This window comes from Anas platyrhynchos, chromosome 4, assembly GCF_047663525.1.
Source record: "Anas platyrhynchos isolate ZD024472 breed Pekin duck chromosome 4, IASCAAS_PekinDuck_T2T, whole genome shotgun sequence".
In the NCBI taxonomy this organism is placed as follows: domain Eukaryota; kingdom Metazoa; phylum Chordata; class Aves; order Anseriformes; family Anatidae; genus Anas; species Anas platyrhynchos.
This window is the reverse complement of record NC_092590.1, coordinates 72,059,666-72,198,198: the sequence shown is the minus strand read 5'-3', so window position 1 is coordinate 72,198,198 and position 138,533 is coordinate 72,059,666. Positions and strand designations below refer to the sequence as shown.

Below are 138,533 nucleotides of genomic sequence, written 5' to 3'. Positions count from 1 at the left end.
CTTTGGCAGGGATTTGGCTCCATTCTGTAATCAGTTTTGTACACAGAATTCCCCATTGAAAACAAATTATCCCTGAAGTATTTCATTGCTAAATCCTTATCTAAACTTAGAATTAACAGTTTAGTTTTTAAAAATTGTCATAATTTTATCTTTCACAACCATTATAACCAAGTTTTTCACTGGGGTTTAACAGCTGAGGTGAGAGATTTTGATGTAAAGTTGATTTTCCCTTACCTACATGTTTAAACATTTTCATAGTTGCTATAGTTAAGCCACAATTTCTTTCCTCCAGCCTCCTGCACTATTTCTGCTGTAAGTAATGTAAAACTAGAGGGAACTTCATACTTCTGAAGCTCAACTGCTTCTTGATTGCAACAGTTTACTTACAACCATCCCTGTGGCCATGGGGGAGGCATGTGAAAGGGTTTACAGCTGCATTCCCCCAGCAGTGAGCTCTCAACTTCCACAGGCTAGAGACTTCCAACCAACATAAGAACCTCACAGTAATTAAATTACCTTATGGAGTAGATAACTCTTTGGTCTCCTCCTGTAATGCTCCCCTGTAATTTCTCCCCTGATTCCTTTTATCACCCTCCATTCTTTTCTCTAACTTTATCAGATTTTTTTTCCATTCCGACAATGGCTTATACTCTGTTCTTTTGGGGTGGAGCTGCTTTCAACCCTGTTCAACCCTGTAGTCCTAAAACAGGTGGGAAGCTGTGCCCTAAGCTGGTCATGATACAGAGGTTGTATTTCCTCTGATCCGTTTGCTCTGAATCTCAAAATTTACCTCATGGGCAAAACACATACAACTACAAGGGTCAACAAAGACTAGGGGACTATCAGGGACATAGGAGTGAAGGATCTTATCTGAGACAGGGCAGGTGGCAGCTTTAATCAATGTCTTTTGGTATTAAACCACAGTCTTCTTTTATACCCAGGAGTAAAGCTCTGGCAGAGATCCAGGTTATAATTCAGATTTTGGTAAACACAGACCTAAATTTCCCTCATGACAAGGTTTGATAGTAATTGTCTAGCACTTCAAAATATCTAATTACAAACATGCTACCACATGTTAAAGTGGTTGATGTCTGTTCACTCAACTGTGGTCTCTAGGAAGGGCCATCTGTTTCCAACAAAGCAGTGAGACATGAATGTAGACAGGTTTCTAAATTTAAAAACCACAACCACACAACAACAACAACAAAACCACCTAAAGAGGTAGTGACACAAAAATGTCATTACAATACAGCACTGGCCAATATAGGTGTAATGAGCCCATCAGAATGACTCTTGAGAGGAAGTTTTCATCTAGGGGAGCAGATGCATGGCATGATTGTTCTAAGATAGCGTTATGGGGAACCCAAAATACTGGAGTAAGTGTGTATACAAGTCTTCAGCACACACACAGATAAGAGGTTGAATTTGGTCCATCGTGACCTATATATACAAATAGGAATAACATTTACATAAAGGAATTAGCAGTTCTTAAATGCCATCTCAAGACACCTAGCTCCTAGGCATGGCTATTTGGGAAAGAAAAGTTGTTCCTTCCTTGGTCAGAATATGGTAGATACGCATGTGTGGCACGTTGGCTTTACCTCTCCTGTGAAAATAAGTAGACCTTAACGCGCTGTGTGTGGTAGTAAACTGTTACCTACCTAGGCAAATTACCACCTAGTATGAAGAAGGGAAACGGAGGAGACTATGCGGCTCAGTTCTTTTATTTTTCTTTTTCTCTTTTTAATTTTTGTTCCTAGCTGTAGATAAGGAGCCTAGCAACTCTTTGATCTAGTTATTGTTTTAAAGATAGCACAAAAATGTTCTGACACTAATGTTCAGAGCTGCTCGTAAGGTTAAGATGAACGTTTCCAACGCCCTATTTCAAATTGGTTGAAAGGTACTTTGTACACTAATCAATTTTTACTTAGCACAGCATTACTAAGACAAAAGTTGTATATTTACTACATACAGCAGTCCTTTTACAATGAAGCAACACAACTGAGTTGGGATATTGATTGCAAGTCTTAGGCAAATTTACTCAAGTCGTGGTATTTCTCTTCCTGTAGTAGTCATGGTTAGTCATTCATCTGTTTCTACATAAACTATGTATAATGGAAGAGGGGCCTCTGTTTTCAAGACAAATTTATGAAGACCTGTCAGTAACATTCCAAATCCTTCACTGATCCCCTTTGCTTTAGGGTCACTTTGCAGTTGCCCTATGGAGCAAGTGGGCAATGTGGATTCCATCTCTCAGCCCATGACCTTCTCACTCAAGGGAATGAAGACAAGAAGTGGACTGACTTCAGAGTCTGACGTACAGCAGGTACAGGAGACACAGCAAAAGGTATTGAGGTGTGCTATGATATCCTGTGCGTTTAGAGGGGATGTTTCAGCATGGCTGATGCTCATCAAAGATGCTTTTTACACTTCTCCATTCTCTTTGTTTAGCAGTTTCACAGCTGAGCGTACAGGTTCTGGGCACAAGAGGAAGTTCTGCCACTAATTATATATATCAGTTAGTGGTTTTAATGCTAACCTTGCTCAGACTGTTCAAACAGGTCAGTTTTCTCTATAAGGAACTTTTCCTTATTTATGTTCAAGGGCTTGTTACGAATGAGATAAAGCAGTAAGAATGCTAAATAAATAAGCTGGAATTGAGAAGCAAGGGAGTGTTCAGCATCAAAATCTGAAACAAGCAGAGAGCTGACATCCTGGGATATTAGAATCAGGGGTCTCATATACCACTACAAGTTGGCTAGACATTGTGTTCTTTGTGAACTCTTAAAAGGATTTTGAAAATGTTGAGTTAATCATGACCAGATCAAGTTTTATTGGATTTCATGGAAGGGTGACTCCATCCCGTGCCCCCTGTACACAGCTGACTTTTCCTACACCCAGCCTTTCACCTCCCTTACCTGCTATTCCAGCTACACAGTTGCCTGCTTCTTCTTAAATTGAGCCATCTGGCCAGGATATACTCCATTTTTCAGGGTCTGAATTAGCCACAAAATTTCAAAAAGGGCAAATCGAGCTCCAAGTACTGAGCCAATACAGCATTGTTCTGCTTTTCACTGCAGTCCCCTAGGAACAGTCCCACTCATGAGAACTCTAAATTGCTAAGAGTTCAGCCAAAGCATCTTCTGCCTACTCAAGTTTCTAGTCCCTCCTACATAAATTTCCAAGTGCCTTGTTCTTTTTGCAGAGCACCAATACATGACACTTCCTTCCTAGACCTTCCCTGCACTTGCCTGCTTTACAAAATGTCTTATTCACTTCCTGACTGAGCCTTTTCTCAGCCCAGAACTTTTTCCCACCTTGTCTCTCTTTGAACAAAGCAAGAGATGGTGAAGGTGCATTAGTTACTCACATCCTGCTGCAGCTCTAAGGGTTGCTTGTTCTCAAATTCCCATTTTTTTCTGACAAGACAGGGCTTACAAAGGTCTTGCATACTTCTCTAGTGATTTCCAACGCAAGGCACAGGGAACACAGATCACTAGCACATAAATGTGATTAATAAGCATTGTTACTGAAAGCGCAACTTATCACATGATATGTTTTGCCATCCTTAATACAGAATACCTGTATGAGCCATTTTATCTATTTTATCATTTTAATGAGTTGATTTTTTGTCGTTATTTTTGTCTGTTTGTGTGCTGTTTTGAAGGAGATAGTAGTGAGCACTGTTCTGGTACTTACCTTGCTTCTGTTCTTACTTATCCAGAAAATAAGGCAACAAGTAACAAAGTCTTGGTCCTGTGTTAACACCCTGGATAACTACTTATTTAGTGTAAGAACTGGGTATACTTTTAATAGGTAGGATTTTCTTTTATTCTACTTCAAAATCTGCCGAGGAGTGGTAGAGGATGTACAGCGGGCAGTGGCATTGTGTCAGGCCTTAATACCTTTTACCTGTTTCCAGGAAACAAAGGTCTTCCAAACATGAAACCTCACTGGAAAACAAAGTGGTTGCAAAACAGTAACTGTACTTCATCTCATTTCTAAATTTACTGTGGTTATATAAAGAAGGAACTATTTTAATCACTAAATCAAACTAGGGATTTGGGGATAAATTTTCACCTGCGTTTAGCTGAGCAGAGTGATATATACGCAAGATTTTAAACATGAATTCTTCACATAGATTCGTGAATGCTAATCATCAGGTATATTCTTGTATTGAAGGGCTTTCTTTTAAACTTATATTTCCAGATAATTTCCCTTGCAGATGACAATTCAAATGCTATGTTTCTACTCATAGACCCAGACCTGCCTCCTCTGCTCAAACTAAAATTGTAGCCTGTCTCTCAGAAATCCCATCCCAAATACGTAACTGTCAGATTGAGCTCATTGTGACTCAAATAGAACTTTTACTTTTCTCTGACTTTTTTACTTGACTGATACAACCTTACCTCATTCATATCCATTCAAAATGCTTCAGCAGTGGTTGTCTAGCCACATCCTTTAGCCACACCAACCTTCTTCTAACTCCCCGCTGTCTTCGGTTTTGTTATATCAAACACATGTTCTCTATCTTTCCATTCAAAGCCTCACGTAGCCTGTTCCACCTCTATATATCTTACTAAAGCAAAGGCAGCTTTTGCCCCAGACACAATGAACTGCACCATATGATCACCTTGTGTGACCTCTACTCACCTCAGACCTTTACATTTAGCAAATAAACCCATATATTAAACCCAAAGGTTTCAATTAAACTGAAGCATTTTAATTCTCAGGAGACCAACCTGTGTTTCACAAGCAGAAAACAAGAGTGATCACTTTTGCCTGAGGCTTTTACGATGGCCTGAATGATTCAGGAGGTCAACCAGGCCGTTGGCTGTAGAGGAAGGGGATAAAAAAAGACAAATGAATCTTCATGTTACTGCTCCCCTGGCTGGGAGGGAAATCTCATCCTGACCCCCAATGAACCCTGTATGAGGGACCAAGATACATCCATCAGTCCTGTAGACAGAGGGGTTTCCCTGTTACTTCAAAGCACCTACTTAATCTGTTCTGTGTTTCGAGTTGTGAGCCATCTAGGATGCCTCTGAAGAAGGGAGGAGATAATACTTGACCTAATAAATGTGTCTGTTTTAATGAAACCTGGTGTCTTTTGGATGTATTTCAAGGCTGACTAAGATACAAGTCCTGACAATCTTTTTCTGTAGCTGGGGTAGGTGCAAAGCCTCATAAGCTTTTTATTTTTTTCTGTGTTCTCTGTGTCTATTACTGTGGGAATTGATGAAGTAGCTTTGTCTTCCGTGGGAACACTTGTAGGGTATCTTCTATTCAGTTGGCCACTTCCATAAATTGTGTACAACCTTAATCATGAGGCCTCTAAGTCTTTACCAAATTCAGATGAAGTTTTCCAACTGGTTTTAAATGTGTTACCGTGAGTACAAATATGCATGGATGGGCACAGATGACACGTACTGGTGGCTGTGGATTGGGAGAAGGAAAATGGAGGAGTAATAATTTCTCCCTCATCTCCAATACTATTTGCTAAAGACAGGAGATTTGCTTATAGCCATTATTTTAACACTGAACTGGGATTGTTACAAGAGTGGTGAAGGCCATGCACAAAGCCTTACACACAGAAAGGACAGAGCAGGAAGACTCCAGTACAGATACCAGATTCAGGAGAAACCAGTTGAGAACCTCCAGCCCCAATCCTAGAAACCACAGAGGTTCCCTGGTTTTCTTCTTGAAGCTAATGAAGCATCTCACGATTTAGCTTAAATCGATAGCCAGCACAACGCATTGCTAACTAAGCAGCAATACATATGTACAATCACAACTAAAAAAATGTATGTGATTTCAAATTGCAATATATCAATATACAAATTGCAATATATCAATGAGGGCCACCAGAATCCATAATAAGGACCAGCCATTGATCCTCTGTCTCTTTATTAAACTACTGGTGCACGCTTCTTGGTTTTCTCCTGTGCCAGTCTTCAGGCTGTGAAGAAACTCCCTCTAACCACGAGGTTATATTTATCTCCTCTCACATCCCCTCACAGTCTCCAGCTTTGCTCTGAGATCTACAGAAGCTTGACAAAGCCCACAAAGGGTGTGAAGGATGAAGGTCCTGCTTACCAGGCTGAAGACACTTACTTACCATGTAGTCTTTTCCCTAAACTCTGGGGACTGCCTGCTTCTCTCCTCTTGCCTCATCTATATTTTGGCAATTCTTCAGGCCAGGGCTGTACAGTGCCCAGCATAACAGGGGTCTGGACCATCACTAGACTTCTGAGGTACTTTGGGTAGATAAATTACTGATGGTACTCTGGGTTCAAGAAATTGCTTTAGGGACTTGGAGGGGAGAGGGGGTATTTTCTGTAAGCCAATGATTTTTGCTTGCCAAAGAAAAAAAAAAATCCACATATGTATCTGCAGATCCAAACTGCAGAGAGGTCACTCCAAACAGCTGAAAGAATTTCCCTTCCCCCAAGAGAGCAATCATCAAATATGTTCTTTGAGGAAGAAGAAGTGCAATTTTAGAGTGTACATTTCCTGTTTCAGTTCATTTTTAATGTTCTGAAGCCAGCAGGTACTTTATTTATAACAAGTGTTTCAAACTTTGTAATTAAGATAGATGTTTTAATATTTTATTTTATTTTATTTTACAAGTGGTGCATTTTAAAACCAACTTTATTTATATGTACGTGCATTTATATGTATATCTGTCTGTATGCTAAGGTCTTATGTGAAAAAAAAAAAAAAGCAAACCTCACAACAGCAATGTAAGGCTCTGCCCATTTCTTTTCCTGGTTACCAACCTTGTACAAATTAAAAGCACATTAGCCACTTTGAAAATAAATCTGACTACAGTTCAACCTCTTCTCTTTGGAGTTTTAGTTTGAAGATAGCATTGGCATTCCACTGCCTAAGCCACTTGAGTGAATTTCCTGATTTTGCTTGGTTGCTTAATTTCCTGTTGGGCTCACATTTTGCCTAATTCAAGACAAAAAGACCCCTATAAATTGGATGAATGATTGAAATTGCAGAGCTGGACATAGTAATTTGATTGCAGTTCAGTATGTGCCTCTCTGAACAGAGGTAGAATTTCTGAGACATGCGTGTAAGTAACTCTAAAAATGTCTCTAATTCAGCATTTTCTCCCCTTATTGAATTACCCATGTATTTATCTAAATATCTGTTATCAAAGGTCTTCTCTTGGTGTTTGGCTTTTAATGTGTGTCCATGACAAGTTTTGCCCTGTTATGACATCACTCTTAAGTCTCTAAAACAGGACAAAAATAAAACAATAGGAAGTGCTACAGTCTGTTATTCATAAAAGCACTCTAGCAGTACTTAGGAGTACATTTGAAACAGATCTTCTCTGCATCATTTTTCCAGTGTTGGGCTTTGCATTCAATTTTTAAATGCTCGGGATTGTGAATGGGGCTAAATAATGTGTTAGCAAGAGCCTATAAATTATGGATACGTACAATTTAAGTATCTGACCTGATTGTTGTACATGTCTTTATACATTGCCTATCATGCTGTACAAAATTGCTAAACTATAAAAGCTAAAGTGGGCTTTTTTCTGATGTTCCTTCCTCAGAGAAGAACACTGCCTATGGGGCAGTTTATTTAGAGGTCAGATCAGTAGAAGACTTTATGAACCAAAAGATGCACTTCGCAGTTGTATATGATCACCATCAGCCTGAGCTCAGCCTGATCTTTTTGGGGAAGGACTTCCAGGGCACCTCCGTCTGAGAATGCAGCCTTTCACAGCATGAGCAATGCTCCAGGAGTTCCCCAGCATATCACCTGTACGGAGCTGGAAGCTTAAAGATTCAAACTCTGTATAGATTGAGGCTAAACGAGAGTCAGGATGACACCCTGTTATAGGGTCCACTTCTGGAATATCAGTTATTCAAGTTTCTTTTCAGTCTAGAACTTGCTGGTGGAACTTGTACCCAGTTATTAATACAGGTGAGATGAACACTTATTGAAATAAAATGTCAGCATGGCTGTAGATGCTTGGGCCATGACTCCGAAAGGGCTGTTGTGAACCACATTTCCAGCAGCCTGATTCGCTTCAGACATGACAGATGGATCCTGCAGGAAATGAAAATGCTGTGCCTTCTTTCCTGGAAAATACTGTTATTATTCTTAAGCATCGCTCTTGTATGTGTCTTTTTTTTTTTTTTTTTCAGATGGTCCACTAGTGGCAGGGATCTCGCTTACTTGTACATCTGGTTAATGGCCTAGAACATCATCGCTGTTTACAGTTATTTCTAACAGGAACTGAGATCAAAGATCAAGTTAATGGAAGAAAGAACAATGAAAGATGAGAGCCAGTCCTCTCTGAGGAGGGACTATATGCTGCCCTTGCAGAGCCTTATCTGATAAGTATTTTTCCATCTCTGACGACTTTAAGCCAGATCCTGTGATCTTTATATTGACAAGCTTTGTATTTAAAAGTACACCAGTAAGGCCGCATTTAATTTGGACACATTTTTAACCCACCGCCCTTTTCATTCTTCCAAAACCCATTTTGCCTAGTAAGAGCTGTAATGCTGCCTCTAAAAATACTGTGCCGAGGCATCCTTACAGCTGTGAGCTTGGACTTGATCTGAAGGTTGCATCATCCTCTGGGCTCTTGCAAGCAGAAAAATATAGGTTGAGGCAAGGAAAATAATCTTTCAGAAGAGCCGGGTACATATGGATCTAATAGCATCTTGAGACCTTGCAGACTGGGATTCTTTAGCAGTGGGCTTCACGTTTCTGTCTGTACAGCAGCAAATCCAAAAATGCATACGTAACATAAACAGGGCCAAGCTACTATGACCAGTTTGGGTGCCTCTATTTTTATTTTATTTTCTTTTTAAGCTAGCTAGGAGCAGCCATGGTTTAAATTAAACCCCTCACTTCCACATAATTGAAGAGGGATTTACAGATGATGCAGACACTTTTCACGCCAAATGTTGTGCATGTACAGAATGAGAACCAACAATTACAATTAATTTCTGCTCCTGCACTCCGTACTGAGGAAGCAGCGAAGAGCCCCCTTATCACCGTGCATGCGCAGGGGAAGGGCGCTGTGGCATTTGGGATGCATTTTTATCAGTGATATCAGCAGCTGGAAGTTGTGAAATGATTTCCTTCGCCTGCATTTGTCCAGGCCAGCGAGAAAGCTGCTGGGATGGCGAAGGCTCAGGCAGCATCGCAGGGCTTTGAGCAGAAGTTGGGACAGACAAAGGCGGCGACTGTTGCATTCCACCTGTTATCTCTGGGAGTCAGCAGCGCTGCCTTCCCCCTCCAGCCTCCCGGCAAGTCCTGGCAGCGCCGAGATAACATTTCGCCTCAGATCTGCTCGTGCCAGGTTATCGATGAAGTTAGGAAAACGAATACCTTGAGGGAGCGAGGCTAGATTTTCAGCTGGCTTAATTTATGGGCCAAGTCTGGCCTGGCGCACCGAAAGTCCAGCTGTCGGTGTTCTTTGTCATCCAGCTTTTAGGGGGATGTCATTTTGCGATGGCACGACATAAAAGAGGGCTTTAAGAATACTTTGCAGCCCAGTAATGGTGGCTGACTGCTGCCTTCTCTGGTTACAGCTAACAGCACATTCTCACCACCTCTCTCCTCCGATTCTGTTTGTTCACAGGCCCGGGGCAACTGGAATATCTTTCTTTTGTCCCACACTCCTTTGTTACCGTGGCAACAAATGGGCAAATATTATAACTATTTTTTTTTTCTTCTTCTTCTCAAGTAGAGAGGTAAGTTTTTGAGACCACACACACAGAGCACAGGTAGCTCGAACCGGGGGGTTATTAGCATGTGGAAAGCGTGGGTTTAAGCTGGGCCACGGGCCAGCTCTGTTCCAGTGCCCATCTCCCCGTCACGTAGCGCCTCTGTGCATGGGTAATGCCCAGTGCCAGCCTGTGGCTGGTGTCACCAGCAGTAAAAGGGACACTGAGTGCTCTCCAGGACCACCCTAAGCTCATCCTAATTGTGTGACTGGTGGAAATGGAGCTTAGCCCTTGCGCAGGGGTTTAAAGGCCGAGCTTGCACTCCCAAGGGGACGCTCCAACCCACAGCCCTTTTGGACACTGCGGCCACTAACTGGGAACCAAAGTCACCTTCCCCTTCCATAAGTGCTGGCCCCAAGTGGCAGGGCACGAGGAGCAACATCACTAACTCCTCCTGGGAGCTGCATGAAGGGGATTCACCTCCGGTGGCTGCCTTTGTGCAAGTCGAAACCCTTGCCTCAGCGCAGGGCCCCACCGGGCAACACTGCCGTGCAGCAGCAATTACAGCACCAGAGCTGTAGACAAGCGTGGACTTCTTATTTCTGGTTCAGAGTCTGGGAAGAGATCCTTGCCAGCTGCAGCTGCTGGAAGGTACAGCGCCTTGGCATGGTCATTAGGCTGATGGATCGTCTGGCGTCAGACCCGAGGAAGCCTGAACGCTCTCATCTGCAGCCTCTGGATCCAGGAGCTAGCCAGAAGGTCTCGAGTTTTTTCCCTAACCTGTGATTTGTTAAGCACCCGGCAACATCTGTATCACTAGGGTATTTCATGGGAAAGTTTTCTTTTTGCTGGTTACGTGTTGCTGCTTGCATGTGTTTTTTTTTTTTTAATTCTTCTTTTTTTTTTTTTCCCCTGTATCTAGACCATCTATTCTTTTCAAGTGACAGATACTAAAAGTAGTAAGCTGTAAAAACATGTACCACCAGAGTTATAAAGGAAATCTCTTGGGAGACGGTAAAACAAACTGAGTCCCAAACACCCTCCCCTTCCCCAAGCTGCCAAACCACCTCCTTTTCTACCTCCCTGCCAACAGCTCAGTTCTTCCACAGTACCTACAGGGAGGGAGGTGGGAACAGATTTAAACCCCAAACGCCAGGTTGCTCCCTCCTCGAGGCTTCCCAGCACGTACGGAAGGCCTGGGGAATACGGGGGAAGGGGAAAAGCTGGCGGTGCCCTGTGCAGGACCAAGCAAGTCTTCAGCCGCATAAAATAAATTCGATTCCAATCTCGCCGGAGCCAGCGTTGAAAGATTTCAGCGAGGCCAACACTTGACCTTTAGCAGACAATAGCCACGGCCCTAATTGGCAACTGCTCATTGTGCCTTTGCGTGCGTTTTGAACAGGCGGGTTTCATGCTCATTCCCCTGTAGGCTCAGGTCTGGGGCTGCAAAGTGGGAAGCAGCGAAGGTTTGGTGATTTCCGATTGTTCTATAATGCCACCTGCTGACTCGCGGGCGACAGTAGCCAGTGTATCAAAAATCCTTTCACACAGCCCTGCTTTAAACTGCGGCGCTATTTATATTAATGGGATCATTCAATGCATTTCACTCACGTTCTGATTTAGAGGCCAAGGACCGACCTAAGTTACAAATCCCAAGTGAACACCATAAGATATATTGGACGCTAGCTATTGGGCTCCAGCTGGGTTGCGGCTACAAAATATAACTATAAAATAACTAAATATAACCAGATCTGAGTCGCTCTTCAAGCAAGGCACAGATTTCATCATCCGCAGCAATTCATGCAAAGATGCATGGAATAGCAGCGAGGCCCCCATCCAGAAAAAGGCTCCCAATCATCTACTTTGCAAAGCCTGGGAAAGTTCAAACTGGAGTGAATGTCTCACCTCGAGCTTAATGTTGTAGCAAAGGGAAAAATCACGACCCTTTTATCTAACGAGAAGTCCCTTTTCCTGGACTCACTCCATCACACCAGTTTGTCCTTTTTCTTCCCCAATTCTCTGCCTTGACCGAGATCCTGTTTTCACCCCCCATCTGTGGCCAGACCCTTTTATTGGGGTTAGCGTTAGCCTTGCAGAGCATCATGCTCCCAACACACCCCAGCTGCCCTGACATCCTCGTGGGGCTCCTTCCCTTAACTCTGCAGCACGCTGCTGGGTTGTGCTCCTGGCACCAGCCCTATTGTCAGCACCATAAATAAACTCTTCGTGCAGGTCTCCACCAGCACCCGGAGCAAATCCTTACATCTGCCTTATGAGTTCCAGGTTGACACGCAGGGTGTACATTTTTCAGCGGGCTTCTGGCACAGGGAGTTTGATACTCTCCAGTGGAGACGGGCACTGCAAAGCCTTTGCACCACTTTTCTCCTTCTGGCACCTTAATGGGGTCTAATTTTTGCGCTGGCCTCCCACACATTTAATAAAAGACGCACATTCAAGCAGGCTTTGTGCCCAGAACGCAATTAAGCATCCAACTGTCCGATCTGTGTGGCCAAATCTGCGGCGTTCCCGGGGGTTCTCAGGTGCAGGTTCACACTGGTTCATCAGGTTTCCATAGGGGGGAGGAAATGTAATTTAGCTCTTTCGGTCTTAGTCATTGAAAATAAAAGGGGAGTAAGTGAAGCTTGTCTTTGGCAGTAGGAATGGCAAACAAACCAGGCATGATTCTTTATCTTAAAGTGAAATTTGCAAGTGAACAAGGCATTATAATTGATGCAGATTTAAAGATATAAGGTGAGGCTATTCTGTGTTTAGGTTTAAATGACAAACCTTATCTCACTTTTCCCATCCCCTCCCTTTTTCTTCCCTTGCACAGCAGAATGCTTTACCATAATTTCTTGAGACCCAATCCTCAGATCTGCTGTTCCCCAGCAATTTTTAGGGCAGCTGGAGATATTTAGCAGCCCTGGAAAAAAATCCCCCCTACCAGACCTTTCTTTGAACACAAGCTGACCACAGAAATGTCATAATACCTGAGACAAGCAGTTTTGTTACACGCTCCGGGTCATTCCGTGGCTCTAGCAAAAACGTTACATGCAATGAAAAAAAAACTAAAGCCACAACACAGAAAATATCCGATGCGTCAGCCCACGCGAACATGTAGAGGGATGTAGAGATATATATACAGAAGATATATTAGGTCTGTTTAGTTTGGGACCTAGATTCGATGTGCTGCGATGCCAGGCAGGAGGGACATTCAGAGGCCCTTTCGAAAGGAGTTTTAGGTCCCAGGGGTTGGCTCTCTGCTGTTGGTGTGCCCCTCAGCACTCTGCAGGGAACCTCGAAATTCAACCACCACTGATCCCAGTGGCAATGTCGGCACTGCTAATAGATCCAGAGCTGAATTGGACACAAGCTCTGGAGTGTTCATTGTGCACCCCACTAAATTATCAGTATCATTCCTCATATAGCTGTGGCCTGTGTCCGTAAGTACCCTCCCAGAGATGGCAAGCATGACGTGGGGGACAGCAGGCACTCCTAAAAGGCAGCGTGGACAATCCAGAGCCAGCTCTGGCTCCCTCTGTGGCTCTCCAGCGTTATCTCAGCAGGCTTTGCATCCTCAGGGATGTCTGGCCTTTCTTGTGCTGCACTCCAGGTCTCACCAAACGTGCACTCCATCAGATTTCAAGTTGTGAAAGCACCACCTTGATGGGATGCAGCTCAGCTCTTGTGTTGGTTTGAACACTTTGAACCTCAAAGTGCAATGTCTTAGGCCTACAAGGCCACCATGTGGGCCCAGAAGGGACCCTAGTGCCATATAGTATATGTGTAGCCACTTTTCTTTGTGCCAGAAAACATCACCTATTCCTTTTTTATTTAACATAAATGTCACTAAGGAAGCAAACATTTCCACTTTCTAGGACTTACAGGGGCAAAATCGTGAATTCTGCCCTGAGTTTAATGAACCCCAACTCTGCAACACTGAAAAACACCACGCAAGGTTTGGTCTCTGTTTAGGCACTGAGAACAGGGAGGTTAAAAGACCGCAGGGAATAACTGATGCCAGAAAAATAGTCTAGGATGAATGAGAAATAATGAAAAATATTTTATAGTTGTATTCCAGAATGACAGAGCTTCATTAATACACTAATGCATCACGTATTTTACTGTGTGAGAAGGGATATTCAGCCACCCAGAGATACATCCACCCAGAGATGGAGCGTAACCTTTCTCTTGTCACAGCAGCTTCCTTTGCATGGGGTTGGGCACAGCATTGATTTTGCCCCTCAGCTGTAACTAAATACAGAAATATAAAAGTGTGCAAAGGAAAAAGAGCTACATAAACACAAACTTCAATGCAAAGCAAGATGCCACAGGAGCAATAGGTTCTGACATTTTGATTTGCATTTTCCAGCTACTGCAGAGGACCTTGAAAGTGAGCTGTCATTTGACTGAAGGCAATGCTGTCCCCCAAAATATTTGACTGCAAAGAGAGGCAGATGACCCTTTGATGAATTAGCTAAGGTTTGAAAGTGGTGCACAAAGATGGAGGCAGCACACTGTAGAACAAATGGAAGCAGAGCACACCTCTGGCTTCATTCTTAATGTTGCTAGATGCAGACAGGGGAAAAAAAAAAAAAAAAAAAAAAGAAAATTTAATTCCTTCCTCATCCATCCTCCCCAGATATGACAGTTCACTAGTAGCTAGCCATCATCACACCAGGAAAGACCTGGTTTTATGTCAGGCTGCCTGGAAGCAATGCCATGGTCTTGGAGAACTCACCCAAGCTCCAACCCTACTAAATCCTCCCTGACCTACCCTGGTCCTCTCCCAGGTTATGCCTGCAGCAGAGATCAGGAACCAGCTTTATCCCTGCTGCAGGACTGCTCTAGGACAGGAACACTTGGCTTTTGCTAGTTCAGCTCTAAGCACATTGCATCACTGGTTGTCACAAAGCTGAGAAGCTTCAGTGCTAAGCTGGATGTGGGTGGTCAGGCTTCCCACCTCCCTTAGGACTGCATCCCAAAGAATGAATGGAGCTGGGCCCTCGATGGCAAGAATATGATTTCTGAAGGCAGAGCCCATGAAGCTCCTGCCAGTTGCTGGGCGAAAGCAGTGATGTGCCAGGGTTGCCAGAGGCATGAAGCAGCATGGCAGCAGACAAACAGCCCTGCTGATATTTCAGCACAGGATTCTCCTGTGACTTCATTTACTGGGACAGAGCCCATGGCCTCACTGATGGAAGTAACAAACCTCCAAGCCTGGCTGTCGGAAGGGTTACAGGACAGCACAATCATACACTGTTGCAGCAGTAAGATTTACTCAGTCTCCATTTCTCCTTTCAGGGCCTTCTCAGGGCCTTGCGAGGAAGCTGGCCCTAAGACTAGAACTGCCCTCAGCAGCAGGGCTTTTTGCCCCGTGCATTTTTCCTCCTCATAAACTGGCCCGAAACCACTAAACTTGTTTGGAAGCAGGCAAAAATGACAGAATTAGAGCCCTGTTCTGTGAGGTGATGTGTAACCCCTGCTGCAAACCATAAGAGATGTCTGATACTTTGAGCCGCGTCAGTCATCACGGCCAGGCTGAACCCAATCACTTGTAGGTGAAGTGTTCAGTTCTGGCTCCAGGTTCCTCTTAATCTCTTGGTCTGTCAGATATTTACTCTGTGTATAACCCCCACAAGAAGAAAAGAAAAAAAAAAAAAAAAAAGTGATTTTAAAGATTTTAAGTAATCTGTAAGTAAAAACTTACTTTTCAAAACTCACATACACTTCTATATAGTTGTCCAATATTAATTGCCATCTCTGTGATACATACTGTGAAGGTACATTTGCTTTAGTTGGCAGATCTCTCCTGAGCAATCCAGAAAGCTGTAGATTTAATAAGGAGTCAGTGTTTAAATGTACTTTTTATTTCATTAGTTGTATATTAATTATGTTTTCAATACCTTTTAATGAGAGTGAGAGAGAACATGAGAAAAACTTGCTCTGGGTGGCTACTCTGAAGAACCTGAAGTCTGAAAATACACTTTGAAAAAACAACAGATGTTGCTCAGTGTTTCTGTTGCTTTCTAAGATTATTGGTGCAAATGAAAGTAATGCTGATGTTTTCGTTCCAATTTGGAAATAAAAGCTGGTTAAGGAATAACCTTAGAGACTGAAAGTAATTGCCTATTTCCAACAAGCTTTGGATGGGATATTTTTCAGAGAAAACGGGAAGCCAGTAAGGGACAGCCTGCTTAATTTTCTGGTTTAGAGCAACCTTAAGCCTTTGCATTTTGGTAATCTTCCCAACCCACCTCCAGATGTGAAGTCTGGCTGGCTGGAGGAGGGAAGATATGCAGAAGCAAGCACACCAGATACCCAAGATTAGCATAGACCTAAAAGTTATGCAGTCTCAGGCTTTCATAAGAGATTGGAGCTCACCGGCTCTTCCACATATGGGACGGAGATTTGGAAGTGGAATACAGCTGTTGTCCTGTGCTACCTCCCACCACAGCTAAAGATGCACAAAGACCATTAACACGTTACCAGGCTACAGCTGACCCATGGTAATGACAGCCCGGCTCTATTCCTTCCCTTGGGGCAAAGACCAAGTCAGAAACTTTGGGCAACAGCCTTGAAGACGTGGTCAGCAGGGATGGACAAAATGGACATCACTTTAATTTATACTGGGGAGAAGTCACAGAACCAGTGCTGGAAATACTCCCACCCAAAAGTTGGTCTGGCCCCAGTTCTGTGCCCAAAGCCTGCAGAGAAGCAAGGTGTGGATACCAATAAATAATTTTACAGGGCTTCTCTTCTCTTAACAGCTCTACTCCATAAGGGAAACTGCCTAGGAAGCTCACTTATTCCATACTGGACTGTTGAATTCAATGCCCCAAAAACAAAAACAAAAACAAAATAACCATTAACACTGAATTTGGGGGTCTTTGTGCACAGCTCCCTCTACATTTCCCTTAAAATTTGTATAAATGTTAGTATATGAAAGGGGGAAAATATGAGCTAGAAAATAATGGTGTAATTTAAACCTATGGGTATGAAATACTAGGACAGTAGAAAGAGGACCTTGCATTTAAGACTCCCACTGACTTTTCAGGGACCTGGGGCTACCAAAACCACCCAGCTTTACCTCCTGAGTGGCACAGGCCACAGGATTTCATGGGGCCATTATCACACCACAGGCCACAGGATTTCATTATCACACCAAGGAATACATTTCCTTTTCGTTTAGAGCCACCAAGGGATTTAGCATGTATCTTGGTAAGCTACTGTCAGGAATAGCCACCACCACTACCAGTCTGTGCCTTAATTCAGATTATTTAATTCAGGCTTCATTTTCCCCAGCTAAAGGGACCAGTATATGACTGTGGAAGTTCTGATCATAGCACAAGAGGCAGAGTATTTTCAAACAAATAATCTGATCAAGCCTAGGGAAAGCAAAGCCCTTTTCCCGGCTTGTTGGATCAGGGAAACTTCAAGTCTGTAAGGAACTTTACTCTCTGCTCTCAAAATCTGCTTTTAACTCAGAAAGAATCAGCCCTGAAACAAACACCTGCACAGGGCCTTGTGCATCATGAGAAGGAGGTGTTGTGAAAAGGCAAAGCACGGTTAAATTCAAGCCACAAAGATCTCTGGGCTGAGCAGAGGGAGGGACGTTTCTGCAACCACTGGTCTTTGGCATAATTTTTTTCAAATGCCTTAATTGTGTTATATTTCAGTTTTAATTCATGTTACACAAGACAAAGGAGAAAAAAAAAAGTGTTCGTAGTTTGGATAGGTCAGCCAGAAGACTGATGGTTTCAACAGTTTCTTGGATAGCTGACTAAGAGCTCAGGAGACATAACAGGAAAGGAAGCACAGTTTTATATTAAACAACAGAGGCATCAGAAGGTTTTGCATATTTTGACTCTGATGGCAAAAAATTACTGTCATTTGCCAATAAAATTGGGAAAATATTCCCTAAAGAGCAAAGGGAAGCCATGGCTTAAACATCAAGCCATGTCTTAATGCTGCATGATGCATTATCTGTTGACGGGAATAAATAATACAGGGCTTGCCCAAGAACCTGGAAGGAGGAGGTATGTGTGTGAGAGAGCATCTCCTGCCTGCGGACCCACCAGACAGCCAGCTCAGTTGTCAGGACATCGCCATGGCTTGACATGAATGTTGAACTGGAGACCAGAGTCCACCCTAAGTTTGGTCTGGTTGCTCATCCCCACACAGCCGCAAGCTGCAGGTACTTCAGGACAACGAGACACCGAGGGTGATCAGTGTAACGCAACCACAGGAGATGTCTGTTCATTTACAAACATGAGATTTATATCTCCTTTAAATTAAGGATGTGAGCCACTGAGAGCAGCAAAACGAGACAGCATTAACCTCCCCAGAGTATTCATAACCAGCCTTGCTTGATTTCCTTTTTTAAGAAGAGTTTCAATTGCAGAACTGGCTAGAGCTCAAAAGAATTCTAAAAAAAAAAAAACAACCACCCTTATATCCTGATATTATTTAACAGGGCTATGGACAACTGATGTTTCATTTTCAGTTTCTTCAACTATCTTTAAATGTTATCTGAAATGCTTCCCAGATGATTGGATTCCTGAAAACAGATGGATTGGAAAGAGCCATTGTAAATGGCCCATTGCAACATTAATGGTGAGGAAAAAAAACCAACAGCGCTCCAGCTGCCCCAGAACCATGCTGCTTACACCTGGCAGGAAAAAAAAAAAAAAAAAAAAAAAAGCTCAGTGGTGCAAGTTAAAATAGTTTTTGATTTATATTGTGGTATTAAATAAAGTATCTGTATTAGTTAAATATTTACTTATTGCTTGAAGCAGAAGGTCACTTTTGTCTTACGAAATAGAAGGCAGAACTGCAGCAAGGGAAACCGTTCCTGCTATGCCTCTGACCTCCCGTGTGACATGGGGCAAGTCATTTCTGTCGTGCTGCAGTTTTCCTGTCTGTAATTGGGACTGATGGGGAAGCACTGGCATGTAAAATCCACATATGACTGTCACGTCCATTTTCTCTGTACAGTGAAAGTTTCCTAAATCCCTCTGTATGCCTGATTGGATTTTGCATTTCCCCAAACATCTCCAAAAGGAAGGTGAGCCTTTGTCCAGCTGCAGGCCCGCATTTCTGCTCGGTTCACAGGCAGCTCCGTCTGTTACTGCCTGCTGCCCTGGGACGCTGGAATCCTGCACCACACATTGCACTTTGATGTGGCATTGGCACAAGGAGGATGCTTCCCTCCAGCAATGCACACAGCGAAACCAAGAAGTGAAATGCCGAGTCCAGGCAGGGTCAGGACGGATTCCACAGCTTTTGTGTTGCTGCCGCTGCCTCCTCTTCGCTTCTCCCTTCCTGTAGCAATTATTGCTCATCAGCACAGATTAACAATTGCACAAGCAAAGCCTTGGAACTAATGAATTCAGGGCCAAGGGCCAATCTTAGTCGGTGGAGCTTTGCCACCGACTTTAAATTCTTTAAATGGGATTGGGATCGAGCCCTGCAGCCTTCCCCTGTGCTTCCTCTTTTCACCCCTTCATGTGCTGCACATGTGCAGCTTGCTGGCGGCTGCTCTGGCTTCGGGACGAGGCACTGCCAGGTACGAGCTCCAGAAGTTGCTCTTGTAACCTCCCAGCATTCTTCTCCACCCACTCCCTGGCCCTATCTTTCTGCTACGAGTTGTTCTAGCTATTTTATGGCTCCTTTTAAAAGGTAAAGACAAAAATAGATCTCAATTCATTCCTACAGGCTTCCGTTGGGCTGTGAAGAGCTTAAAGGTCCTCTCACCTCATCTCTTGTTTATCTAGTAGCCTCAGGCCTCATCTACATGAACGAGCTGCACCAATTCAACTAGATGTTAATTCAAACCAATTCATTAAACTAATACCAACCCCGGAGCAAGCGGAGGAATGGACGTTCCTGCAGTGTATTAAAACCAGGCTCCTATCGGCTTGCTTTAATCTGGTGAGAAACTAAAGCAAGGCAAGGAGCGCCCATGGACAGGTTTGCTCTGGTTTTACTGAACATATGGAAAAGAGCAATGCAAATCACACCAGGGAGTTCTCACTCGGCAGAGCCCTGCTTCTCATGCGCCTGCAGGGACCAAGTTATGACTTGAACACGTTCCACTCCAGCCCAGCTGTCTCTGGTGCAAGACTTTGCTTTCCTTCCTTGCAGAGGAGAAGCAATCTGTCTCTATTTAAACGCTTTAGAGAGGATTCTTTGAGGCACTTGGATAAATCCACTCCGGGCACAACAGCACCAGAGGCAGATCTAATGGCCTAGCAGTAAAACTGCACGGCTGAAAACGCTGCTGCCTGCTCCATGCTGCCGTGACGGCTTGCACAGCTGCAGGAGGGCTGGCAGGGAGCATGTATCCTCCTCGGGTTCACAGCCCAGGCCTCTGCCTTCACACAGGGTGCCAAGGCAGGGTGGAAGCCGTGGCACCAGGTTTGGCAGGAGGCTGGTTGGAAAATGGGCATGCGGCCTTTCTGCTGGTGCTGCTAGATGAGCAAGAACCTTCTGCACTATGAGGAGGAAGCCTCTTATGCCACCCCATCAAGGTTCACCAGGGATTTTTGTCAGCACCCTGGATCCTGGCCTCAGGTTCTGCCATTCAACTGAGCTCTGGACCCCCCAAAAATGGCCAGGAACCTTCAACACACACATGGCTGCCGTGAGTGTGCCTCTTGCACTGCTGTGTGTTGGTCAGGCCTCGTATGTCTTACCCAACCCAGGGACTCTGTTCCAGGCGTTCGATTCATGGCCAGTGTCCCTGCAGGTGGTAATAAAATCAAAGCAGCGTTTCCACACCACGGCATGGGGGCTGAACAAGGTAGAGCATAGCTCACCTGAAAAAAACTAGTATCAGTAGGAACCAAAAAAAAATAATAATAATAAATCCAAACCCTAAAATAACAACAAAAACAGGAAGGAAGGACAATGAATTCCACTCCAAAGTGCTGAACAAAGTCACTTTTCAATTAAAACAATCCCAAAAGGAATGAAGAGAGGGATGGCACTGGAGCATTTCTATTTGACAGTGCTGCCCTCCTTTCAGTGGCTGAAAAGGGACACATCACCTCTTGTTGAGATCTCATGAGGATTATAGGGAACGTGAAGCCAGGCTCTTCTCACAGGAGCCTACTAAAAGGATGAGAGATAAGAAATCTAGGCTGCCTCTATGAAATTCAAAAGGATATTAAGAAGAAATACTTCATAATGACAGTGGTTAAACACAGGGCCAAAGAGATGGTAGAATATTCAACACTAAACCAGGCAAGGCCCTGAGCAACTTAATCTAATGTTGGGGCTATCTGTCCTTTGGGATTACCCAGGTGTTCAGTCATCCAGAAGGCAAATAGAAAATTAGGAAACTTGAATGTCTGCAAAATGGTGCCAATCACAAAGTAACACAGAAAGTTTTCCACCAGGAAAGCGCAAGTGGGAAAGTAGAGGCCTACAGTGAAAGCTCCTTGGCAGCCATCTACCTGCTGAGCGGGCCCTGCTGAGATGTCTTGACTCCAGGGGCCCCATCTAAGCTGGGGAAGTCTGTGAAAATGTTTCCTGATGTTGATAATATCAGTTGGCTTTCCCCACAGTTGTAGGCACTGGGAGTCTGAGTGTAGGTGGCTGCTGGCTGGTTCTGGCACTTGAAAGCTACCTCGGAGAAATATGTTCAGAACAGCACTGCACCACCACGTAGGGACCTTTAGCAGTGGTCGTGAGCCTTGAATTTCCATCACAGTGAGTATTCAAGGCAGGAAGAGAAACAGAATTGGTGTTAATGTGGGCAAAAACCTTAGCATGTGTAGGGGCGGTGTAAATATAACGAGGTTCTCATTATTTAAGGAGAAAAAGAGAAAAAAAGAAGGATGGTTTTGCAAAAGGTAAACTGTTTTTACCAGTAATTGAATATTTTTACCTTTTGTTGGTCTTGCTTCAAAAAATAAATATATATGTTTATATGTATGTATATTTAGGAAGAAGATTTAGAGCTTCTGTTTACAAGAAATTTTCATTACACTAGAGAAAACCTGGTGTTTTCTGCTGGATGCTTTTATATTATGATGGTTCTTTTCATCCAAGGATCTCAAATTATCATGCCAAAGTTTTCACGGATTCAAAGACACGGTTAAATAAGTTTGCAGGAGGAAAATATGCCAAGGGCCATGAAACACAAAAGCGTAATCTCCAACTTAAGAAGCCTTTAAGCCACAGATAGCTGGAAGCTAGGAGAGCATACCAGAGAAATCTCAGAGAGCACTTCTGTTCTTACCTTCTTTTCTAGCATCCAGCAGAAGCATGGCACTTATTACATGCTATTTTCATGTTCTTAACCAGCTCCTTACATCTTTGGTCAGAGGAAAGTGATGATGTGTCCTCCCTTGATTTCACCTGTCCTCTCATATCAGCAGATATCCCTACCGTGCTTTCATTGCATGGTTTGTACCTGTGGCATATGCCACTTTCCCCTGGCAGGTTGGAGCCCAGGCTGAGGTATCCCCATGTAGGTGTGCCTCCCATTTTGGGATGCCTTTTGCTAAAGTGATAGTCCCGGCGGCACCCACATCCCTTGGCCTGTGCCTAGGCTCTTGAGGTTTGTCCCTATCACCGCAGCACCTTCAGCTCGGACAGACCAAGGGTTTGACCTCCACCTTTCTTAGCACCCCTCCCTCCCACTGACCCTTTGTGGAGCTGATTCAGGTCCCTCGGAGATACAGGCTCTCTTTTATTCCCTGTGTGCTTTTCTGCCTGCTTAACAAGTTGATTCAACGTGTGCCAGAGCTGGCCCAAGGGAGAGGAAGGGAACGCACAGCTGGAAGCAGAAGGAAGAAAAGCAAGCTTTTCTCTCACCGTGACAAGCTGTTAAATTTGCTCTTGCCGTAAGAGAACTTCTGCCTTCGGGCACAGTTCCACCCTATCTGAAGATCTTCGGTGCATCTCCCATGCACTCCCAGACTCTTGGTCCCTTTCCGTTCTTGCACTTGCTCTGGCTTTTTGCGACTTTGACTGAGCTAAATCAAGTGACTGATCTAGCAGTTGATTTGGTTTACAAAGGGGTCTGACAACTACAAGAGATTGTACAAAATAAGTAGGAGTGCCATGTGGCTGGCTGGAGATAAAAGGAGAGGAGGAGAAAACAGGGTCCTCGTTTTTGGCAGCAGTTAAACAGTTCGTACCCTTCTACAAAACTTCATGCATCTTTTAAGTATTTTCCCCTTTATAAGGGCCAGAGTCTTAGAAGAGCCTCAAAATCTGTTCATTAACAAAGCAGTACCAATCTTCAAGCAAAACAACTTTTTTAAGGCTTCAAAACTTCTCACACAAGCTGGAGGAGCATAGGCCAGATGCAATTTGTCCTGACACATTGTTGGTTTGAGTACCATTTAATACTGTCTTGATAGGGTAAGGATAGGGTAAGCTGTCCTATCCTAAAGCCCACCAGAAAAAAACAGACTTTGATCTGAATTAAATTTCCAAATACTTGTGGAATTTCGTTTACTCATTGAGAATAACAGAAATCAGCCTGGCCCTTGGCTTAGGATCTCAGTGCAGGAGGTTTGTCAGTCCAACAAGCTTCATTGCAGTAAAGGAATCTCATGTTTCATAAACTTTAATGAGCTACATCAATTATATGTGCTGCTTTAAAATCTGATGCATATTATTTACAAAATAAATCTATCAACATTTCAGTACAATAAGGGGATGGTAAATGTTAATACACACTGATATAATGACCAACATTAGAAACTGTCATGTGAATTCTTCCTTTTATGGGATGCAATGGCAGGGAAATTGAATTTTGAACTCCATCAAAATTATTTTTCTTTATTTTTCTTTAAAAGAAAGTGTCTTTTTTATCCAAATACTACTTCTACTTTTTCTGGTTCTTTCCTTGCCACCATTTTGTCAGGTGTAAAAGAACCATAATGCTGAGCAAATATTTTGAAGTTAGGAGGCACAGAACAGTAACTTGTCCCCTTTGATCCCCTTTACCTCAGGAGAACAAATGCCAGGAGAGAGCTGCCTTCATGAGTGCTCCTTTGTAACTCTTCTGTTACTCTTCTGAGACACTTCTGTTGTGTTTTTTTTTAAACCCAACAATAACCTCAGTTGAGATTTATCTCTTCACATGCTCCCAAAGATGCTAATCACTCTAATTTTCCACACATTCCCCACCTGTGGTGTTAGCTCCTTTACCCTGAAGATGAGTTGCACCGGGGAGGAGCTGGTGCATCACAAATGGCCATTAAATCACAGCAGCATTGCAAACCTTAATACTCTTGTAAGAACCTAAATCATTGCTGTGGCATGAAAAGAACAGAGATTCCAAGGGGCAAAGAACCAGAAATGGGTGAATAAATAGGTTGAATACTTATACACAAGGTCACCTGTTTGGTGAATCTGTCAGATCTTAGTGGTCTTAGTATGACTCCTAAATGATAAGGTTCTTACAATGATAAGGTGTTTCCGATGGATAACCTCTGTTCCATGCCAACAGTGGACCAGATTAGAAGTAATTTCTTTGAACTACTGCAAGAAGGTAAAGCACATTTAGGAAGAGTTTTGTAATAGTGAAAATATGGACTCACTGGAAATGATTCCCTAGGGAGGTTTCAAAGTCCCAGTGATGCATCTGGAGATAGAAAGAGGTCTGGCAACGCGTGCAGGAATGTGATGGGTGAAGCTGAGCCTACTTTGGGTAAGGGCATTGTCTTGAGGTCTTTTCCAGTCTTATGTGATGCCTGGTATTAACTAGAACTTGTTTCAGCTGTTGAATTTGACTCACTTTTTCCCTGCCACTCCACAGAACAAATACCATTATAAATTAGAGACAGATACAAGTTTCAATAAAGTGCAAGAATGCATGAGCAGCTAACAGAGTTTAAATTCTGTTGGGTTGTGCCCTATGTCAACAACTGTCAAGTTGCTCTAACCTTCAGCACAACACAGCCCTAAGTGGTCCTGAAATGTGAAAAGAAGATGATATTTCTTTGCCAATACAACTGCAAAGGATGAGGGAACGAGTTCCCATAGATCTTAGAGCTTTCCAAAAATTGCTGTGAGATGCCTCACAGACACCCTAATCTTGCTCCTAGCTGTTTGTGGAAGGTGCTAAGGACAATGAAAATACAATTGTAGATGCAAGAATTCACATCTGGCCACCCAGACGGACCAGCTGGGAGCCTGGTGAAGGCTCTGTGTTCCAAAAGCATGGGTAGCAACTCCACAGAAGAAGCCCAGCCCAATTAACACCTGGCTATAGATGAGAAATGAGAAATCAGACAAGGCAGAAAACCTTATATAATACAATTTGAGATACTTACTGATCACAAATTATGCCTCGTGGCCTTCCCAAACACCAAATCTGGCAACCATCTAAAGTCAGTGAGAGAATTACATTTACTGCAAGAGACCTTCTATCAAACAAATTATCTATAAAGCATTTATACAGGAGTATCTTTCAACCACCAGAGTCCACTGAACTAGCTACCTGTTCAAGTTAATGCAAGTACTGAAATTGTTTTCTAAGTATGATGTCTAGACAGAGCTGAGGGTGCTTAGAGAAGAAATCTTTTAATTAATTTATTTTTAAAAGTATAAAAGTCATCCTTCTACTGCCAGAGAAACGTCATGGTTTTCATACTTCACTGCACTGAGGGCCAGTTTCTATTTGCTTTCAAGTGTTGCAGAAAGTTGACAGGAGGTTTAAGAAATTATACTGAAACTGGTAGCATCGTTGTTAATGGGCTTGTCTTTTGTTTTGTTAAAGAGATTAGAGCTCAGGCTATAGTTAGCCTTTGAAGGTGAAGAGACACTTTTCTTCAGATTTCTACACACAACGGACCTCTCGGTATTTTATGTTTGCTCCGTTAAATACAGCCACCCGAATACAAGAGAGCAAACTCTTGGACACAGAAGATAAAATGGATTTAAATCATATTTAACATGTGGCGCAGTTATTGCACATTCACAGATGTGAAATAAAGAAAACAAGTGAGAATATAAACAGGCTACAAATGCTGACAGAAGAAGCAAGAACCTGTATCTCATCTCGTTTGGACAGCATGGGAAAGAGGGGGGGACAGCCAGAGCAGCTGCAAATAACTACGTCTGTTTCACATTCAGAACAAATCATCTTCTTGCCGTAATTCCTGACAAATAATTTTCTTGCCCAACAATTTTTAGGTTGATCCCGTAGGGCTGCTGGGATAATCATCCTGACACTGCAGATAACAGGATTGGGATCATAAATCTCAAGATTCAAGTACATTCACCATGGTCGAGTGACCACCAGCATTTTAAGGGGAGGAGAATATTTTTTTCCCCTGAAAAGACGGCAGCGCATATGCAGAAAGCAAAGTGAATTACAGAATCTGAATGAGAGAACAAAGCATCGTTTTTACTTGCAGTTTGCCATGCGCTCCTTATCGTTTCACCCACATTCTGCCCACTAATCAAGGCAAGAGGGCTTGGCTGGTGCAACTGGTTCTCGACGGATCTATTTGGGGCCGTTGCTATTTGCAACAGCAAAACCGCCTTTTTTTGTAGAAGAATCTAGGCTCTGTCCCAGGGTATAAGAGACTTTATCTGAGAACAATTATTTTTGTCTACAGAATGAAAGAACCTTTACTCCAGACTAGCCTTGTGTGGAGCTATTCCAGTCAGGCATGTGTAAACGATGAAGGGAAGCACGTCTGTTCTCACTAGTTGGCCCTGGTTGGTAACATTCTGCCTTTTCCCCACATATTTAAGCAATATTAATAGTATTGAACTATGGAGATGTATTTTTCTTTAGGAATAATGAAGTTTGCCCTTTGAAGCCTGCTTGTCTTCCACGGGCAAAATGAGAACACTACAGACTAGCACCGAGTTGTTTATCAATATGAAACATTCAGCTGATAAAAGCACTAATCCCCAGCCAAACCCTGATAATGGCCCAGCTGACTCATATAAACCACCACCTTGCTCTAAGTAAAGGCTTTTATATGTGAAAACGCTCAAGTCCTGGACAATACCTAGAATTTCTGCCAATTCTACAGTGAACCAGAGCCCTACATACCCACAGTGATAAAAAAAAAAAGATCACCTCCCGAAATGTGAGGAACGTGACACTAATACAGGCACCCTATGCCCCGCTAGGCAATATACAAACCTAGCAAACTTGCCACATTATATCACTTGCAAACTAGCCACAACATAAGGCAAATGCATTAATTGAGAAACTGCTGTCAAAGGAGAAGGGGCTGTAAGTCTGGATTTGCTTTCTTCCCCAAGGACCTCTCCAGCAGCCAGCATCTTGTCCTTAAATAGCTGTCACGTACCCTGTACAATTATTATTTTTTACTAGCAATACCTGGTATGGCTTGTAATTTATGTCCTAGTGTTACAAAGTGCTCTGCTCCTCTGGACCCTGCCCTCTCACGTCGCTGGTTGTCATGCTCAGGTCACACAAGATCCCCTCGTTAAAAGAACACAAACAGCAGCAGAGCTAAAATACAGAAGGGGTGGAAGTAAATGACTGAAAAAATGAGGACGGGGATAAATGCCGAACTGCAGTCTTAGCCAGCGGGGTCTTACAAGGGGTCCCCTTGGCTTCCATTTTCCCTGTGCTGCTTGTAAAGCAAACAGAGCTCGGCAAACAAAGCACCGCATACAGGATGCCCGAGCCTTTCTGGAAAAAGTCGGTTAAGTCAATGAGTAAACAGTTTTGTTCGGATGGAGATGAAAGTGACCTGGAGTACAGCGAAAGCTTCTTACCTCCTCTCTTTGCAATGGCAAAGCTCACGCGACAGGACCCTCACGCTCTTGCCGAGGGGTTTATATATTCCCTGTGCGTGGGAGTGAGTGCTCGCAGATTTGGGGAGGGAGGGGGAAGGGGGAAGGGTCCAAACAAAACATTTAAATGTACCTCCTTTGATGCTGCAGCTGTGAGAGGGCAACTATCCGAGCCTTTTGCTGTGATATTGCAGAGGCTGTGTGGTTTTACTGACCTTTATTAAATATGCTTCAGAAGCAGCGTAGGACTCGTGTTTCCACAGCCAGCCTCTCCTGAAGTCCTCTCTCCCCTCTGCACGGTGGACCTCTGCTCTGCGTTCATACACGACATCAACAGATGCTGCATTTTCACCCTTTCTTGTGCCCTCATCTTCCCACCTTCTCTCCCAAACATTGCACACAGGAGGTATTTCCTAAACACTGCAAGCAAAAAAGTTAAGAATGAGCCCTACCTGCTTTGGGATAAAACTGCACAAAGGCCCCTAAATGAGGAAAATAAGTCAGGGTATTGTCCTTTCCCAATTCTTTTAGGTGCCCGTGCATTCCCTTACGTTGTGCATGACGGGCGCACCACTGAATCTCAGCCTCCACAGTGCAGAGTGCAGGGCAGACACCACAGCTAAAGGCGACATCAGAAATTGGGGATGTAGAGCTACCTATGGGACCAAATCGCTTCATATCCAGGTGATTTGGTGTGGTACTGTGCTGAACAACTTGTCCAAGAGAGGAGACCCCTGGTAGCTTCAGCATGCCGGCACCACACCTCCCTGCCTGCCCCGTCTCAGGAGGAATAATGGCAGCACACAGCTTTCAGGGATGTTTTAAGGACAAACGTGCTGTAGGGCAGTTCCCTTTCCTTCAGCGCTTTGTTCTTGTTCTGCCAACCTGCAGTCCCTAGCTTGAAGTGTTCAACCTGCTCCTGCTAATACAGGTTCAATCAGTAAGGGCACAAAACAAGAGTGCTACGGGGCCAGGCTGGTGTCAGCAGGCTGCAGGTTCGCAGATAAAGGAGCACGTGGCACAACAAGAAACCCGCTACCTGCAGCGTTACGCTGCTGTATGGCAATGGGAACAGGGAGATGGAGTGGGACAGGAGAAGTTTTGCAGTTCTCTTTTTGGTTTTAGCCTCCCTGTTCAATAACATATTCAATAAAGGGCTAAACCATTCAGAAATGTCACAAAGAAACCCAGATATAGAGCAAAAGTCTCTCCTCAACCCCTAGCATCTCCAGCAAGCGCTGGTTTACACGCCTGACATGATTACAGAGTGATGTTTAAATACCCTCCCTTCCAAACCATTCTCATCTTCATAACCTAGCACCTGGCTCCCTGGCTAAGTTCCCCGCTATCTCTGCGCCCTTGATATTTGCATCATTACCACCGGGGCTGCAAAACCCAGCCACTTCTGTCAGGCTCCAAGCTGCATCTGACAGCCTCCAGAAAGGGGGAGGCGTGGGGAGGGAAAGTGTTACCTAGGAGCTTCGGGATTTTCTCCGATAGACTTGGTTCATTTTCTCTGAAGCTTGTGTTTTCTCTTTTTTTTTTTTTTCCCCCTTTCGCCCCACTTCTCTCAATGGTCTGGTGCCCTCGGAGAGCCCAGGAGCAGACACCAGCTGGCCCTAGCAAAGGCCACATCCCCCCCGCCTGCCTTGTTCTCTGCAGCCCTGCTAGATGGGTCCCTTAATTGCATGCATGTCTTTCAGGCTATTCGCCATGCATGAGCTGTCAGCAAAACCTTGCTGGAAACGCTGGAATTTCACATTTTTCATGGAGCTTTTCCATATCAACTGGGCAGTTTTACATTTTCCATGAAATTCCTAATGACTACAGAAAAATACAGCCGTGGCGTTCGGGAGGACTTGCTCAGCTTGCCTTCAGGCACCACTTGAGCGTTAAACGCAAGTGTGTGAATTTACTTAGCATATCATTTCGGGGATGGGATCGGAATATTTTTTATTTTTTTTTTTTGTCGCAGATGACAGGGGAGAAGCATGCATTCATCCATTCATTCATAAACTCGACTTGTGGCACTGCACGCTGGGGAAGGGATCTTTCGCATCATTTTTAAAACAGAAAGAGTGCAAAGCCCTGTCAACTGACAATATCCATCCAAGCTGTCATTGCCAATCACTTGAATGGACTGCAGCAGAGAGTATTTTCCACAATGAGATACCAATGGGGGTGACCATTAGGTCAGGAATCTTATTTTCTCAGCTCACCAACCCCTGCAAATAAATTCTCACCAAAAGGAGAGAAAAGCCTCATTGATTTGACAAGCGATCAGACACTGCAGTTGTCATTTTCCCAGCAGTTGCTGGCATATTTTTGCCTGGTGTGCGAGATATGAATTTCCTGACTTAACCTATCAAGCTCTTAAAGGGATCATCCCTTTTTCATCTGCATCCCTGTGAAAAGCAGAACTCTCAGCAAGAAGAGCCTGAAAGCAAAACACTGCTCTGGGCTTTAACTTACTATTAGTTGATTTACAACAGCCCAAGTTCAGAGGGGCTGCTTTGCTGTTATGAGTCTGACACGCTCACTCTACCAGCAAGAATGTGTTTCTCCCCATCTATACCCATCTTAATTTGTAAAACACATCTTTACCAAATTCATTTGTTTTTCCTTATGAATGCATCAAAACCAAACCAAGAGAGGCAACGAAAGCAAGAAAACTGCATCCTTCAATGGAAGAAGTCACATTTTCAGGTCTCTGTGTTCTAAGGAATCCACGTGGAGTTGAATTATCTTTTTGGACAACAGATTTTAAAGTTCTGTACTAATGTGAAAAAAATCTTTATGCTGAGTTCCAACGAAGGGCTTAAATTCTACTTAGGATTTTAGTGTCACAGACTGGTGCTGGGAGACACGGCATGCCTTACTCTGTGCTACCTGTATCTACGCTTAAAAGTTCACGTTATACTTGTTTGGGAATTTTTGGAAGGAATGTCTTTGCTGATATTTGTATATGAAGGTTCTTTGGGAGTATTTTCTGACCACGAGGAGAGCTGGGGCCCTAGCTGGAGAATAATTAAGAGTCTGCAGGGATGCAACAGTCCTTCCTCTGCCTCCTCCACATCAGGCAGTTGTGGAGAAGCAAGGATCTGAATCTGAATTTTCCAGGGTGATGTCTTTGCTTTCCCCATTTTTTTTTTTTGTTTAAAAACAAAAGTTCAACATACAGAAATCTTTCACAAGAAGCCCATCCCTACCCAGTTCTAGACACTTGCTAAAGACCTAGCTGAAGTGCTCACCGCCTATTTGAATAAAGCTGTTTTCCACCCCAGATTAAGATTTGCAAAACCTGTAGTTCCATTCAGCCATTCTATCTCTAGTTCCCAATAATAAAAATTGCCACAGGCCTTGCTTAATCTATGGCATGATTATTATTCAGAAAAATAATCCATTAATATTGGAAGGACTTACGTTAACATTTCAGTAGATGTGCATATATATACATACATATATATATAATAATATATGTATGCACATGTACATATTTATTATATATATAAATATATATATGTATAAATTCATCCCAATACAATATCTATTTACTATTGGGATGAAAATCTGAGAAAGTCATATTCTGAATAATGCCACAAAAAATAGATTATAAGTCAGGTAAAGCCTCACATCCATACTTTGCACTTTGTGCCATACTTGGTCTAACATAAAGATTGTTGGCTTGTCCTATCAGTGCTCTCTAAAAAGAGAAAATGAAGAGTTTTATGGTCAAACGCCAGAGAAAGAAAATTAATAAATTTTCTGGTAAATTTGACAGTTTAATAGAGTTGGTATCAAATGCATTAACTGTTGCCAGGGCATTGCCTGTTAATCAGCAGTGTGTATTTCCTTGCTGGTCTTTTCTTTGGAGCATATTGTCCCAGAAATTCTAGTTGCATACTGAAGCCTGAATTTGCTTCCAGAGCAGCCTGGCTAGCTTGAAGTTCTTCCTCCTTCTTTTTCATTGCAGATAAGGAATACTGCCTCTGCTCAGGGACAGGGGACCACCAGAACATCATTTTATTCCTTATACATTTACCAGCACTGGCTTTGCCACCAGCTTGCATACAATGCTCAACAATTCAGGCTTTGAGCAGTCTCTAGATTGTACTGACACTTTTTTAACTTCTTTCCTCTATGCATTGTACGTGGTAACCTTACCAACGTAGTCTTTTCAGTTGCTGCTAATTTCCTACTTTGATTTTACAGCCAACTCTGCAACTACAGCGTATAATTTTTAATTCATACAGCAATGCTTTTAGAGCACTAATGATCTGGTAGATATGAGACTAACACAGTCTAAACGATTATGTCAAAGAAAATGAATTCTATGCTCGGAAAGGTTCTGAAAACAATTAACCGTGGACAAAATCCTAAAAGGAGTCTTCTTTGGGAAATTTAAAACCCTGAGGGGAAAAAAAAAAGTTTCCTTTATTCTTTGCATATGAAAAAAATGTCTTTATAAAGCAAATTAAATAAGCATTTTTAGATACTTCCACTGTATAGCACTAGGGATTTTAAATGCAAGCAGGCTAGTGCTATCTGTCAGGAGGACTTTCTCCCCTCCCCATGTCCATTTTTTTTCTCCCTGTCTGCTGTTAAGTTTCTATTATCCTCCATTCCCTGTAATAATGGGCTTAAGATCAAGTGAAACTGGAAATGGAAAGAACAGTGAAAGATGACAGACTTGAAGGGATTTTATTGGAACTATGGGTTGCTCCTAAGGTCAGAATCAGTAAGTATAATTAGATTCCTAGCATTTACAACAAATGTAAAGCAACTCGGAGATTTCTTTTGTGTGCATGTAATTAAACATGCACTTTTACTGCCCTCTGCAGTATTGCAAAGTTACTTTGATTCCAGCACATGAAAGCTGCTTGAAAGAACAGACACAAATCTTCATCTCTATATTGCACTCATATTTCTGAAAACAAAGCATTTTTCAGAAGAAATGGAATAGCCCCTTTCTAACGGGACACAAAAGGGAACATTGTTTTTACTAATAATTAGGGCCTTTTCAATACCTCCCAGGAACTCTCTCAATGGGAACTTGAATAGAAAGCAAGCTCCCAGCGCAGACAGCTGAACCCCGGTTTAACCCATGAAGGAAGTTCCAGGGTTCCACTTAAAACTTATTTCTCAAGTGTATGAATCAGCATCTTGGGGATAAATTCGTTTCCTATTGTGTTTCAACACTATCCAAGGGAGGTAAGTGGCAAACTCCGAGAAGAAACTAGCATTGGGAATCCAAAAATCCAGTGAAGTGACAGATGCTGGACCTCAATTCCTTGCACATCTTGTATTTAGGTGGTGGATGCTGCAAAATTAAATACCAAATGTATTGAATAAATTCTGCCCTGCAATACTGCCTTCTCTCCTGATTTCTTACGTATCCCACTTCCTAACTACACTGGGTTCTTTAAAACTAAAACAGATTTTGACCCTTCCCAAAGTAACTTCAGTCTCTTTGCCAGTCATGCAGTATTTCACCAAAATTATCCCTATTTGTCATGAAGCTCTCAGGAAGGAATTCCCAAATAGTTATTAACCAATCTTCTCACGTTTTGAGACACCATATAGAAGGAAACCAGAGAATGAGAACTTCCACTAAGTTCAAATTTCTTTCAAAAGAGCTCTTTTACCAATCCAGTTTTGATTAAAAAAAAAGCCCCCAGTAGACTTCCCCACGGATCCACATTCAAATGTAATTACAAAAACCTTGCCTTTGTACCAGGGATCTTCTGTGCATTAGCAACACAACAAAGCAGATAATCCTGAAAATAACTTTAGTAAATACACGCATGAACAAAATGTTGTTTGAATGGGTATTTTTGACTTAAAAATGGATTCATGGAACAAAGCTGGCTTTAGCTTGGCTTCCTTAAAGAGGCTTAAATCATTGCATTGTCAAGTCTTTTTCAGAACATCTGTCCCACCCTTTCTAATTTTTAAACTAGCTTTCCATTTTCCTCTGTATTTAACAAAAGGGTACATACCTTCCTGTAAGCTTTATGTGACACTGGCTAAGTAATGAAGGAAGGCCCAGTTAATGCACAAGTGAAGGAAGAGTTGGCACAGCTTAGCTCCGATGTGCTCAGCACGTTACCAAAGTCAAAAAAGGTGGAGTTTAGAATTAGCCAGAGCCAAGACTACTGTCAGTTAGCTAGGCATGGTTTGAGGGATGCTGAAAGAGGACACAAGGCTCTTGCTCTGATGGGAGTAAAAGAAACATAAAACAGAAGGCTCAAATCTATAAAAAGCAAGGCTGACAGGTTCTGCTGCCCACATAACAACCTGCGCATTTTGAAAGGGCTTTAACCTATTAATTCCACTGTTTGACTCACCAGTTCTCCATATGAAGCAAACTCCACCGTATGCAATCATGCACAATTGAAAAAAAAAAAGTTATTCTTCCATAATATTCTATTAACTAGACATTAACCTATACAAATGATGTTATCCCACATTTAACCACCAGAGGACTTCATTGAGAGCAGCCCTGAGAAGGCCCTGGGGGTGCTGGTTGATGAGAAGCTCAAGGTGAGCCAGCAATGAGCACCTGCAGCCCAGAAAGCCAGCTGTGTCCTGGGCTGCACCAACAGCAGCATGGGCAGCAGGGAAGAGAGGGGATTGTCCCCTTCTGCTCTGCTCTGGTGAGACCCCACCTGGAGCCCTGCACCCAGCTCTAGGGCGCCCAGGACAAAGATGTGGATCTATTTGAATGAGTCCAGAGGAGGCCATGAAGATGATCAAGGGGCTGGAGCACCTCTCCTGGGAAGACAGGCTGAGGGAGCTGGGGTTGTTCAGCCTGGAGAAGAGAAGGCTCCAGGGAGACCTTACAGCAGCCTGCCAGTGCCTAAAGGGGGCTGCAGGAAAACTGGGGAGGGACTCTGTCAGGGGGTGCAGTGACTGGACAAGGGGTAGTGGCTTTAAACTAAGATAGGGTAGGTTTAGATTAGATACTAGGAAGAAATTATTTACTCTGAGGGTGGTGAGGCACTGAACAGGCTGCCCAGAGGAGCTGTGGGTGCCCCATCCCTGGAGGTGCCCAAGGCCAGGCTGGATGGGGCTTTGGGCAGCCTGGGCTGGTGGGAGGTGTCCCTGCCCATGGCAGGGGGTGGAATTAGATGGGCTTTAAGGTCCCTTCCAACCCATATCATTCTAAGATTTATTCAATTTTGCACTCAATGAAGAAAATAAATAATAAAATAATAATAATAATAATAATAATAATAATAATAATAATAATCCTGTTTCTCATTTTTGAAAAAACATCCCATCCCAGAAAACACAGGTGCTCTCTTTAAACCCCTACCTAGATGCAATCCATAAACACTAAGTTCTCTAAATAGCTGAAGTGAAGGGGAATAACTCATAGGGTTAAAAACAATGCCATGGATGCCCAATTGCTTCAGAACAAACTCAGAATCTGAGCCTGTTTCACAAGCAGACACTGATCATAGTACAGCTAGAAAGATTTCTAAGCTGAAATGGTTTACCAACAGGTATCAGTGCTTGGGTAAGAATGCATGCTGAACACCCCAGACCTGCACATAAGGGTTGTTTTTAAGCAGGCCAGGAGAAATAAATTATCTAAGCTTACAGATAAACCCCTGAGAAGTTACTCTGTAGGAACTTTAGTGTCCCAAGATGCTTGAGAAATATTTGTTATACGTTTTGTTATAACAGAAAAGCAGTCTCCACTCTTTGCCTAATATCTTCTTACCCTACGGTTCCACTACATTTCTTCGTGAAGTTTTGCCCTCTTTCCCCCAGGCCTGAATCTTTCAGCATGCACCTTTTGCTTTACTTATTAAACAGCCTTTTTAAAAGGCTGTAAAAACTCAGCCCACGAGTTTTCTCTTTTACATTTCTGATTCTCTCCCTCATTCCACTGGGGGGAGTGAGTGAGCAGCTGTGTGATGCTTAGCTGCCTATGAATGTTAAATCAGGTGTTAAATCTAACGTCCCCCTTTAAAAAGTCGAGTTACTTCTCTTGACTCCAATACTGCCTTATCCTGATTCTCCACAAGAGGCTTAAAATTACTTACTACAGGATTAAGGTGATATTGTGTGACCCATTTTACCCAGGAGACCAGGTTGCATATATCTGCTAGCATCTCTGGGCTTAATTATTCAAAACGACCTGAACAGCATTGGTATAACTTTGTGTCCTCGTTTCAGCTGGGATAGTTATTTTTTCCTAGTAGCTGCTATGGTGCTGTGATTTGGATTTAGGATGAGAATAATGCTGATAACACACCACTGTTCTAGTTGTTGCAGAGCAGTGCTTGCTTACACTGAGTCAAAGACTTTTCAGCTTCTTGTGCTGCCTCAACAGGGCACATCAGGGGCTGGGAGGGGATACAGCCAGGGCAGCTGGCCCAGGCTGGGCCAGGTTAAACCACAACACCTTGACAAGTTTTGCCATGCTCTTTGTGGGAAGTTTAGATAGAGCATGGCATTATGAATAACATGGAGAAAAGCCAATTCACCGATCATCTAATTCCTCACATACACCTTTCAGTAAAACAACAGCAAAGTAGACAGCTTGACTATTTCTACTTGCTACAGCAAGTGTAAAAGCAGAAGAAGCACCTGGTATGTCCTGAACACATGGAAATTGAGACAACAGCTCAGTGGCAACTACCACCCTACGGTTTGCAGAATCAAGCACTTCAGGTTTATGAATACAGAATCAAGATGAAACGAAGTATTAATTTGCAGCTCTGCAATACACGTATGTAGTTCTCTAGAGAAATCCTGCTGTACTAGTTCACATTGGGTAAAGACACCACCTCATTTAACATTAATACTTTATTCTTGACCAATGCTGAAGTGTGTACTATCGGTTTCTTATTTACGATACGAGTAGCTTTGTTCCTGACTGCATGTGACTCATTACAAATCTTCAAAACATTTAAAAGTGAAGCAAACAAAAAAACTCACGAAAACATTTAGTACCACCAGTTGCCAACAGTAAGTGGCACAATGGCAGAACTACATTAAGTGGTTGATGGAAATCAGATGCACTAACCATTAAAAAAAAAAAAACAACACAGAATACCCAACAGCAGATAGTCGTGATTTGAAATGGTGTTCCCAAGGAGCTTCATGTGGACTTGCCTGTCAGCCCTACCACCCAAGTTAGAATCATACCTTGACATTCAGAACTGTTACTGAACTCTAGTTTAAAGGCCATTTAGCTAGCATGTACAGAACACCAACACCCAGAAATTCCATGTTAGAGATCAAATAAGGTGAGATCTTGTTAACAGAGCTTTAACTGTCCACCTAGTTTTTCCAGAAGAAGTTCCAGAGAACACAGCCTAGTAACCAGCTCATAGATACCTACTAAACTAAACTGCTTTGAAGGAGACTGCAAAAGGCTCACCCATTACAAACCAGTCTGAAATTCACCACAGTGGCCTGCATACAAACAGATTCTAGGTCTTTCTCAAAGTCAGAGGACATTGCTAAAACCCATATAATACTCTAGCTTATTATTAATATCAGTCTCAGATGTATGGCTTTCAGTATTTTCTCTGCATTTTGTTATCCACAGAATAAATGAAGTTGATTAGTTGTTATGAAGTTATTAACAAATGAAGTTGTTATCCACAGTAGGAAATGAAGTTGAAGAGTCATAAAGAAATGCACATCCATTTATTTTCCAGCAACGTCCCATACAAAAGCAATAGAAACATTAACTGCTTTCAGCAGAAAGTCTGTACAGTGTTATCATTTACAAGTTTTACATTTAAAATTGGCAAATTAAAAAGCATCAATTATTTTCCCTAAACATTTTGTTTTGACTGTATTAACAAACAACTCATTAATATTTACAATTCTCAAATTCATGCTACTGCTTCTTAAAACAATATTACTGCTACCTAGTCTTTACAATATCAACTAATTTCTTGAGTAATTCTTCTCCAATTGTTTCAGAAACATTTTTGCAAATAAAAATTATCTTTTTTTTTTTCATTTTTAAAAGGTAAGGCAGTTTAAACTTTAGTGACTGCAACAGACAAGTGTGCTAGTACTAATCAGCAGTATGCTTCAGCTACCGCCTGCATTACTTCCAGACGGATCTTTGTAGAGACAGATGGAAAAGCAAAATGACATACAGACGCTGAAAAACATTTCCGTATTTTGCTCTTGATCTGCAGGTGGACAACTGAAATAAGGGATGCAATGGTGCAAACAAAATAAATTGTAAGGTCTTGCTGAACTGTTTATAATCACTTGAGAATAGCACTGCCTTGGGCTATTTTTTTCTATTGAAAGGTTTTATAAAAAAAATCTGACATAAGTTAAAAAGAAGTCACACAATTTAATTCTATTTTTACATAAGTTTGGTCCAGAGAGTATGTAGACCAACCTTGACTTAGAGAACAGTCTTTAACTTTGCTTAAACTTTCTTACTATTATCAGGTAGAAAACACCCAGTTTATGAATCAAGCTAACCTCTCAAAATTAAAAGAAATTTCCCCTAAACCAATTTGCATAAGACTGTTTAACTCACAGTATTGAAATCTTTAAGTGGCTCACTCAAACATGCTTCCAAGTCAAATTCACCTTCTGCTTGATAGTCAATGTGTCTAACTTTGGTGGGAGTGCCAGAACAGGTATCCTGGAATACAAAAAATGTTAAAAATAAGAAGTTAAATACAGGTTTGCTTATGCAATAATTCATTTAACTTCTTCAGTTCATTTAAACAACTCTGTAACAGAGACTTAAAAACACTTTTTTTAAAAAGGCTATATAAAAACCTTAGACTAGTCTGAAGAGATTTAAGTGAAGGCCATTCAACTACTTTCTAAGGTTTCTTATGTACATCTTAAGGATCAGTGTATGCATATACCGAAACGTTATACAGCATCAATAATCATCACGAAAGATGTATTAACAGCAAGAAAAGCACTAGTAAATCTTTAGAAAAGGGCACTGCTCAGCTGTGCTACGTATTTTCTAGGTACAAAAAAAGCCTTCAAAATGTCCACTCATGCCCAGAAAACTACACCAATTGTTTCCTGTTTTAAAATCAGATATTGCAAGGTAAAGTAGCATTTCCTCTCTACATCACAGTTCACCAGTGATATGTTTTGAACAGGTGTATCCTCTTCTGCAAGCTACAAAAAATTAGTTAAGTGATCATCTCAGATGACATTTAAGTTACAATTCTCTAAATTCAGGCTACAGACAGACATTGATTACAACTGTGAATGTGTCTGAATTTAGTAATTGCTCAGCCCCTAAACACAGCTGACTGTGGAGCTTCTTGTGTATTCAGGATACTCTGGCCACAATTCTAATTAATGGACCAATTACTAAACAAATATTTATGCAAATGACAGGCATTCTTACATCATTATCTTGACAGCTCGTTTGAGACTCTGTAGAATGGCTTCCTACGGATTCTGTCTCCATCTCACCAAGGTCAACAGGACTACTGTAAAATAATTAAAAAGCATACACCTTAGAACCAATTACATTTTTTAACAGGAGGTTTATTGTAGTTCATGGGCGCAGACCGGAAAGCAATGTCAGAACAAGAGCAACGAGACTTGCAGAGGTTATACAGAGGTGACAGAACTGCTGAGACAAAACAGAACAGCAGGTTAACTTACACAGCCAAAATGACTGAAGACTATGTTAAAGCCTTGAGATCGAGTACTGCAACTAAAACAACCCAACGCTCAAGCAATGCCTCAATATAGAGAACAACAGTTACGGAAAGAGCAAAGAATTTTTATTTCCTTGGGCAAGGTTTTCATTTTGTTTTCCACACAAGATTTAAGAGCCACAATACACAGAACTGGACGCTAGAATCTGAAGACAGACTAACATTCATTTCAACACCAACAGATACTGCAGGTTTCAGGATGAAATACCACTTAACTCCCTTCTTGTTGATTACAAGTAAAAGAAAGCTAAAGTGAGCCCTTGCTTTTTTAGATCCACTGCTCCATATTGATTTTAAGATCATCACCATTGTTTGGGGGGGGGTGCCAAGGGAGATGATCAAGTGGTCTGTCACCACAAATCTGTTTCCTGAGGAATTAGTTACGTCTGCATCCCTTCATTCTGTAATACCACAGTTTTATTTTGGATATTCCCTGACCAGTTTTATTGCTTTCTGTAGAGAAAAATAACTATTTGCATCATTCTGTTCTGAGCTAAGTATTCATGAAATCTGTCAGAATTCTCCAGCACTGCTTCTACCACAGATTAATCAATTTACACTGCCCTGAAAGAACATTCTGCCTTGCTGGTGTGATACTTCCCTCTATAAAGCACTGCAGCATGAACTCTGATCTCATCCAGTGGAAATACATTAAAAGAAATGAGGGGTATATAGATATGCCCTTACAAGTCCAGTCTCACCAATTAGGTCCAGAAAGCTGTTACATACTCTGAGAAGGAACTGAGTAGCTCTCAAGAACACTAACTGTGGACAACTAACTAAGGAAAACATTCAGTAATCACTGACTTGTCTCCCAAATAGCTACGCTGCTTTATTTTTTTAACATAAGGTGTTGTGTTTTTTTAATATATACATTTCTCTTTAAGATTCTATACATACATTTCTTGCAGATCACATCCTTCTTCAGTAGGTGGATCCCAGGAATGCAGTGCAACTTTCCATAGTTTTATTTGTTGGTCCCATGACCTACGGCTGTACTTCTTAAATTTATTTGGAGTTCTGGGGTGAACTCCTGGTATACGATGGCATCTGTATTAGACATGAAAAAATTATTAATGCTTTTCACACAGAGATATCAGGTACCTGTAAAAGTTAAGGCAGATTGCCTGCTGCCCATGCTCATTACAACCCAGTAAATTCTAAGTGATTTCTGAGGAAAAACTAACAAACAAAAACCACCAACAAAAAAGACTACTGCACAATTCCAATACCCAAGTGAAAGGCTGGCATCTACATGTGAACATTTTAGTTCTTCCATTTTTCATCAAGTGTGGGAAAAAAAACGTCAATGTTAGACCTGAAAACTTAATTATGCAGTTTCTGCATATAACATATAATCCAAACCATAAGAGAAACCATAGTCCATTTTGTCTGTCAGTTTACTAATGAGAAAACTGGCTGCAAAAAAAAGCAGTTTCATTTCCTCTGACAAGCACAGCAAAAGAACTTACACTTTCATTTCTGCAGCATGAGGAAGTTCGAAAGGAAATGTATGTGTACATTTCCTCATGTACAGAGTAGTTGTAAAATAAACAAAAATCCAAGACACATTTAATTTGTTCATTTCGCTTATCTGGTAAAAAAAAAATATCTTAGTTTCATATGTAGATACCTCAGATATCAAGTTTAGTATGTTCACGTGCTTTCAAAGAACAGATATGACCTCTATTTATACATTTAGTTTTCCAGAAACTCAAGCAACTTACCTAGGAACTTCTTTAATGTATCTATCGTACGCAATTGTATTTTTTCCATAGTTTATCTGTTTTTGTCTTCTCATCAAAACCACTTCATCCGTCTCAAGTTCTACTGGTGCAGTGGACTCCTTTGAATCAGAACTAAGAAAAAAGTAATATAAAATGGGGGTACCAGAAAATAAGTGATACACCTAGAACAAATTTGTATGCCAAAAATTAAAAAGAAACATTAAAAAAATTCAAATGGATGCTGAGAATGTTACTGAATTTCAGTATCAGGGGAGACCTTGGATGAACTACTTAGTTTTCCGAAGCAACACAGAACATTTGAAAATTCAAACCTATTGTTTGTCAGCTAAGTTAGAAACCTACCTTCCAGAAGAGGACCTTCTTTCTCTTGAAAACTCATTTATCAGTAGTTTTCTTCTGTATCTGTAAGAGTTCAAGTCAGTAGTAAGAATATACACAAAGAGAACAGATAAGGCTGCATGTCCCAGCTCACAGTTAATTTTACTTCTCAGTTAAACAGTAGCCTTAAATAAATCAACCTAAGTACCTTCCCACTATGGAACAGTTGCTTCAGTTTTTCCCTAAAAACAAAACAAAAAAAACCAAACAACAAAGCAGAGCTCCAAGAACTTTCACTTCTCAACTCTTCTGTCTAAAAAACCTTCCCATGGTAAAAATACACAAAAACAGTAAATATCAAAAGGATGTTCAAAGGAGATCATTTAAATCTGGAGACACAGGAGAAGTTTTGTCCAAAAAGGAGAGGTTTAGTGACTCTCCAGTGTACTATGTCACTGCTACAGGACCTAAGCCACAGCTAGCCTAAAGCAGAACTTGCTACCTCTGAGTCTAAGGCCAAGGTTGGTCTGGTTTTACTACAACAGTTAAGTTAAAAATACAAGTCAATACAGATTCTACAAGAAAACTGCCATTTTCCCTCCTTTCTCCACATCTTAAAACACCCATGGGTACCTTGCAATTTCTTTGTTAACGTTGGTTCTCATTTCATCTTCTTCCACTGCAGCTGCCCAGTCTGAACACCGGGAAAGGGGGCCAGGGCCTTCAGGTGTTGTAAAGCTGAAGAAGAAAAAAAAAGTAAGAATTTACTTCATTGTATTTCATTGCTCTCCTACCATCTCCCCCCTTCACAGCTCGGTAGCTATTTGATATATTCATGTACAGTAATGACAATTCTGAAGATCTTCTATGTTTCTGTGCAAATGGCAGCATTTTAAAACTAAACAATTGATAGATCCACTTCGAGGTTGTCTGTTTTTGTTTTGTTTTTGTTAAGAAGTTTAGGTAGGTATCTGTAGAAACTAACCACTGTAGCAAGTTACCTAGCCTACACTTCAGTAAGTTTAAGTTGGTTTCCTTCAGAATATGGTATGTGAATTATCGTCTTCACTCGTTTACTCACTTCCGTATTTTCACTCCACTAAACAATTTATCAAATATTTACTTTCATGATTGCAGACTCGTTAGCTATAAGAGACAAAAGTTAGAACATGTAATTTTATTGTACAGATCATTAAAAAACACACTCAGTTTTCAGTTGGTAACCTGAGATTTGCTCTGACCTTGCAAACAGCATTTAACAACTTCATTGCAGCCCATTAACATCACGAGCAGATTTGGACTGTTAAAAGGGAGTAAGCTTATAACCTTTCCCAGCTGACAGCTGCCTACATTCAGATTATTAAATATGTTTTCCAGACCACCTCCTGTCCTGATGATTTATCTTCCTAAAGTACAAAATCAAAACCGCATCCCATGGACCAGAGCTTTCTCATTAGATCTGGAAATTCTCTGGAGAGTTACAAAAGTTCTGCCCAGAGAAGTCTCTTGAAGTCAGGGAATTTGACCCATCTGCACTAAAACCAGCTCCAAATCCCTTTCTGCTCCCAGCTCAGAAATGGGCTTACACTACTTTAATGTTTTTGTTAAATTCATGCTGGAAGTCCTTTTTAGATGAACTCCAGCTGCCAACTCAAAAAAGTTACAAGTCACCTTGCAAATATCTGTTCATCCAAAACTGATTTCTAGCATTTACTTAAGTTCATCTCTAACTGAAAAAGCAGATCCCATTTGATTACTGCTCCCCCGTGGAAGAAAATGGTGCGTTGCTGACTGTCCCAAAGTAAACAATTCAAGCATGCTTCCTGAAATTAATTTAGTAATTTATTTTTTATATCAGCCTTTGATCCATTGATCAGTCTCTTCTAGGCTTATCATCAGCAAACAAAGACGTGTACTTCTTAGGTACAACCCATCTCACTCTGGATTAGAAGCCTAGGTTCAATCAACAGGGCTATATGCTGCAACTCCCATCCACTGATGAGAGGAACAAAAGGTACCCTGGTATTTATAGCTCAGATGTAAACAGCGCTATAAAATAAGATACATTCACTAAATTGTCACTTCCTGTGCTGGGGAAATGGTAAGGAAGGCAAATGGCAAGGAAGGCAAATGTCAGCACTATGAACAGAGTGACTGACCTCAGAAGTGGGTCCCTCTACATTTGTTTAGAAACAACTTTTTGGGGCAATGTAGCATCCTCAGAAGTAAGACTTCAGAAAAAAAATAAGAGCAGATCACTTCACAGACTTTCATGTTTCATTAGCCAACTTTTTTTTTTCTTTTTTTTTTTTTTTTTTACCATAACAGAAAGCACAGCCTGTACCCACAAGGACAGATGGGTTGGCTCATGCTGTTAGCACATCATGATAAACAGCAGTAAACAGGCATAAAGCACAAGCATAAAAAAATAAAGAAAAACAGTGCAACTCATCAGAATTAATCACAGAATGGTCGAGGCTGGAAGGGACTTCTAAAGATCATCTACTCCAACCCCCTTGCTGAGCAGGATCACCTAGAGCACATTGTGCAGGATGGCACCCAGGCAGACTTTGAGTATCTCTGATGAAGGAGACCTCACAAGCTCTCTGGGCAGCCTGTCCCAGCGCTCTGTCACCCTCACAAGGAAGAAGCGTCCCCTTGTATTCAGTTGGAACCTCCTGTGCTTCAGTTTGTGGCTGTTGCCTCTCACTCTGTCGCTGGGCACAACTGAAAAGAGCATGGCTCTATCGTCTTGCTGCTCTCCCCTCAAATATTTATACACACTGATGAGGTTAAAAGGTTAAAGAGCCTTCTTTCTCAAGGAGCAACTCCAAGACACCACAGTAGATTATTCTCTCCTATTTACTGTGCACTGAGCTGTGTCAGGGGAGGATCATAGCATGTGTGAGGAAAAACAGCCTTGCTGTGTGGACACTCAGACCATGGGATGTGATCCCGGAGAGGTGCCCCACACCTCTCGGTGCTCAGGAGGCATTTGGATGCTGCCCTTATCGGTGTTCCAGCAGGGTTTTCCCCGAGGGGAGCAGCCCCGGACCTACCTGCCCAGCCTGCCGTCGGCTGCCCTGCCGGAGCTCTCGTCCCTCGCCGCGCCGCCGTCCTGGCTCTGCCGCCTCCGCTTCCCATCCGCGCCGCGCTTCCTCCCCTGGCACCACCGAGGAGCAGACTGCGGGCTGCCGGCGGACAAGACAAAGCCGTTATTTCCATCTCTATTAAAAATAAATAATAATAAAAAAAAACACAACTCCCCGCAACGACGCGGCGTCCCCTCACCGAGGGGCCAGCGGCTCGCAACATGGCGGCGGCGGCGCCCCCCTCATGAGGCGGCCGCGCTGAGGGGGAAGCGAGGGAGGGAAGCGAGGAGGAAGGGGGTGAAAGGAGATGGCCGAGGGGGACCTCCGGGCTCCCCCATGGCTCCTACCTGGCGGTCTCGGCGCCGTGAGGGCTCCGCTGCCGGGCAGCCATGGCGTGAGGCGGCAGGGAGCACAGCCGGCCCCGCTTCACATCTCCCGCCGCCGCAGCGCCGAGCCCGCCTCCCCGCCGGCCCCTCCACCGCGGCGCCCCGGGGGGACACACGGGCGTGTGGAGGGCTGAAGAGGGGGAAAATGCGGCCGCCGGGCCGCCGTCGAGCCTCACCGAGAACCAAGAGGGCTCCTCGGTGGTTGATGGAGGAACGGGAGGCTTCAAGGCGCTCCCGGCTCCGTCCCCGTCCCCCCCGCCGCCATGGTTGGGCCCGGCCCGGGGCGTGTTGGCGGGAGAGCCAAGCGCGGCCCCCGGCAGCGCCATGGCTGAGGCACCTCCCTCTCAGCGCCAAAACCCCCCCAAAAAAAGGAGAAAAAGGGAAAGGGGAGGCTGGCCGGGATTTAAAGGTTAGGGCCTGGAGGCAGCAGGACGGCTCTTTAATACAGGAGGAGGAGAAGGGTATTTAAATGGCCGCTTCTAGCCCACACTCAAGAGCTACAGTGTAAATTTATGTCTTATGAAGAAACATAACCTTAAACAACAATTAAAATCAGTATTGAATAACATTGCTTATGCCATAAGGTCACTAAACTTCTAAATAAGTGGGGTTTTTTGTGTTACTATAATTTCAAGCACAGGCATCACGAATTCCCATGAACCTGTGAGACCTGCTACAGGTTGACATTTACCAGAAACTGTCTGGAAAACACCCCCAGTAAAACACAAACACACTTTTAAATAAAATATCTTTCTTTTATTATTTTTGAAATGTAATAACGGCCAGATTTCTGCTGATTCTGTCAGCGTTCAAAAAGTGGCAAGGTGGAAACAGGAACGGGATGTTTATCTAAAGACAACACGTAATAGTCATTCTAGATTTCTGGTTGTAAATTTACTGCTGTCAAGGGGTTACTTCTCAGGAACTGTAAGCTTTTTAAGAACCATTGTCATCTGTGGCCATAGCAGCACTCTCTTGCTGTAGAAGCTGGCACAATTTTGCATTAATTCTAAGAATGCAGTTTCCTGCATCACAAACCCAGCAATCTTGCCCTGACCCAGGTGGCCTCTCCATTAGGGGCATTTGGTTACCACCTGCAGCATGGGATAACTTGTTTTCCACTATCCATGTCTTCATCATGTCTTTTAAATAAATAAGAAAAAAAATATTACCACTGTACAGCAGCTAACTTTGAAGGTAAACGCATCTTAGATGTCCTGCTTTCAGATCTTAGTGTTTTACTGAGCATGGAGCCAGCTTGTTGTCACAGAACAGCATCTCGGAAACTTCCTACAACAGACCTCAAAGAGAAAAAGCACAGGACCTGTCTGCAAACTTTGAGAAAAAAAAAACATGAGGCGTCTCTGGGCATAAGAGCAAAAGGAAGAGGTCAGATATAAAGGTCTCAGATCAGCACAGGGATCACTGCAGTATTACCTATGTGCTCTTGAAGGCCGATAGGAGGCACCTACCAGCTCTGAGAAGCTCAGCATTGCCCTGAAGTGGTGAACATCCTCTTCATGGTGATTTACAGAGCTCACTGTCTCTTGTCTTTCTGTAACAAGCGAAACTCACACTATTAATTTCCTCCAAAAGGTCCAAACGCTATTTAAGCACTTGGCTAAACTTTCTTTTGCAAAGCTGGGCCAAACAACGGATGGATGAATAGAGACATTGCCACAAACCTCCCAGCAAAACGAACAGCTTCAAATTGAAAGTGCTCTGCCTGCTTGCCCTTGTTGAGCTGCACCAAGCCAGACCAAGAGTCTTCAGCCACTAGTTTGCAATAGCTTTTAGACTGTAAACAGTTTGAAATCTCAGCGGGTAGGTGGCTTGTTTTGAGTTTTTGCATTATTTTGCTTAATTTTACAAATGGAAGAAAAGCAAAACCATTGAGAATGCACTGAAATTAATTTTCACTTATAGAAAATTCATCTGCATTCTCATTATATACATATATACACACACACACCAAAAAATACACACTTATATAAACAACTATACACTTGTAGGTGTTCTTTTTGCTGTTTCATTATGCTCTTTGGGTAGTATCCACATACTTCGTGCTCCTGGCTGAAACCAGTAGTATTTAGGGAAGATGCAAGGAGAACTGAGTTTACTTTCTATCACCTCATGCTCTTCCCCTTCCCTCCCCCCAGAGTTTGTACACAGGTCCTGCATTTTTCTCCTCTGCAAGAGCTGTTGCAGGATGCCTCCAAGTTGCCCCTCTGTGTGCGATAACAATCAGGCTGGCTCTGCACTCAGTAAAATTCTAAGACATGAAAGCAGTACAATTTAAGTGATGTACCCATCTTGGAAGTTCCTTCCCCTTTGCCCACATCTCTTGTTCAGCATTTGTATAATAAATACATGCTCGCACAGGAATGTTTCTGCTGCAGTAGCACTGCTCCTTTCCCACACCATACTACAGATAACAGAATTGTGTTTCTGGACCAAGGACACTCTTGCAGCTCAGCGGAGGTTCAAAGCAGATACAAACCAACCCATTTCTTCCAGTCTTGCTCTGAAATAAGTTGACTTGTTTACCTGAACTCATCCAAGCTCCCAGTAGAGAATGGTCCCAGCCTAGAAGATGCACAGTGCTGTTAGCATAGCACTGCGTTCAGTTTACTGAGCAAAACTATCTGCTGGAACACAGATTAGGGGTTACAGCTGCCTTGCATCTTTTCTGTCCTTTCCAGCAAAGAAAATCCTTCAGAAAAGCACTCTGACACTCCAGTGGGAATCTTAAGGGAACAAGGAGATATCTTCATCGTTGTGACCTCAAAAGGAACAGTTTTTTTTGTTCTTGTTTTTAAAAAAAGACACAGTGGCATTTCAGAACTGCTAGTGAAGGACTGTTTCTACAAGCACAGATAACGTATCATCTGTAAGGTAATTCTCCCAGTGGAAGATACGTGTCACTTCTTGAAAGAAATTTAAACCTGACTGGTGAAGTTTGGAATTTATTTTGGCATAATTACAAACTGAGCACAGAATTACACAAACTGCATTTAATTAAGAGGTAAAAGTAATGGAAAACTATCAACTGGAAACTGAGCATGGAATACTAAATTTCAGCTTTGCTTTCCTGAGTTATAAATCCTTACATCAAATAGTTTTGGATAGATAAACAAGCAAATGGATGGATTGCATTCAAGTTTTAACTGCTCTATTTAGACTGATAGTGTTGCTAATTAGAAGGTGTTGATATGGTTCTGTATCCAGTGGCAGCACTGCAGGAGATGACTTTAGTAGACCTCAAACCTTATCTGTTCAGTATCATTCCTTTCATTATGCTATCATAGCTCGTCCAACAGTGTGGAACCTGGATTAGGGAACAAGCCTGTCCAAAATGTTACTGCCACAGGCAGATTGGTTGTTCTAATCCTAATTTAAGTACCTTCAACCAAGAAACACACATTAAGAACTGACTCATTACAAATCCTATGGATTTGTGTCTGTAAGTCAGCTGCAGACCTCATCTATCACAAACAAAAGCTTCAGGGCTCTGACAGCTGAGCTTAAACATTTTGTGATAGCCCATTACCCCCAAGTGACAGCTCCACCTGCCCCACAAGGACACCTTTCTCCTGGCAGAATGGGTTCTGGAACCTCAGCTTCCCCCTACCACCAAGCTACAATGCATTAAATGCAAGCCCACGACAAGATGTCAAAATACAAACTGAGGAGTTGGACTCAATCCCTCCCCTTTCAGCAAGAACTAGACCCCCATCCAAAAAAAACACCCTAAAGCAAACAAAAGACTACCAAACCCACATATGCCTTTTATAATGGAGCACCGACAAATGCAACATGGAAAAATGACTAACAGGGATTTTTAAAGTCTTTAATTCTTCTGCATAAAGACAATATGCCAAAAACATAACATTCTCATATGTACAATCATAAAGCACATGGAAGCATGCACACTGGAACAACAATGGTCTATATATTACTTTAAAAGGTGCTGTACAGATTTCTACCCCATATACACACCCCATGCTCAGCAGTAAGTTACTGAGCCACGTTGTGCTGGGATACTACCAAACCCCATGCCTAAGCACGGACAGATGAGTCCCAACAGCCACAGGAACTACACAGGACAAAAAAGTCACCAACCCATAGGCAGTTTCCCTCCACCCCACAGCAGTGAGAGGTTAACTCACTTTTTAAATAGCAGAGGCCCCAGCCTCTTCCTGTGTTTGGGAACAGAGCACACAGCCAGGACATTCTTACCACTGAGCAGTAGCTGTGACCTAACACGCTTCTGTTAAAGCAGCAGCACACATTCCCCTACCTAATCGAAGTTTGTTCTTTGTTGGGAACTGTCAAACTCATGATAAATAACCACAGCAGTGAATTTCTGTGCACGTGACAGGCCTTGGTGAAGGCAATCTAATGTTCCAGCCCACTGCAATAATGCTGTTTGCAGTCAGGTTTTCCTAGTGCACTGGACACATCAGAATTGTGCCTGAAAATCCCAAACAAGCACAGAAATCCTGCAAAAACTCACCTCAAAAAGATTTTAGCAACAATTGGAAATATGGTTTTGGAAGGGACTGGAAGTAGTTCCTGAGGAAGCAGCTTACTTCTGCTTCAGCAGCATATCTGGCTTCTGGCCCTTGGGTACATTGCAAGCCCCACAACAAGGCTACTAGGCACCATCCCTAGGCCACAGTTTCTGCAGAGGCCTTACAAAGGGCTGCAACAGCAAAGCTGAACTACTGCAAAGAGAATTCCCAGCTCTAACAGACACTTGTACCTCATACATGCTACATAAGTCACAAGGTCTGTAAAAAATTCTTCCAATTGAAATAGTTCTGCTCTAAACTCCACTGGAGCCACAGCCCTCACTTTTGAGGTTTTCAGCACAGTGATACAAAGGTAGAGCAAGGGAGAGTCAAGACCATTGTGGATTTCAGCCAGGACACTCCATGCCCCAAACCTGCAAATACTGCTGGCTGTCATCCATTTCTTGTAACAATACCACTGCCCTCATCTACTTTCAGCAGTAGATTGTTTTTTCAGGACATGCTGCAACACACATGAAAGTGCAATCCAGGTATTCAGACTGTGTTGCTGTTCAGCCACTCATCCCCTCAGAGATGATTATAATCCCCACAGTTGATTATAATAAACCATCTACCTTTCCCCTTCTCTCCTCTCACTTAGGCAGATGCTAGCTTAATGCGTTTTATCTCAGAGAACGGAAAATAAGCTGAAAAGGTAATCGCCAAAAGTTAAAAGCAGTCTGTTTTTAGCAACTGAAGAAAGGCTGGAATTATCTACATTCTTTTGAAGCAGTTCTCCAGGTTGCATGTACAATCACGGTCCAGTAGAACAAACAGGGTTTTAAGTCCTTGGTTTAACAGGAAGTATTCTTCACTCTGACTCAATATTGGACCAATTCAGCAGCAAAACATCAGTTCGCTTTATGCAGCATGGTCTCCAAATAGCGACGGGAAGAGCCATCAACTGAAGTAGACTTTACAGTATGGTGCAAGTCATCTGTCAGTGCAGGTCAAGAAGAAACAGTCTCACAACTTTAAGGAACATCCATCATCATCTTAGCAAAAGCTTAATGAAATTTGAGGTTTTACACTTGAGGCAGAACTCGCAGAAGACAATCTATCCTTAAAGATCTGGAGAAACCTAAAACAAAAGGCAGATAACATTTTATAAATACAATATTATCTAGTCATTAACAGCAAAACATTACTCTCCTAAGCTGTGGTATTACAGTACAAATGGATCAGAGCATTGTACAGGGTGAATTTAAAGCACAGTGTAAAAGACACAGCCATACTTTCCATACTAAAGGAAGTGTTACAGACTGCATGAACACTTTGAGAACGTAACTTACTGTAAAAAGAATACATACCTGATATAACTAAACTATTTGCCAATAAGAAAATGAAACAGCTGAGCCTATATCCCAACCCCTTACATCATCTTCACCTAAATATTTACTACTTCAAAAAATACATTTCTCTCAAATCTAATCAACACATTCCCGACATGTGTCCTACTATATTTTTTTTTCCTCTTTAAAAAGCAACCAGATACATTCAAAATTATAGACATGTAACAGGGCTCAGAACAGCTCCATTTTTTTTTTCCTGAGACCAAAACTCCAAGTAGAAATTTTCAAAAATGGAGCGGAGTGGGGTTCTCTCGTAACTCACAAGCTGGTTTTAAAGCAATATTCGCTTTCCACAGATATGTCAGAAAGCTCCTGCCATTTGAGAGCTAGAGCTCATCACTCCTGAAAACTATTGTAAAAGGTGTTGTCTCTCTCTGAATATTGATCTCTGTATCCCAGGCAATCTAGGTGTTGTCTCAGAGAGAAGCTATTTAATTCACGTATTTTATGTGCCACAAAGATAGCTTTTCAATTAGAATGAGTGATTACAAACCCACTGAGCATAAACAATCATTATAGCCTTGTTTAAAACAAAGACAACTACAAAACAGATAAATATCAAGTGACTACCCAGAAGACCAGAAAGGTTCCCAACTCTGATTATAAATGCATGCTTTTTTCACCTGCTCATTTCACCTTGTGCTGATTGTACATATGCTGACTGTAAATCCCTTCTTCTTTCAGTGCAGAATTTATGAGACTTTACCAGTCTTTCAAGTCTTGATCCGCTGATCTCGTGCTGTATCATATTCTTCAAGTCATTCTGTCACAGGAGGAAAGTCCTTCTTTGATAGTTCTATATACAAAGACAGACTAAATATTTACAAATACTGAATTAGCAGTTTAGAAAAAGTAACACATTAGGTCATAGTCAAGCTCAAAGAATTTAACTTAAAAATCAATTGAGCCAACAGCAAAGATGTTAGTAGAACAACTTTTTTTTTAGAGAGTGCTACCTGCCTTTTCCTCATATTCTTAGGGGAATGCAAAATTTAAGTAGTGTAAAACTAGTTATGCAGCACATTTTTAATAAGGCGATATTTTAATGATTTTATTATGCAATATATTTCATGATAATGACTGTTAAAGACATCTGTATTCTATTCCATATTTCAGTCTTCCTTAAGCGTAGATCAAATTACATAAAATACTATGTTCATAAAACTCTGACTCAAGATACAAACCATCTTATTAACGCAACAAAAGAATCTACAGTTTAAAAGAGAACTTTCATTGAAACCTATTGCTGCAAATGCAGAGCTGATTTCATCACAAAATACTAAAGGCAGAAAATCTGCTATTAAAATAGTTAAAAAAAAAAATGGCAGTTAGGTGATAAGACATGTTTTCTAACCAAACAAATATTTCAACTAACTCTGAAGTATTAGAACTTTTAAGGTACTGCACTAAATACAGGAGGATGAGAGGTTAACACTTATCATAAAGGAATAAAAAGAGAAACTGATCTGTTTGAACTGAACAGTTGGATTCTGTTGAACAATGCTGCATATGGGCTACTGAAACAGAATAGGTAAAACAAGTAGTCACCATGAACTCACCTTGATATTTAAATTCTTTTTGTCATTATTCTCTCTCCAGTGCTTCCCCATCCATTTTCAGAGTATTCTGGCTGATGTCCTTCCAGTAAACTGCTGCAAAGCTTAAGCCTACAAATAGAAATCCACATATTTTCCTTCTGTACCCCTTTTTCAATTCAAAATGATTAGGTGGCTTTATTACAGTAACTTTTTTTCTACTAAGAACAGTGATAACTTCCTACTTAATCTAATTGACTATCACAAGAGAACAGTAAGGATTGAATTTTACCAGCAACACATCCTTAAAACCAATAATAAAAAAAATAATGAAAGCTTGGATTGGAATATAGTAATACTGCAAGCTTGGTTCTAACTTAATATGTTGAAAAAAACAATTGATAAGCTGCATTTTATACCTCTCCAGCCTGCAGTCTGAATCTCTGAAAGTTTTGCTGTCAGGCAGAAAGATGCTTGTGTTTTTCTGTTTCTGGGCGTTCCATCCCGAAGAACAACTCGCTGGAATCAGGTCACTGCATAAAAACAAAGAACTGTCATTGTTACCAGCTGTAGAGCAGCTTCACTTCTGAGGAGAAGAAAGTTTTCAGCTCCTAGGCTTAGCAGGCTGGTAACAACAACAGGGACCAATTCTACGAATTGCCATTGCTTTCCGTAAGACAACAGGGGAAAGATTGCCAGCATCTTACAGCATTTCCTAATGGTGGAAGCAGCAGAAAGCAGTAGGTGGGGAGTTAGACTAGGAAAAGCCAGGTAAATTCAAAGAACGCAATTAACCATGTGTTGCAGGAAGGAGAAAAAAGCAGTATTATACAGGGATGAAAAAGTGAGATTAAAAAAAAAAAAGCCATGAACACCTTCACAGCATAGACAATTAGAGATCATCATTATAGTATTTACCTTGTTATTTCTATACCATGTTGTACTGTCATTACTTCATCATTGTCACCTAAGGTCTCCCACTCTGAACAATTCGAAAAAGCCCTCTGATGTCCTGATTCAGTAAAACTGAAAATAAAATGAAAAGGCCTGAAATCATGGAGCTTTGTATCATAGTTCCTCCTAATTCTTCAGAGGATAAGGGGGCTAAGTTGAGAAAAAACACAACCGTATAAACATTTTTACTAACGTTTGTGAAAAAAACTACTCACCTCCCTCCCCCCACCCCCCAACTTAAAACATTGGATCATGGCTGCATTTTTTGTGGTTCTGACACAACTTTGTATAGAGTTAAACCTCATTCTCCTTTATTAACTTATTTTCCTGGAAGATTTTTACACCAAAACTAGGAAAGGGAAGGAAGAAATAAGATCAAAATCAATCACTAGAGCAGAAGTGCAATTCCTGAGCAACTTAAAACAAACAAAAAAAAAAAAGGTACTAGCCTGAAAAACTCTACCTTTCTGTTACATATTTTTGAACATTAACCTGACTCTGGTCACCCAGCCTGGGACTAGGACAATTCTGTTGTGCCAGTAAGTACTTTTTCCTCACACTACCTTTCATAAGCAAGGAAAAGCTTTATCAAAATACAGAAGGGATATGAAGAAAGAACTTTTCATAAATATAATTTCCCTGTAATATCTGTAGTAAATTTAACAGGGTAGTAATTTACTAGGCAGCAAGCTTCAATATTTGCTGATTTATGAATGCACATTTTTTTGTGCATTCCATTCCTCTACTATAACATTCATTAACTTCTATATAGCCAAACTTCTGCATGCCAGAAGGTAGAATGCAGTGCACATAACACGTACAGAAAATAACTACTGTAGCCACAATAATTTCAGAATTACAACCACTGAAGCAGAAACTACATTCTATGTGGAATCAAGAGCAAGACATTAATGTCATCTGAACATATACATAAAAAACCACCTGCCTCAAAATAACCTATGCTGTATCTCCTGATGTTTTCTTCAACTCTGCAATAGAACACAGTGTAAATATATCCAATCATACAGCATAATTATTCTGGAATGAATTCCTGTCTTCATTAAATTGCACTATGTTTACATAAAATTAGAGCTATTAGCAAATGGAAGGATAAATTCCAGTTATATTCCAAGAGTCTGTTTGTAATACAAATGGATCACCACATGGAGAATCATTTCATACCTTTCCAGTGCATGGTACATATGCATATAATGGCTTTTGCCCTTTGAAACCACAGAAGGGTCAGGATTGTTTCGTTTTCTGCGTTTCCATACTGGAGAACAATCAGGAGAGCAGGAACTACAAAAATAAGATGAAAAACACTGTGTAAAAATTCACATGCATTTAAATGCTTATCAGTTTTGCAAAGTAACACCATGTGATGCATGGGAAGATTTTTTTCCCTTTGTGGTATGATTCTTCAGTCATAACAAAGGAGTACTGAAGAAGAAAATGGCTCAAATCTGGTAATCACTCTATTGTATTCTGAAAACTGAACCCAGTCAGAATTGCCCAAGAAACTCCAGTGAGCTTGGAAGTGGCACCATTTTCAGCACACACAACTCCCAATTAAAGTAGTTCAGTAGAAAGGTGAGTGCATGAGGTGCTTCGGTTTTACACTCCCTGCTCATCTGCTGACAAACACAGTGCTGTTAAAACACAAAAGCAGAAAGAATGCTGCTCTCTTCTGCTGTTCATCAAGCAATTCTGCAATTCTCGTAGTTTTTCCCCATTCAATGCTCTGTACCATAGATGGCCTACATTCAGCACTGTGAACGTGAAGCTCAGTCCCAGCATCAACCGCTCCATCACTAAACATTTTCTACAAAAAAAAAAAAAAAAAAAAAAACCCTGACAGCAGCAACATGTATTTAGTTATCTCAGTAAGCTGATCAAAGTTTTATTTCATACCTCTCCAGTGCATAGTCTGGCTGGCTGTGTTGGTTTCCACACTCATTTCTCTTCAGTTTTTCATCAAACATGGGGAAAACAGAATCATCACGATCTCTGCAGAACCATTCCTGAGAACTGCCTGAAGGTTCCGTATTACTGAAAAAAAAATAAAAAAAAATTCTGGATTTAAAATACTACACAGCTAGCTTACTGCTCCAAAATGACACAAAAGCTGCTGCAGTGGTTCATGGCTCATGTCATACAACACCCAGATGGTGCAAACAACTGCAGCTTCCACTGCACGTCTATCAGAACACAGCTAAAAACTATTTACACACCGCAGTTATAGTGCTTACAGAAGTACATTCACTCTTCTACTCCCACTTTACTAGTCCAAAACTTGTAAAATGTTAAGTGGTGTGAGTGAATGAAGCTAGCCTTGTTACAGAAATTCAAAGGTATGAAAAAAAATAAAAAATTTCCATCTTGAACACAGCTGCCAGTCTCCTGCAAAAAACACAGAATTCTCTCTAATCTTCACAGTATTCTTTAATTCTCTCACGTATCATTATCGCAGGACAGTGGTTCTGCTGACAACAGAAAAAGGAACGATGGAAAGCTTGTCAAGGTCAAAGAACAGTAATGACCAGATTTCTACTTATTCTTATCCCTTTCTAAGATAATTTTATCTTGTGCTGACTGGTGTGAACGCACAGGGGAATACTGTGTTCTGCCACAGAGAGACCAAATGCGTTCTTCCTTCAAGTGGAAGGAGATTCATCAGAGATGAATTTAGACTAAAAATGGACTTGAAGATTAACAGAATTCAATAAAATAAAGTTTTCAAGTAGGTCCCCATTCCTGAGTCTGAAACTCGTTTCCTCTTCAGCTCCTACTTAGGAGCACTCTGAAGGAAACACAGAGTCTTCCTGTGAAGCAAGAGGTGTGCTTCTGACCAATTCACCAATACATACACCGGCTGCAGATCCCAGGTCTCTTCAGCAGGAGGATCCCACGCGTGCAGTGCTATCTTCCACAGCCTGATCTGCTGGTCCCAGGATCTACGGCTGTACTTCTTAAATTTGTTGGGTGTTCGAGGATGCACTCCCGGTATTCGTTGATTCCTGTAAATACACAGTAATGTTTGTACTTCAAGATATTATTTTTATTCTTAAAAATCCTGTCTAGCAGATAAAGCAAGCAGCAGTGGTCTAATAGTTTTCCTATTTCTAAACACTTACACTGAGATATGTAAATTCTAAAGCATTGTTGACAACAGACTGCACAAGCAACAACAAAATACTGAATCAGACCATAGCTTCATTCAGTCCAGCAAGACACCAAAGCAGGTGCCTACTGGCTGCAGACAAACAGGAAACCAAAGAAACACACTTCAGTAGTACCCTAGCCTCTGGATACTTCTATCTCAAACTTCATGAATCTTGTCCAGTTTCTTTGTACTCACTGTTGTACTGGGCATAGCTGGGATGGAGTTAGCTTTCTTCATAGGTACCCCTGCTTCGCTGTGTTTTGGATTTACAGCTAAACAGTGTTGATAAGAAACTAATATTTTGCCTACTAATTTGTCTCTCTTTTTCCCTGATCTGCCCAGCTCCGTCCTGCAGCCAGTAAGCTGGGAAAACAGCTGTCACAGCTGACTCAAATTGCCCAAAGCAGTATTCCATATTATATAACATCAAGCTCAGCAACAAGAACTGGGGCAGAGGAAGAAGAGGACGTGTCTTCCAATGTGGCTGCTTCTCAGAGACCAGCAGGCTGTCAGTATTCTTGTGTAAGTGATTGCCTTTGCATCCACCAAGTTTCCCCCTCCTCCTTTCCATCACCTATTAATTTTCTCTGATCTCAATCCATGAGCTTTCTTAATTTTGCTCTCCCTATTCCCCCTCCAAGCCACTGAGAAAGGGGCAGTGAGCAAAGAGCTGTGTGGGTACATGGCTGCCAGGGGTCAACCCACAAGTGTCTTCGCTGAAGACTTCTTCCACTCATTATTACAAGGTGGATTGCTCTACTTCTAGAGAAAAACAGCATTTTTCCTTCGGGAGCATGGAGAGCTGTGTACCCACATGCTCCAGCTAATTCACAAATGGTGTTCCTTTCCTAAATCATCACTGGGTAGATGCTGTAACAACGCTGTCTGGGATCGAGCAGTGACCAGAGGCAGTATTTCTCAGATGGTGCCTCCAACTCAGACTCTGACCACCACTAAGTTCACTCAAACCCTGGCTCCAGTACAAAATACTGTTCACAGGAACAAAAACATAATCATGCTTTAAATCACACAAAGCACCTTTACCTCAAGTAGTTCTCCCTACCACCTTCACAGATCAGTAGAATCATCCACTGCAGTTTTGCTATCATTTTGTAAGATAAATAGATCCCTGCTTAAGAACAGTATTATTAACTGCCTTGTTAAAATGCCACCCAGAAAACTTTTAAAATAGTTTATCCATTATTTTTTTGTTTCCCTCCTCAATGTTCTCACCTCTTCCTGTTTTCCACCTACAATTTAACTGATCACAGCACAGCTATGCAGCAGCCAGGCACCACTGTAAGACTGGCTGCAGTCAGTCCTATCACTGATGACACAGAGACAAGCAAAATCACAATTCAAAAGGCAGTCTGCAACTCTGAAGAAAGAACTTTACTGAAGATGCGTGCATTATATTGTGGAATATCTGTGGTCATTTATGACACCTGTTGTTGATATTTAATCAAGTTTTTAATATTTTGTTCAACAGAAAGCTTGCTGCACTCACTGCACTGGCTGGCAATTTTCACCATAGACTCTTAAAGGCAGAATCCAGAGAACACAATTCTAAGTATCAAGTCACATTAAAACCAGAAACTCTACATAACTACCTCCAAAACTGAAAACCAAGAACACAGATGCACATCCACATGTTACTGCAGAGCAGTTTCTGAGTCCTGATAGGTCTGCAGTAAGCAGAGGGGACTAAGAAGTCTTCAACTTCCACAATTCATATAAAAAAGCCTGAAGTGGAATAACAAAGATGAAAAGAAATCCAAGTTCTGATTTCAGTTAGTTACTGACAAATCATTAAAGATTGGTTGCTCTTAACAATACTTAAATGCAAGGCTTCATTCATTCCTCACAGATAGCATTTCCTGGTATCAATTAACTTCGTAATGGCCTACCAACAGTCACCAGAAAGGTCTCATTAAAAATCTGATTAATACAGATATTTTTTCAAGCATGATTGCCACTATACCAACAGCAATACACAAATGCAATATTTAGCTTTAAAACTTTACTAACTAAATTTGCTCCTATACAAAAAAAAATCTGACTTCTCTATAAAGAAAATAATTGATTCGAGTTTTCTTCACTTATCATTCCTATTACTTCAAGCAAACTGAAGCTGTGTGCTCACCTACCCATGTCACAAAAAAAAAAGTATTTGGAAACGTGCAACACGGTACAACTTACTTTGGAACTTCTTTAATATATCTGTCATATGCAAGTGTGTTCTTTCCAAAATTGATCTGTTTTTGTCTTCTCCTCAGAACCACTTCATCTGTTTCCCTTTCAGATGGATTAGCTGAATCATTTGAAACAGAACTTAAAAACAAAAGTTAGAATGAGACTGTTGTAGAGCTATTAAGGTGCTTTTCAAGTCACATAAACATACAGTCTGCAACTGCAATGACAGACAGTGGGCAGAACTCTCACTTCGCTAGTTTACACAGAGCTGAAAGTTGGACTAACCAAACCAGCCACTAGAACAAACTGACGGGGGTTTTCTAGGTTAATGCAATTGCTCATGTTTGTAATAAGCAGACATACTTGAGGCTACTTAGTGCCAGAGCTGCCTTACAACAAGGAAATCAAGTTGTGCATGATTACTGCGTACATGAGTAACAACCTCCTAGTATACATTAAAAATCAGCTCAGTAAAACAAAGATGGATAATATAAAGGCTTGAGTGACCTCATGGCCATTTCTCTAAGCCTAGAAAATTGGTTTTCATTTTCCCACCTCACTATCTCTATTTTCTTGGACAGACAATTGTAATATGAAATTTAACCTAAAAAGGAAGAGAACTTGCAATGATCACACAAACAGCTTTTGAGTTCTCCAGGCTACTCTCTACTTAAGGCTTCCTTCAGGCTTAATATGAAAAAGCCTGTCCGTATTTCAAGTCTTCGTTTATGCATGTAGGTGAAAATCATCAGATGGTTATTGCTAAAACCACACAACAGTAATTTAGTAATTATTCAATACTTACTTTGTCGTTTTCCTAACAGACGTTCTCATTGTTTTGCCTTCTTCAATTCCACCTTCCCATTCAGGGCAATTATAAAGAGGCTGAGAATCGTCTGCTGTCATAGTCCTGGAAAATCAGAACTGCGTATGAACATTTGTTGCTCATAAATATTTAAGTGACAGAACCTTCAGTGGTGGACAAATGCAGCTTCCTACTCCATTTTAGTTCAAAGTCAAACAAATTAAAACATTTCAACTTAAGTCACCTTTTGTGGCAATGTAGTATAATTGGGTTAACTTTGCAGGAAAAGAAAACAGTCATAAAGTTTTATATCAAAACATAGACCTTAATCTCTTAAAACATTCCCAGCTTAGCTACTGCCAGTAGTTCTCTCTACAGCTCCAAAGAGCACAATAAACGAAATTATGTAAGGTCAAAAATCTTTCACTGGCAAAGGACTTCATAAAGGACAGGAGAAATGGAGTAGATTAGAAAAATGTCTATCACCCAAGCAGAACTAATATCCTGACAGACACCTGTATTTCATACTTTCCTGGCACACCATTTCAAGAATGTAAGCTCTGCCACATAAGGGCAAGAAGGGAGCCAGGAAGCTGCTTAATAACTAGTGGATTATTGATATTTTCTGAGTGAAGTGACACACACCTGTTGCAGTTAAAAAAAACAAACACAGTAAATAAAAACTGGAAAATGAAGCAATATCCTAGGAGGGTCAGAAGTTTTCCTTCAGACTGAAGTCTGTCCACTTCTTTAAGCAATAATGCCTCAACTTTTAACATGAAGTAAAATAAAGTAGATTTAGTTTACAGTGTAACCTCCCTGAACTGTTTTGCATCAACAGCTGAAGTGACCATCGATGCTGTTAAAATAATTTTAACACTACATGGCATGAAGATCCAGCACAAAGGAATTTATCTATTCAACCAAAAAGAAACAGTATGTTGCTAACACATCTGTTTTGATTCACAATCATAATGTGCCATTGTTTTTTTTTTTTTTTAATGACAGCGTTAAGAGACACAGGAAACACTCCTGAAGATAAGATTATTTTTCCTAACCTCTTCAAAAAGAGTTGTTTATTAACTGAAACAATATCAAACACACCATTGGAAATTATAAGAGCCACTTTCGTATAATGCAGTACTCAGATGTACAAAGCACTCAGAAGTTTTCATGTATCTTCACTAAAATATTTAACTTCTCCTAACTTATGTTCTATGCAATATTCTGCAGGTATCCAAGCATTCACCACTTCTCATACTTCCTGTCAGACATTAAAATACCAATTTCAATCAGTTCTTCTGCCTGAGGTCTTTAGTCCAGAATATCCAAGAAGCAAAGCAAAATACTCATGGAACTACCTACCTGTAATATTTGATTTCATAAAGTTATTATCAACACTAGACTGCAAAGAAAATAGTTATTTACTAAAAGTTGCAGTAAAGCTGAATGCACTGTCAAGAGAAGAGACTACATCATAGTTTGCCCCACTCACGTAAAGATGCACAAACAAGCAAAGCATAAAAATTAACAGCATATATCTTCCATAGGAGTTTTATACTAACACTGAAAACATCAATAATAAAGAGCTTAAGCTACTGCTTCAGTATATACAATTACTTTCATAATCATTACTTGCTGATATTATGGCATGTATTTCAATTAGCCAAACTTAATGGTCTACTGTTGCAGATATAGTTTGCTAACTGTGTGCTATGGCATTACAAGAAAACATTGAATTCGATCGCATCCCAAGCTTCGTCAAATTGCTTAAGACAAGCGTGCCAAGTGAGTATTTAAACAAGTTTGACATGCATTGCTTACCTCTCCAACCACTGATCTACATGGCTACATTGATACTGATCAATTCCCAAAGAATCCGAATCATTCCAGCTTCCACATTTCTGTTCTTGTTGCCAGCAGTCTGGATCTTGCATGTAACTAGAAAATAAGAATTTTCATTAAGTCACAGGGAGTCACTGAACACTGACTATGTAAAACAGGGTATCATCATTTATAGTTACAAAATGCTGATTACTTTGGCAGGAGATATGCAATTTGTGCCAAGTTATTCATTCAGCAATGCTATCTTGGAGAGTGTGTTCAATAATGCAATTACTGAGAAAAGAATCTTTTACTACTGCAGTTATGACACCTGAATTTTAAAATAGACTGCTCATTTTTAGAAAAGCAGAAGTACCCTTTCTCTATTTGGGATAAAAAAAGGGGGAAAACATAACTGAAGACCTTCAATAGTGTTTATAGAACTGCTGATGTGTGCCAACATTCACAGTTTGCAATACATTAGTTTACATTTATATACTAGTCTATTTATCATTTAATGCTTGGAAGAACCAAACGTACAGAATTATGACTTTTAACACAGGAAAACGGCACGTTTAAAGAGACTTAGGTCAACCGTTGACATGGAAACACTTTTACACAGGAAATAGTTTACCAGACACTGCCTTGGGGTCCTCACAAGCACGGAAGGAGCTAACGTGAGGCACTTGTAACAGGCTGAAAGGACAGCTGAAAGATTAAGTTACCTAATTCTTCCTTGCCTTCCTCCTCAGTTCTGGCGGCTCTGACATCTTAAATGATAGGTTACTAAATAAAACAGCTCCACAGCCCTGGCTTCTGCAGTAAGAACCTGCAGCTCTGCCAGCACCTCCCTGAGAGAAGGAGCCCGTGCTGCCGGCTCCACACTCCAGGCACACAGACCCTGCTCCTGTGAGGTAACTGCACTTTTTTAAGTCAAAAAGTGAAAGTGAGCGCTTTGTTATTGTAAACCTGTCTTAACAGCCTAGCTTTTCTTCCTCCACCCAGACTCGCTTTCGACACATTTCGTGACACATTTCCATTTCGACTCACTTTCGACACATTCCTTTTCGCAAAGACAGTTAAAAGACAAAACGCCTCCCTAATCACCCGCGACAATTACCCAATTAAAAGACCCGAAACAAGCAGCATTCAAACCCCAACCAAACCCCCGAGCCCCTCACCACTGACCCTAATACACACCACCAAGGCAAAGCAGCACCTTTTCTCCTCACGACCACGAACCAAGCCCCCCCCCCCCCAACCCCATCTCCCCCCAGAAGCCGCCCTGAAGGAGCCATACCCTCACCCCCAGCCCTCCGGGGGACTCCCACCTGTGCAGCCCGCCGTGCCCCCCGCCGCCATCGCAGCGCGGCAGCCCCCGCCGCCCGCCCGACATGGCTGAGGCGAGCCCCGCCGCCGCCGCCGAACATGGCTGCCGGCCGGGCACACGGCGCAGGCGCGGCAATGGCTGCCTGAGGGGAGCCGCAGAGCGGGCTTCTCTCTCTTGAGTTATTTTATGCAGCCCTCCTCATTCATACTATACTAGGGAAATGTATAAAAGAAGGAATTGTCAAGTGTTCCTTCAGGAGAATGTTAGCTCTTCTTCCACTGTCATATTCTGAGCTGAAACCACCGCAGTAAGTTGGTCTGCTTTCAACCCACCCACAGTTTTAACCACGAAACACAACTTAAAAAATGAAAACCAGAAGTCTTTCTTGCATAAAATCAACTGTATTTTTATTAATCTCTTCACAAAGTTTTAAAATGAACTACATGTATTTGTTAAGCCTTTAACATAAAGGCTATCCAATAACTCTGTTTTAAAATAGATAAACTGTTTGGATCAAAAAGCAACATAAATAACAAACCTTGTGGTATATCTTTGGAAGAAAATGTCTCGTAGTGCATGTCAGAGCTTGAATGTTCGTATCTCACCTCCTCAAATATCTCAAAATTTCTTAAGAAATGTCACTCATTAATTACTCGTGTAAGTTGAGGCTGACTGGAATGCTACATAGCTGCAGTGTACAACGCTTCAGCACAACAAAAATACTCGATTGGAAGTGATCACATAATAACCAGGTATTCTTGTTGCAGGTTTTGGCAAGCCTCCTGGTAAACAACTTCATTTACAGCATGGATTCCAACTATATCCTGCTTAGACAACATGCCTTTTGTGGGTTACCAAATTATGTTTGTCACTAACAAACATTTTGCCAGTATTATCTGGAATGCTACAATTACAGAAAACCAAACAAAACACAACTGTGGAAATAAATAATACCTATAGACACTGCCCATGTTCTCAGAAACACCTGTTCAGCTGCAGTGCATATGGAAATTTGGGCTATATATGTCTACATACATATGTGGTACTTACACCGACACTATGCAACCACGTATAACTTGTCATAATGTAATGACATTACATAATGTACTGCAGTTTACTAACATTACCTACCTACAGGTGCGTGATGGGAAGAACATGCAGCTGAAAAAGTATCTCCAAGTCACTAATAATAGAAGAACGTTTTATTCTTAAAGTAAATATTTTATGCCATAACATTACTCAGTTCATTTTTCTCTTAGAAAATTGCTGTAAAAATAACAATTCTAAACCCTACCCCTTTGTTTAAGAAACGTATCATGGTTGGGCGGGAGGCAATGTGTTTATTTTTTACTGCAAGCAAAATGAGGACCTGAAGCTATCACGAAGACAAATTCCTATTTTTATACTATATAAATTTCATGTTCAGTGAATTATGCAAGACAAATAAGATTATCAGATGACCTGTGTTAAGAAACCTGTCATGGTTTTTCCTTTTACTGTCTCTTAGAAGAAAATGTCATACAGATTTTTAACAAGTTAGTTCTGTAACATAGCTTTTAAAAAGCTTACCAACTTTGGAGGCATGCCAGATTATTACAAGAATTTAAACTTGGAAAAATGCTCGTTTTAAGGAATTTAAGACAGGCAGTATTATTAACATAAATCATTATTTTATTTTTGTAATTGTTACAAAGTTTTCTTAGAGGCACTTCTGTGGACAGAACACTACCATAAAAAATATGCAACAGTATTATACATTTATGACTCTTACTTTGCTGTATTGTCATACTGGCAAAAGAAATAAGATGGGTAAAATCAAAGTTCTACTGAAAGGAAAGCTTTCAATCAATACAAAGAAGATAGAGTTATCTAAAGAAAAACACTACTGCACAAGCAATTGGGAGACTAAAGCTTTTACTGCATGAGATATTACTGGCAATTGACTGTTTTTTTTTTAATATATATAAACATCTGCAACTACATGTGCTTATTGTCTAAAGTTCTCAAGGCCTTTATGATTTTAACTTCATACATCATTACAATAAATATTTTTATTCCAAAGAGGAAAAGAGATGTAGGAATTGGCTGTCATTGACAGAGTCCAGAATCCTACCTTCCCTTCTGCAGCTATTTCAAGGACCATATCCCTTATATATGTGCCATATTATGCAAACTTACCGTTAAGTAAATGGTTCAAAATGCTTATTTATAAAGTCTACTGTATAATAAGAAGGTGCATGTCAGGTGATACCACCTGGCCTTGTAGGACTCTTCAAAAGGTTAAAAAAAGTCCTGCAGAGATACTACTTCAAAATTCCAAATAACTTTTCTACAAAAGTACTGGAAAATTCACTCATCAGCTTCTTGATTTTCTACTAATTTTCAGACTTGACAACAAAACCGAAACTCAATTTTATACTATTCAGATGGCACATGCCATTTAAAATAAAATCATACTGCCAGTCGCAATGTTACATTTTTACTTTTTATGATCTGAAACAACATGTAATGAAAACCAGAAAAACCACTCTTATTAATAGGCAGTACAGATAATTGTGTAGTAAAAGTTGTATATGTAACAACTGAGATATATACTCAGTGTCCTTATACTCAAGTTTGGTCTCTTATAAGTGCAAATTTAAAAACAAACAAACAAACAAGAAAAAAAAAAAAAAGCTCCTCCACCAGCCATACAATATAGTATGTCAGATGTCAGATCTCAAATGATGCTGTCAAATCTGTTTTCAATTCCTTATCGCTCTCCAAAACATGGCTTAAAGCCACATATATATAACCATTTCCTGACCACATTGCTTTAATTGGGGTTCGGTGCATTCAGCATACATCCTATGGCTAGGCTGATACTAGCAAAACCTTTGGTGGTTGCACTTCCAGTACTTGTACCATTTTTAACACCCTGCTACCTATTCCTTCTCAGAGCAGTCTTGCTTCTCAAGGACGTCAAGATTTTTTCAGTTAGCCACTGGCATGTTACCTGTGCTTATGATTTACAGAACCTTCTGATTACACACTATATAAGGGAAGCATTAAGGCTTTCATTCTCCTAGACCAAAGCTTTAAACAACTCCTTTCTCTTACCATTTGTCCCACCTGTTTGCCAGAGGTTACTGCCCCTCTAAGATGGACTACCTGGATAAGCAAATACCTGCATCTCAGCCACTGAAGAGCACAGATCAGTGTGAGAACTCAAACACTCATTCTCCAGCACCTTGAAGCTTTTCACCAAGCAGTGTGACAAGCAATCGTTCATTGAAGGGTCTGATAGACATACAAACAGTAAGCACAACATTTAGGTCCAGGAGAAGGACTCTCTTAAATTTATGGAAAATGCTTGGGTTTAAATTTGCAAATTATCCTGATGCAGACTGTATCAGGGAGTGTGCATCAGTGCGCTCTGAATGTTAAAACACTGAATACTGCTTATGAGCAGTCTTGAAAATGCACACCTGAAAAATTCTGATTAGTGAAATGAATGATGGTCATTCTTGGGGCATCTAACATGGCAATTTACACCTCTGTGATCCCGGCATCTCTTTCAGGGAAAAGGTTACCTTTCAAAACTTAAAGGCTTTGAAAAAGCTGAGCACTCTTTCAGAGTAATTTGACAGTTTGGATATTTGCTGTGCTCCTTTCAAATGTTGAAAATAATCCATCATTAGAAAACATTGAAACCCTAAGCAATGTAGCTCCTGGAAACCAGCAGGTTTAATGACGCACAGCATTAGTAGTGTAAGTAAGCAGGGTACAGTTCTGAATCCTTCTGTTGTTTGAAATAAATATGTCCATCAAAAAATAAACTAGACTCAATTGGAATAAAAAGTCCCTGTGGGAACTGCATATCTTCAGGAATTCAATTCCTGAGTTTACAGAAACCCATCCCCTTTACATGTGGAAGGGACCAGCAGAAGGAACACAACTGGAATACTTGCTTTGTGAACACTAGCCAAGATGAATAATAACTTGAAAAACAGATTAAATAAACACAAAGGTATCAATGAAGACTAACCAAAGTCATTTTTTTTTCAGTTAGCCCTTTGTGAAAGAATCAGAAATACCTATGTTTAAAAGAGAATACTACTGCACACATGGATGGGATAACGTTATTCCATCCACGACATAAACAAAATATTGTTGTTCCAGAAACTGACATCTGATGAATAAAAAAAACAAAGACACAGGTAAAAATGGAAAGGAACATGAAAAGATCAACATCCATTTTAAAGGCTGTAAAAGAAAGCTCTGAGTTTGAACTCCTGTAGAATGTGAAGTATAAGAAAATGCTAACAGGCCTTTTGGCCAAAACCACTATGAAATACATTCATATTAAAAAAGTTAAAGCATATCCAAGAATTATTCATCTTATTATGCAAACATCTAAAATGCAGAACTTGGCTCGGCAAGTTGGACAAGGCACGCGGCTCGACAGCCAGGTCTCTGGGTGCTGCTGATCCTGTCGGCTAGCAAACCATTTGCCCATGCAGGTGAGGCACCACATAGGACGACAGTAGCATTGCTGGCATTCCCCTTCATTTGGCTCCTGGCAGTTCTTGATGAGCTTGATGTTTGCAATAGTCTGCATACACCCTATGCATGGCTCCAGCTCCTGAAGGAGAATAATGTCAAAACTATGAATCGCACACAATGGCTTGCTATTGCTCTTCAAAAGGCTTTTTGAAAATTATCTCCATACAAGCACAGCAGGAACCTGAGCTGGGCAGAGCCTCAAGGCAGACCTGCCTCAGCAGAAGATAGCATGTGCTTCCAGTCTCCAGAGCTTCCATGAGAACACAAACTAATGAATGAGAACAAATTTACTCTATAGGCAGAAAATCCAGAACTGCTGCATGAAACTGATTAAGCACAAATGACTGAAAACAGACTTTTTTCAGGTCTCTGAAGATCTCCATCTGTTTCCAGAGTACAGCAGCCACATTAAGGTAAACAAGCAGACATCTTTATCATTCAGACATACTCTTTTTCAAATAACACAGAAATATACAGTTAGGAAAATAATCAAAGCAAACAGTTCTCACTACTTGTTACATCAAGTGGTTCCTATCTTCCATGTTTGTAAATAAAAGACATAAATAACAGGAAATATGGGGTCTCCTGAAATTAATGAGCACTGGTCTTGAGGGACCAGAAATTTACTTAATTTTTCTCGGGAAATATTAGAATAATTTATATTTCCCCACAGTTAATTATGCCATGTGAACTAGCAGTTGCATATAGAGAGATCATCTTGCTCTGAAGTGTTTTAGCAATTAGAATCACAGAATGGTTTGGGTTGGAAGGACCTTAAAGATCATCTAATTTCAACCCCCTGCCACTAATTAATTGATAAACAATTAGCATTTCCCATGTGTCTTCCAGCTAAAGCTCTCCAAGAACCTGATGAAGTTTAAAAGACTGCTGTACAGGCAAGGAGATGTGAATCCTGTTCATGCCTCTATCAGGGATTTATAAAATTCTGGGAAATGCATCTTAACACCTAAATGTGTATTTATATTAAAGAAAAATGGAAATAACTATCTGTCACTTACCTTTTAAAAAAATATAATGGCATAAATGAAAACAAAACAAAACATTGAAGCGCTTACTAGCATTTACAAAACTATCCTCACAGCAGGGTAAAACCATACTGTTGGTGTAAGATAGCACTGATATAACAAAAAGCAGCTCAGCTTTGTGGTCTCTGGCTACCACTTCCACAGCACATCTTCCTTTAACCACATAGGTGGTTTGATTGTCGAACAGATCAGACAAAAACTAGTCATCTTCCTTAGCCTCTTTTCACCCCAGTCATTTCTCCCAGTCAGGTTCACCGCAGACAAAGTCTTGCATCAACATTGGGAAAGGAAGAGTGTAGGAAGCAGGACTGCTTCTTTCAGGGGCTATATAGGGTTTTAGTTTGAGAAACTTAGTTTTCTTAGTTTTTAGGCAAGAAAAACTCCAGTGCAGAAAGGTTAACTAACTTTTTCAATATATTCATGGAGCTTCAGAGTAGGGAAAAATCACGTCGTATTTTTAATGTCTGCATCATATTTTTTGTTGTTTTTTATTGTGCAATGTCAAACCGAAATTGAGTAGCTCAGTTGACACTTAAATATGTCACAAATTAAAAGCCCTGAAAGCAACTCTAACAAATAAATAGTATATTTTCTTTAATGTCTTCAGACTGTTTGCTGGCACTGCAATCAGAATGCACAACCTCACTATGTGCAGATATGTCTGATCCAGCTTTATTTTGGCTATTGCATGTAACCATGCAGTGAAGATAATAGAAGCTGCGTGATACTGCCCAAGATATCAAGTACTCACTCCATTAGGTGGTACATCTGCCACAGCCTCCCTGCAAGGTCACCAGAGCTAGTTCGATTAGTTGCCTCTGTTACACTGAACAATGCTTTAGTCACGCTTATGATTACAGCACAAGTATAATAATAACCAGGTCTCCCCACAGGTTACTGAAGGAAGGACTCCATGGCATTATTTACAATTAAAGCAAGCCCCAGTTAAGCATCTTTAATTTATTACAGAAGAAGATCCAGCAAAACCTGGCTGTCTAGAAAAGCAAGCTGTAATAGAGCAAACTGCCTAAAGCACAGTAACAACAGCTGTTATTCTAGGTCTCTGTAAACCTTCTGAAAATACAACCTCACCATATCCAAATGTTTTCAAGTAAAAGTTTTATGGGAATTATTATAGGGGACTTCTTCTACTATGCTATTTTTCTCGTGTCTCAAAAATGTAATGTTCACAAGACAGTTTGTTTCTTAGTAGAAGGAACAGAAGCAGCAGCTAGATCTACATAATAAATGTTTACTGAAACAGAAGGTGAACCCTAAGTAAACAGAGTTACCAATTACAGTAATCACAGGCTCACCTACATTGAAAAATATCATTATTACAGTCTCACATGGATAGAAGGTCTCACCTGAGTGTTTGGAACAGAATAAGGCTGGTTAGTTTCCACCAGAGAAGTAAAGGTTTCTAGAAATAAATCACTGAGGCTTTGATGGATCACAACATTAGCTGCATTGCTGATGGGAGCACGGAGCTTTTCTCGGAGCTCCCCATACTCTGTGGAGTTCAGCCTGAAGAAGAAAAGATGGAACAAAATGTTACTTTGGTTATCCATTCAAATACCTTGATAGTACGGTGCAGAGATGAACATCAGAAAAGTGAATACATGGAAAAGCTGTGTGGGTTGGTACATACTGGTTAGAATAAACATGACAGCAATGATTTTATTTTCTTTTGCTGTTTGTTTGTTTCTGATACAACTTGAAACACGATGTCATCCTGCCTGGATCCCAGCCTGCATATATAAGTAAGTTCAGGCTTCATGTCCAGCCAGTTCTTCATCATACCCTTATCAGATTGCCAGCAGGATATTCCAAAGATCAGCTAAAACATCATAAAAGGAAGGCTTTTGAAGTCATTAGCATGAATAAAAGTAATACTGTTAGATAAATCATACTTTAACTAGAAAATACTGCATGCACAGTTTCTGTCCATCTTTTAATGCCTATTTACTTATACAATAGTACAACTTCATTATAATAATATATATAGTTCCCTAGAGTTCATGAACTCCTGAGAACACAAATTATAATTATCGTATGATGAGGCTTGTATCACATATCAATACAGTACGTGTAAACATCAGAAAAATGACAGTTGATATAAGTTTCTATGACTCTGTGATACAATTACAGATTAAAACTGAGATTTCACAAAGGCTACAAATGGCTGCTGAATGTGACATGCTCTGATTTAAGGCAGCAGCAGGCTGTGTTTCACACTAGGTTGCCTCTAGTAAAATAAGTCTCCCTAAGCGAGTTGCACAGGCCTTAAGTACCACAAGACTTTACAGATCCTGTAGTGGCACATTATTATTGTTACCCTTTCAAATTTAGCAGCTCTGAACTGTAGATTCAGAAGTCTCCATCTCAGTGTTTCCACTCATTAAACAGCTTTCATTGAAGGAGCCCTGGGAACATCGCCCTGAAATTCCTGGGTCATTCTGTCACTAGCTCAGTTCCTGCAGCACAAGGCTAGTTTAGTTTTAATTCCTGGTGGTCTCCATTGTTTTAACTGCTGTAGGATAATGGAGTTTGCTGACTACAGTGTCTGTGCAAATAACAGAGACCTTTGTATCCAGAGAATGAACTCACGCTGAACACGCAGAGAAACATGGCCTGCCTACACAAAAGCATTTTTCTTTCAGAAACATCCCGCTGTATCTACTTCTGATTCTGCATATATACAATGATTCTGTAGCCTTAAAAAGGGATTTTTGACCTATGGCAATTTTCTTAAAAACTGTATGGCTGCAGCCTAACTGATTTGCTCTTTTTGACATGTCTTATTACAAGAGCTTCTAAACAGTCTTCTCGGTGCTGTTCCATTTAGCCATAGAATTTGTGGTTTTTGGAATTTTTTTTCCTAACAGAAATTGCCAAGGAAGTCACACTTTTCTCAGCAGGGGATGTAGTTTTATCACTCTGACACTGAAGCACTTACAGAAGAAGATCATTTAGTTGTTTAATATTTATTTGGTCACCACTCTCACAGGCCTATAGAAGTCTCCTCTTTTGGATTCTGTCATGCTCACCCTAACTTCTCAGTTTGAGCTGTTCACCTGGATGTCTCATGCCACCCTCATGCCAGGACCCCTCCATTTAGCTAAATGTCTGGTAACGTCTACTTTTAGTTACCTCGTAAATACATGCTGCTGACTTACAAATTTACAGCAAAAAGACACTCAAATACCTTTTCAAATGTGTAGTTGCAGGAGCACAAACATGGCTTTGTGTACTCCTTTTAATGACACAAGAACAACAAAGACCTTAGCACCATACTATTCAGTGTTACAGGTTTCTGCAGAATCTTGTACTTTTGCCCAGCTACAGAGAAAGACTGCTAAAAAAATAGCGCAGGCCCTGGGAAAACGATCCATAACAGTTCACAGAATATTTACTATGATTTACTGCTATGAGAATACATAAATCATAAATGGACCAAAATTATTTCCTTGCTTTAAGGGTAGTTGGCTTGCTCAATGAGCTCTCTTTTGACAAGTGACAGAGTTACGAGCCTTGAGCAGGAGGAGCAAAAAAAGACATGGGAGTACAACAGACAGTTTTAGACACATCACTATTTCTTCACTCCCAAAATTCGTGAGACCAAAGATTCAGAGATTCTCCCTTTCTTTCCTGTTCTTCACCTTTCAACTAAGTTTTTCAAGTTACTTTTTTTTTTTTTTCTGCATCCAGAACAACCCTTTTCCTAAGAGAGGACCAAATGGGGCAGTCCCTCTGTTTAACCGTTGTGCATTATTACTGTAGGTACATGAATCTTCCTAAACAATCTTTCTTCAACACACTGCATGGTAGAACTGTGCTCACAGCATCTCTGAACACCAGGCAGGGAGCAAAAAGGAAGGGGCAAGACCCAAGGAGTCTTCAGATCTGCCACAAACACACTCCATCAGCATCATCAAATACCATATATATAACATAACAGGGCAATATATTTTGTTTTACCGAATATCAAACGCCTTCACGTAGGGATTAATACTGGCAACACGGATGGTGAGGAACTGCACAGGCATATTTGAGTCTGGCGTGAGCTCATGCTGTCTGGAGTCTGTCACTGTCAAATGAATGTCCTGCTGCTGGGCAACATGTAAACAGTAGGTGGTCACCTTAATCACCCACGTGTCCGTAACGATCACCCTCGCTCCTGGGGCTCCAGTAGCAAATTTGTCAATTCTCCTGAATTCTGTATTGATGGAAGAAGCCACTGCCCTCCATCCTGACTGTGGGAGAGCGTGAACAGCGAGCGTCCGGGCTAAGGGGTGGTTATTCCAACCCTTCCGTGACCAGTAATATGCCAGGGCACCAGCCACCGCTGGGAAGAGAACGGCGAAAAACAGGAAAGTTTTCCATCCACTTGAAGCCAGGTAGAAAAAATAAAGGTGTTTTTCAGGTGCAGCAAAGCACATACCAAGGTAATAACCTGCAAGGAAGAGGAAGCAGTTAAGTACACACGTAAAGACACACCCCTGGATCTTACAGTTAATCTAGCCAGTGAGCTCACCCCCGGGACAGCTGTAGGACGGTATCTGTCATCCTAAGCAATTTGATACTTCGTACCCTTACCTGTCACTGAGTTTTACTAGAAATATATCACTCAAGGAAGCCGATTTGAACTTCCTGGTTAAATAAAAACCTCTTTTTTTGTAATGGCATGGACGCAGCCAGGTAGTTTCAAAGCTCAGCATTCCAAAGAAGCCGGAGAGCTCCCACCACGCCGCCCGCTGTCGGGGAGCTGCCCACCTTCCCGCACCCAAGGGTGGGAGACGGGTGCCGGCCCCTTTCTCCCCACCGAAGCCGGGTGTCTCACCGAGGGGCAGCAGGGAGTGAGCCAGCAGCGTGCCGGTGCTGCGCCGCAGGTGGTACTGCACGAAGGCCGCGTCCTCGCTGCCCAGCCAGGAGGCCAGCAGGCCCTGCACTGTCAGCCCCGCTGAGCGCACCTCGTCCGGGGGGAAGACGAAGCAGACGGCGAACACCACGTAAGCCAACGTGAAGGTCACCGCCGGGCTCTCCATGCTGAGCCGCCGGGGCACAGCACGGCTCAGCACGGCTCAGCTCAGCCTTGCGAGGCTCTCTGGGAGATGTAGTCCTGCGGGCTCGCCGAAATCCTGCTGCCACCGCACAGCACGGCCTCAGGAGATAGATGGCCGTGGGGAGGCTGGGCAGGGCCAGGAGGGTTTGGGGTTGCTCCTCACCCAAAGGCTCTCATTGTGGCGTCACCTGCTGTCTCCATCCCCGGCAGCCAGGCACGTGAATGCGGAGGTGCTGAGCTCGATGAAGTTCATAAACTTTTAATTGTACGCTGCACAGGCCCGGCAGAGGAAATTAATTAGAGTTTTAAACCCAGAAGAGCGCCGTATGAAGATAACATCCGTCTGAATTAGGCTAATGTTTTACTTAAGGCTCTGGAAAAAAAAGAACAAGAAAAAAAGAAAAAAAAAAAAAAAAACAACAAAAAAAACACTTTTTATCCAGGCTTCCTGTTGTGTTTTACGTAATATTTTCTTTAGAGGATGATCAGCTAAGACCTTAATGGGAGACAGATTTAAAGGTACATTTGTACACTCCAAAACACAGTACAGTCCTACCTGTGATTTCTGGCTACTCCTGAAATAGAAACGAAACAAAACAAAACAAAACAAAAACTAATAGCCACAAGAATGGCTGTTTCTCTCAGAATGCAACACCCCCCCTGCCTGCACCCTGCAGTAACCATGAACTGCAACATTTGTCTGTTACAAAGAAAGGGGAAATTGTGTAATTGGAGAAGCACAGAAAAGAAACCATTGTGCAACATTTTAAACTGCTACCAAGTAAACCAAGTAAATAGGAAATGCAGCCCCCACAATGTGAAATCTTATGCTGGCAGATGGTTGCCGTGTTACTGATGTTCTTGGGGATCAGGAATTCATGGTTGTTTAGTGATTCTTGAATAAGATTGCTGCATTGATACAACTAAGCTTGGATTGGGAACATCTTATTTCATCCTAAAAGACAGTGTTGTTACAAAATTGTTTTAACAATCATTTCATTGTTGCTAATGACTCAGCTGCAAGATCTGTTTTAATTCCTGGGCTGGGCTATGAAGATTAATAAAAATAAGCTTGTGAAGCTTTTTTTTTTTTTTTTTTTTTTTTTTTTTTTTTTTTTTTTTTTAAGAGGAATGTTGAAACAGAATAACTGAGATGTTGTGGAAGTTATTGTGCCAGAGGGAGGAGGAAGGAGAGGCAAAATACTCTCAGAGCTATGTGGGACAGTTGTGCAAAAGTCCTGAAGGTCCATGTGGATTTATTTATCAACACAGATTTCTCAACAGAACCAGAATTTAAACGTGGATGTAAAACTTTTCCAACTTCTGAGCTGATCCTGCATTATTTTCTGCATCAGCAAATTTTTATTTATTTTAAAGGATCTTAATGGGGAAAAAAAGAAACATTTCATGAGCTCAGCACAGGCGTGACTCTCAGGGGATGCTCTGGGTTTTTACTTCCAGAGACCTCTCAAAAAGTCAGCCCAGCCTGCTGTAGGCTCAGACCTGACTCCTCCAGTCTCCTGAGAGAGAATATTAGAGCCTATTCCTGTGATTTTTACCCTTTTTTGCTTCGTATGGACATCAGGGTGTGTGTAGTTTGGACTGATGAGCACAGGCAGGCACCTGCCTGAGTCTGTAAATATCTCTATGGGTTTTCAGTGCTTTGCAGGCACCCTCTTAGCTCATTTCCTTCTGCTGCAAGAGGGTTTTGGGTATTAAAACGTTGGTTTTGTAAAATGTCACACCGAAAAGTGGAGTTATTTAGCACAGGATTTACGGACCCGAGTCCCTGCCCCCCAAATACACTTCAGTCCTGTTGGGGCCGATCTTGGGGTGCCAGTAACACCACAAATTTCTCCAGAATAACACTAAACACGGGGTTTTCTCCCCTCAGAACCAGCAGGTGCTTGGCCTAGCGGGAAGCGGGGCTGAGCCATAACAGAGCGCCGCAAACTACAATTCCCAGCATGCCTCACGCGGCAACACCCCCTTCCGCGGCGCCCTATTGGCGCGCCGCCCCTCTATCCCCGCCCCACCTGGCAGCGCGCTTTTCCGATTGGCTAAAGCGTTGTAAATGCCGCTTCCCATTCGCCGGTTGGAGCCGCCGTTGAAATTTGAAATCCTGAGGCGGCGGCGCTGGTGGCTGTGGCGAGGGCGGTTCGTGCCTGCCGGGTCCTGCTGGACGCGCTGAGGGGGCTCGGGCCCGGGTCGCTGCCGGCAGGTAAGGGCTGAGAGGGGCTGGGGGGTTCCTTGGTGTGCTTTGGGGGGCGCTGGGGGGCCCCTTTGTGGTTTTTTGGGGGGTTGGGAGTGTTTTGTGGGGGTCTTGTGAGGGGGTCTGTGGGGTTGGGGCCCAGAGGCAGGGCTCAGGGGGCGGCGAGGGGCTCGGGAAGGGCTTGGGGTCGTCCTTGGGTCTTGGGGGCGGTGTAGGGGGGTCTCTAGGGAGTGGGGGTGAGGGGAGGGGGTACAGGTTCGGCTCTGTGGGACTGGGGTCCCCAGGGGGCTGGGGGGGGGGGGCTCGGTCAACAGAGATGCGCATTTCTGGGTCGCTGAGGCCGCTTTTTGGTCCCCACACGAAGAAGGGGGGGACGAGGGGGCTGGCTGCTGCCCCTCACGGCTGTTCTGGGCTGGGGCTGCTGCGAATTCTCCCTCAAACGGTTTGGGAGTCGAGTGGCCTCTGCGGTCAGAGGCAGGCCACGACTGTGAAGGAGGCTGTTAATGGGAAAAGTCATTGCTGGTGCTGGGCTGAGGTGTTTGTGCTAGTAAGGAAAGACTTTTTGAGGAAAGTCCAAGCGAGCTGGGCCTGTTTAGCCTAGAGAACAGGGTACCGAGAAGGGATCTCATCAATCTCTACAAGTACCTGAGGGGGCCATGTGAAGAGGATGGGGCCAAGCTCTTCTCAGTGGTGGCCAGTGATAGGACAGGGGTTAACAGGTGTAAATTGAACCACAGGAGGCTTCATTGCCATATGAGGGAGAGCTTCTGTATGGTTTGGATGACAGAGCACTGGAACGGGCTGCCCAGAGAGGTTGTGGAGTCTCCTTCTTTGGAGATGCTCAGAACCCGCCTGGATGTGGTCCTGTGCAGCATGTTTTATGTGATCCTGCTTGAGCAAGGGTGGACTAATGATCTCTGGAGGTCCCTTCTAACCTCAACCATTCCGTGAAAAGACAGCTGTCAGCTCTGTGGGGAAACACAGCAGCACGTGCCTTGGGTCACTTAGTGATGTGTGAGCTGCAGTTAACACATGAAAAAACAGCCAAAAATACCAGGTGTGAATGTTGGTTGTAATGTGTTACTCCGTCTGGGGTGAGTGCTCGGCATCGTAGCTGCTGGAGGGCATCAAAAGAATAAATAAGTAGGAAAAAATTGCTTTTGCTTTGCATGTTCAGTGCAGGCATTTGAGACCACACTGGTGTATTGGGTGTTGTGCCCTGCGACTGGTAGAAAATAACAGGTAGCTGCTAGGAAGCCCTCAATTTATAAATTGGATTCACTTGGTGTCACCAGACTTATGTTCTCAAATACAGAATGGAAGGCTGCTGGTTGTACGTAGATAAATATTCTTCAGAAACATGAAGCAGTTTCATTTTGGGATCTTTGAGTGGCCATAGTGGGGGAAAACTTGTCTTTCACAACCCCTGCTTGCATGAATTGGCTACTGATCACCTCAAACAACGATGTCATTTTTTTTTTACTTAAATTCTGCATTTATTTAAAATATTTGACTTCTAGATTTAATATCTAAAAGTCTGGACAAAAATACGCACGTGTATATGGGGTCAATTTGTTAGCCATTTTAGTGATCTGAATCTGGTGCATGTGTAGCTGAATAACAAGCCTGAAGTCTCCAGGTGAGCATCCCATGCTTGTGGAGCTTGTTTTAAAAGTGCTGCCAACTTCATCACATCTTAGGCTTTGTTTCTAAACTAATTGATTGCACAAAATACCTAAAGATTTGTTGATCTGTTGTCCCAATTTTAGCTTGCCCTGAAGTGCTTTATTTCAAGTTCTACAGGTTAATGTAAAAAATATTTTATGTGTAAAATAACTTGGGCTAAAGTATGAGTGTGATGAAAGCTAAAGAAGGAACGAAGAAATAGCAAATAGAGGTGTACTTGGCATTGCTTCCATATCTGTTGTTTGCATTCTATTGCTGATTAACACCCTGCTGTTGTCAGTCTCTCAGACAAAGCAGCTGAGGTCACTGGAGAGTAGGAAGCAGACTTTCCCATAAAGATTATTGTAAGAGTGGGGAGATGAATATTCAAATTTCCATATTTAAGTCTCTGCATATAAGGGCAATGAGATTGAAAATGTGACAAAGCTTTCAGCGTGAGTGTTCTTGTTACCTCTTTAGGAAAATTAAAATGATCATTTGGAGTCTCCCTCTGCTAATTTTGTTGACTGCATGATGGAGGATGGAAAAAGAAGCTGATGGTCAGCTGTTTGTTCAAATCAAGCTTTTGAGACAACTTGGAATGGTTATCCAGTGCAGAAAGCCAACGTCTCTGCTTGATGATCCTGGTTATCTTGCATAAGTGCTGTCTGATGCCTTCTAATTTCAATTCTTATGAAAGAAATCACTTTGTCAGGGGCCTGGCAGATAGCTGTGCTTCTCAAGAGCTGAGCTATCCTTGGTGGACAATGGGTATGCTTAGATCTTGCTTAAAATGCCTCTTGTGCTCTGGTCCTTTTTGGTTGTTTCTGTTTGCTCAGTAGCACCACTGAGCATTGTTGCTTTAACGTTTAAAAACAGAGGAGACTCCAATGGGAATTAGAAGTAGACTGAGTTCAAGTACATAGAACATGTTGGCTTGCCTGGGATACTTGAAGTGTTCTTTTTGTATTTCTAACTTATTTTCATCTTTGATCTTAGATGTGGAAATTTTAGTTTCAAGTCTTTCACATTTGAAATATTAGTAAAATTAGACAAGCCTGTATGGTCTAGTGAAGCTTTGTGCATGTCTCAAAAGCAATATTTCATAAATATCTATTTATTACTTTTTTTTTTTTTAGATTTACATACTAGTAATGTCTATACAACAAAGGATTCTTAAGTATATGTGCTTCACAAAAGCAGCATGTGTTCAGACAGTGCTGGAAAAAGCTGAATAATTGTATTCAGGACTCTGATCCTAAACACACCCTAACTAAACACATTTGTGTTTTGCTGATATACAATGTAGAAATGAGACCATGTGAATAAAATAGAGGAATGATTGTCATCTGCCTCTTGCAAAAGCTGTAATTTTGCTTAGCTGGATGCCCTATTACAAGAGACGTGACTGCATGTCACTGCTGGTTTTAAGGGGCTGAGAATGAAGAAACTTGCAAATGATAGAGCTCCTTCTAAAGTATGGGCAGCTTAATTAGTAGGGTAGTATGTTAACTGGAAAGCATAATATTAGCAATTAACTGCCTAGACCACTAGCAAAAGCAGAGGGGCTGGACAAATGCCGCATTTAGATGCTTTCATAGTCTCGAGGTACCTTTTCATGTCAGGATTTTGAATGCTTTTAAGGCTGCTTTTGAAGCTTTTTTTTTTTTTTTGCTAGCCAGTGTCAGGCTTCCAACTTCAGTTATCTGAAAGTGCATCTGGCTGACCACACCCTCTCATTCATGCAGTGATGTTGTATGTGTTGATATCCTAGAATGAGTCTGCAGATTTTAAATGCAGAAAATGGAGAAAATGGAGAAAACATCAGTGATGATCTAACAGCGGAAGACTGTGGCTTTTGCTTCGCACCACCGGAACCTACAGGGAGACCTTCCATTCTGCGCCTGTCCCAGAAAGAAAACTTGCCACCAAAAAGCGTGGCAAAAGCTATGAAGGTAGAGTTTTGCTTTCATATTGATTGTTCTTCTTCCTCCTATGATCAACACTACTAAATGCGTATGCTGTTTGGAGCTTGAAGATGTTCTGGTGTTCATGTTCTTTTTTTCCTTCCCTCTGCTCACCCCTGTCCCTTTCTTAAAGGTAACCTTTCAAACTCCTCTAAGAGATCCTCAAACTCGAAAAATCTTGAGTCCTACCATGACGGACAAACTTGAGTCTACTTTCACACTTGATGATTGCAGTGAAGCCTTTCAGGATGATCTTTTATCTGCACCTGTCAGTATTGAGTAAGTAGAGTATTCACTGCTAGCAGCATTAGCAATGGGGGACATCTGCAAGCTAATTTTCCCCTTTTTAAACCTGTATATTTAAACTGTAATATAATATTTTGTAACGAGATGGAAACAGCAAAAATTAATGCTGACTTGATACACAAACTTCTTTCAAAGATAACTGTTACTACTTTTAAGAAAGCCTTCTCGTGGTTTGTAATATTGAATATTGAACTAGATTTTTAATTCCTTTAGTAACTGATTTCCTACAGATGACTATAATAAGATATATTTCTTAGTGTATATACTAGTAAGCATAAATAATTTAAGAGAAAAGCACTTTAGGCAGAGAATGTGAAACTGCTTCCTACAGTCAGGTTTTCATGCGAGGCTATGACTATTCTGAAGTTAATCAAGCCTTAAAACTTCATCTTTATGTTAGGTACTGCTTTATCTCTTTAGGCTTTCTCCTTAGGATACGTTTTCTGGAGGGTTAGCTTGAATTGCCACCTTGAGCCAGTGAGTGTTAAGATTAAAGGAAATCTAATAACACAGGGAATATCATGTCAATTCCAAGTAAGAACAGTCTAGCAGCCTGGGTTTTAAGGAGCCTGGTGGCACCTGTCTAGAGAAGAGCACAAGGTCTGCAGTGTTACAGTTTAGGGTTTTGTAACCTCTCCTTTACTACAAGTGTTGTTATAATGGTATAATGATAAAATATCTAAATAGGCAAGCCTCAATGCATATTTTTCTTACTGAATTTTTTCAGCCCCTTGTTAAACTTCTGCAAATATCTGGTGTCTACAGTGCCCAGTGACAAGAAGTCTCAGATCTTAACTTTTGTCTTCTGTGAGGAAGTATATCCTTTTGTCTTCAGCTACCCTATAGTATTCATTTGATCCCAATTCTTGTGTTTGGGACTGGGAGAAGGGAGAAAGATTGAATGCTTACATGTTCATTAAACATTTAGGTTTGCTTCAGCTGTTAATTTATACGTAAACTCCAGTTCAGAAAAGTACATCTGAACAAACCACCTCAATTTTTAAGTAACTTAATTGTGTTTATGCCTCAAACTTACTGCTTAAATGATGATTTGGTACATACATGGCTCAGTTCAGTTAAAAAGGCTAGCACCAAACTGTCTCTAGGGGGATGAGTGTGTGTCAAGATACCACTTTGGCTGTGCGTATCTTTTCTACATTTAAAATATAAGAATCTGCTTGCAGCAAAAAAGCTAAAGGAGTGGGTCTTGCTGAAAGAGGTCACTTTTGACTAGTTTCTGAATAAATTAGGCAAAGTTTCAAGCAGGTGACTTGCTCTGGGCTGGCATTTATTAGGTTAAGCACTGAAGGAGAATGGGAGGGGCCTGAGCAGTTGAACAAGTCTGGGGCTGAACTATCGAAGGGAAGAGGCACTCCAACCCGGTGAGAAGAACTTCCTGAACTCTATCTCCTGCCTTTGCTTTCAGGCTTATCAAAGTGCTATTTTTACTGACAGGCTTTTAATCATGTCCTGCTCTACAGCAGATATGAATGGCACATAGAAATAGCTGCTTTGAGCAGGGACAAAACAATGGGAGGAAATCCTGTTTCAGGAAGTAATGGCTTAACTCCCTGTAGTCTGAGGCAAAGCCTCAGAAGTTAAGTCAAGTTTGGGGAACTAACGTGGAGAGCAATGACTTGTAGACTACCCACCAGTAGTGAGTACATAAACTCATTCTTTAACCTGTTTCTTCTGCTGGAGAGTCTTATGTTTTATGTACTGGAGAAGTATTTGCTTGTATACTGCTTTGCTCTTCAGCTCTTGTGTTGTGTTGAGTTCAGAGTGCCTGAAATGTAGGTTCTGTTTTGACATATAGGCCTGTGCAGATGATATCCTGGTGGATACTTGCACTGGGGGGAGGGGGGGAAATCTGTTGGTGACCAGACAGAGCATTGACTAGAATGGGAGAACCTGAATCATAATTTAGTTTAGTCTGTCTTGTGACTCGGTCATGACTCATGGATGAAATTACACAAAAATGCACAACTTGTTGTGCCTTTCCTCAGACTCCTTGTTGTTAATAACTTCCTAAACAACGTGTATTTCACACTGCTTAGTGACAGGGAAATGTCTGTAAGGTCATCAGAGGTGACTGGCATAAGGCAGCTGTGTGTAGAACTGGTGGCTTAAGAATACTGAGTACCTTCAAAGATTGATTTTTCATGTAGCTTGTGTGTGCTAGCTCGTGATTTCAGACTACTTAGGTAGCATCTGGATTTTTGCTTTTAGGGTATTCTTTTGCTATCAGCTGCTCTCATTATACCACCAATTTTTATTATCTGAAGAAAGCTACTTAAGCAAATAGCATTTCACATCATATTTAAAGAGATCTAAAAAATGGCTATATCATGTGTGATTTGACCTTTTTTAATGCAGCACGAGTCTTCAAAAGGCTGAAGCTGAAGCAAGTAATACAGAGATAAATACGCAAATGCCAGAGAAAGTCAGTGCTGCTCCTTTCCCAGATGATGAGATGCCAGTGAAGAGCCGAGGTTCCTACAATATTGATTTTGATAACTTAAATGACATCAATCCCTTTCAGAGTTCAATGCAGCTTCAGAACTCTCCTGGAAATCTGCAAAAATCTCCTGTAAGAGTATCTAGCAGCTCTGGGAAAACTTCTGAAAAAAGTAGTAATTCTCTTCCACTGGATAGTACAGCTTCTTCACCTATAGCAAGTACTGAGCACCCAAGTGAAGAGGAGAATACTCTTTTTGCTGGAAAAGAATCTGTTTTGACAGAGTTGGAGTCTAACAAACCCAAACTGTCCCCAAAACAAGCTATCAGTGACTCTGTGCAGGAGTCAACTTCCACAGAAGTAAACCAAGCTGGTAAATCTGGCAATCTGGGTCCTAGTAGCTCTGATGCAACTGATTCTTCTAAAACTGGGGAATCAAAGCTTCAGAATGTTTCAGTAGCAGAAAAAGCTTCTGCAGAAGAGTTGAAGCCTCTGGAAGAACCTGCTGTCTCTAAAAGGGAACCCTCAGAAAAGCCTGGTGTCCCCAAAGCCGGACCAGTAAAACTGGAATTTGACTTTGATAATACCAGTGCTAGAAAACCACCGCCGAAGAAACTAGGTAAAAGGCCTGGTATTAAACCACCTTCCAAAAAAATTCCGACTACCAAAACAAAGCCAGAGAATACTGAAGTGCAAAATAAAAGTAATGTGGAAGATGAAATTCCTGTTCCAAAAGCATCTTATAAGTTTGACTGGGACAAACTTGATGATCCAAACTTCAATCCCTTTGGAGGAGGCTCTAAAATTTCCACCTCACCCAAGTGCTCTGAACCTAGCTCTCAGAAAGCTGAACTGCAGGAGGAGCTGGATCACACCTCACCAAGAAAGGAGCCTCTTCCAGTGGAGCAGGATAACAGACCAATTACTGGTGAAATTCTTGAGAAAAAAGAACCCAGAAGCCCGTAAGTAAATCTGTATAACTGAAAGTAGAAGGGCCTTGAACTCATGTGAGGAAAAAGTAGTTAGATGGTATCTATCTAATAATAATTAGGCTCCTACACCTCCTTGACTTTCTTCCTCCAAGGCTGGCTTGCTTATATTGCACATGGTAACCTTTAACACAACATGTTGCAGCAGCTAAGATTTCATTGGAGAAACCATGGCTAGCTCTTGGCAAAAGGTATCTTTAAATTTGGAGGAAGGGAAGGGGGCAGACTTACATGGGAAGAGCATTAATGCCTTGGTCAAGTAGCTCTTTACCTACTCCAAGATTAAAGTAAAGTGTGAAATATCAGGTAACTACTATCTTTCAGGAAACAGGTAAGTAGGCAGTGTTGCATATCAGGTACTACATGGAAGAACTAGGCAGTTCTGTTCTATACTTAGTGTCTTGGCTGAACTCAGAGGTGCTGTTTCTGCCTTGCATTTTCTTGGTATCTGAATGCCGTCTCCCATAAAAATGCTGGTCAGGAAAGTTCTATTTTTTTGGCACCAGAAGAAGCAAGCTTCTCCTATTTGGGAATGGGAGATGATGTGTTGCCTTTTCTTGGAAGTGTAACTATTAAAATGTCAGTATTACAATAGGCAGCCAGGAACAAACCTGAAGGAGACTGCCAGGAGATGCTGATTTAACAGAAATGTTTGCTCTCCCAGTGTACTGTAATCAGCTACTATTTACCAAAGGGGAAAGTTATGCTGTCAGCATTAACTGAAGTATTGGACCTCTCTAATGAAGTTCTATGGCTTACACCAAGACTCACAGTGTTATTTTGGTGGAAAGAGCAGCCTGCCTGTAATTCTGCTCTTAATTAAACAAAAGCCTATCTTTAGTTTAAAAATGTTGGGCTGCTCAAATGGAAATGAGAAGGGTGTTGAGTGAACAGGAACAAGTAATACTGTTGTGATTTTTCTGCTTCCCACATAGCACTGCTTCTGGTGGAGGTAGAGCTTTGTCATTTAAGTTGTGACCAGGCAAGACAGAGAATTTACATCCTCATCTTCCTTGAAGCTTCCTGTACTTTGCAGTAGAAGCGCTCAAATAAGCTTATTTATTCAGTGCTTCAGTATATCTCATAGATAAAATTCAGAACTGTCTGTGACTGGGATTTTGACTTCTCCCTCTTCTTCCCACCAAGGGAGATTGGCAAACAGAATGTGGTAGAAGACAAGCCAAGAATGCAAGAAACACCAGGAGTTCAAGGAGAAGCTGAACTTCCAGAAGCACCGGCAATGGTAAGGTATAGAAAAGATAGCCAGCTTTTACCAAGTTGTTCCTTGGAACAAAGTTCTTTGCAACTTAACCTTGTCAGACCCATGTTTGATAATTTATCCAAGAAATAGTTTTTTTTAATGAAGCTTCAGCAGTTCTAGAGTAAATGAAAACTGTGTCGACTTGTCTTTTGAAGGTAACATCAGAGACAGACAATTGGTGCCTTGGTGTGTGGTATCATTTTTGATCAGAAGTTGCATACGAGGACAAACACAAGGGTGTGGATTCTTAAAAAGTGACTCCTGTACTTAGTGTTGGTACTGTTTAGTGTCCCAGTCTGAATTACTGAAGCTTATTATCCTGGTTGCACAGCTAATTTGTGCCAAACCAATTTGATTATTATTGTGACTTTCATATTGCATTTAAATTGTTGTTTTAAACAATAAAAAGGATTGTTTTTTTCTTTTCAGGAGAAGCAAATAAACCCATCTAAAGTGTCTCCAGCTAATACCCCATCTCAAGATAATTTAGTTTCTGCTGACAGTGGGAAAAGGTCAATGTCTGCAGAAGAAACTAAACCTAGCTCACACAAAACCGAAATAACAGCAGATGAGCAGACAGCAAGCACTGAAGCTGAAGAGTTCTTCAGACCATCAGCAGAAGGTAAGGATACTCCTTCACAGTAAAATTGAAAGATATTATTATAGTAACTTCTGTGCATGTATTTCTCTTCAATTTTAGTACTGATTTTAGCTTTTATTATCTTCCATTTCCTTCTTCTGGAAGGATTGTTGGGGGGGAAAAAAAGCCCAACACAATAACTAGCAGGGTGGGAAATGTACCTGAGCTTACTTCTAACTTTTTCTGTATTAATAGGTTAAGCTAAATTGAAATAGCTGGCTATCAGCCATCAGCTGCCTGTGAAGATGAAACTTGGGCTTGTGTAGAAATAATTTATTTGGGGCTTCAGTGGCAGCTTTTCTTTTTTTAAGAAGAAAACCTCTGCCCTTAAAATCACTTCTGGTATTAAGGGGTTTTTAAAGGGAGAACACTGGAGCTATACAACTACCTGTAATTGTGAGTCTTGAGGGTAACTGCAAGCCCTCAGCACTGCTTGAATAGTTGCTGCTTATTGCTATATGGATGGTCATTCATCCATTTTAGAACCCTTTGCCTGATTTTCATTTTATTTCTTTTTGAGATAAAAGTACAATATCTTTTAGTAGATGGAAAATGAGCTCGTGAGATAGGAGCACAAACTTATTGACCGTATACACCAGCATAGCTGTAGATGCTTCACTGTGAGATAGCAATGAAGATGCAATATTATCATATCATATCACTTCTTTTCCAGTTCTAGGAATGGGCAATGAAATAGACTATCTGGAGCAGTTTGGAACTTCATCAGTAAGTATTGTATTGAAATGCTTTGTTTGCCTCCCTGGCTGGGTGAAAAGGAAGCCATCAAGCCTTAAATGTTTTTGTGAAGTAACTTGACTTTGAACTTGCTTACAGAAATACAGGTTTATTTCATAGGAATGTGTCTATAAGGCATGGTGAGGAGGAGGGAATGAGGTTATAAACAATTCTGCAAAGAATCAGGTGTCCTATGCTTCCGGTTTGCAGAGTTTGCCATTTTTCTTACAGTGGTGAAGTTCAGATGGATGACATTTCCCCTCTCTGCCAAAATGGCAAGAACAGCATGCTTTGAAAGTGCAGGATCATTGTTTTGAAAAGATTTTTTAAGCCCTTCTGTTTCATGGGCTGTTTCAGGAAATGTTTCAGGAAATCTGACTCTGAATTGGCTATGTCATGTTTCAATCAGTTCAGCTCAGTTGTTTTTTTTTCTCCCGCTTTGGGCTGGAGTGGGAGTGGCTTTGAGTATAGAGTGAATATACTGAAATTAAACTTGTTTTTTAGTCATACTGTGTTTGTCCTTATTTTTATGTGAGCAAAAACAAAAGACAAGACTGCGCATTCAGTTTACAGTACCATCTTTCAGTGTCTTTTCTGGTTTTGAATAGTTAGTAAAAGTTTGTCCTTTTGGCTCTATCTGTGAGCAGAGGACTGTTCACTTGATGTTACATAAGGACTTCAGAACTCGGTGCCCACAAGCTTATGTATTTTTCTCCTGAGAACAATACTCTGGCCACAGAAGAATAGGCTCACCCTCTTTCCAGAGGGTTATTTGTGTGGGGGTTTGCGTGTGTGTTATTCTGTGAAGCAGCAAATCTACCAGTTTATGCCTCTTCCCCTCAGTTCAAAGAGTCTGCTTTGAGGAAACAATCTCTGTATTTGAAGTTTGACCCTCTGCTGAGAGACAGTCCAAGAAAACCAATTTTTGGCACTTTTGAGACAAGTACAAGTATCATGGCTGTTCCACCACAGTATGGGTAGGTACTGATTTAATCTAGACTATAGTATGTGGTGGTGTAAGGAAAGGCAGCACTGGAATATTATGTTGTGTTTGTTTGTTTTTAGCCCTGTTTCTGATCTAAGCAAACTGCTTGAGGAAGCTGAAAAGCCTGCTGTGAGTCTTCAAAATGAAGAGAAACCAAAAGGACTAGATCTTCTAGGAACATTTACAACTTCTGTAAGGATGTCTGGAGTGATACTGGGTTTAATGTCTTTATTTTGGGGAAGCGATCAGCCAGAATCTGGAGTTAAGACTTACACAGCTTTTAAAGATTGCAGAATATTTGAGGCTTATCTTAATTGTTGTCCTAGAAAGGTTGGTTAACTACTCATATCAAAGCTGAACTTTTGGATGGACTTAATTTTCTTGTATTACAAATCTTTTTTGTGGAAACTGATGGCATTGCACATGGTCCAGGAGAATTTGAACTGTTTTTAAAAACTGCTTTAATCAAGCAATCTTTTTTCATACAGCTGAAGCCACAAAAATAAGACAAACTTCTATTTTAATTGCAGTGCTGAGATGAAAAGCACTTTTGATTAAACTTGATGCCATACAGTGTAAGCTTCAGAGCAATGAACACCCTTATATGAACAGATCTGCACATAGTAACTCATCCTGAAAAGGTGTTCTATTTACTCATAGGGAATAGTGTGGTGTCATAACCATCAGAAACACAGCAGATAATTGGAGGGTAGCACTCTGTTACACCTCAGATACCGATGTAGCTTTATAAAATACCTACAAGATAAGAAAGCCATGGTAATTAAGTTATGGAGGTATTTGGGGGGCTTCTTATTGGGATATATTCATTTACACTGATCTATCAACAGTTAATGATTGCATAAAAAATTCAGAATCACTTAACTCAGCTTTTATCTCCTCACAGGACACAGATTCCTTAATCCCAGACTCTTTCACTAGTGACATTTCTCCACTCAATTCTGCTGCTTCCACAGATGCTGCGGTGGATGCTATTATAGATGTACTAAAATATAGCCAAAAAGACATGGATGCAGCTGTTGAACTGGTTAAAAGAGAGGTATGGTGACACTTGACTCCGCATAGCCTTGAAAATCATTTTTGTTTAGATTCTGTTGTAGAGTTCCACGCTTGACAATTCTATCAGTCATACTTGACATAAACATCTCATCCCCAAAAGCTTGTTGCGTTCTTGATAGGAACAATAGGAGTAGAACTCTGAAGAGCTGATATCTAAGGAAATACGTCAAACTTAACTTTTAGTTGGGTTCTGCCTTAGAACCGATCCATATTAAAAAGCATTCTTGATCAGATTTGGGGCTTGATACCAGTTACCAAAATATTTTTTAAACTACCCAGGAAATACCTATTCTTACCAGTGGGAAGGAGGGGTTGCGTTTTATATAACTATTCCAGTAAAGCAAGATAAATCTGTAATGTCAATTCGGTGTGGTGATAACTTTTTTTTTGTGGAATAGGGAGGCATGTCAGTATGTCCAGCAACTAAAATAAATGCTGGGGAGATCCAGAGCTCCCTCTGGACTAACATTAGTTGGGAGGTGCAGAAAGAGTCAGTGGAATTTTAAACATTGACTCACAGAGTGGCTGAGGTTGGAAGGGCCCTCTGGAGGCTGTGTGGTCTGACCCCTGCTAAGGCAGGGCCACCCAGAGCAGGTGGCGCAGGACTATGTCCGGGTGGCTTTTGAAGCCCTCCAAGGAGGGGAGCTCCACAACCTCTCCAGGCAACCTGCATGGTAAAAAAAATAAAATAAATGTTTCCTGATGTTTGGGGGGAACCTTTCGTGTTCTAGTTTCTGCCTGTTGCCTCTTGTCCTGTCACTGGGCACTACTGAAAAGAGCCTGGCTCGGTCTTCTTTGCACCTTCCCTTCAGGTATTTACAGACATGGATGAAATCCCCCTGAACTCCTTTTTCCATGCTGAACAGTCTCAGCTCTCCTTGTAGGATAGGTGCTCCAGACCTTTCACTATCTTGGTGGACCTCTGGACTCTTTCCAGTGCTGGGGGACCCAGAACTAGACCCAGCACTCCAGGTGCAGCCTCACCAGTGCTGAGTTAGAGAAGGACTGCAAGAGGAAGGATTGCCTCTCTTTCCCTGCTGCTGATACTTTGCCTGATGCATCCAAGAATAGTTAGCCTTCTTAAGAGCAAGGGCATGTTGCTGGTTCATGTTCAAATTGGTGTCCACCAGGATTCCTAGATCCTTTTCTGCAAAGCCGCCTTCTAGTTGGGTGCCTCCCAGCATGTGTTGGTGCCATTTGTTCCTCCTGAGGTGCAGGACTTTGTACGTCTCTAGTGTGTTGAGGTCCTTCTAGATGACAGCATGACCCTCTGGTGAATGGGTCACTCCCTTTTGCCTCATCTGTGAATTCATTGAGGGTGTGCTCTACCCCCAGTCATCCAGATTGTTAATGAAAATGGTAAACAGGACTGGACCAAGTATTGATGCCTGAGGTACTTCCCTCATGATCTGTAACTAAATCACTACAGAAATTGCTTTTGAAATCCCACCTTCTCCCTGATGCTGAAAGAATAGTGTATTCATTCACTTTAAAAAATCACAGAATCACAGAATCTCTAGGTTGGAAGAGACCTCAAGATCATCGAGTCCAACCTCTAACCTAACACTAACAGTACCCACTAAACCATATCCCTAAGTTCTACATCTAAACGTCTTTTGAAGACTTCCAGGGATGGTGACTCCACCACCTCCCTGGGCAGCCCGTTCCAGTGCCTAACAACCCTTTCAGTAAAGAAATTCTTCCTAACATCTAACCTAAAACTCCCCTGGCATAACTTTAGCCCATTCCCCCTCGTCCTGTCACCAGGCACATGGGAGAACAGGCCAACCCCCACCTCGCTACAGCCTCCTTTAATGTACTTATACAGAGCAATAAGGTCACCCCTGAGCCTCCTCTTCTCTAGGCTGAACAAGCCCAGCTCCTTCAGCCGCTCCTCATAGGACTTGTTCTCCAGGCCCCTCACCAGCTTCGTCGCCCTTCTTTGGACCCGCTCAAGCACCTCGATGTCCTTCTTGTAGCGAGGGGCCCAAAACTGAACACAGTACTCGAAATCTGGATACTTAAAAAATTATAGCTTTTGGATTATGTGAATTCATGAATACTGAATATTGTAAGAGCAGGACTGAAGCACCAGTTCTCATAAAGCTAGTTTTCACTTCAAAAATAACTTCAGAAGAAAAGAGCATTCTAAATTCTAAGTGAACAATATCACAACCAGTAAATGCCCTTAGTGAAGGTGTAAAGCAGCAATAGGCTGCAGGTCAGTTCTTTTCTTTCCCTTTTATACTCTAAAAATACTACCTTTTCTGGGAGTAACTTTTACCCAGTATGTTGTCTAACACATGAAATGGGTGGCTCTGGCAGGGGTCAGCTCTTAGTGCGCTGATCTGAAACAAAGAAGTTATAAGCTTTGCTCCCTGTTCTTCTAATATTTTGAACATAATTATTTGAAGTGAGATGTTAGAGCACCATTTTAAACATGGAGAAATAGTTGCAGCAAGGCAGGTGTGACTGTTATACCAGCTATTTGGGCTCTTAAAAATGGATAGAAGTGCTCGGGTTTCCTGTATTAACCTGAAAGCAAGATGGATCGAATTTAAGATTTTTTTGTGAAACACCTCAAGCTGAGATGAGAAGGAGGGAAAATGTATTTTCCTCCTGAGCAAATATAACGTTTCATGAAAGCATGCTTTCTTGTCTGCTGAACCATTTCAGATGAGTTTGCTAATGAAAGCTTCTATCTCAACATGCTTCTGCTGTTTCAACACTTATTTCTAGCTTAACTATTATTGATGCCTTCTGCAAGCATACCTCTTGAGTTGAAATGTTCAGATTCTCCTTATGTTATATTCTTTTTCACTCCTGACTCACTTCCTGCCATCTGAAATACTACAGTACACTTAAAATGCATTTACTCTTAAAACTGCTTAAACAAACAAAAAACAGTATACTGCAATGTACCATGCAACTCTGAAAGGAAGACAGCAATAATTAAGTGCACTTACCTTTTTCTGTTCAAATTTCACAGCTGTTTTTGGGCCTTGTTCGATGTTCAAGGCCTCCCACACTGTGCAGTCAACTTATCAACATTATGGCTATTAATAGAAATTCCAGGACAAAACTGAATTCATGGGGTTTGCACAAACTATTTAGTATTAAGCAGTAAAAGCACTCTTTGCTGTTACTGTGAGCTCTGCTTTAATTAAACTGATGTGAAATAGTTCTATTTATTTTTAAGATGACTGAGGTGTCTTAAATTTGGAAACATGTTAGGGAGGGAGTTGAGTATTGAATAAAGATGACTCCAAACATCAAATTAATCTTGACCAGCGTAGTCTTTCAGTATTTACTGTCTGTCTTGTGTTATGATCAGTAGATGTGTGACTGACTTTTTATGATTTGTAAATAAAAAGGGAATATATGTCACCTGAGAGCATTACTGGCCAATGAGCAATGAGCTATGTGTAGGATGGATAAGAGCAGGCAAGTGGTGGACTTGCCAGCTGAGAGAATTTGGTAACACTGGGAATTGTGCAGTTTGAGTTCTAGTTTTCACGTACATCTTACTTGACTCAAATTTGTAAATAAATGTTTCACTTTGAACCTGTTAGGCAGTTAGAGTTTGAAATGGGGAAAATTAAGTATAACTAAGCTATCCTTTGGACCATTCCTAGTATCAAATCTTGTATCACTTCATGTGAAAGAGACATGTTTACTTTTCCCTGAAAGGTTCAAGAGAAAGAGTTGGAGACTCTCGAATGGAAAAAGAAGTATGAAAAGCTTCATATGGAATACAAGGAAATGGGGTAAGTATCTCTTCTATGCCAGCTTATTTACTGCAGCTGCTTCTTCCATCTCATAGTCTAACTTTCTTTTCTTTTTATAGAAAAATAGTTGCTGAGTTTGAAGGTACAATAACCCAAATGATGGGTAAGTTCTGAATTTGCATTTGAAATTATTCTGGGGGCTGTGTTTAGCCTAAGGTTGCCAATTGAACTGTTTCACTTCTGATGTCATTAATGTTTCAAGTGCTTTGAGGGTGAATAAGGTTTCAGACAAGGTACTTAGAGGGTAACATTTCAATGAATATTCATATAGACATGGCTGTGTGTTGATTTAGTAGACAATAATGACATTGGGAGGCAAGCATGAGCACGTCTAACATCCTCTGACACTCCAGTGGACTGTGAACTACCAGTTCATTAAAACTGGCAGATCCAGATGTCTGCAGCTTGCTTAACGGTTTATTATCTGGCCTTAATTAAGCGATGGGATGTCAGTAGGGGATCTTGCTGGACTGATCTGCCCTCTTCTTCCATCAAGTTTGTCTTCCTAACTTTGAAGCACATTAAGTTCTTGTTACATAGGTACGTTGTTCTAGCTGAGAAGTGAATTAGCCAAATCTGTGCCTTGCTTAAACGTAGTTCTTTAAGGAAACTGAAGAGCATGCTAGTTTTTTTTGTATGTATGCTTTTTTTAAAAAGTAAGCCTGTGGGAAATGTAGCTCAGGTGTGCTAGCAAGAAGTTGTCCTGGAAAGGTTTGCCAGGCTAGTTTGTCTTGTTATCCCAGTCTTCTCCAGTTACTCGACTATTGTGATAATCACAATCTTTAATAGCCTTGGGGTTAGTACAAGAGAACATGTAGCAAACTAAGAGAATACTACTACTTTACTAAAAGTAAAGACACAGCCTCCTTTTTGGAAGAGACATTATGCTATGAAAACATCTTTTCATAGTGTTATCTGGTGGGTTACTTGTCTGTATTATGGATCTAGCTTTATACTAATTCAATAACTATCATTAATGTAACCCTGTTACCTCCAATTTCTTTAGAGGATGCTCAGAAGCAAAAGGAGCTTTCAAAGAAAGAAATGCAGAGGATGGCGGAAGAGAAGCAACAAGTTATTTCAGATCTGAATTCTATGGAGAAATCTTTTTCTGAACTCTTTAAGAGATTTGAAAAACAGAAAGAAGTGCTGGAGGGTTACCATAAAGTAAGATGCTATAATGCAAATAATACTCTTCCAAGATAAATAAGACTTCCTTTCCTCTTAGAGAAGATCATAAGTTATGCATTTCTAGAGCAGCCATTAATTCTCTAGTAGAGGCACAGCCTGTAAAACAAGTCTGCTTTAAAGATTTAAAAATGTTCATTATATTTAGTGGCTGGCTTAAAGTATGATAATGATCTTTCTGTTAGAAGCCAAAGGCTTTTCAAACAAAAATGAGCTTTTTCTTATTGTATGTATATTGGTTTTTCTGTTAATTATGAGGAACAAATCTATTGTAGCAACTTGTTGCATAAGGACAGCTTGTTTTCCCCTACGTAGCATTGAATGGGTACTGAAGAGGATTTTCTATTACAAGTCAAAATGATATATTTACTGAATGTTCTCTAGCTTAAACTGGTGAAGTCAAACATACTCAGACTAGAAGAATGAAGCTAATGATGATCATAAGCTATGGTTTCTTATACAAAATGCTTAGACTTATTCAGCAGAAACCTATGCAGGACTTCATCTTGCATTCTTTCCATCTCTCTGCCCTGCTTTCCAAAGCCCTTTCCTTAGCACAGAGTTAAAGCATCACCTGGAGACAGTGATTTGCCAAAGTCAGGAGTTGGAATTAGTAGGGAGACTTGGCGCTTATTTCATAGCTTGTGTTACTTGGCAATTTTTCCTCTTACTCTGATTGGTAAATACTGTCACTTTGGTGTAGTTAAGTTGCTGACTTGTGCAAAGTCTTTCCATTTTACCTACTAGTACATAAAAAGCCAACTAAACTTCTTCCTGGGGCAGAATGAAGAGGCTTTGAAAAAATATGCTGAAGAATACCTGGCTAGAATTAAGAGAGAGGAACAGAGATATCAGGCACTAAAGGCACATGCTGAAGAAAAGCTGCATCAGTAAGTACCATGCCAAGAAGCCAAGTACTAAGAGTGAAATATGCAGTTTTCCCCAGTTGCTGTTAAATGGGGTTTGCTTATGCCAAAACCTGGCTTAAAGTAGTGATTTTGAGGGGTTGATCTTCAAAGAATGAGAATCTAGTGTGATTCTATGAACAGTCATACTGCTGTTTGAAGGTGATAGAAACATCCATTTTGCTTCAATTCCAGAGCAAATGAGGAAATTGCCCAAGTACGAAGCAAAGCTAAATCGGAGACTGCAGCGCTCCAAGCCAGCCTCCGCAAAGAACAAATGAGGATCCAGTCTTTAGAGAGGAGCCTTGAACAAAAGGTTAGTCAAAAGGCTGTGACTGAGTCTTTCTAATCTATTGCCTTAGACAAGCTGAAGAAATACCTTGCACCACTACTAGAAATAGTCCTAATAACTGCTGTTTTAGGTGACTGCTGTCCAGGTAGGTGTTGGGAAATAAGTACTGAAATTGAGTCTTGACATAATTGATGTGTGCCTTATCTGTATATAGATTTTTTTTTCTTGGATCAAAAGGGCTTGTTCCCATAGATGGGTCACAGAAATGACCAATCGAGGCTGCTGTCTCAGGATGCTCTCTAAGCTACTGAAGGAGTTAGTGTTTTGAAACTTAAACACATCCAAGAGCAGAATCTGGAAATGATCTTGAATAACTGCCTGATTCAGCTTGTTTGTAGACACATGATTTGTAAGCCATTAGCACTAGTCAAGCTGTTTTGTATTGGCTGAACTCTTTCAATATTGTTCAGGCCCTTAATCTTTATGAAACACTGTGATCAAATATACTTCATGGAGGAAGTCTTGAAATGCTTTGTACAGCCACATCAGTCTCCTTTGTTAGAACAAATAAATAGAAATATTTCTGAGGGTTGAAACATATTGCTGGAAGTGCATGCTCTTAGTTCTACTGCATCATGGTTGTACTTTTGCCAATGCTGAAGACTCAAAAACAGATAATTCTGATGCATTCCTGCTGTTACGAAAAAATATCCTGTATTTATGTCTTCACGGTTATGGCTAAGGTTTGAATAAATGAGGAAACAGTAGACCTATAACTAGAACGATGAAATGAGTCATTTAGCACAGAAGTATTTTTTTCCTGTTTCAGATTTGATTTTTCTTGTATTTTATGTTAGGAACTCTTATTAAAATGGTTTAACCACTCAAGCAATTAACACAAGCTGGAAACTACTACCACATGTTGGTAAAAGTACCGAAGCATCATGCCATGGAGATGTCTGTCTTGTGAAGTTTAAAATCCAAACCATTGCTATCATCTTGAATTTCAGTATACCTAACAAAATGACCTTGAGTCTGAAAAGTCTAAGTTTACCAAAATTTTTAGAAACAAATTGATCTATGGAAATCTGTTGAAGTAGAGGAACTATAGCTAATTCTGCTTCACTTCCTGGGGATCTTACGGGGATCTACATGAGATCTACAAAGTAGACTGTCCCTTTTGAGTAAATTTCTGTAAGTCACTAGCATATAAACGGACTTTCTATTCCATGTTGGGAAATGTGGCTTATTGTGACTCAGCTTGCTACCTGTAGCATACCTTACATGTACCCGTAACTCTTCTTTTTTTTCTTTAACAGACTAAAGAAAACGATGAACTAACAAAAATCTGTGATGACTTGATTTTGAAGATGGAAAAAAATGCATAGCTTAATTGTTCTTGTAAATATTTCTAGTTTTTCTGACTTCCTGTCCCATGTGTTCATTCAGTCTTTTAATTATGTATTGGGGGAAAAAATAAAACTTCTGATTTGCACTCCTCTTGTATATTATTATCTCTTGTTGGAAATGTCAGTTTACTGATATGTTTATAAATACTGAAGTTCAATTTTCTCTTCTGGTATGTATCAATATATTGCCTACTTTCACATATGTCAGTGGAAGGAAAAACTAATCGTCTTACCCTCAGTCTCTTCCCTGTGTGAGAACACCAAGATTCTGTGATATCCTGGCTGCTGATGAAGGTCAGCATTAAGGACATGTCTATCTTGCGCTTCCTGCTGTGTCATTTCAGTCAAAACTTTATGAAGTTAGAGGATTGTAGTTTTAAGCAGACTAGGTGTCACATCCTGTCAATGGTGACTTATGTTCCTTCTTTATAAGTGACAGTTGTGAATCTTGAGAAGACTTGATAGCTGTTTGCAGTAAACCAGGCCAATTACTGACCTTGAAAGTGAATACTGAGCAGAATATTGTATAGGAGTGTTTTGTACTTTATTTCCAAGCAGGGCTTGGCGGTGGGGGGAAGAAGGTTTGGGATATTTTTTTCACTTAGTGATGTAAAAAAAAACCTCAGAACTTCAGCTTTTCTTTATTAAAAGAAAAATATAAACCTGAGCTGAAGTGATTTGTTTTCAGATGAGCTAAGATGCCAAGGGACTGGAAAACAGGACAGACTTGCTTGCTACTCTACTGCCGTAATATTTTTCAAGTCATTAGTCTGATGCTATTGACTTTCCAGTCAGCCATCCAGAGCTCTATGCCACTCTTACAGAAAGGCTTTGAGGAATGTAGTAGGCTGCAGGTCACAGGTCATAATGAAATCAGTTTTAATTAGGACAGAAGTAGATACGTCAGATAAGTTATTACCTAACAGACCTTCTACAGGATTGTCTCATTGTGTAAGCTATAGTTTTTCGTTTAATATTACTGGGAGGTCATTCCCTCACTTGCCTAACTAGTAGCTGCATTTTTCTCTCAGAAGGGTTGTTGCTGCCGGGTGTGCTTGTGGCTGTACTTGGAGCTCTTCCCGTATTTGTTAAGGGTAGTTTGCTTGGGGCAGGAGGAAAAATGACTAACAGTACTTAAATCATGGAATCTGGGGTATACTCTGGCTAGGTAGCTACTTGTCATTATTGGTATGTTTACAGGAAGCTGTATGTAGCTAGAATACTTGAGACCTGTTCCACTCTAGGGTTAATTAACACTTCAAAGCTCATGGTGCGTTGAGTTTTCTTTCACTTTATAGTTTCAGAACTAACCTGGGAATGTCAATGTGAAGTCAGTAGCAATGATATTGAATGCCCGCTTCCTGCAGAAATTGCTTTGCTAGATTTTTTTCTTTAATCTATAGCTCAGGAAGTGCTACATGGAGGCAGAGAAGAAATCATTCACAGAACAGACTGTACAAAAACAAAGCCTTGCTATATCAACTTTAGATAACAGGGATTACTCCAAGCTGTGTCTTGGAGTGTCCCTTTGTAATAGACTTAAACAGAACTGAGAAACTTGGTGCCTGTTGAATATGAACTTCTGCTCATATTTTAATTATGGAGACTAATTTCTCTTGAAGTTCTCAGTGAATACTGAGGCTGCAGGTTGATGTTAAGATAAGATTAAGCGTGCAGCCACAAAGTGTAGTCCTTTTCTCTCTGGTGTTGGATCATCTCTGTGGTGTGCTGGCCCGGATGGACTAACTGGCCAAGGTGAAAGGGTGTCTGATTAGAAGAAACTGGTTTGCAGGGGATCGATGTGCTGTGAAGGTTCACTTTTTACATCTAGTACAAAAAGGGATAAAAAACAAAAAAGGCAGGTCACTTTGGCAGAGTAACTGACTACCTTAATGCAAAACTGAACTTGAACTAATAACTCTACAAACTCATTAGAAATAAACTTGCAATGGCAAATCTTCCCACAAGATGTAGCTGCTGCTCTTCCAAATGTTGGCTGTAAATGGCAGGGCTGTGTGTCAGCACACTGCAGAAGTGGAGATAGTCCCTGACTAGTGCTTAATACTAACAAGGCAATTGTTCTAGTAGGTTCCTGTTGGGAGGGATGAAGAGCTGCAAAGTGATGTATGCCAACAGACTGTATATACATAGTGATAACACTACATGAAACTTCAGTGCTACAGCTATCAAAGTAGTAATCATACCACCAATTAATATAATCAAGTTCTTCAGAGTTGGCTGGGTGACGGGGTCTCTGTTGCTAGTTTTGCCCTTCTGCTCTATGGATGTGGGATGGGGGAGTTGTAGGCATTTTGTGTGTGCCTTTAGGCAGCTGCTGCACAAGGGAGTACTGGCACCCTCCTCACCTTCCTTCGTTCCGTCAGGGTGAAATGTCCATGGATGGCTTTGGGTGAACTGCATAAGCAGACAGTCTCTGATCCAGTATCTCGGCAGATAAAGGGAGGAGAGCTGTGAAGTGGAGGAAGGAGAGGAGCCTCTCAGCTTGCTTGTTCCCTTGCTTGAATATAAGGGCATTGCAGACACCTTAGTCCCCAGTCTCCTGACTGAGGTGGATGCAGATCAAGTCCAGTAAGAGAGCAGCACACCAGATACAATTCTCATTTGGTCTCTTATCACATGTATCATCAAGAATCACATCTCATGTGGCTGTTTATTGCCTATTGATATTGAATAATGGAAACTGCACTTCAGTAAGATGTTGAGAGACAGCACACCACAGTCCTACTGCAATCTGTGACTACTGTGCTGTGAAATCTGCCTGAGGCTCTTCTATTTGCTGGTTGTCTCCCTCTGTACAAGATAACTACGTGGCAATCATCACTCAGAGATGGCTATGAATACCTGTGCACTGAGGAGGATGAGTGGGCAGTATTTGAATGTGTGAGTTACCAAAGCTTATCGCTTGAGTATTCCTTAACTTCCAGCCTGGATGACTACATTTTGCTTGTCAAGTTTGTGCATGGCTTTTTTTCCCTTTTGCTTCTTTGTATGGTCTGCTTTGACCTTTGCATTTTAATCAGCTCAGAAGGGATAACTTATTTTTCTCTACAGGTGCAGTATATATCTTCAATTTACACTCACAGTCTGTGAGAAAGTCTAATGTTTCATAATTTCTAGTTGAAGAGCATTTAAGTGTCACCTTCCTTATTTCAAAGCATCATTCTTTTTTTTAACTATTATTCCTCTAGTGCTGGACAGTCCCCATCAGAAGAATTCATTTTTACAGCATGCAATATAGGAGGCTGGTTGCACAGTACTGAAGCTGTGTGTTCCAGTTGGATGAGATTAGAGTGCACTACCCTCAGATATGCATCAAGCTGGTTGGTTTATCTTATTGCTATTTACTAGTAGCAAGCAGATAATAGGGAAATAGCTTACTGCCTGGTGCTTCTGTGCTCGCTTGTTTTTCTTTATTCATACTAAAATAACATTTATATAAATGCAAGTAATTGCTAGGTGCTGCACAATCAGTGTGATAGTTCTTGCTCCAGACAGCCAGTTTCTGGTTCAAGTATACAGGATGAGATATTTTTATTTCAAAGTTGATTAGAGTGGATCAAAGGTACTGAATCTGTTGTGAGAGCTAACTGCACTCCTGTATTTATAGTAAGGTCTTTCAGGGGACTGGGCTTTTAACACCTTTTCATGATGTTTCCCGGGTTCTTCATATTACTCAAGTCTTAAGGGTGTGCAGCTGCCCTTGGACTCTTCTCAGCTGTGCTACTGTGCAGGCAATCTGTGTTGATGTTAGTCAGACTGTGATGGGACTCCTTTTTCTGTTAGGTTTTCAAAGCAAATGTAACTGCTTAGCCTTGTCTAGCATATCCAAAGTCACCTTTCCAGCCATGTCAGCTCCTGTTCCATTATAACCTGATTTCAGGGGAACACTGTTCATGGTCCAAGCACAGACTACCCGGACTCACATCTAGTTAGAGACATAGGTTCTGAAGTCATGGCTCAAACCCTGCTGCATTTAATACATATCTCCAGACTCATTCCAGAATTGAAAGGTTGCATTCTGACTTTCTAGTCCTTTTTGCACTGCTCTGGTTTAAAGAAATGCCATAGTGTAACATGAGAGAGTTTCAGGAGAGTCGTCTCAGTGTGAAACTTGAACCGTGCAGGGCTGAATCTGTTGCTGTGACTTCAGATGGACACTTCAATGTACCAGCTTCACTTCTAAGGCTGAAACTGGTTACTCCAAAGCAGATGTAATTCACTTCTGTCCCACATTTAAAAACACAAACCAAACACTGTAATTTGCACAGAAGAAAGCCAGACAAATAATGGGACATCTGTGTTTTCCTCATTTTGGAGCAAGAATTTGCTACCTGAACCACTAAACAATATTTTAAAGTAGAAAATAGAAATTAACACTCTTTTTCCACCAGAAAACAGATTCAGAAAGCTTTTAGCTTCAGCATGCTGTATTTGGCTGAATGAGGAGCTCAGCCTTGTCAGAAGTCATTCGATCATGGCACAACTGATCCTTCTTTGGCTTTGAAAGATTCCTGTGATTTTTTTTTTTTTTTGAGCTTGTAAAATGGATTGGTCACAGCATTTACTTCCTTAGATGTCTTTTCCTTTCCTGTATGCCTAGTTAGTACTGGCAAACTAAATGCTGCACAGGAGTGAAGGAATTCCTGTGAGTTTCTTCCTACTTTTAATGATACGAGTGTCAGTAAAACTAACAGCAGTTTACATCAGGTATTTGCTTTTCAGCACTTGTCAGGCTTTTGCCAGTGATGTCTTACTCCCTGAACATCTCGGTGGCCATTTGCAGACTGGGATCATAACTGTCAGACTCTAGATTTATTTTTTTTTTTGAGTCTGCTGGGTGAGAGTTTCCCAGTGGTGAAATCCTGCTGGCTTTAAGAGGGCTGTGGTGTAACTTTATCTGTCTTCTGGAGTCCTTCCTGACTCTTGGTGTGCTAGAGAGGAGAAGCCAGGCTGTGAGACTGGCTCCTGGCTGGTGTCACCTGCCAGAGCGCTGATGGAGCTGGAGCCCAGCTTGTGTATGATCCCAGTGTCCCAGAAGCAGCTGTGATAGTTTGATGGAGCAAACATGGGTTGCAACAGAGCACCAAGTGTGCTCATGTGTCATGTACCTTGTTAGACATAAGAAAAGAGCTGCTTGGGACATAAATCTGGTGAATCTTCCTCCCTGCATCTCTTTAAATTCCTTGGACTTACAGTGCAAGACTGGGGGGGAAAGGTCTTCGAGCCCTTCCACTACTGTGTTGCTCTAGTCCCAGATCTAGTGGCTCTTGTGCAACACCAGGGTGGAATTCAGATGCTTGTGGAAGAAATGTGGTAGGATGGCATGGAGCTGTCTAATGAACCATTCAATGCTTTTCTCCAATTTGTCTTGGGAGCATGTTGAGCTATATTGTATCCTTAAGCCAGTTATGCTTTTTAATTTGTTTAGATGTCTTATTTTTTTGTCCAATTTCATCTACAAAAAAATATAGTTTCTCTGCATTGCCTTTTTCTCCCCAAATCGAAAGCCTGTATTTTTCCCTCCCACCATAAGTAAATATTGGGCTTTTCAAATTCAGTTAACTCCCTTTTGTACCAGTTCTTCAAGCTGCTTCTCTTATTCCCTCATAGCTAGCCAAAAAGAGAACAAAACTTGCAGAAAGGTGATTCTGGCTACAGGGAGCAAAGAGTCCATATTAAATAGTGGGAATGGGCTGTGCAGCCTGGAGTATGGGAGGGCATCAGGCAGTAGGGGAATCCAAAAGTTTTCCTTGAATTTCTGGGCATGGATTTGTCCCTAGTTTAAGAGCACAAGTACCATTAAGGAGGGGAAAAAAAGGCATTGCGTGGCAGACACAGGAAAAAGAGAACATTATTTGGGGAACTTAGTTATGCAAAGTTCCATCGTGCAGCAAGTCCCACCACTTGTCTGGCTCTGGCACCTAAACCAGCCAGCCCCTGCCTTTCTTTCCATTAGCAAACCCACCGGGACTGCGTTTGGGAAGCGAGTGACAAGCGTTACCCTGGCTTGCGCTGAGGAGCTGTGCGGGAGCCTTTGCCCAACAGCTGATGGTTTTATTTATAAGCGTGGCGCCATCACTTGTCATTCCCTTTGAAAGCAACGTCAGTGTGATGAGGGAGAATTATGTTTGGGTTGGAAGAGAGGTAAATGTTGGTTTAAAAATAGATCCTCAGCCTAGCTCCTAAAGTGTGTTCAGCAAAGCTGAAGGCATGGAGGTGTGCTGGCTGCTTTCTGTTCTCCCAACCTCAGCAGCATCTGCTGCTGGCCTGTTCAGTGCTGCTGTTCACCGTGTCCCTTGTAGCCTGGAGGCAGAATGTCACTGAACATAATCTATAGCGTTAATCGATAACATTTTTTATTGGTTCTTGCAGTAAATCAATAACATTTCTAATTGGATCTTGCAATAAAGCTGGGGTTTAGTCAATGGGGGGCTAAATTTGAGTGCTGGGATCTAAGCGCTGAGTCGTAGCGTGCGCTTGGAGAAGCTGCTTTGGTCCTCCGTGCCTCCGTTTCCACAGTGGTAGCTGGAAATTGATGAGGGCTGCTGCTTTGCACAATGCACTGGGAGGTTTTCAGTTCCAAAAGCTGAGCCTGTTACTAATATTTTCCGTCTGAGGGGCAGCCTGGAGCAAGCACTCCGAATTTTAGCTGCCCAGATCTCGTGATAGAAAAGCTGTTGTTCTGATAAATGAACTAATTAACAATGAAGCATCACATCTGGTAGAAAAATCTCTGCTGGAGTTTCTAGGGAGATTTCTGTAAACAAATAAAATCCTTTCCAAAACAGTGTTTTGATCAGCAGTTGTTTCCAAACAATGGAACTTATATCTGGGTCTCAAATCTGAAATCTCCAGCTGAGATCTGGTCTGCCTGGAATCCAGGACATGGGGACTGGCTGTGGGTTTAACTATTGAATGGAGGTGACAGATACTTTTTTTAAAAAAGCAGATCTTCTTGTTGCACTGTTCACGTTGTCTGTGACGAGTGTTCTGGGTGACGAGCAGAGTCTGGCTGTACATCGTGGTACCTCTGAACCTGCCAGCCCTACAGACATCTCCCCTGTCAGCCATCTCACAGCTGGCACCGTGGCAAAGTTCGTGTTTCTCTCAGCCTGTCCCTATTTCCCAGGGCAAGCTGTATGGGGTTGCTTTGGAGGAGAGCCTTTCTGTGGGAAAAGATCATGCTAGGACGCTTGGCGTCCATTTATGCCGATACATTTCAGCCGAGGGGCTGACTTGTGAGCAGCTCTTAAATTTTATTTAGTCTTGGTTTAATCAAGATGACCTCCAAACCCGGGGCTGCAGCTCTGGGATGTGGGGGTGAAAAGCTGGGCTGTGTTTGGTAGCGCTGGGTGAGCAACTGGCAATGAAAAAATGTGCTTTTTCTAAACAAAAATGGGACCACTCTGTATTTTCTGTAAAATTAAGGCTTTTAAAGAGTCTCAAAGTGGTGGCTGATGCTAGGACTTAGGGCAAGGCTGTCTGGTTGTTGCAGAGCCCCCAGCAGCTGGTGCTGTATCACCCACTGTTTATTTCGCTGGCACTGACAAACCCATTGCTCAAACTTGTGACATTTCAATACTTGGGGTGACTCAATATGAGCAGGGAGTGTTGTTAACTTCTTTCTGGTGCCCGAGGTCTTCGAGTGACAATTATTCAAGGCAGAGCCCAGAGCTGGTTTGTCTGCTTGGGGTCTGCAATTCGTTCCTACAAGTGCTGCTCTCCTCTTCCACCATAAATCCCATCCGAGGCACCCCAGGAAAGCTTGTGCTTGGGCTTTAGGTAATGGCAGACCATGGAGACCGAAGGAGGAGGCTGCTTTGTATTACCCAGGATTAGGTCCAATCTGAGCATCCATCCTAATGTGAGCAGGATTAAAAAAAAACCTGCAACTGGAAATGTTGGTGACATATTTGTCCTTTCCTATTTAGATACATAAATATAAATAAGACCACGGGTCAGTACATACATATACGTCTCTCTAAGTATCATCCCTTGTTGTCTGATCCAAGCTCCAAACCTCCAGATGAGGGTCTTGCGTGTTCTCCACTATGCTAAGACGTGGCTCAGGATCTTACCAGCTCCGAGAAGTGTTCCTGAAGCTAAATAAGAGTCCCAGTCCACCAGTGGCATAGCACTTTGCAGCGCTGCCAGGTGTTTTTCAGCTGATTCGCATGGGTGGACAGGGAGCAAAGCAGCTTGATTGCTGTAGGCGAGGAGTTAAGGTACCTGTGCTGCCTGTCCAGGTGTGAAACTGTTGTGCACTTAATTGCTTGCTTTGCTCACAGCGATATTTGGTTTCTCAGCTTTGTAAGAAATATAATTTATGGGAACTTTATACTCCTGGCAAGCAACCAAGCAATTAATTCAGGCTGCATCTTTCAGTTGCGTTTTGCTGTGCTACGTGGCTGTGAAATCCAGAGGATGATGAAGAAATGGATAAAATTGTGGATCCATGATTACATAGTGGATTCTTGTAAATAAAATGAACAGCAGCTTGGGTTGTAGTTTGATTGATAATGAGTAAAATACGAAGGGAAAGGCTGGAAACCTACCAGAGATCATTGGAGAAATGAACTGGATGGGCAAAACTGAGCTCCAGGTTTTATGGTATGGCTCAGGCAGGGTTGTGAAGCCTTTTGTTAGCAGCAAGCACATCTCCAGGTCCTTACAAGTGTGCTGTGAATTCATGGCTTAGGATGGTGATGGACTCCAGGGCTTGGGGCAGCATGCTGCAGGGTGTCTGCTGGGACAGAGGGCAGAAAGAGCCAGCATGAGTTTCAATCCATGGTTCCCAAAAAGTTGAAGCTCAATAAATAAATGGTGTAAGTGTGCTTTAATTCTCCAGTTTGTAGTTCACACCTGCTTTGTACTGCTGGTAGCGGTCTGCAAATAAAAAAAAGTGGAAAGAGGGTTGCTACTTCCCTTGGAACATCAAAACAAGACAACGAACTGCAAGGCCACATACCCACGCCATCTGCAGCAAGGAACAGGCAGGAGCTAAGTTTCTGTGCCGGCTGTTCATAATTGTAATAATTGTAATAAACAGGTCCAAGGCACGTTTCAGCATGACTGTCATGCACGGGAAGCTAGAAATGTCCTGGTCCTATACAGCCAGTTCCTTAAGGCTGTTAGACATGTCATTTGCACAGATTTCAGTGGGAATGAGGTATTTGCTCATGATGAGGACCCAAGTGCTATTCCTCCCCCCTACTCTGCGCTTTGCATGTGGGGAGATGGCAGACTTGTGAGGTACCCCTGCCACCAAGCTGCGTTTTGCTGCAATTCCCCTTTTCCTGCAATACCTGGTAATGTAACTTATGATTCCAGGGGTAACTTTACAAAAAATTAAAATTTTTAAAAAATATATATATATGGTGGAAGCTAACAGGTGTCACTGCAGTGAAGTCAGACATTTCCTCTGGCCCAGAGCTGGCCTCTGTCCCAGCTGTTTCCTCCTGCACGAGACAGATCCAGGGTGGGAGGCTGCTGTCACAGCAAGCTGCCTTTCCTTTACATCTTCTTCACAGCTCTGCAGATGGATCAATGGACTGCTTTCAACTCTCAGCTTTCCTTTTAGACCAGTGGGGAAATGATCTGTCGTTCTCAAAGAAAAGTAGGGAGGTGACACAAGGGATCCTCTTGGATTAGGGCCACAGATCAGTCGTGGCAGGAGTGAGGGGTAGTTGCAGGAAGGATTTGGTAGGTTTTAAGGACTGTGACTTTCAAAGACTGGTGAGTTGGGGCCATGCTAAAGGTCTGCAGGACACAACCATGACTTTTTGCTCAAGATGGTCCACCTGGCTATGGGGCTGACACGAGCCATCAGCTTTATGAGGTGAATTTCCAATCCCAATTCCTTCCCTCCATCCTATTCCAAGGTACAGCCACCCTGACAAAAGCAACAAAGAAACAACTTGCACAGAAGTAAATAAAGAAATAAATAAAGGAATAAAGAAACCTTTATTAAAGACTGTGACCCCTGCTCGGGGTGGCACTGCTGGGGCAAGGCTCAGAGCAGAAGGCCCCAGAGGTCTCTGCCAGCCTCGGCCACCCTGAGAATACTTTGACTTGCATAAGGTGGTCTAGCAAGAAAGGCAGAAATCTCAGCTCCTGCTTTCTGTTACAGGTGGAAATTCAGACGTTCCCCAAGAAATTCTTACAAGTGACCTGAATTTTACTTAGACTTAGCATTTTCAAGCTTTGTAAAAAAGTTTTAAGAGGCTCTCTCAGACCAAAACTTGCTGAGCGAGAAGGAGCAGCAAAACGGGGACTTTATTTTCCCACTAATCTCTTTTTTTGCAGCCACTGGTGAGCAAAAAAGCAGCTTTTCTCAGCTCTTAGCTCTTTTTTTTGCTGTCAGACATTTCTGTTGGGAGAGAGTTGTTTTTTTTTTTTCCTTATTCTTATTGTGACTTGGGATTGTGCACACCAGAAAGCAACTGACTCTGCATAATAAATTGGAGGTGACCTGAAAAAAAAAAAAAAAGCTGGAGTTTCTTGGGTGTTCAAAAAACATATGCTCCAAAAACTGTTTGTCTGTACGTTGATGGTTATTTCAATTTGCCAAGGAACTACATGTACGCTTCTGCTTTTTCAAAAGTACATTGTGTGTGTTGTTGACAGGAGGCACTGCCAAATATCATTGTCCAACAGGGAGAGATCTTCTCCTTCTCCTCTCCCCTGTTCCCACTGTACTCCTCTCCCTCTACATCTCATTCTCTTCCTCTCACATCCTATCTCCACGTCTCCCTCTTTTTTCTCCTCCTCTCCACTCCCCCTCTGGCCAGAAAACCTTCCCATCACAATTTTGCACTGAGGTCTGCTATAATTTGCATTAAATTCTTAATTAATATAAAATTCTTAGTTAATATAGTTGTGCTTAACTAATTTAAATACAAAATTGTTTTGAGTCATGATGTGAAGCAACCAACATTACCAAGAAAGCCAAGGAGCTGAAGTTGTTATTTTGGCTCAGAGAGTTTAATATGAAATGCAAATACAGATAGCCTCTTTCCCCTGGATTTTGTGCCTCTGGTTGTAGCATTCTGGTTCGGGAATGTCTATTAATATTAAATAATACACTTGGGTAACTTTCGTAGGTGGAAGCAAGTACAGATTTCAAAGGACTCCAAAGGAGGCCCTTCATAAAGGAAAGAAATAATTACACATTGTTTTTTTATTTTGTTATGTTTTTACCTTATTTGCCTCCAAGAAGCTTTAAATAGGCTTTCTTTGTTTGTCCACACTGGAGCAATATAACCAGGGAATTTGGCAGGATCCCAGATCCTGGCAGCAACTGCCAATAAAAGCTTGCTGAGCAAGTACAAAAAATAAAATCACACAGTATCATTTTTAACTTTGATTAAGTTGTGCTAAATTGCTCCAAGGGAGGTAATGGCAAGCTCCAAGGGGTTAGGACCAGCATGGGATGTGAAGGATGTTTATCTTGCAAGTGTTTGCTTTGTGCTGTATGTGTAGTTCCCACTGCTGGGGAAACACTTTGTGAAAAGTCCACTATTGAAAGTTTGGGGAATAAACACTGCAACAACAGGAACAAACAAAAAACTTTTGTACATGCATAACAAGCCACTATCAAATAATAAAGTTGATTATGCCTTAAAATGCTCTTTGCCATCCAGTGATGGGGCTGCCTCAGATTTGCCAGCAAGTGGCTGAGTGATGCCAGGGACTGTAGTCCTCAGCCTGATGCACTGTGGCTGATGTGCCACCATCTCGAGGAATGAGCGGGCACGGGGCATGGTTGAGTGGTCATACACTTGTGTTAGGATAACCACAATAATGCTACTGCCCATCCGTGGTGTGATGCTATATAGGGCAGGAAGCTGGGGAAATTGGCTCTTGTTATTCTGGCCCTGTGTGCTGTGAAACATGGTTTGGGAATGCTCCTGGAGTGGGCTTGGCTGAGAAGGGATCCAGCTGAGGAATGGGAGCCACCATCACCCCCTTAGGTGGCTTTTTGGGGGTGCTTGAGGACCAGAGGCTGAGACAGAGGATATTTGTGTCTCACGTTTGGCATGGCAGTTAACATAACTCCGTGGTCATGAAACCAACAGATGGGGCCCATTCATGGGGATACCCACCATCCTGAGGCCTGGGAGCTTCACGTTTCAGCCTTCAGATGCTTCACATTTACATTTTCTTTAGGGCACGATGTCTTCCCTCAGTTCTCGGGATGCCAGGGGTTTCAGAGCTCCAGGGTCAGCCTGTTCCTGCTCTATGCCTACCCCCAGGTTCCCCCTGCACAGCACTGGGACCATGGTTGAGGATCACCTCTCCCTGGTGTTATCCTTCTCCTGGGGCAAAACCACTTTATGTGTGGGGAAGACGACTGGAGGAAAACCTCCTCTAATCTCACCTAATTCCACCCAGCCTGGAGAGCTGCTCTACACCTGCCATTGCAACAGAGAGCCCCAACACCTCCATCAATAAAACTGCTTTTTTCTTGCCTAGCTTCTGGCAAGAAAAGGCTATTTGGGAACACAAAGTAGCTCTCTTCCTCCCTGAGCTGTTATCCAGAACTTAGGTACTCATTATTTATTTATTTATTTATTCTTTTCTACATCACTGCCTTGTGATAAATGATCCTCCAGCGCATCTCACTGTCCTGACTCCCAACTTCCCTTCACTTGAAGCCATGCACTTGTTCAGCTCAGTGGCTGCAGAAAGCATCCACTCCCTGGACATTTCTGCTGGCCTTGCTGTTTGGAGCTTTAGCTCTGCTGCCCTCAGTAATTCCTCCTGAAAATCTTGGGTCCCACAAAGAGTTCTCTGTCGAGCCAGGAAGTGTTTGTGCTTCACGGTCTGTGTGCAGATGCCAAAGTTCTCAGCTGTGGAGCAGAATTCTCTACTCTGTCCTCCATTCCTTGGTTTCAAGTAAAAAAGGAAAAAAAAAAAAACAATCCCCAAACAATAGTATTTCTCCACGTTCTTCTGGTTGCTGGAATCCCAGTACTCATCAAATGACTCCTCAGCCTTCACATTGCTTTTTGGGGTAGCCATGCCCCACTCGATTCATCTGCTTTTCTTCACAGCAAGAGAGTACAATCAGTTGTGTCTGCATTTCCTCCACTTTATCCCATTATCAGCACCATTATAAACTCTGTGCTTGCTCCCACATTGGTCTGAAGGTGTTTTTTTTTTCCCCTGGAAATCCACCACTGTCAGGAGTCCTGGCACCGGTTTGCTTGGTTTCCACATGGTTTGCCTGCTAACACAGCTCCAGAGTGGCTCTGGCCCAGCCTCTGTCAGCACGTTTCACAGATCACATGCTGATGTAACTCTTGTTTTTTACACTGGAGATTTTTATTTATTTATTTATTTTAACCCAAAGAAAGAGTAAAAACTGTGGTAAGGACAAGGATTACAGCTGGGGTTATGTTTTGCCTTTCTGCACGTGTACCAGGCCCAGCAGCACTACTCCAAGTGGGCCTGCAGATCAGGGCTTGCACTGGGCCCTTCTCCAGGGGTAGTGAACATTTTGATGACAGAAAGGGAGCGATTTGGTCCCCAGATGTGAACATCTTGTGCTGGTGAGACACTCTGTGGTGCCAGTGACATCCTGAGCAACCTGCTCTGGCCTGGCTTGAGCTGGGGCCCTGGACAGGACATCTCCAGAAGTCCCTTACCACCACAGCCATGCTGTGACCCTGCCTTAAGCAGCTTTTAAGGCCTGTCCCTGGGTGCCCACAGGTTAGGACTGAGCCTTGCTTAAACTTCAGGGATCCAGCTGTGAGGAGATGGGGTCCTTTCTTCCCTATCACTTGCTGGGTTTTGCTCTCAGCCTTCAAATCTGTCGTGTTTATGTGTGGATTTGGTCTCCTTCTCTGCCAGATCAATGGCAGGACTCCTAGTCTGGCAATCCACAGGACCAGACTTTGTTAAAGCATGTGTTTGAGTTATTTATGGCATCTGCTAAGCAGCCAAAAAACATTGGGCCAGACCTTCACATGCTACTGGGATTTCTTTGAAGAGGCAGAGATGTTTCCATTGCTGTAAGCCTATGTTGTGAATACAACTGGCAGGTCTGGACAAGGAGATTCACCAAGTGTCTGGGTACCGAGAGAACAAGAAGGTCCAGCGAGGACAAAGCAGGCAGCATCCAGTGTCCACACGTGGAGTGACAACCACCAGCCAACAGAAGCACAGCCCATGATGCCTCTTGTCTATTGAACCTGGCCAGGTGTCCTGCTTTTAGCTGTGATAGAGTTAATTTTCTTCCTGTGGTGCTGTGTTTTGGATTTTGCATGAGAACAATGCTGATAACACCCTGATGTTTTTGTTGTTGCAGAGCAGTGCTTACACTAAGTCAAGGATTTTTCAGTTTCTCATACTACCCTGCCAGCAAGGAGGCTGGGAGGGGACAGAGTCAGGACAGCTGGCCCAGGCTGGCCCAAGGGATGTTTTGTACTGTATGGCATAATTCTGAACAAAAACACTGGGGAGGGCACTGCTCAGGGCTGGGCTGGGCATTGGTCAGCAAGTGGTGAGCAACTGCATTGTGCATTTCTTGTTTTGTATATTCTGTTATCGTTATTATTATTTTCCATTCCTTTTCTGTTCTATTAAACTGTCTTTATCTCAACCCACAAGTTTTATTTATTTATTTATTTATTTATTTTATTTTTTTTTCTGTTTTCCAGTTCTCTCCCCCATCCCACAGCCGGGGAGTGAGCAAACAGCTGTGTGGTGCTGAGCTGCCTGCTGGGTTAAACCACAACATCAGCAGAGCAGAAGAACCAGAGCTAGTAGCTTATGGCTCAGCAGATTCCCCCCCCCCCCCTTTTTTTTTTTTTTCTTCTGTGCTTGAGCAGCAACTTCTTTTAAACCTTCATCTAGGGCTGAAACTCCATTTTCTGTTCCTCAGGGAATGCCATCATTTCCTCTCATCCTGTATTGCACCGAAACATTGGGGCAGATGAATGTGCCAGCAGCTACCAGGTGTTGGAGCTGCATGGAGCAGTGGTGGGGACTGACCAGTACAGAGGGGCAGCTACCCCATTGTGGGAGGAGGTAGTAATGAATCCTGGCTTGCCTTACAGTGCCAAGGGGATATCCAGGGAATGCACTTCATCCCAAGCACGTGGCATCTTGGTGGATCTTGATCTCTCAGTCCAGGAGTCCCTCAGTGTTGCAGAAAGCCCAAAGAAGCTATAAGAAACAAACAAAAAACCAACATTAATAAACAACAACAACAACAACAACAACAACAATAATAATAATAATAATAATAAATAATGATCAAGATGGTCCCCTCCAATGGACATGGAGAAGTTCCTGTGTATCAGGAGAGAAGGCTGTTTAGGCAAGATAGGGCACAAATGTCTGGCCAGCTTGGTGTCTCTGTGGTCAGTCTAGCTGGAGATCTGCCAGCTGAAGGGTGAAGGAGGCACCTGAGGTGAAAACTTTATCAAGAGATTGTAAATGCAAAATTCAGACATTTGCTCTCATTGATTTTCTTTCTGGAAGCCCACAGGTTTTCTCTGGCTGCTCCAGAACCATTCTGTAGCACATTTCAAAGTAGAAAAAATCATTTCTTAGGGAATAGCCGGTGTTGGGCAGCAAGCCTTTCAACTCTCGACGTGTTTCCAATGACTTTCACATTTTTTCCCTCATATTTCTGTTGGCCTGTGCTATAATTTAGACACTTGCTTCTGTACCTCTTTGGTTAAGGTTTAAACAAAACTAAAATCTCGTGATGCTTTGCTGTGCAGACTTGGGCCTGGCTAAACTTTCTAGGATCTTTAGCTCTATCAACTGTTTCTGTGTGCTGCATAGTAATGTTGGTTAAAAGCTCTTCTTTTGTAGTAAATGACAGCCTGCTGCTTGTATTTATTGTGCTTCTTCTTGCAGACATGCCAGTAGAAGAGAGTTACCAGCACAGGTTTGTGTGGGTGGTATTTTTGTATACTGTCACTAATGCTTTAGGAGAGGAGGGTAGGATGTGTATGCTCAAATAGCATAATTCCTGTGCCCCCTCTTGTGTGTCTCTGGTAAGATGATAACCGTGTGGAAATCTTAAAAGGAAGCCCTGATTTACACCACTATCAGAGATCATAGTCACAGGGGACAGAGATAGAATCATAGACTCACAGAATCATTTAGGTTGGAAAGGACCTCAAAGATCATCAAAGCCAGCTGAAGCCTCAATTACTTTCAGGCTTTATCCAAAGATCATCTAATTGGTAGATCTTGCTGATTTTGAGGACTCTGATGTGAACAGGTCACATTCAAAGCAGGGATTTTAACCTCTTTGCTTCCATGAGTAATAATTTCTCCAAATATACTGTATAAAGGTTCATTTCTGTGTTATCATCATGGAAATTATCAGCATCAATAAGCAAGGAATATGCTATAGTAACATAATCTGAGTACAAAGTGTGGGTTACAAATCTATGTCAGTAATTATCTGTGTGTTCTTTAACTAGTTAATACGATGTGATAGATAAACCAGAGAAAAACAATGCATTTTCTCCGTAATTCCTTATATATAAAAATGATGAGCTGGACATGGGTTCCCCCAAAACTATGAAAAGTTGAAGGTTGTGCAATTTGTCAGTGGAAAGGTCATTTCACTGGCATTAATCCAAATTTGATCTAAAGAGCCAGAATATCCTCAGATACCATCTTTTGTTAGTTTGTCTGTTTTGATTAACATTATAAACAGCATCTAGGCAGGGTTGTGGCTATGAGGAATCCCAAACTTCCAACCCATGAATACCAAATGATGAAAACTGACCTATGGAAAAACTGCCCTTGCATGCACATGCTTCCCATCACTGCAGCCGGGATATAACCATTGTCTGCCATCCATGCTTTGGTCCCCTGCTCGACCTGTCCCCAAAGGGAGTGCTGGACACGCTGGAGAGGGTTTTGCTCCAAGCAGAGACTGTCCATTTATCTAAGTCTATATCTTGGCTCAGGAAAGTTCTGGATGCATTTAAAAACTTCTGTACTCTAAAGAAATAATCAGGTTGGGGTTCATGCTGTGTGTTTTGGGGACCTTTCTGCCCCGCTGTGATGTCTCAATGGTTTTGCTGTTCAGCACAAGCTGGCAGTCTCGCCTGCTCACTCGACTTGTGGGGCACAGAGCCCAGGGGCTGTTTCAAGGTGCACGTGAAAGTAGTGAGTGCTGGAATCAGTGAGTGGCCGTGAACCCAACACAAATCTGCCAGACTGAAAAGCTGGCACGTTCAACCACCTTGCCACCCCTTTTATAACAGTGACTGACAAGGCTTGAAAGGATGTGTACACTGGAGCCAGGTCCCATTAAGTAAATTGAAATTCTCCCCCTCCCTTTCCCCTCAATCTGGCATCCAAACACTTCAGCAGAATAAATATAACAGCTACATAAAATCTACTATTTACTTTTGATCCACTTATTTGCTACTTTACTGCGTGCTTGCCCAGTTACATCACTGGCCACTCGCTCGGGGAGCTCAGCCCGTTCTCTGGTGAGGGCACTTCTGCATCACGAGCACCTCCCGAGCTGCTGGGGCTGAGTGTGGGATGGAGCCTGGCTCCAGCCCTGCCTGTCACTGGGTGAGCTCTTTGAAGCCATGATTAAAGGTAAGGTTTTTCTTCTCGGTATTTGCAGCAGCTGATGCTTTTCTTTGGTGACATGTTAGGAACCAGATGCTTTCAGCCCAATGTTGAAGGGTGGTGAAGCCTGCTGGCCTCCAGCCTCGAGTCAAGTGATTTGTACACGAGTACATCTTTTCACAGCTGTGCAGGTGGCTGCTGGACCTAGGAATCACTGCTAAGCACCCCTCCTGGTGCTAAAAGCCACCGTGGCCTTGCATCCTCACCCAGAACTTGGCACCACCCCTCCTTTGGCACCTCTCTTGGAAAGAGACTGGTTTTTGAAATCCTATGCACCAAGACAGGGTTGACTCCCAAAATCATCTGAAACTTCTTTTCACGTGGTTATTGGAGGAAGTCAGGCTGCTGGGGGGGAATCCAGACCCATCCAGCACTCCTGAGGTCTAGCCTTTCCCTTCTCATGTCCCCATACACCTGCACCAGTGTCACTGAGGATCACTGCTCTAGGGTCCTTGGGGACACTCCAGTCCCACCTGGGTGCTTCCAACCAGCCATGAGGTTTCTACCAGAGAAGCAAGGCCAAACTCTGCCCATACCTGTATATTATAAAACTGAAAGCAAATTTTCCTATCCATGCATATCTAACATATCAGAAAATATTTATTTCCATCCACGGCCATCAGCAGTGCTATAAGCATTTACCCTGCCTCACTACAGGGGAGAAGGCCTGGAGAGCTGTGTCTTGGCTGATTCAAGTGCACAAGCCTGTTCATACCCCTCTGTTGTTATAGCTCCCCCTTAAAGGAGAAGATTAGCACTCCATTTAACAGCTCTTTATATGACAACACACCATAAATTAAGTTCAGTATAGAGGCAAGCATGTGCACCTCCAGGCCTAGTCTCTGAGTCTTCCTATTAGGAGCAGAGCAATATCCCAAATCAAAATGCTGTCCTGTGGCTTTGCCACAGGTAAATCCTCTTCAGGTTTAAGCTGGGACTCCGGAAAGAAGTCCCTGGAGCTTTCTACTCTCTCCTGAACAAAGCCCCAGAAAGAAGTGAGAATAGGCTATAATGAGGAGACTTGCCAAAATGCTTATTTTCCAGGCAGATATTTCAACCTGGATGAAGGTGTGAAGTGACTGGGATGCATACAGGCAGGTGTGAAGAACAGACCACATGTGGATGGGGGAAAGAGGGATTTGGAGCGGTGTTCTGCAGAGATGAGAGGGAGTAACTTTGGATGTTGCTGATGAGACCAGCTCCCGGCCTCAGGGCTGAGACCTCAGGCAGCTAACGGCTGAAGAGGACGTGAGTGGGGTGCTTTTGGGACCTACAGATGATTTAGTGGAAAGAGAGTAGAAAGAGAGGGTACCGTGTGATTAAAACATTTTCCTAAGGGCTATCACTGCTTCTCTGTAATCAGAAATATCTAAAGCTCATGAAACACCAAACCAATGCAAAATCTGAGATTCTGCATGGACTGATGGGACTCGGGTGGTTTGACTGGTCTCCAGCTTGATATGCGCTCACTTTGGAGACTGGTGACCACAACCAACAAAAGGGGAAAAAAGCTGCTGGCAGTGGGACAGACTGACAAGAGAATGGACAAGGAGGGGGGATGCTGCCCATCTTTACACAGCTGCTGTCTTCAACGGTGCAAGACGAGGCTCTGGGCCACGTATAAGAACAGCATGGGTGTGAGAGAATGTTTCAGTTCTTTTACATCTCTATTACAGTGTCCTCTCCAAGCTGCATCCCCTGTGATGGTGTCTGCAGTGGAGCTGGGAAAACAGGAATGGGAAAACTGGCAATCTCCCCTGACTCCTCTGCCTGGGGTGGAGCACACCTTCCACCTGCACCAAAGCCATCAGCAAGAGGAACACATGAGAACAGGAGAGCTTAAGCACTTGGGGCACTCTAATTATATTTTTAAGGCACTTGGTGACCTGGACTCATGTGTTAGCCCAGATGAATCTGGGCTGTGCTCTCCTGTGCATAAGAGACACATCCTGAAGCCCTTTTAGTTTTGGTCAAAGCAAAGATCAAAGAAAGATCTTCCACAAATGGCACACGCTGCATCCAGCTTATCTCCTGAGATGGAGCTACAGGTCCTCAGGTACAGAGAGTGGAAGTCTCACTCTGGTGGTAACAAAGCAGCACACGTATACGTATCCTGATACGTAGCGTTAGCAGTTTCACACACTTCATAGCTCTTTGCTCACTCAGGAATGTGGTCACTGCACACAGGCATTGAAATGCCAGTTATTTAACAGCGCAGTGTTGCTCAGCCAAGGAGAAATGGGAACAGAAGTGTATTTTCTGCCTCTTGTTAAAAGGGCACACTTTTGAATACGGGGCCTTATTCTGACCTCAGTCACTCAGAATGGCTCCACGTTAACAAAGGAGGTAGTGTTGATTATACTGTGATATAGAGATCAGGATCAGTCCTGTTAGTTGTCTTTATATTTTAACCAAAATTTCAAAAGCATTGAAAGGCTGGCTGATCTTTCAAGTAAGAGTTGCACTCATAAAAAAAAAAAAAAAGGAAAAAAATAATAAAAAAGGAAAAAACAAAGGAAAAAAAAAAGTGTTTTAAATTGGGCTGTTGAAGGAATGTGTAAATTTTAGTCCATCCCAGATTCAGCTGCAATTAGCATCACCATTACTATGCTGATTTATTCCTGTATAGTCCCTTGTTACTCGGAGAGACAGAGTGAATGAGATCAAAGATGCGTGGTCCTGGCACTTCAGCATCTCCTGGGAAATCTCTGCTCCCTCCTTCCAGGAGCACTGTTTGGCTTTGCAGTCGTGGCTCCAGGACCTGGTGGTTGCTGCTCCTGGGTACCTGAGACCACGGTGCATACAGCAGCTTTCTCCAAAATGCTCAAAGCATTTCCTCAGCAGTGGCAGACGGTTTCATCCAAACTACCTACTGGGAGCATGGCTGATGGTCCGGGTTGCTTTGTTGTGCCCCTGCATCATGTGGGTGGCCGTGGACAGCTGTGGGATGGCACGTGAACCATGTGTTGGTCTCTTGGTCCCATCTAGGTTACTAATATGGGTGTAACCACAAGGTACAATCTCTGTCCCAGACAATTTCATCTAATGAGCACTGGTGGGGTTTAACTTAGCTGTTGGCAGCACAGCAGATCCTGCTTTCCGAGAGGAAGGAAGAGAAGACAAGGGGGAAATTTATGTGTTCCCCTAGGTTTACTGGTCCATGGCTCCTGTAACAACACAGCAAAACATGGACTTGCTGCAAAAAGAGGCAGGATAGGTTAGTTTAGGACTAATCTGTGTGTGTGTCCAGCTCTTTCTCCTGCCATTCTGTGTACATCATGATGCAGATGTCCCCAGCTGCTGTCCTCAGTGGTGGCATGTAGCACTGGGGCCACGCAGGGTTGTCCTTTTCCATACAAACCCCAGTGCTTTGGCTCGCCCGTTTTTCAGGATCTAATTGTTTCCAGTTCATTCTGGGAAAGACATTGCTCTAACCCATGCTCTCAGCACTGGCTCCTCTAAGCAGCTGAGTGCTGTCTCAAAGGCCAGCCTGGGGAGCTTAAAGTGCTGGGGCATCAGGAAGGGTTTCCCCTGAGACCCAAAAGACAGAGGGAAGCATTTTTTTTTTTCATTTTTTTATTTTATTTTATTTTTTTCTCTCCTCTGTGAGCATGGGGCATGCTCTGCTTGCTAGCATTGTCCCCGAGCTTTATTGTTCAGATTGCTTCCTATTGCAGAGATCGGCAAGAGGCTGTGCCCTGGGTTGCTCCTGCTCTCTTCCAGTGGCATGTTAGAGTGATTTCATATGGTTTTCTTCTATAGGATATAAACTTGCTCCTTAAGTGCCCTTTGGAAGCCCTGCACGGCACCAGCGCTTGTCGTGGTGTAAGGGACTCTTGTTCTGCACTGGATGGATGTTTTTAGGACACTGAACCCCATGACCCTCTTCATTTGCCTTTGGAGAAGTAGCAATGACCCGGCTGTTGGCCAGGAAATCAGAAACAGCATCCACAGTGGTCCTGGCTCTGTCACCAGCCGCTCTTGTCACGTTGCCCAAGCTGCCTCCCCCTTTTCACATGATGAAAGCACCGTACAAGGCTTGTACCCCCGCTGGCTGACCAGCTTCCTCCTCCAGATACATGCAGCACTACCTGGGAACAAGCTACCAGCAGATAACTTGTCTAGCTAGGAACATATCCTTTTTGCCTCTAACACTACTACGCCTACCTTCCCGTTTTTATTACAACACACAAGCTGTATATGGCTGCGTGTTACCTTTTCCAGCCCCAGAGGTGTTCTCTCTGTTATTTTCTCTTTCTACCCGAACACGAGTAAATTATTTGTGACTTTTTTTTTCTTTTTTTTTTTTTTCCTCAACTGCAGATGGAAGGAGGGAGGAAGCAGGCTGCAGATGTGGGAGCAGGCTGTAGATGGTGCTGCTGGCCCAGGAAAGCGGAGCTGGGCTCTATTTGCCGACACTAAAAGCTCCAGTGAAAGCAGCGCCTCTTGAGCAAGTCAGCACGGAGAAAACCAAGGCAGCTCAGAGCTCTCGGAGCACCTCGGCGGGTAAATCCTGAGCTCCGCTGCCAAAAGCTGATGTGTTGAAAAGGGGACGCAGAGAGACAGAGCTGAGGGATCGAGGACCACCGGGGTGTTTGGGGGGACAAAGCGATCTCCTTCGGCTGTCCTCTGCAGACCCAGCCCTGCCCATGGTGGAGCAGGACAGAGCTGCGCCTAGGCCAGGACTTTTTGGGCAAAGGGTAGATGCTCTGGCAAGAGATGTAAGAAGCCACGAGAGATTAGGAATAACTGAACATCAGAGAAATTTCTTCCTAATCCCCAGCCATTGGTTTAAGCCCTGAAGATTTTGATTTCTTCCAAACCTCTTGTTTCTTGTTTGTTTAATGCCGGCTATTATGACCAACTAATCTCGTTAGCCACAAATGCAAGCAATTCTCTTGTGGATTCCTACTAGATTTGTTGGCTAGAGGAAGAAAATCACTGGCAATTGAATTATCATGGCTTAATGAATTACCACTTCTCCGCTGAGCCCTGGCCACTGGCGATTTATGAGCTCTTAGCCCTTTGCAGTTGCACAGTGGAGCTCGGCAGCACATTTAACTGAGATCTAATCTGCTTTTGCAGAGTGGTAGCATCTCCCACAACGCCAGGCACTGTTTCAACACCAGCCAACCTACCAGTGAATGAGCCATGATCTGCTCATACCTGGAGTCACGCTGATGCCTTGCAGCAGTGAGTTTCACAGGTCAATTAGACAGCATTTACCAGCATTAGTGCGCTAACACGTCTGCAGCTGGCCAGGTGCCTCCAGCTTCCCTATAACTTTCTAGCCCAAGCGAGAGAAAACCAAACTGACATGGCAAAGCATTGGACTTGGCTGCTGTGACCTGCCAAAAGGTTTTCTGCCCCTAAATGCTCCCCTAATACACTCTCACCGCTTTCTGTGATGCTTATGGAGCAGCTCTCTGAGCCCATCGTCTGTCCTGTGCCTGTTTCCAGTATTCATGCCACTGCAGCAACTGTTTGGGGTGGTTCAGATTGGACATTTCTGTGTCACATGGCAGGAGGAGCACTAAGTAATGTCGAAACTTTGGGGCTGAGTCCTTATTTAAGGCCTGGCAGGACTCCACAAGTCCTGAATAAACACCTTCATCGGTCCCTTCAAGTAAATCAAGAAAACCAGCCCTCCTTGACTCCGTTTCAGGCTTGCAAAGACTTTTTCTTCTTTGCCTTCCCTCTCTTGGAGGAAGTTTATATCAGAATACTGCTGAAATTCAAGATCCCTCATCTGCCTCACCCCCTAAAACAGAGGCACAAAAGAGGCATTAAAGACACCGAACATGCAAATAATTAAATGTTTTCATATGCAGAAGAACGGTTGCTTTTAGTAACTCATCCTAGAACACGACGGCATTAGAGGTTTTGGAATGAGGGCCTCCCAACAGCATCAATAAAGGGAAAAGGTCCAAAAAGTAAGCTAAACAGTGCTGCCGCCTGAATATAGCCTTTCATTCAGTCGTCCCCACACTGTTTCAGGCTCATTTTAGAGCTTTTTCTTTTTTTTTTTTTTTGATAAATGATGGAATTTGTGTTTTTTGGCTCCCATTCAAGAGTTTATATTTTTGTTCTATAATTTCCTTAAACATTTAATTTCCTACATTAGTTGACGGTCTCTTGCATCTGCCGGAAAATTAGTTCTGGTGCTTCTGTGCCTGCACTGGGATTTTTTTTTTTTTTATTATTATTATTTTAGTTCTTGAAGCTGCAGAGAGAGTGAATCCACCCGCAGCCAGATGCTGTGTTGGTATACAGCCTCAGCCTTGGGGATGATGTAGGAAGACACCACAGATAAAGAGATCAGAGTCAAAGGGCTCTGCTGTTAAAGTTGTCAGGGGCTCTCCTATTCTGTTTAACTGCAACACCAGGGCCATCTCCAAAACATTTGAACTCTGAGGTGATAACTATGTGGGAACAGTTTTTTTTTTTTTTCTTGATTTTTTTTTTTTTCCTAAATGCTGCTGTTGACCTGTGGAACTCATTGCTGTGAGGTATTGGTGCTGTCCTGAATGGACAAAAGTATTTCTGACAGATCTCTCCATTCCTCCTTCACTTTGATGCTCTTGCTTTCCAGTGCTGCCTCTGCAAATGAGGTGTTCCTCATTTCAGGCCAACCCTCCCTATAATGGTGGAGACTGCACATCTGCAGAGTGGCAATCCTGAAAATGAACATGTGAAAATACTTTTCCTAATGGCATTTAAGAAAAAATGGATGGGAAATGGCATTTAGGAAAAATGCCATTAGCAAAATTAGCAAAAATGCCACTAGCACGGAAGTAGGTGTGTTTGGACATTACTTTTTGGAGTTGGTGAGGGGACATCACACCTGTAAATCCTGATTCCCACAGCCCCGAGGAATGACACATGTTGAGAAGCATCCTTTGACTCTCTCGTGTCTTTGCTCATTCAAGTAAACTGAGACAAGGGATTTTTTGGGAGCCAACCCCCCTGAGCCCAATGCCACAAACATACACCCTTGTTCTCCTTCAGGAGAGGGCAGCATTCGGCCCTGTTGTCCCAATGGCAGCAAATAACTCCTGACACGCGGCAGCCCCTCATCTGTTCCTACCGGGCAGCTGCGGGATAAATCTGCACTGATGCAAAACGATGGGATCTGTCCCAAGTTAGATAAGTTGCACATTATTAAAAAGTTACTGGAAGGCAGAGAAATCATCATTTCCTTGATGCTTGGCTGGGAAGAGAGGCATGTGCTTCAGCCTTTTGCAGAGCGGAGGACTGAGCGTTCTTGGCACTCCGGCAAGGAAAAAGAGGTGAAGTCCTGGGCTGACATGGGATTGGACATCCGAATGGGCAGACCTCAGAGCAGTGGGACCAGCTGAACCCCCCTCTGTCAGCAGGTCAGGTGCTTTTTGGCCAGGTGACAGCATTTCTGGAGTTTAGGTCTGGTCAGGCGCATCGGCTCTTGCAAACAATTCTGATTCTCACAACAATCTGAGCCTGCTGCCATGGTATCCGAGGAAATCTGCTCTGGTTTGAATTAGCATACCATTACAAGAGATAAAGGCGCTCTCCCAATTGCTATCAGCTGAGGTTTGCTGCAGCAGATGTCTTCCCCTGTCTCTTCCTAAGTAAAAGCTTCCACTGACTGGACTTGAGAACGTCTCGTGTCTCGGTGGGAATGATCTGATGGAAAGCTTAACAAATACTCTTTGTTTATTAAGCCTGCAACATACACAGTGTGTTTGTGGCCACGGAGGATGTGTAGGAAAATCTTCATGTGTCCTGGAAATACTGGGAAGAGCAAGAGTTGTTTATAAGTGGAGAAAGTGCCTGTTGGAAGGGATGCACGGAGGGCTGTGGGCTGCAGGAAGGAACTATGCCTGCAGGCAGCACCTTTTGCTGGGCGAAGGCCTGTCTTTGGAACAAAACAATTGCATTTTGGAAGAACTAAGCCCAATGCACCATTTCTGTCGGCTAGATGCATCCTTGCAGCCTGTGACATGTCGACTCATGAGTTATGGTGGAAACCAAACCTTCCATTACATCAGAAACAAGTCCATGGTAAACGAAAGGCTGTGATCCTAACTCAGCAGGGTGTGATTGCTCCACCTTCCAGGAAACCCACACGAATGCAACGCTGATTTATTTCCAGCCAACCTCTGGGGACAGCCCTCCACCCCACCAGGAGCTCTGCAAGGGGCCTGGACCAGCCCTGGGACTGAGCTGGTGGTGAGGAGCCCACTTTTGTAAGGTGGCTTTGGCATAAGGTATCTTGCCCAAAAGACTTTGGCCTACAAAGAGACCTGCAGGTGGCCTGAGAGGAAGCAATGGGCATGCCAGCCTGCATGCTCTGCCCAAAACAGGGCCCATGCCTACAGGAGAACCTAATGCATGGCTCTAGGATGCAGATCATGGGACCCTGTCCTTCCTCTGTCAAAACTTCCACTCATTTCCACGGGGTTTTTCATCTGAGCTTAGGCTTCGTGGTCCTCTCCTGTCAATGGTTGGATTTCATCTCCTTCCCTTCTGCACAACGTGCTGGTTGCCTCCTCCATCCCCCTCTTCTTCATCAGGTTGGGATATTGGGAGAGCTGTGTGTGGTCCTGGCCAGCTCCTGGTCCACGCTTGCTCCAGGAGAAATTAAGGTTTCAAAGGTAAAAAGTGTGTGTGTGTGTGAAGTGGGGCTTATTTTTCTTGATACCAAAAATGTCTGGAGGAGTGATGTTTGGCTGGGAAATTCCTGCCCAACCCCACAGGTCACCTGAATTCCCAGAAAGGCAATGGCTGGAGAGCACAAAACAGTATGTGAGAAAATATCAGACATGGAAAATGTACAGTAGCAGTTCTTAGGCCAGACACGTTAGAAAAATTAAGATGCACAATCAGTTCTGCCATCCTTTTCTGCCAGGTGATGCGAAATCTGATACTGAGACTAATACAAAAAAGTCACAAGGGACCTTGTACCTCTAGGATTTTTTTTGTTATTTTTCTGAGTTGAGATTTTTCTCTTTTTCTGAAAAAGTGGATTGCTGTATGTTGGCCCCACTTCCTGCTCTGCTCCTTCATCTTGGTACCTGGAAACCTCTGTGAGTCAGGGCTGGGACAAACAACCACAAAAGGAGGACAGATTTATCAAGAAAAAGTGCTGTGGACATTAGGTGGGATGCACTTCTCCTCATGTAACCCTCTAACCGGGATGCTGAGGGTGCCTCCATGGGGTGCCTCAAAGGAGGTACCTCGAGGTAGTGCATAGGAATGAACCTCCTCTGCTGGAGGTCATTGCTCCTCGTGATGGAAAAGCACACGGGTGAGTGTGGACTGGATGCCTGACTTTTAATCAGCTTATGCTAAGATGAATCCTCTTTGGAGATTTGATCTATGCCCAGGAGCTCCAAAAGAGCTACATCCAGGGCAAGGAGAGAGCTTAAGTGACAAGATTAATCTAGAAGCTTAGTCCCCTGAAGATGGTGATGGAGGAAAGAGATGGACAGATTGAGTTCTGCTGTGCAGGTTGAGGTAGGCATGTCTTTGGAGTGCTGACAAACCAAGACACTATTACAGCTGGCTGAGAACTGTCTAATTTTTATGACAAAAAAAAATAAACAAGCCAACAATATTGAAATGAAACATTTGGGCTCAGCTGTGTTCAACATTTATGCATACTCAGCTCACACAGGATGGAGACCTGGTGGCTAATTCTCTTACATAGACCAAGCCTGTATCTGGACTACATATCCCATGATGAATTACTGCCTTCTGCCTTGTTGCGTTTCTGTGTTTTGCGTTGGGACCCGCTGAAGCATTTTGGGGTGGGAAGTCTCAAACGTGCTGAAGCTTGTCTACTGAGGAGGCTGGGACCATAGGGCATGTGCCTGGCGACCTCTCAGCAGCTCATCCAGGTGCAAGATCAAGCCTGAAGCACGTCAAAGTGACGTATGAAATATTGCTTCCCAGAACAATTTATTCTATGAAAAACATTTTGATATTTCAACATTTTGTCCCGAGTCATAACGGAAACAAATACTGAAATATTGGAAATTCCTGTGGGATGAAATTCCTGTGAAGTTCATTTTTGCACTTAGTGAAAGTAAATACAAAAATGTCTTGTGGGTGATTTCTTGTTTTTTCTCCCCTAATTAAAGTTTCCTGATTCTTTTCCATGGTGCCAGGGCCAGTTTAAAGTGCTTATTCCCTTCAAGAGCCATTGCACGCAAATAGGCCTTGAGATGTCTCCATAGTGGGGAGGGAGATGCATATGGAAATCCAGATTTCTAGTGAGGGTAGTCCAAGGGTGGGGAGCAAAACCTCCTCCTTGCTCAGTTATGGGCACCTCTTTGCAGAGCACTGATTGTTGCTGTGGTTTGCTTGCTGCTTTGCATCAATGGGATACTGTCAGGAAGAAACAAAGATATGCATTTTTTATTCATTTTCTTCCTGGCATATATAAAATGTGCTGCTTTGTTGGAAACCTTTTCGGTTTATTTTAATAGCAGTGTGGGACGTCAGGAAACATTCAGATTTCAAGCCTTGCACAGTGGCAGAATTCACATTTCAATTAAGTTTGCAGGAAGGCTTCCTTTAGCCAGCAAGGTGCTCACCAGCACTAGTGTTCCTCTGCTAGTGTTCCTCTTCCTTGTCCTTTCTTCATCCCTAGCTCAAGTGACCATGGCTAGAAAGTTTATTGCTACCGAATTTGGCAAGGGCTTGACGCCAGTCTAGGGCTTTCCAAAGCAACTGGCATTTTTGGAAGACTTGGCCCATCTGCATCCTGAGATTCTTAGCCTGAGGTCCAAAATATAATTTTTGCTCTCCTTCAGTGTACACAAATATTACTGAGTTATGATGTCAGCTCTTTCTCCAGAATTTGCCTTTTCACAGAATTCCAGAACAGCTGAGGTTGGAAGGGACCTCTGGAAGTCATCTGGTTGAAACCCCTGCTTAAGCAGGTCCATGTAGAGCTTCCAAGGGCACTTAACATCTTTGGTGTGTTTGGAGTTTATGGGTGGCCTCTGAAGGGGGTAAAGTTTGGGAGGCCTGTGCAATCAGGGTGGATCCCTGCTGTATGGGTCCCCTGCTTTTGCCACTCTTCCAGCATCAGTTTCCCAGCATCGATGAGCATTTCCCAGCCGGAGCAGTTTAGGATGGTTGTCATTCAACACAAATGAACTGTTATCTTGAGCACAGACCATCCCTAGCATTTCCAGCACATTAGGAACCTGCTTATTATGTTTGTCTTTGGAAAGGAAAATATCACATGCAAGAACAAAGCCCCATGCTCATAACAACTGCAGGGTATCAGCACAATATTTACAATGTGGTGAGCATGGGGAGACACAGAGGGGAATGAACTCAAGGCTCTTTGTACATCCACTGGGGCCATGGCCCCACACCAGCATGGGTCCAGAGAGGTGATGTTCCCGAGTGACTCTGAATCCACTTGCAGAAACAGATTCTCTTGAAAATTGCTGTGCTTCCTGTGTATCTAATTTGGGATTAGCGAGCCAATACTGTGGTAATTTGAGCAAGTGGTTTTGGCTGTTCGGCCCTCTGAATGAATTGGGGTGGCTCCAGAAGGCACAGCTGCTTTCGAGTCCTTCTCTGCAGATTGATATGGGTCTGCTGCTCCTCAGGTGGCTACGACCACCATCAAACTGGCCACTGCAGAGAAGTTATTTAGGGCAGCAGTTAGGAGAACAATGTGTATGAGCCACAGAAACAAGCCAGGGAGTCCTTTTTGCAGGGGCTATGCCGGCTGCAAATCAAAGCCTCTGCTGGCAGGGGGGTGGATGGCTTACAGTGATGTCTGCAGCCATGGTTTGACAGCAGCTGATATGATGCCTCAGCAGTTTTATTAGCAAAAGCAGAAAATTCAGTATAAATATCCCCATCCCATTGCCACTTTAGTGTCCTACAGTAATCGTTCCCATCTACATCAATGGTAAGTTTATACATGTCTTGTTTTGAGGCCTTTGCATCTTAGGAGAAGTTAGCCATGTGAAATGTCAGGTAGTAAAAAATATTTAGTCATTTGGGATTATTGTCACTGCATGGCAAAATGAGTTGAGGTAGAGGCTTACCAAGTTATTGCACTTTTTTCACCCTTGATCCCCATTCAAATTAAATGTGGGGAGTCATTGTAATACAACATGAGCTACTAACCCATGTACAACATGTGCTACTTAACAGTGCTCTGTCAATGTAAGGGTACAGAAATACTGTATTTCTTAGCTGTTGTCCAATTTTTCACAAAATAGTTAAACTTCTCTAAATTTCAATGTGCATGGAGAGATTTCAGACCCAGCTTAGGTGTGGTGGGGCCAGGAGGGCAGATCTTATAAGTGAGTGATCACAAACGAGGTTGCAGGCCCTGATAGTACCCTCGTATGCACCTGAGCTCATTGCTGCCATGGTCCAGCCTGTACATTGTGATTAAATTTTGGAGAAATAATGCTAGCAGTGATAATATCGATGCTATGTAACGTTTCAGTGAATGGACATATTGCAGAGGAGTTGACTGGATTAAAAGAGATCACATAGATATGCTCTTAGAGATGTTTGTTTCTGTGACTTTCTGGAGACTACAAGAAATCAGGTTTCAATGTGCTTGCCAGGCACAAAAATAGTAAGCAGTTTGAGCATCAGAGCAACACACACAGTGCATGAGTATGAGGAATGGAGAGGTGACTTTTAAGTTGGATGGAAGTTGTGAAACATTGGTATGTTGAGCACAAAAAACTCATCAGCAAATTCAGACTCCAGGGTGGGGGTGGCTGATATGGCAAATAAAGCCTTGGGAGCACACATCAAGAGGTACATGCACGGGAAGCTGCCAGGCAGAGTAGGAGAAAACAAGCAGCAGGAGCTGTAGCTGTCTGCAGGGTTTTCCCAAGGGGACCAGACAGTCGGGAGGCTGGTGGTGAAATCCCCACAGCCCTGCTCATGCAAGCCCATCCCCGTGGGCAGATTTGGGTTCTGATCTGGAAATCGTCGCTTGCCCCTGTGTCTGTTCCCCCCCTCTCACAACTATGTGTGCATGGCAGGGTGTCATGATCAAATGCATGGAATTGCCCTGGAAAGGCGTTTTCCTCTGCTCTGTACAGACATGCCCAGTGCAACAGCGTTTGGGGCTATATATACTGATTGAAATAAAGAAGAGTGAGGAAAGCAAAGCTGACATTGATGATTGTTAATGAAACTTTTTTTTTTTTTTTTTTTGGAAAGAAAATAAAAAGTCGTCTAACATATCTACTTCTTCCTCAGGCATTGAGGAATTTGCTCCCTGCTTCATTTGCTTCCCTGCTGTGCTCTGGTACATGATTCAGAGCAGACCTGTCCTGCCATGTATGCTTCACACCACTCCATCCCGACAGACTGAACAGTGATGGAAACAACTCCAGGAGAGCCCGTCCTACCTGGGAAAGTACATGTATTTCTGCAGGGCTGCAAAGCTCTGCATTATCCCCCAGGTTACATTTGGCTTTGAAAAGCCACCCACTGCCTCATAAAGGCTGCGCCAACTATGCATCCTCCAGCTGGAAACACTTCCTGGGTTCCTGGTTTTCACCATGAGAAACCTCCACGTGAATCCCCCCCGGAGCAGGCTTGTCCTGCAGAGTCAACCTGCATCTGCTTCTTCCTTGACTTTGTCAGCTGGTGGGATTTATGGTGTTGGTACCCCACAGGAACTGGAGAAAAGCTGTAATTTGTTCATGGTGCAAGGCACTGTACAAATGCAGAATGCAGGAAAACAAGAAGAGGCCAGCTGGTGCTGAGCTGGGTGTATCAGCAACCACTCACATTTTTCTTGTATTTATTTTTATCATAGAGAAGGGTTTTTTTGTTCCTGAGTCAGGGGGAGACTGTCTAAAGTACTGCTGGTATTTGCTTCACTACCTTCCTGTGAGTGTAAATCTTTCCTTCTCCTTTCTCTCTATGGGGGCAAAACATCCAGTAAATCCCCTTTTTTAAACTAGTGATCAGATATATCAGCAGGCACAAAATGAATTGTGAATTGAGTTTAGATCTCCGCCTCTGCAGGGGGCTCTAGGTCTGCTAAACTTTCACACTTGATAGCCGAAATCTGCTTGTGATTAAAGGGGAAAATGAAAAGCAGACAGCTGAGGTGAAAGGTGCAGATTGCTCTGTTTTGCTGCCTGGGTTGGTACGTCAGGCTGCAGCGCTGTGGAAGGGCAGTGCCTGACATGCAAACCCAGCACAACCAAGTCAGGTGGAGATGCTGCGATTTCACTTCAATGCTGGCCTCAAACTCTGGTTTCCCATCTGCTAAATTTTGGAGAATATTGCAGCAATTGCACATACTTATATCTTCTAATTCACTAGATTTTTGCAAACACCCAGTGCTAGCGGCCCTGGGACAACCCCTTATATGCCTAGGGAAGGACTTGGCTGGCAGCAGCCACCGTTTGTGGGGCCTGAGACATCTCAGCAAGAAGGAAATTCCATCCCCAGGAGGTGGCTAGAAGCAGCATGAGGGCAGGAAACCTGCAGGAAAGGAAGCACGGAGGAGGGTGGCATTTGGTGATGAAGCAGTCATATATGCAAACCCCAATATGTCTGATATGGGTAGCAGGAGTTTTGTTTGTCTGTTCGATGGAAGGAAGGGACCAAGTCAGGAAGAAAATGCCCCCATAGAGAAACTCAAAAATTTCTTTCATATTTCAGGGAATAAAGGGACCATGTCTTCAAGACAATGTTGATGAAGGGCCAAATTTAAGTTGTCTAGCTACAGGATGCAGCTTTAGAATCATAGTACCTTTTCTGTACAGGGAGCTATGGCAAGAAAGCTGAGTAATAAGTGTTCTGAATTGCTGATTGCTACCCAAATTTTACCTAACTTGTTAAATACCTACTGGAAAATGTGGCCTGAAGCCTGATTTGTACACTGTTCAAATTGCTTTCACAGATGGAATGAAGCAGAAGAAAGCAATGAACTGGAGAGTAACGCATACACATGAACTGAAGCTACTTCAGGAGGAGGTACCTGAGACCCGAGACTGCAGAGAGGTGCTCTTGTACCTGGTGAATCGGCTGAAGCACCAGCACTGGCAAACAGCTGGAGAGGTGGCTCCAGCCTTCCCTTACTTCTTTCTAAACCCTTCCTCTTGGCTCCCTTCTCTCACCATGGCCATGGGCTGAGATCACATCAGGACTTATGCTCCACGTGGGCTCAGGTACTGCTTCTTGGCACTGCAGACTTCAAACCAGGGGCTAAGGAGTCCCTCCTATCTGTCCCCATTTCAAGCCTTATCACATCCCTGGAGCAGCATCTCCAGCTCGGGGGAAGAGGAACAGGCCAAAACACAAGGGTGGGAGGGACGTGGGAAGTTTGGATTGGACGGGCGAAGTGAACCTTTGCCTTGACTTTCATGCTAGGCATCTATTGCCAAAAGGGATGAATAATGTTTATGCATGAATTATCAACACAGAGAATCCCTGAAGCAACAAGTCGCTCCCCGCTGGCTGGTGAATGTTTTCACAGTGGCTTGCAGCTGGGCGCAGCACCCCTGGAGCAGTGCTAAAGACAGGCAGAGTTTTAAGCTGGTTGGAAATTGTCACCAGCAGGCTCTCATGGAGACACAGGACATCTCTCTAGCTCTCTTTTTCAGCTGGGGGGGCACGGTAAGCATTTTGTGCTGCTGTTTTCACAGGCTCTCTGATGTGCACATACTGAGAGATCCTACCACGGGGATCAGACAGACACTTTGTTCAAGTCTGCAGATGAAGTGGTGAGAAATTATTAAGAGGATTAGCTGCTGGTCCAAATACATGTCTGCTGGAGCAGCCAAAATACTGCTAGACGCAGGGAGAAAAAAATGTATTAGTTCATACTCTCTTTTGTATTGTCTATGGTTTCATAATTGAGGAGTTCAGAGTTCATGGGGGAGCTAAACCAGTGCAGCAGCAAAAAGGGTAGATTCCTGTAGCAGACCCTTGAAAGAAAAGAAAGCCAGGCATGTTATCAAAATGTGCTTTTAAATCCATGCAAGTTACCAAAAAGAACCAAAACCTGACAAGCACTCTGAAGGGTCAGGCCAGCCCCACCCTGACCAGGGGGCCTGGCAGCCATTTTAGGGAGGGCTGAGCTGACCTGATCTGCCATTTTCTGAGGCCCTGAATATATGAGCAGAAAGCTCAGAGAGAGCTCTATCATATTTTGGCTGGACTGGAACAAGTCCCTGGCCTCCCAGAAGAGGCTTCAGCACCTCTTTTGCCCACCTTTCTGCCATCCTGCTGCAATCTCCCCCTTCAGGCCTGGGATATATTTGCTCAGGACCTTGCCCCCTAACCCAGCAATATTATTCTGAAGCCTTTTACTTCTGAGTCAGTCTTTATTTCTTCTTGTTTTATGTGATATACAGACAAAAGTGTAATTTATTCAAGTTCCTGCAGTGGTTCTTGCCAGAATAAAGAGAAGTAAGAGCTGTCCAGTTGCATGACTGCTCACTACAGGCCTGGGACCCCAAATGTCCATTCCCTTAAGGACAAGTGGAGATATTTAGATTCCATGTTTAGTTTAACCCGTGGCTACAAAAGAATAATAATTCAGATTTTGGCTGACACTCCAGAGTTGAAAATCTAAAAGTTTTTCTTAATAAAGCTTTGCATACATATGAAGCTGTGCAGTGAACATAAATTACAGGAGAAAATTGATTTGTACATTAGAAACAGTAGAAAGGCAAGGAAGCACTGATGGTGTTAGCTGTGGGATCTGCTATGGGAATCTGTGGGAATGGGTTTAGATCTCATCTTGAGGCAACAGAAGGTGCTATGGGAGTCCTGGGATTGTTTTCAGCCATTTTCTATGATTCTGTGCCAAATTTTCCCTGGGTGCGATTTTTTTTTCTCTACTTCTGCTCCTAGTGATTCTGTTACTCTCTCTTGACAAAGCATAGGCTGAGGCAGTTACTTTCTTAGGAAGGTGAAAATATCTCCATATGTTAATCTGTAGTCCTGAATTCCTTTGGGATGACCCTAATGATATAAATACAGCTATGATTTATTATCCTCTGTGCTTAACACATAGATGTCCCACTGTACTCTTTGTTTGGAGTTCATTCACGCCATGCCCATGCATCACTTGCTGCTAACAAACTTGTTGATTCTGGATTTGAATTCACAATGTTCAAGGGATCGGCTGTCTTTGCAGCCTCGTACAGTTTTCTTCATCAGCCCTTTGACTCCCTCTGGATTTATTTTGTGGATATAAATAAAGCTTATTCTGCAGTTCTTTTAAGTGAGCTAAATATAAGTGGGGAGAAAAAGCAACAGACTTAGAAGCACAGAGAATGCAAGAAAAAACCTCTCGCTGAATTGTCAGGACTCCTCTGTTTTTATACCAAAGCTCTGCTTGTCTGAACTCATGACCATTACCCTGATCATGATGGAAACAGGCTACATGTTCCAAGTGTATCAGAATTAATGATCAGCTGCTGCAAAAAGATGGACACTATTTCTTAGTCTTAGCCTGCCTGGTGCAAAGTTGTTTTCCAGCATATGGGGTGTTTTTATGAATCTGTGAGTAATGTGATGTCTGTCAGAATTATTTGTATTATCACTATTAATTGTAGCTACCCAACTGCCGTTTTAACTGTCTGATGGGATGCAGCAGTATCTTTGCGGCATGAGATCATGACAGCTACGGAAAGGTGGAGGAGAAAAGTTTCCAGATCTCATGAAAAAAACACTGGAATTAATCCTCATCCTGCTGAAGTCAGATTTCAAATGATCTGATGTCCACACAGGCCTTCCTTCAAGTCCATAGGACTTTCCTGGATCTATAAATGTTCATTTTCCAGTACTGAGCTATATTCAATCCTTGGGTGTCCAGAGAGAGACTTTGCAAGACAATAACTGTTTGAAAATTTCCAAGTAATGGTATTTGAAATCTCCTCCTTATCCTGAAAAACAAACAAATAAATAAATAAATAAACTGTTTAATCAAAAGGAAGAATTGAATTAAAATGATAAGGATGAAATGACTCTTCAGCAGGTCATGTAGGGTATAATTTGTTTCTTGGCTCAGCCTGGTTCAGTGAATTCTCCTGCATTCAATCGTTCAGTTAGTTCTGAGTATTTACAGCAGCTTTGCAGTGTATCGTAGCTATTGCAGTACTAAGGTTTAAACTGATAATTAGAAGTACCTGAGGCTTTCTGTTTTTGGTTTTCCTACTCACATTTGGAGGGTGTGAGGGGTAAAAGGCAAACTTGGACATTTGAATTTCTCTCCTGGAATGGTGCTGCTTAAAAATTTGCTTAATCTTATCAGCCTCGCAGGACTCTGCTGTATGTGTGTGTGTTCCCTTACACAATTAGAGGAAACAGCCACAGTGGTGGAAACTCTGACATGATCACACCAGAAATGGTCAGTGGCTGAACAGCCATCGAAGACCACCCCACAATTCCCCTCTGCCTGACTTCTTGCATTCACTACCAATTGCAGGCAGGGTTTAAAGGTGATATTTACTCTCCGCCCACAGCAGGGGAAGGTTATGGCTTTCTCTGACTTCAGTGGGAAACTGCTGGGTCCATTTGCAGAAGCATCACTTGACGCTTTCTTCACCAGGCTGTCCAGGACCCTGATTTTGTCGTCCAAAATGAGGGTCCTTATGAGCCTGAAATGTGATAATGTGGCGTCCAAAGAAGAGACAAGTTTGTAGGGCAAAGAGATTTTATTAGATTATCTAGACTGAAAAATATTGGCAAGCTGTGGGACACACAGGTGCCTTTTCAGGGCAGATCTGAAGAAAGACTTAAATTCCATCAAAATGTCCCAGGTAAGCTGCAGACAAAAGGCGGCCTTGTGGCCTGCAAGCTGACATCTGTTTCCAGCTTTAGCAGTTAATACCTCTCTTATGTTTGCCCACCACTGTCTGTAACTACCAATACATGGGCAAACTAACATGTTGTCTTGATAACTGGGGAGGTGCATGTGTGCACCCCCATCAGACAGTGACAAATTTAAGCAAGTAGAGACCTCAGTGAAAGTACACTGAGGGAAATGAAGAATAACAGCATTCATTGCTTCGAGGGAACCTGGCAGGATGGGCAGTTCCCCTCGTATTTTGGCACTCCTGCTTCTGATCTGGGGACCCTAAGAACTGAGGGGAAAAGAAAGAAGGGGAGAGGAAAGAAAAGAAACCTTGTTATTCAGACTTTTTTAAACCTCCATCAAAGGGCTGGTTTGCGTTTTGGACATGTCTCAATGTAGGTTGTCATTAGTGACTGACTAGCTATATTTGAATAGATACAAGTGACAACTCAGAGCCTTTTCCCAGCCTTTTTTCTTTTACTCTGGTATGTGGAAAAAAAAAAAAAAAAGGTTCATTGCATTCTAAACTACATCTGCAGATGGTGTGTGCTCCTTGGCTCCAGTTGGGGCTCGAAGTGAAACACCACAAAATGCCTATTGTTGCTAGCACATTCTGCCCTGCTCTGGTAAGAAGCCCTGCTTGCTCTCAGCAGATTTGGATCCTGGTTCCTGTCCCTGATGTTTTCGTATGAACTTTTTTGGATGGCATGCCAGACTTTCTGAGGTTTGCCAGTTTCTGATTATAGGCTGGTTCTTGGGAATGGGAAAAAGGCCATGGTACCAATTCTCATCCTGCCCCAAATGTAGGCTGCATCCCAGGACCACTGAGGTCAGCAGAACAGTAACAGTGGATGTCAGAGGGAGTCTGAAACCACAATAACTCCACTGAAACCCTTGGAAGGTGGGTAGAGTTCATCGCTGTTACACTTCCAAGAACTAGGGAATTTTGATCCACAGAGACATATGTCTCCCTGATTCCCAGTGATTTCTTAGCTCTGGTGCAGGTTAGGAGCTGAGCCCTGAAATAATTTGTAACTGTGCTTCCAGTGCCTCAGGGTGTTCAGACCTACCTAATATTATTTGTATTACTGCTGTATACCGAGATCCTGGCTGGAACCTGGGCTCCTTGAAGCAGAAAGAGCCATACAGGCTGGGATTTATCTGGCCACTTGCTGATACTTAAGAGTGTGGGTGCCTACTTTGGAGCTACAGCCTATGGAAACAGTACAGTCAATAGAGTCGATAAGAAGTGGGATATCATGAAATAATCACCTAAAAGTGATCTCCTAAGAAAGTCTCATTTTCTCCATTAACTGCAAATTAAAAAAAAAAAAAAAAGTCTATTTTTTCTTCATTAACTGACATCTGTGTCATAGATGTCTAAATTTAGGTAGGAGGTGTGCCATCCAGAACGGGAGTCAATGTCTCCTTCAGAGAGGATATACTGTTAGTCAAGACAGCTTGGCCTGGGAAGTGAAATGCAGATGCAGTGAATTTTACTTCACTTGGGTGCTTTTAGACACCAGCTATGCCAACTCTTAGGTTTGCCATCCACTCCCCTGCTGCTTCTCCCAGTGGTGAATCTCTTATTTACACATGGGCCTGGTCTGCTTTAAACTGAGGTCTTTAGAAATAAGGTATCCAGAGTCATTAGTCACTCCTGAAATCCTGGCTACCTGATTTTCTTCTCAGGTCCTCTTCCCCTCTCTCTTCTCACTCTTTCAAGCTCAGTTGTTTTGGTTACAAGAAGTGCAAACTTTCCTTTCTTTGCAGCCTTTGTCCCAAATACTTTCATCCTCACAGGACACTTTTTGCTATCTTCCATCATCTTTGGAACAGATCAGCATGTTTTGGAAACCTAATTCTCCAGTGGTAGTGAAGTGGTATTTTTCACCTGAGCTCAGTAGTGTTTTAGACCAGCTGAGGCTACAGCTTTTCATGTTCTGTGATGTGCTTCGATCAAAGGCGGGAAAACACAAAAATGTTTGCTGAGTTTTGTTTTATGGATCAGAGGAGGCTTTTCACTCCTTCGTGAGTTGTTCGGGACTTAAAAAAAACAAGTCCCCAGTCCTTGCATATTCAGTTCAGATGCTGACAGAGCAGATGGTGAGAGAGTATTTTCTCTTCAGCCTCTCCATGTGCACTCACGCAGTTCAGCGCAAGAGGCCTTGATCCCGCCTGGGCCTGTGGCCATTCCTGCAGTACACATGCTGGATGATAGCACATTTTCTTTTCTCATGTCAAACGCTGGGTGTGTTTCCATCCCTTAGATAAACTTTATGGTGTTTCTATTTCCCTTTCCCCCATGGTACTGATTATCCCAGAAATAGATAGGAGCTGGAAAGCTCTGTTCTGGATCCTGTGTTGCATCTGGCATTGTGACTGGATCCATTTTTGGGGCTGTGATAATTTCGTGTTTGCCCTTGTGCCAAGACTCTTCTGTTTTTAAGTTTTATTATTTTTTCCCTCCATGAATTGTATAGATTTTTTGTCAAGTGTTTCTTGTTTGAATCCTCTTGTTCTCTTCTTCTTTTTATCTTTCTGCTTCTCCATCTCCTTGACTTATTCTTTGTCGTTTGCTGGGTCACTCACCCTGGTCTCACAGCACTGAGCTGAGACCCCTGGAGGTGTCACACAGCAGCAGTGGGGCACGATGTTCTTCAGAGACAAAAAGGGGGCAAATGTCTTGAAGCTTAGCCCTGCCTGAAGAGAAGCTTAAGCCCTGGAAACCCACTTGTTTATCACATATGATCTTGTCACTCTGCTGTTATTCTGGAAGGCTGTGAAACTTCGGCAGAGGGCGGGTGTATATTGAGTTGATACACAAAGCTTTGGTGTCCTTCTGGGAAGAACAACACGTCAGTGTTGGTTCTTCTACCGGGACAAGTATGAAGTGTATCTCCCAGGCCGTGGCCCAAGCTGTAGGTGATTGCTGACTTTGGTCTGTCTGAATCCTGAGCAGAAAGGTTTTGTGTGTGGCATCTCCCTGAAGGGATATCGGGGAGAAAAAAGCTTCTGCCTGAGGCAGGGACACTGACCATCCTGGGCAGCTAACAACGACATAAATGCGTGGCCTGCCACCCTTGGAAGTAGACCACTTCAGCTTTTCCTTTGAGATGTTTGTAGGGCAAACTCCTCGGGGAGGCGGTCCAGGAATTTCTAGAGTGTCTCACCATTTATAAGCAGATAATTACTTTTGTGTGAATGGTTTAAGATGTTTGAGTTTTTTCAGATGCTCCTTAGGTATCTGGAGAGCTACGTCTCTCCTTCTCCTGCCTGTTCCCATGGGGAGGTAACTTCAGTGTCCCAGGAGTCTGCTACTTTGGAAACTCCATAAATATGAACCTGGGACATCTCCTGCCAGGGGAGGCAGGATCTTCTCCATCATTTGTAAAGATCTTTCAGATCCTTGAGATGCAGTTATTGTTTTGACCTTATTGTGAAATTTCAGGGGTCATGACTCAAGAAATAGTTGTCCATATGGAAATAAGGACAGGACTATTGAGCATTGTAGTCATAACACTTTAAAGACTAGATAAACAAGTGCTATGGGAAGGACATAAACTTTTGTTTCAGGGCAAAACTATTGTGGGTCAGGAAGTAATTCTCCTTTCAGACCATTTATTCTGTAACTGATGGCTGCAACAGAGGCTGGACACTCTTAGAATCAATATCCCATGGCAGAGGCACCTCTGTTTATTTGTTACTTCCAAGTTTTGCAATGAATTCATTGGGATAAACAATCTTTTGTTTTACTCTTGCAAATTTGACCACCTCCCCTCTTCTTGTATTCCCATACTTTATTTCCTCCTTGGCACTAATTGCTTGCTTTCAGTCAGCATGTTTCTGCTTTTCAAGCCTGTAAGCCATGATCTGGGGGGCACAGTCACATTTACATCCCTTCGCAGATGGCCCGTTTCTAGCACTGTCAGTCCTTGGGGTTTATTTTTTGCTCTCTTTATGCTCAGGGACAGACACTGCTCAGTTGGTCTTTGTGATTCTAATCTTTTTTTTTTTTTTTTTTTTTTTTTTTAATACAGTTTGAGGAGCAATGAACTTGAAAAACAAGATCCCTTTCTCTGGGGCAAGAAGGCACCTGAATTTTGGCCTGTCTGTACCACCCACTAAGGATGTGCGTGACAGTTTAGAGAGGGCTGAGAGCAGTGTATTTGTCGTCATTGTAATGCCCTTTGTTGTTTCCATATAGTTCCCATTTCTGCAGACACCATCTGTTTGTTGGGATTTTTTTTTCTGCCTCGTCACTGCAGGCTTCAGGAAATGCCATCTTGCCAGGTGGCATCTCTATTTGCTACTGCTACAGCAGCTCTAGAAGCAGGTGCAGTTTGTGGCATAATGTCGCTTTGTGCCAACCCATTACGAGCCATGGCCCTTTCAGGGACTTGGATGGGGTTATTGCTTTAGCTCAGCTCCATTCGAGACGTGGGCATTGCATCTGAAGTGCCACTGGCAGCTGACTTCTCACTTTGATTTATGCTAACCTTAGAGCTGCTGGTAATTGCATGCATGTTCTTGTATTCAGAAAGTTTACGCAGTAGCCAAGGAGCAGGGATGTCTTCATGCAGCTCTGGGAGGATGAATGGCTCATTTTGATGAGCATCTCAGACACTTTGGGGCATGTGAAAAGGCCTGCCTGTGTGCTTCTTCTTGTGACAACAGAAAGGCTGGTGGAAGAAGAATTGATAATACTGCAGCTCTGTTCTCCAAGACTTTCTGAATTGATTTGTGGATATTTCATCAGCCAAAATAATACATGCAGAGCAATGGTTTTGTATAGTGTGATTCTGTGGCTCATTAAGTGAGCCACAGAATGAGTTGGATGACCAGCTGGGGCTTGTCTTCTTGGTATCCCTTACAAGTAGCATAAGGGGGAAGTGGTCAATGCACAGTTTTTACTTGGCAACTTCATCTACCTGCTTCAACTGAACCCACGGGGCCACATCAGAGTGCACAAGAAATGGTCAGAAATTCTTCTCATACTGGTGCTTCCTCTGTGAGTGCCCAGAAGATGTTTTGTAGCTGTTTTACATGGAAATATGTGTTCTGGAATAGGCAGTGAAATTCTAAGCTACCAGGCATTTCATATTTTAGATAACACCTCTCCAAACAATTCCTTAGACTCGTTGACTTGTTCATTTTTATGCACTGCAAGGAAAAGTTTGCATACAGCCAGGAGATTAAAGGAGATGGGAAACGAGAAGCTGGTGTCAGCGCAGGGTGTTGCTGTATTACAAGTCCTTGTGTAGCAATATGCTTTTTTTCTGCAGCTGCTCAAAGAAAATTTATAAGGAAATATGAAGAACACAGGCGGTGTTCAGAGATGAAGTGGGAACAGTGCAAATGAGATTCCTTTTGAATCACGTACAGATGTTCAGGTGAAGAGAATGGGAAGAGCTTTTCACTGGGTGAAAATAAAACACCAAGGAATCATAGGTAAGAAAATCCGTGCTTTCTCTCGTGTGGAGGTGCTTGTGTTTGCACCTCCTCATCAATTGCAAGGACAGTCAGGACATCTTATATCAGCTTTGCTCCTACTGCCCTGCTGCAAACATCCCAAATGCCAAAGCTGGTGCCCTCCTTCATCCCCACCTTGAAGCAAAGCTGAGGTCTTCTCTGACATTCCCTCAGCCCGTCAGCAGGAGCTCTCAGCTCTCAGCCTCATTTGTCACATTCAGTGTAGCTTTTCCATGCGCAAATGAATAACAGATTGCTGGAGGAAGTTGTGCTCTTTTGCCCTGCTCCCAGTCACAAGGTGAGTGTGTAACAAACTCCCAGAGGCTGCTTTTGTGTTCCACATATCAGATTGATCTCCTGCAATGAGCACCTGGGCAGGACTCCCTAAAGCCATTAAACTTGGAAGGCAATGCACTAATTTTCCCCAGAAATCATCTCTTCTGTCACTGTCAAGAACATCCTTCCAGTCCCTTGCGGGTGCCAGCAAAGCTGTAAACATGGAATCTGTTACAGTCCTTCAACATCTTTGTTTACAGCTGCTCTAAATACATTCATGTGAGTAATCCCTGCACCTCAACACGTTCCCCACATTGCCACCATGCACAACTATCCGCTTCAATGCAATTCATCATGCTAATAGAGATAATTCAATGGATCCTTCTCATATTTGCAGAGAACAGGTGTACCCTAGCGATGAGGATGAGTTTAGAAGCACTGTGGAAAACACTGCCTTTGGAGAAAATTGAGGTGGTTGTTCATTGTTCTGTTTCTTCAAAATAAATGTCAAATGAAAAACATCACCCAAGTCTTGTTCCTCTTTCTGAGCTGATCTAAAGCTCCTCAGGAGGTGCTGAAATCACTGCCTTCAGTCCAAGAAGCTTTTATTTAGGCCTTTTATTCATGTTCATTTCTCCTCAGCAGTTAGGTAAATGTAAATATCTGGACATGCTGTTAAATGTGCTGTGAGCAGAGTTGACAATACCACTAAGAAAGGTCCAATACTGATTTCAACCTAAGTGAAAAAGACGATTATGTGATCATTCTATCCGACCATCTATTTTTTATTTTATTTTTATTTAAATCTCATGGCTAATTTCAAACCAGTATCAAAAGGAGGAGGAAGATCTCCGATACAATGAAGTTTCTGCAAATACTTTGAAACTTGGCAGCTGGGTAGAGGATAGAGATGTGGGATAGTGATAAGTGTCCTGAAAATGGAGAGAAGTGGTTGAATTTCTTTCAGTCTGCTTGTTAGTATGTTATGCTGGCTGGCTGGACCATAAGCACATGGCTTGGGACAAAACGTGGGGTATTTTAGTGCTTCTCTGGTAGGGCAGAGCAGAAGGCCTAGGGAGAACTAGGGTGATTGCAGGGGGTTGGTGTTGGCAGCCGAAGGGCTTGTGTTGAGGTGAAACCATATTTCCTCAGTCTCACTGCTCACACAACTGCTTGCTTAACGTGGGCAAAAGAATGTATTTTTCCCTTGCATTGTGCATAAAATTTCCTGAAACATTTTGTCTCAAATTGACTTGAAATATTTAGCCTGCAGCAGATATCCGGAGCATAACATTTCAGCCCACACAGTTGAAGTCTGGCAAAATAGGAATTGATTGAAAGTAGGGTCTGTTCCAGGACCATTCAGGAGGAGACTGAAGGGG

The 138,533-nt window shown here is 42.3% G+C and overlaps 4 protein-coding genes and 1 long non-coding RNA gene across 9 annotated transcripts; 2 read left to right on the top strand and 3 right to left on the bottom strand.

The window, feature by feature from the left end:
* Positions 1-37,102: 37,102 nt before the first annotated feature.
* SLBP (stem-loop histone mRNA binding protein) lies at positions 37,103-45,030 on the bottom strand. The gene is made up of 9 exons (XM_027455698.2): positions 44,651-45,030; positions 44,271-44,402; positions 41,845-41,949; positions 41,236-41,295; positions 40,873-41,004; positions 40,046-40,195; positions 38,827-38,911; positions 37,984-38,091; positions 37,103-37,635 (listed from the first exon to the last, which is right to left on the bottom strand). Exons 1-9 carry the CDS (start codon positions 45,013-45,015, stop codon positions 37,534-37,536), a joined length of 1,239 nt encoding a protein of 412 aa, XP_027311499.1. The 5' UTR covers positions 45,016-45,030; the 3' UTR covers positions 37,103-37,533.
* A 3,495-nt stretch (positions 45,031-48,525) lies between these two features.
* Positions 48,526-62,565, bottom strand: LOC101791777 (uncharacterized). 3 transcript variants are annotated; one of them, XM_027455702.3, is made up of 12 exons: positions 62,421-62,565; positions 61,090-61,206; positions 59,266-59,370; positions 58,467-58,598; positions 55,972-56,121; positions 55,016-55,153; positions 54,287-54,403; positions 53,069-53,176; positions 52,570-52,683; positions 52,175-52,282; positions 51,239-51,428; positions 48,526-50,344 (listed from the first exon to the last, which is right to left on the bottom strand). In XM_027455702.3, the coding sequence occupies exons 1-10, from the start codon at positions 62,483-62,485 to the stop codon at positions 52,183-52,185; spliced, it is 1,146 nt and encodes a 381-aa protein (XP_027311503.1). In that variant the 5' UTR covers positions 62,486-62,565; the 3' UTR covers positions 48,526-50,344; positions 51,239-51,428; positions 52,175-52,182. The 3 variants fall into 3 exon arrangements, with proteins under 3 accessions (XP_027311503.1, XP_038034306.1, XP_027311504.1); XM_038178378.2 differs by having other exon boundaries at positions 51,252-51,428; XM_027455703.3 differs by having other exon boundaries at positions 51,239-51,411.
* Positions 62,566-64,069: 1,504 nt separating this feature from the next.
* Positions 64,070-73,769, bottom strand: TMEM129 (transmembrane protein 129, E3 ubiquitin ligase). The gene is made up of 5 exons (XM_027455704.3): positions 73,632-73,769; positions 72,854-73,448; positions 71,992-72,466; positions 69,378-69,537; positions 64,070-67,043 (listed from the first exon to the last, which is right to left on the bottom strand). The coding sequence occupies exons 2-5, from the start codon at positions 73,056-73,058 to the stop codon at positions 66,795-66,797; spliced, it is 1,089 nt and encodes a 362-aa protein (XP_027311505.1). The 5' UTR covers positions 73,059-73,448; positions 73,632-73,769; the 3' UTR covers positions 64,070-66,794.
* Positions 73,770-75,169: 1,400 nt separating this feature from the next.
* On the top strand, positions 75,170-95,038 carry TACC3 (transforming acidic coiled-coil containing protein 3). 2 transcript variants are annotated; one of them, XM_027455696.3, is made up of 16 exons: positions 75,170-75,296; positions 78,727-78,907; positions 79,053-79,198; positions 81,602-82,645; positions 83,819-83,915; positions 84,363-84,555; positions 85,247-85,299; positions 86,152-86,285; positions 86,374-86,485; positions 87,198-87,350; positions 91,061-91,137; positions 91,218-91,261; positions 92,165-92,325; positions 93,130-93,236; positions 93,447-93,567; positions 94,863-95,038. In XM_027455696.3, the coding sequence occupies exons 2-16, from the start codon at positions 78,728-78,730 to the stop codon at positions 94,929-94,931; spliced, it is 2,691 nt and encodes an 896-aa protein (XP_027311497.3). In that variant the 5' UTR covers positions 75,170-75,296; position 78,727; the 3' UTR covers positions 94,932-95,038. The 2 variants fall into 2 exon arrangements, with proteins under 2 accessions (XP_027311497.3, XP_005016202.4); XM_005016145.6 differs by lacking the exons at positions 75,170-75,296; positions 78,727-78,907; positions 79,053-79,198 and adding an exon at positions 80,741-80,882.
* Positions 95,039-124,215: 29,177 nt separating this feature from the next.
* On the top strand, positions 124,216-135,370 carry LOC106015924 (uncharacterized). Of its 2 annotated transcripts, none has more exons than XR_001188259.5 (3): positions 124,216-124,512; positions 125,835-126,473; positions 127,498-135,369. It is a non-coding gene; the product is annotated as an uncharacterized lncRNA (long non-coding RNA). The 2 variants fall into 2 exon arrangements; XR_005265772.2 differs by having other exon boundaries at positions 124,222-124,512; positions 125,835-126,040; positions 127,498-135,370.
* Positions 135,371-138,533: the final 3,163 nt, after the last annotated feature.

Coding starts and splice junctions, on each gene's coding strand:
- SLBP (XM_027455698.2), bottom strand. CDS start 45,015: ATGGCGCTGCCGGGGGCCGCGCTTGGCTCTCCCGCCAACACGCCCCGG. Junction 44,403..44,650: donor CACGGCGCCGAGACCGCCAG/GTAGGAGCCATG, acceptor GTCCGCCGGCAG/CCCGCAGTCTGCTCCTCGGT. Junction 41,005..41,235: donor AGAAGGTCCTCTTCTGGAAG/GTAGGTTTCTAA, acceptor CTTTTTTCTTAG/TTCTGATTCAAAGGAGTCCA.
- LOC101791777 (XM_027455702.3), bottom strand. CDS start 62,485: ATGTCGGGCGGGCGGCGGGGGCTGCCGCGCTGCGATGGCGGCGGGGGG. Junction 56,122..58,466: donor TATATTAAAGAAGTTCCAAA/GTAAGTTGTACC, acceptor GTGTATTTACAG/GAATCAACGAATACCGGGAG. Junction 55,154..55,971: donor ACCTGGGATCTGCAGCCGGT/GTATGTATTGGT, acceptor TTTTTTTTTCAG/TAATACGGAACCTTCAGGCA.
- TMEM129 (XM_027455704.3), bottom strand. CDS start 73,058: ATGGAGAGCCCGGCGGTGACCTTCACGTTGGCTTACGTGGTGTTCGCC. Junction 72,467..72,853: donor TCACTCCCTGCTGCCCCTCG/GTGAGACACCCG, acceptor TCTTCCTTGCAG/GTTATTACCTTGGTATGTGC. Junction 69,538..71,991: donor GTGAAGGCGTTTGATATTCG/GTAAAACAAAAT, acceptor TTTCTTCTTCAG/GCTGAACTCCACAGAGTATG.
- TACC3 (XM_027455696.3), top strand. CDS start 78,728: ATGAGTCTGCAGATTTTAAATGCAGAAAATGGAGAAAATGGAGAAAAC. Junction 84,556..85,246: donor CTTCAGACCATCAGCAGAAG/GTAAGGATACTC, acceptor CTTCTTTTCCAG/TTCTAGGAATGGGCAATGAA. Junction 93,568..94,862: donor AGAGGAGCCTTGAACAAAAG/GTTAGTCAAAAG, acceptor TTTCTTTAACAG/ACTAAAGAAAACGATGAACT.